The sequence below is a fragment of the Anabrus simplex genome, chromosome 6 (assembly GCF_040414725.1).
Source record: "Anabrus simplex isolate iqAnaSimp1 chromosome 6, ASM4041472v1, whole genome shotgun sequence".
Lineage (NCBI taxonomy): Eukaryota > Metazoa > Arthropoda > Insecta > Orthoptera > Tettigoniidae > Anabrus > Anabrus simplex.
In genome coordinates, this window is record NC_090270.1 from 250,407,981 (window position 1) to 250,552,159 (window position 144,179).

At 41.7% G+C, this 144,179-nt stretch overlaps 1 protein-coding gene across 1 annotated transcript; it reads right to left on the reverse strand.

The window, feature by feature from the left end:
- Window positions 1–1,449: 1,449 nt before the first annotated feature.
- On the reverse strand, window positions 1,450–70,146 carry LOC136875955 (transcription factor HES-1). The gene is made up of 6 exons (XM_067149572.2): window positions 69,902–70,146; window positions 22,983–23,078; window positions 18,077–18,208; window positions 13,684–13,967; window positions 10,845–10,986; window positions 1,450–5,760 (listed from the first exon to the last, which is right to left on the reverse strand). The coding sequence occupies exons 1-6, from the start codon at window positions 70,034–70,036 to the stop codon at window positions 5,536–5,538; spliced, it is 1,014 nt and encodes a 337-aa protein (XP_067005673.2). The 5' UTR covers window positions 70,037–70,146; the 3' UTR covers window positions 1,450–5,535.
- Window positions 70,147–144,179: the final 74,033 nt, after the last annotated feature.

Genomic DNA, 144,179 nt, shown 5'->3' on the forward strand with positions numbered 1-144,179 from the left:
CTTACTTACTTACTTACTTACTTACTTACTTACTTACTTACTTACTTACTTACTTACTTACTTACTTACTTACTTACTTACTTACTTACTTACTTACTTACTTACTTACTTACTTACTTACTTACTTACTTACTTACTTACTTACTTACTTACTTACTTACTTACTTACTTACTTACTTACTTACTTACTTACTTACTTACTTACTTACTTACTTACTTACTTACTTACTTACTTACTTACTTACTTACTTACTTACTTACTTACTTACTTACTTACTTACTTACTTACTTACTTACTTACTTACTTACTTACTTACTTACTTACTTACTTACTTACTTACTTACTTACTTACTTACTTACTTACTTACTTACTTACTTACTTACTTACTTACTTACTTACTTACTTACTTACTTACTTACTTACTTACTTACTTACTTACTTACTTACTTACTTACTTACTTACCTACCTACCTACCTACCTACCTACCTACCTACCTACCTACCTACCTACCTACCTACCTACCTACCTACCGGGTTCAGGTCAAAAACAATATTTCAAAAATTTGGAAATCGAGGCAATTTTTTCATTTACCTTGTACAGATCCCGATTTGTCCAGCTTTCAGCGAGTTCCCTGCAGACCAGATGATGTACTTGATTTTGAATGTCTCCACATTGATACTCAGTACCGGTTCTAAAGGAAGGAGCCGTAACTACCAAACGCCAATTCTAAGTCTGTTAAGGCTTCTCCATATGGTGTAAGGGAGATCTGCTCTTCCGAAACTTCTATAACTTGGATACTCACTTTATCCCTCCACCTACTCATACGATTATTGCTTGCGATGCTTGAAGATTTTCAAATCTAGTAGAGAAGCTCTTTCTGGATCTTAGCAGGCGTTCCGGAGGACGGTGGTCAGATAAATGTTGACGTGGATCTTCTATTTGCTCCTTACGTTCGGCATCAGTTATCACTTTACTTCGTATTCCAGGAAGTACGACTCCGATAAGTGGATAGTGTTCCTCTTCAGATACCGTATCGGTTTAAGGCATCCTTATATAATATGGAACGTTTCATTCACGGCAACCCCGACGGTGTTTGCGTGAACTGGCTCTTTCCAAGATAGCAGCTGCGTACTTCGTACTCTGCCGCTCATGTACATATGCTCAGCAATCACGTTGATGACTAAGTATCAGAAATGCATTACGTTGCTTCTAGAGGATGATGATTGCTGTAGGTTGTTCGTCATCATGCTAATAGGGCATAAAATCCAAGCAACAGAGCACAGAATTGTAGTTAGATACGACTTAGAGGTTAATCAAAGTCTTGGTAGTGTAATATTGTAAGAATCTGTCGTGCAGTCCTTCCTGCCCCTTTGGATTCAGCCACCGCTGTACTAACATGAGGAAAGGTAGAAGTGGGAGTCAGAGAAGACGAATCAGGTGCGGTATAATTTAAATAAACTCTATTGACAAAAGAAACTTTACATTTGAACTTAGATATGGGACAACACAATACAGTAATATGTACAACATATACAAAACAGACGAGGTGTCACAGCACTACAACTCGGTCCGCTAGAGGGCTCTGACACCTTCGCCATGCATTAGGCCTCTTCTTCTACTGACAGACGATAGAATTATTGAGATCAGAGACACATATCTTTGGTCTAACTCCTGCTCCTAGGCATTCTAATAGGGACAAGAGACTAAAGACAGACATCAAGAAGATTGAAAACCCCCACATTACTCCAGGTTGTGTGACGTCATCTAGTATTAACCAGAAGAGTCGACAAAGTACGAACTTGGACTCTACTCAGCGCCACTTTGATCACAGAGAACCATGGTCAAGAGCAGAACAGAACAATATTGTTGCAAGGGGTAGATACACTACGTATTAACTTTGGTAGGAGAATTGTTTTGAACGTGTAGGCCGTTATCTAATGCGGTTTGTCTTTCCTCAGAAAAACTACGTTTAGCATTTTAAAGTGTTCGCCGGCTCTGAAGGTCAGTTCTGGGGTACAGAAAGTAGGGAAAGGGCCGTCCGATAATCACCGACAGCGATAAAGGGTATCGGAACGATTAATAATAATAATAATAATAATAATAATAATAATAATAATAATAATATCATCTTGCAACGTGACCCTCTAAAGAAGAAACTTGACGGCCTTCAGAGTTTTCGGAGAAAAGAAACCAACAACCAAACCCCATGGCGCATCAGCCTCGAAGGACCATGGCCTACGAAGCGACCGCTGCTCAGCCCGAAGGCCTGCATATTATGAGGTGTCGTTTGGTCAGCATGACGAATCCTCTCGGACGTTATTCTTGGCTTCTTAGATCGGAGAGAGTTTTCGAACAAACCCTAAAATGAAAACAGTCAAGATGTGGACCGAAAAACGGAATGAAGCTCACCGAAGAAGGATTCGGGAGTAATGGGCGTGTGGTCAAGCCAGAAAACGATTGAAATAGCGTGGTCCACAGCTGGACGAAACGAAATAATGAAGTGAAATTTGCCCACTCATTTCAAGGATTAGTATTAAACAAGATTTCTAGTTTGAGTGAAACTGTAAAGCAGCCAGTAGTAATGTATACGACTGTCAATGATTAACTGTTGAGTGTTTGTACGTAATCTCAACGTGCAATAACATTTTACTAATTGAATTGAAAAAGTTTAACTTTTTATTCTTTAGTCGTCAGTGTCAATCAGGTATTTCAAGAGTAGTTAATATTTATTAAAGGTTTAATCATAATGGTTTTATGCCCCATTAACCACCTTCACGGTTGTCGGAAACACACTGATGCTAGAGTTTTGTTCCGAAGGGGGTCTTTTGCATGCCATTATATGTCCTGGCACGAGGCTGACATATTTGAAAACCTACAACCAGTTTCCGGTCAGTGACCAGCTCAGGGATGGGATGAATGAAGCCCCCATCTTGCGGCGAGGATAGGAATTGTGCCGGCTGCCGAGGCCTGTCGCACTCCTCTGGGGCAATGATTAATGACTGATCGATGAAATGAAATTATATTGGAGAGTGTTGCTGGAATGAGAGATGACAGGGAAAACTGGAGTACCCGGAGAAAAAAACGTCCCACCTCCGCTTTGTCCAGCACACATCTCACATGGAGTGACCGAGATTTGAACCACGGAACCCAGTGGTGAGAGGGCGTCTGGACCACGGAGTGCCGCCAGTGTCCGAGGACATATTCGGCTCGCCAGGTGCAGGTCTTTCGAGATTTAACTCCCGTAGGCGACCTGCGCGTTGTGATGAGGATGAAATGATGATGAAGACGATACATAAACCCAGCCCCCGTGCCAGCGAAATTAACCAATGATGGTTAAAATTCCCACCCTGCCGGGAATCGAACCCGACACCCCTGTGACCAAAGGCCAGCACGCTAACCATTTAGCCATGAAGCCGGACAAAGGAACTGATAAAAGGACCAAACAAGACGCATACTAAAGAACTGTTGAAACTCAGCAGAGAAAATATAAGATGGGTAGTAGGACAGGACACTGCCATCTGAAAGAACACCTACACAGAATTGGAGTAATAAGAGACAATATATGTAGGAAATGCAATGAAGTAGAGGAATCAGCTGAACACATACTTTTCGAATGTGAGGCGCTGGCTAGAATCAGAATCTCCACTCGAGGATTACCAGGTGAAGAGAGAGAAAAAATCCAAGAAGACCCAATGAGAGCAACCTCAGCTTTGTGAAGACAGTGGGTATACCTATCTAGGTGCGAATGAAGGAAAGACATGGTAGCAAACGATCTTAGAGGTCGACGCTAATCAGGAACTAATATTTACAGGCCCTATTAAGAAAAGAGAAGAAGAGAAGATGGTCGTGGGGTTTGGTTCAACACATTAGGCGTGAACCTGACAGTGGCAAAATAGGAAGAATGACCTTAGTTCCACTGCCTCCTCAGTTAATAAAATTTCAGGTATGTATTAAAGAAGCCTAACTCATTTATAATCATCTTATATTAAAGTTTACAACCCAAAATGTACAAAATGTTCTGCAGTGGCATTCTAGGAGAGTCTTCCTGAGACCATTATAAACAGGCGTTGGCTTCTACACGATTAGCGCAGTACTTAGCTGCTGGCTTTCCACGGAGACAGTCAAAGTTTAAATCATGATCGATCTTGGTGTGAAGTTTTCGATTGAATATTCTAAACCCTTGGTCAAAATTTTAAAAAGTGAGTTAGAGTAGTTCCAGCGACCTCAGAAATACTTCGGACAAGCTGAGGGAACAGCAGACCCAGTAGGCTGGACAAATTCTGAAATAATAATAATAATAATAATAATAATAATAATAATAATAATAATAATAATGTTCAGTTCCTGAGTGGTATAAGTATTTTAATGTGATGTCATTTAGGCCACCGCTACCAGAAGACGCAGATACCAGAACTATATTAGGGGACCGATGGTTGAATCGTAATTTTGTCACATAAGCACAGAATATCTCACCGGAGATCTTTTGCATGATCGTGCCGAATGGATATTTCTACAGTCCATTAAAATTGAAATGGCTCTTCCGGGTTTGAGATCGTGGTCTTAGGACCTGAAGATCAAAATTCTACCGCCGATCCTCATAGAGAACTGATCTACATAACAAATAAATCAATCAGCAAAGGGGGACCGAAAATGCTTTCGAGAGACGAAGAATTATAAGATACACCAAGTTAAAACTTACAGGCTAGAATTTTAAATATCTTGGTTTATGCAAGCCTTAAGATCACAGAATGAAATTAGTGGGACGGTGGATTTATTACACTCGTCAGCTACGAAATTAGCAGACATCTTATACCGTAGATGTCTCATAGATAAAGCATTCCTTGTTTCTTGTTCTGTGTATGTTGAAAATCTAAGGTTATATATCCCTCTTATCTGTCGGTTATTTCAGATGTATTTATAGTCGTAGCCGGCCCCACGGTGTAGGGGTAGCGTGCCTGTCTCTTACTCGGAGGCCCCGGGTTCAATTCCCAGCCAGGCCAGGGACTTTTACCTGGATCTGAGGGCTGGTTCGAGGTCCACTCTGCCTACGCGATTACAATTGAGGAGCTATCTGACGGTGAGATGGCGGCCTCGGTCTAGAAAGACAAGTATAACGGCCGAGAGGATGCGTCGTGCTGACCACACGAGACCTCGTAATCTACAAGCCTTCGAGTTGAATAGCGGTCGCTTGGTAGGCCATGGCCCTTCGGGGCTGTTGCTTCTTGGGGAAATTTATAGCTCTGTTCTCAGGTTCTTTTCTTCTATTGGTGTTTAGTAAATATGTATAAGTTATATGGCTTTGTTATATTATTACTAGGCGATCTCGTGATTTCAAGTATATATTTGTGTTCGGTACCTGCTAGGAATCACAAGACCCTCCCTGCAGATACCTGTGGTATAGTAAACTGGAGACCTAATTTCTGTTCGAGAGCTGAACCACGGCCCTCTGGAAATAACGCTGTTGATGACGTCACACTAACGTAAGGTGCGGGTGTATTAACAAAGCAAGTCATCCGCTGAGATCGTTGTACTCTACCAGGGTCTCCACACGGGCCCTTCGTCCTTGACAGCGTCCTCTACTCTACGCGGCACGGTGAAGTCTATCGGCTGGTCCGGGCTGTCCTCGTCTTCTTCGTCGTCCTGCTTGCTCTTCTCCGTGGTCGTTCCCCAGACCGCCCCCGCTGCCGCCGCCAGCTGGACGTAGTGGCTGGGCAGTAGGAACACCACCTGCCCGTCTGGGAGGCGTGACGGGATTACCTGGAACACGAAACAGACCCAACTGCTTAGCGGGTTGTCTGACTTACTCCTTAACACAGCTAGACCTGAATGTACTGTACGCAGACGTGCAAAGTTGGTCGAAACAGTTTTACCCCTATAGTGCCTTATAGGCAGCGTGCATTTGAGAGTAAATCATACCAGATGTACTTCATAAGCTGCTGAAGTGACAAACAATAATGAATAAAAAGTTTACAATCCTTAAGGCTTAGAATTCGACGGCCACTAAATGACATTATAATACTTAATTTTGGGGATATTTGGTTGTGCAATGCTTATAATATGCTGACGTGTTTCGAACCTGTGGCCAGGATCGTCTTCAAAGCAATAACAAGAATTGTAGTGGCAACTGTCACTCCACAGTTACCACGCTCAAGGTAGAGAGACCCTGATAGAAACGTAGTTTATTCCAGGGCCTCCAGAGTCGAAGAGAAAGATGTTGAGAGTTAACTATGGAGGGTAGCCATGACCTACTCAGTATATAGCTATTACCTTTGTTAAAATTATTCGGGTGTTAAGCAATTTCTATCGCCTCACGAATGTTTCTAGGTATAAAAACGACAGAAGTTGCATCGAAAATGATTTGGTGGTCGTTATGTATGGCACGTTCTGCCACAGCAGACTTTTCTGGCTGGCAAAGATGTTAAGTGCCTGCGATTTTCCTTAACCCCCGTTGCTGCCTTCATACACGTTTGGCCAACATAAATCGAATCCTATATATACCAGGACAGTTTAAACAAATAGTATCTTTAATAGATCGCAAGCAATTAGCTATGATGATATTAGGATGGTCTTAATATTGTGCCTTCTGAGAATATTGTCAATCTGTATCCTTGAGAAACCACTGATTAGGAATGTTTTGGTTAGGAAATCAAATTCACCGTTTAATTTATCCTCCTCACAAACCTCCCTTGCTGGGCTGGTAAGGGTGTTAAGCACATAGTAACGACTAACATAATGCAAATTCACCTATGCTAGAAATGAAAGGAAAGAAAGCAGTGGGAGTCAGCGCTGGCGGATGCAGAGTGGGTCTCGGCCCACAAGTGGCCACGGCTGGTCCGTGGTCCGACAGCTCTGCACTCCGATCGGCCATCCGAGCAGAGGAGGGATGGCCACAACTCTACCGTTGCTCTACGTCTCTGTATTCGGGAGACGGAAAGGGGCTGGTCCCCACCGTCCGCTGTCCTGAGAATGGTTTTCCGTGGTTTACCATTCTCCTGCACTAATGCGAATGCCGGAACAGTTCCTAGTATAGGCTACGGCCGCCAATTTCCTCTCACCTTTTCCGAACATCTCCATGGCTTGAGAGACGGTTGTAGCCCCTCAGTGCTGAGAGGGCTTAACATTGTGAAATATTTTCCCTATAAGGTTTCCGTATGCAAGTTAAATGTCCCTCTTGTTAACTTCTGTCGGTGGGTACTACAATCTGCTTATCGTCGTAGCGCCTTGAAGTACCGCTAGGTGAAAATATTCAAGGGAGAAATACTGCCCCGCAGTACATGTATCACTAGAACGAAAAGTCGTTCATACTGTATAATTCATGCAATACTGAATCTTAGATGAAAGAACCTTTCTAAGATGAAATATTATCACATAGTGGTTTGTCTAGGCGCAACGACGATATTTAGAACTTTCGCCTTTGATCATGTCTGACGTAGCTTGGTTTCACCTCAGAGGGTACATTTAATTCTCAAACACTCGACACTGGGACACCCAAAATCCTCACGCGATGCACGAGGTACGTCTTCACGACACGAAGTGGGTGTTTGGTGTGTAGTTAGTGGACGAAGAGTAATTGGACCTGCATTTATTTTAATGAATCGCTGACCTTCGGACGATATCTGAACACTATTTTACATCTCTTCTTAACCGACATGTTACTTTCAGCAGGACGGTACAATGGCCCACTCTGCACGTAATTCAATGGCTGCAATTAGAAATGTCACGGTGACCGAATAATTAGTAACGGATTATGGCCAGCTCGTTCTCCAGATCTCAATATATATGACTTTCATTTGTGGGTAAACTTGAAACAGGAAGTCGGTCAGAGCAATCAACGTAAAATTTAAGCGCCGGCAAACAAAATCGGGAGAGTGATAAACAGAAAACGAATTACGGTGGGTGACATACAATTTCCTTCTGTATAAACGAAAATAGAAATCATTTTCGAAACTGATATGACAAAAAGAGAAGAAGAGGAAACACATTGCCTGATGTTCATTTCTTTCATTTATGACAATAGGGCTGTTTCCTAATCCCTTCCTGTTTAAGAGAAAAGCAGCTGTCCCCAGCAGGAAGGACCTGTAGAATTATTGGAAAATATGACCTGTCCTTCCCGCCAGCACGCTACGTACACTCGCTTGAGTTTGCCGTAAAATCTTCTACAAAGTTTAGGTATTTAAACCCTCCCTTACGTTGTATCGGGGCTGATGACTTTGAAGTTGGCCCACTTAAAGCAACAGTCACCATCATAATCATTATTCTGTATCACGAACGGTCCTATAATAATTTCGTGTGGCTATTTCTAGCCGAGTGCAGCCCTTGTAAGGCAGACCCTCCGATGAGGGTGGGCGGCATCTGCCATGTGTAGGTAACTGCGTGTTATTGTGGTGGAGGATAGTGTTGTGTGGTGTGTGAGTTGCAAGGATGATGGGGACAGCACAAACACCCAGCCCCCGGGCCATTGGAATTAACCAATGAAGGTTAAAATTCCCGACACGGCCGGGAATCGAACCCGGGACCCTCTGAACCGAAGGCCAGTACGCTGACCATTCAGCCAACGAGTCGGACACGAAGGGTCCTAATACATTGCTTATGTGCAATCCTACGCAAAATTGAGATATCTTGATTGGAAACGTCGTGCTCAAAAGACACTGTCAATCAGTGCGGTTCAAACAGAGCCGTGCTTCTAATTTACTTGATTCTTTGGAAACCTGTCTGATAATCCATGTTATTGTGGTGGCTATAGTAGTGTGTGTGCTGTAATTTATTAGGGCTGGAATTTTGGTAGGTGAATTTGAACGTGAAATAAGGTACCATCCCAGCATTCTGCTGGAGAGTGTGGAATATTTTATTTACACAGGGTGTCTGTAAATAAGTTACGAAAACATATTGGCATAATAAAGCCAATAATGTAAGAGAGACTCCGTCATCCATTTTTTCCTGAACCGTTTGGTTAATCGACAAGGGTAACTGGTTCATATCCTTATGTCCTGTGACGTAGTGCACCTAATTCACAATAGAGCGGTAGTGGTGGAGAGTGTTAAAATTAGTATTCAAAATTCCTAAGGAAAATGCATGGGGTACGCAGAAATGGTTACTACAAGAATGGAGAACAGACACGAGCGCGTGACTGTGGACCGCACGGTATCGGCTGTTTACATGTGCTGTGCAGTTGGCAAGCAACACATATAGGGGAGGGGAGCGGACAAGCAGCTTATCGGGAAGGAGAAATTTAAAGCATCATTTGCTGTAAGTTTTCGCGCTGGTGCCCTGCGCCGGGTGAAACACACTACAAAAATGAAGAATGAAATAATGTACACAGTAGACTATGTACGTTACACAAACAATTAATAAAAATCTATATTATCGACATGATATAGGCTTTTAAGCTTATTCTGTGTCAAGAAAATAAGGTGAAATTCTTTACGTTTCGCAGAGAACTTTGCTCTGCGTCTTCAAAAGAAAATCTTGACTGTTCACGAGGAGGACTTCTCCAAGAATGAGGTTTGAATTTAGACGTTAACAATGGAAGTTGCAGTGGTACGTTTATTCGTCACCAGATGGATACAAGTACGGGCCGTGAAAGCATCAAGGGTAACATAAATGTTATCATTAAACATGTTTGATCAATGGTAACGGCCGTAGCCGTGTTGAAAACACCGGATCCCGTGAGATCTTCCAAGTTAAGCAACATTGGGCGTGGTGAAGATTTGGATGGGTTGCCACGCGCTGTTGGTAGGGGGTAAGGCACACCTCCGGTTCAGGCACACCTCTGCGGAGGTTCGGACTTGCTTTCGGGCAGAATACACCCTTACCTTACCTTACCTCAATGGTCTAAAGAATCCAAAGTCGAGATGTAAAGACACGGCCCCTTGCGTCAGGAAATTTAAATAACGAAAAGAAGACGTTTGGCTTTAATACTGATGTACATTTCTAACTAACAACTATGGTAGCGCACCACCCAACGTTATCAAGCAAGAGAGCTTGGCTGGCCATGCGCTGCACAAGCTGACACAGAAGTTGCTCACGATTAAACTTTCATTTCTTTGTCAATTTTCTGTTCAGTTTTCTTAGCAGTAGGGGTCCCCATACTACAAAAACGTAAAATTGACCTATATCCTCAATTGTGCCAAAAGTTGAAGGGTTGAAGGGCCAGAAAAGGTTTCAAATTGTGAGTCTTGAATAGCCCTATCGAACTAAAAAGACAAATTTCGAAAATCACATCCGGCCTAAGTGCAGTTCCGGAAAAGAGCCCAAAATCGCCTGTTTCTTTACTAGTTTTTTAATTCAAATCCTAGTAAGATTAACATAATTCTTTCTATAATGATTTCCTTGGTTCAATACTTCCAGGCGTTTTTTGATTTTTGAAAAATGTCCACAACGAATGTAGTTATAAGGACTCAAGTGAAACTCTGCATTGACTCACATTAGCGCTCGTAGTGGTGCTTAAGTGAAACTCTGCTTTGACTCACATTAGCGCTCGTAGTGGTGCTTAAGTGAAACTCTGCTTTGACTCACATTAGCACTCGTAGTGGTAGAAAAAGGCAAACTGCTAATCTAATCAAACGGATAGCGATGATTAAGAAAATGATTGTAATTTTTTGGAATAAATAAAGAATATATTCTCATACTTCATTATATTTTATTCACCTAAAATTCGTAACTCATATCGCTAGGATGTTTTGAACAATGAATTGCTTATCTGAAGGCCTAGATCTGTGAAGGTTTTTTCAGAGCACTATGTCCTCTTACAATTTCCGTAACTTATTTGCAGACATCCTATATAGACTATACTAATATGAATTAGGAACTTGTCGAACGTTCCTTGTCAGTACAGTGCTCACCTGCACGACGGAGAGCAGTGGGTTGTTGGGCGAAGACGTGGAGGTTGTAGCGACCGCCGTATCCAGCTCAGGTTCCGGGGAATCGCTACCCGATACAACGGTGGAACCCAGAGGGGATGTCTTGCCACAACTGCTCTCGGGTCTGGAACAGCAGTAAACACGAAATACAGTTACTTTTTCACCACGTCCTACAAATACGGAGGTCAGTAATTGAAGGAAGGACGTTTTCGTTACTGAGAACTCAACTTCACGAACAATTCTGAGGCTCTGAGTTTTACAAATTACCCAAATATATCTTATTTTAGTGTCAATTGAGGGTTATTTACAAAATTACAGTTAGCTAAATACATTAAAAAAATAGAATATTATTTGAGGAATCTGAAGACGTCCACCTTGTTTTGGACGAAACGTGTCATTACATTTATAATATATTCTTTTATTTTAGCCCTTACATGTTGAAATTTTGTTCATATTATAAACTGGTTTCGATTGACTGCGAACGTTTAAAATTATTCTAAATAGAACAGAAAAATCAAATTTTATGGACATTTGTTTAGAATCTTGTAAACGACAAGTTGAGAAAAATTCTTCTTACAAATGGCATGTTAAGATGAATGCTCTTCATATAAGACAAGTTGGGAAGGATTGTCCTGAAAAGTTGAGAAATATCCTCCTTGTGAAAGACATGTTAAGAAATACCCTTCTTGTATAAGACAATTTGAGGACGATCCTTGTTGTAAACAGAAAAGTCAAGTAAAGCAGTTCCTGTAAAGGGAATTCCATTTTGGAAGCACAACGTGACCAATACTCTTTCGGTGCTATACCAACTATACTGTGTATCTAAGCTATCTAATTGAACCTGGATATTCGAATGTGATCAGAACTGCAAACTAATAATACCTTGCGATACATATGGCAAGGAGAGTCTGTATATCGTTGTTGCACCTAGAAAAATCGCTATGTGACAATGTTTTAGCTTAGAGCTCTGACCAGGCTAAGTATTGCATGAACTACTGTTTATCAACAAAATTTCTTTCCAAGTGACACACGTGTTGCGGGACAGTATTTCTCCCCTCAACATTGTCACATAGTGATATTTATAGATTTAGGAACATTTTCCTCAGAAATCCTTTATTTTAAAGCATGAAGGGGAGGGGCGGCTCTTTTTGTTGTTTTGTTATTGATGTTGTTGTTGTCGTTGTTGTTTGAGTATGTTATGCTCAAGTGGATTTATTTTGGGATATATTTCGTCGAATATGTATCCCACTGTCATTTTTACTCAATAATTAATTTCACATTTATTGAAATTACAGCACAATAGAGAACATCTCGGACATCATACGGAAAAGAAGGAGCGTGTTCTGAGAATGACCCAAATAATACAGTTTCTTGTGAACAAGAGAACCAAAGTACTCTGGTTCCAAGAGGTACAGAGGGATCTGGAAGAAATGGGAGTATAGGAACCAGAGATATTCAACAGAGTGATTTTTAAATACAAATTTTAAGCTTGTACAGATTTTCAGGACTGAACTAAGCCCAGAACGAAATCACTATGAACAGAAGAGCGAAGAAGGTTACAAAGTATGAGAATGAAAGAATACTGGGCAAGGAGAAAGACAAGAAGAAACGAAGCTGATAAGAACTAACGTGGTTCTTAGGGTGGGATGAAAGCGGCCGTGGCCTTAGTAAATTAAGGTACAGCCCCACGGTGAACTTCCATTCGGGAGATAGTGGGTTTGAACTCCACTGTCGTTAGCCCTGAAGATGGTATTCCGTGGTTTCCCATTTTCACACCAGCTGTAGCTTAGTGAAGACCACGGCCTCTTCCTTCTCTGTCCTGGCCCTTTCCTATACCATTGTCTCCATAAAACGTATATATGTCGGTGCGACGTAAAGCAACTAGAAATAAAAATAAACCGTTGCTGCTAAAGTTTAATATTGTTTTTAAATATTCCTTTTCATTTTCTTCATTACGCATGTGTTGAGGGTCTATTATTTCATGTCTGTACATTTCTAGACTTTCTAAAATATTAAATGTTATCCCTTTTGGATGTGTGTGTAAATGGCGAGAGCATTTTTTTTAATTAGATACTTCATGTCCTCTGTCATAACGAATAAAATGCTTCATTCAGGGATAAAAATTACCATCGGCAAAGAAAATGACACAGAAGTGAGGTCTTGGCTTGGTATGGTGAACCTGAATACGTCTCTTAGACAAAAATAAAACATACTGTAGGTATGAAGGAGGCTACATCTAGCATAACCAGAAAAAAAGAGAAAATCGAATTTTTGACACAAACATTTATACCAGTTCTCCTTTTAGCAGTCTAGTAAGATATGTAACTTTTACTTGATCTATTTGCAAGCCAACTCCCTGATCGTGTTGTAGGTTAAATATTATTTTTTACAAGTTGTTTTACGTCACACCGACACAACTAGGCCTTATGGCGATGATGGGACAGGAAAGGGCTACCAGTGGGAAGGAAACCGCCGTGGCCTTAATTAAGGTACAGCCCCAGAATTTGCCTGGCGTGAGAATGCGAAACCACGGATAACCATCTTCAAGGGTGCCAATAGTGTGATTCGAATCCACTATCTTCCGAATACTGGATACTGGCCGCACTTAAGCGATTGCAGCTACCTAGATCGATAAAGGATTTTACTTCAAGCATTAATATCTTTGTAGGCTTTTAGTTTCTAAACTCCTAGAAATACTGTGAACACCAACTGCCAACAATGGCCTTTGCACATTCAATGGCAGAACGACTAGATAATATACTAGACTGAGTTCAGAACGACTTGATCATTCTCCTCCAGTTCAAGAATGTTGCGCGCATACCTGGCGGGAGTGGGCAGTGGATTGCTGTTGTTGTTCTCGTCTCCGCCATTCGTGGTGCTGCTGTCGGGTCGCGCCTCGCTGTCCGCCTCCGCCTTTATGCTGCTTTCCGGCTGCTCAGCAGCGGCGCACAGCCCGAAGTCCAGGTCCAGCTCGGCCACGCACGACTCCAAGTGTCGGAGGAGGCGCTGCTTAAGGCCGGGGTCGAGGGGCGGCGGCGCCGGGGAGGACGACGATGAGGAGGAAGTCGGGCTCAGCAGATCTGAGGACTCGAGGAACCGGCTGACCTGGAACAATCAAAACATGTGTTTTCACCACTGAGGACTACACCAACAGATCAACATCCCTCTGTGGATCCGTGGTAGGGTGCCGGCTTCTGGGTTCAAACCCGGGAGAGGAAGTCGGATTTTTAAGGACAGAAGAAAGTATATTCAGAGCTTCATGCCGTGCATCAGTAGCATGTACAAAAATAAAAAATAAAAAGGTCATTCTAAAATTACAGAAATTGTAAAGCAAGAAAGGAAAATTCTCAGGAAAGTGGTCTCACGAGGGAAAATGGAATATGGATTAAGAGGAGAAAGCGGACTTCTATTCATTAACTGACAAGTTCACTGATGCCGTACGCACGAGACGCCTGAAATTCTATGACCCTATCTATAGAATGTATAGAATGCACAGTGACACTCATCAAAAGATTATTCAAAGTAATCAGCTCAAGGTGAAAAAAATCCACAGTTCTTCTAGCCCTTCAAGCAAGCAACTTAATGTTGACAACCTCCACGAATATTAGCTACGAATCTGAGGTAAATAAAATGTAATAAAATATGATAATATATTCTTTATTTATTCCTAAATATTACAATGCTTTTCTTAATCATCGTTATCCGGTCAATTATATTAGCAGTTTGCCTTTTTCTACCACTACGAACGCAATGTGAGTCAATGCAGAGTTACACTTAAGCCCTTAATAACATCATTCGATGTGGATATTTTACGTAAATCTACCGACACGAGGCTGACGTATTTGAGCACCTTCAAATACCACCGGACTGAGCCAGGATCGAACCTGCCACCAAGTTGGGGTCAGAAGGCCAGCGCTTTAACCGTCTGAGCCACTCAACCCGGCAGAGAGAGAGAGAGAGAGAGAGAGAGAGATTTTTTATCCGTAACTCTGCTTTTCCGTGTAGCAGAGAAAATGTACGGGTGCCTGTAATAGAGTATACGAGTGTAGAAGTTCAATTAAGTATTTTTCGCGAAGAAAATAAATACAATACTGATGGACTGGAACAAAAAAATTATATACAGGTTCGGGTAAATTAGTTATTCTCAGTAATGGACGGTGATAGGAATAGTACGAAACGTACTGTTGGGTTCTTAACTGGTTTACATAGCGACTGAACACAGCATCGGTGTAGGTATTACTCCTCCTAATGGAAGTGACTGGATCGTCGTTTAATTCGAGGGCGAACGTATCACTCATGAAGGAGAGAAACTCTTGAGCAAGTGCTGGCTTCAGATCGATGTTCAAATCACCACCAAGTAATGTACTGACCTAGTATACATAAATGACGAACACTGGTTTCCATGTTTACAACGGCGTCGGAAAATTTATGGTAGTGGTGGTGATTATTGTTTTTAGAGGAAGTACAACTAGGCAACCATCCTTTCTACAACACTAATCACAGAGAAATAATGGTAGGGATTCGACACATCGAAAAATGAAGGTACCGACCAAAAATGACAAGGACCACGAAGGGCGTGCAAATGAAATACTCCCTAGCCACGGAATCTAAGAGTGTCGCGGTAGGAAGAGAACAAATGTTGACGAACAGAGGTCGGATAGGTGAAGGTGAAAGTAATAATAATAATAATAATAATAATAATAATAATAATAAAGACAAAGACAAAGACAAAGACACCTCGGTACAGCCCATGATGGCCCTTGGAGGAGTGGAAGGTAAAGGCTTCCACCATTGTTAACCGCAGCACGTGATGGGGTAGTGGTTAGATCTACGCCCGGCCGCCTTTGTCCCCCGGAATTAACCTGGTACTCATTTTTGGTGTAGGCTGAGTGAACCTCAGGCCCATATGCACCTCCGGAAGTGGAAATATCGTTTCTTAAATTTTACGACTTCCTGACGGGGATTCGAACCTACGTCCTTCCGGGCGAACCGAGCACGCCTTTACCGCCTCGGCCAGGCAGCCCCCTAATAATAATAATAATAATAACATACAACATTTACGAGATGTAGAATGTCTTTCATTTTTTCACAGTTCTTACCATTCTTTTGTGGAGCCACTCTTCCTTTCGATTTATCGGAACTTTTTATCTCCCCTGTGGACGTAGCCTATTCTTTGTACCTCTTGCATGTCGTAAGGGGCTACTAAGCGATGCCCAACCAAATATTCCTTCTGACCTCTTCTAAGTCCAAAAACATATCCCTGATCATCTGATTTTTCGTGGAGCGGAGATAGTGTACCAGTGCGATATCATTTTATTTTATTTGTTCCTAGTGGTTTAACGTCGCACGAACACATCGAAGGTTTTCGACTACGCAAGGATGGCAAAGAGCTAGGAGTGGGAAGGAAGCGGCCGTGGCCTTAATTAAGGTGTATCGCCAGCATTTGCCTGATGTGAAAATGGAAAACCATCGGGAATCATCTTCAGGGCTGCTGACAGTGGGGGTTCGAACCCACTATCTCCCGAAAGCAAAGCTCACAGCTGCGCGCCCATAAATGCACGGCCATCTCGCTCGGTATTATTATTATTATTATCAAATCCTGTGGTGTAGATGTAGCTTGCCTGTCTCTTATTCCTAAGCCCTGGATTCGTTTTCTGTCTAGCTCAAGGATTTTCATTCTTGACTGAGGAGTAGAACGGGGTTCACTTGGTACGAGTTTCTCAAGCTCTTAGTTACAGTAAGAAAGCGCACAGTGAGAAGATGACGTTACTGACCTAGTACACATAGGTAAACACTGGTTGCCATGGTTACAATGGTGTCGTGAAATTGATGGCATTAATTTCAGAAAGACCCCCGCCTAAGAAGAAATTCATGTTGATAATTATTTTTCATTGAACATAACTTCGTAAAGCAGACACTCCCATGGGAATGGGCGGCGTCTGTGGTGGAGAATAGTGTTGTGTGTGGTGTATCAGTTGCAGGAATGCTGGGGTCATCACAAACACTCCCTCCACCCATTGACCTGAACCAAGGGATTTAACGGTTTGCGATTAAAATCCCATAAGTCAGTCAAGAATCGAACCCAGTATTCCAAGGGGTAAAGCCCAAGATACTGACACTCAGCCATGGGGGCGGACATGTTTCATAACTGGGAACGTGACACGCTCAAAGACACACTAATGAACGACCACAAATCATCCAAAGTGTATATTCGTTAGCCTGTACTTGGTGCAGCCAATGTCCGGGCGACAGTCGACCAGACTTGGATGCCAGCCAAGCGCCTCAATATTTACATTGCGAATTAGGGCCCAAGACAAAACAAGCGACAGCACTACACAATAGCTGGTCCACAGCCTCCTGGGTCTGTATTCTGCCTCAACACACAATGCAATAATCGTATCGAAGCAAGTGTTCAGTTTCTTCGTTTTACATTGTACCTCTCCCACATCTCCCATATCAGTGTTGTTCGGCTCCGTGGCTAAATGGTCAGCATGCTGGCCTTTAGTCCAGAGGGTCCTGGGTTTGATTCCCGGCGTGGTTAATTCCGATGGCTCGGGGTCTGGGTGAGTGTGCCGTCTTCATCATTAGAATTTATCATCATTAGTACGGCTCCATTCTCACAGACGCGCAGGTCGCCTACACGGCGTCGACTCGAAAGACCTGCACCAGGCCTCTTCGGAGGCCACACGCCGTTATTATTACTGTATTATTATTATTATTATTATTATTATTATTATTATTATTATTATCACTCTTTGGTTTCTGATGATTGGAACTGGGGGCGGGGAGTTTTCTATTTTATAATTGCCTCTAGGCCTCGTGACGGGGAGTCACAGTAGGCCTGGTCTTGAAGGGCTCGAGGGAGTTCTCGTTTGAATACCCAGGCCTTGCTTCTTGCGTCACACAGACTCCGCTCCCGGAAGAGGAGTGCACTGGCACAAACAAAAATCACCCAGTCCCCGACTCAGAGGATTTAAGCAGACGCAGTTAAAAATCTCGACTCGGACAGAACTCCAACCCAGGACCTTATGAATCGAAGGCCTGTTTGTTGACGAGTCATTTAAGGAGCTGGACATTCTGATGTAAAGTAAAATGTAATACAGTTACATGACAGTCTAATAACAAGCGACACTTGCTGCAGTCTGTATGAACCAGCTATCAGGCAATTGACCCAGATGGAATACCGATACAGGATGTGATGTAAGGGTACTCACCTCCCTGGTACATTCCTGGAAGCCCGCCCGATACTTGCTGAGAACGGAGGAGCTGAGAGTTCGTTGGCGCTGAAGATGCCGCACTGTTAGTTCCAAGATGTCCGCCTTCTCCAGCTTGGAGTGCTTCGTGTTCTGGAACAATTATATGAAGTTCAAAATTAAGTGATCATTAGATTTATGATTCTTCTTATATGAAGCATTGAAAATTCAAAGAGATCAAGTCTACATCCCAATTATTTTAAACAAAGTTCACAGATAAATAGCCTACTAGTTTAGGCTCCTTATACACTAGGCTTCGGGAGACGAGTCTCTGTGTGGCGGAATGGGTGTCTTGGAAGGTTGGTCTGGGTGTTAAACGAGAATCTCCTCGACCGCACCAAATTTGGCTTCCCATGACTGAGGTCATGAGGCCTAGTGGCAACATATGCCACTCGCCTAGCTCTCCCTTCTTCGTAACTCCTCACGGAGTCCCGCTCAAGGAAGTTAGTAGCGTCTGGATGTTCACATTAGTCATTTGGTCCCTCGGTACAATGGCGAAAGTAACGCGTATTTTGGATGTTGAGGCGAAAATTGATGCTGTTCGAGAGATAACAATGCAACATTTCCGGGTATTTAAGAAATTCAGAAAATGTTTGCCTAAAGGCTCCCTTTTGACTATGTGAATTAGAGGGGGAACCAGTCTCGCTTTCTTATGTTTCTTCTTCTTCTTCTTCTTCTTCTTCTTCTTCTTCTAAGGAAGTGGATTAAGCAGCAACATCGTACCACTTCCTCAGATTCCATAATTGTACTGATAGAAAATGTAATATTCCCTCACCCCCCCCCCCCCAGATTAAGCAAAGATCGAATTCTATGTTGTTCCATAGAATTAAAAGAACTGCCATGTTTGAAAAAAATAATCAGAAGCCACTAGGTAAAGCTCGCGTAACATTAACGGTCGCTTAGTGCCTCGTTTATCACACTGGGAGACCATCAAATACGGGTTCCCAATCACTCAGAGACTCAGACAGTGAAGGAGGCATTACAAATAAACTATTTCCCTTTGAAGTGGTTGCTTAGCTCACTGGTACTCGACATTATTCCTAAATTAGAGATCACCTTACGCTACCATCCCCCCCCCCCCCACCATCTGTATAATTTCCATTTGTCTGGCAGATTCCGCATTCGTGCGAAAAAATAGTTGCCGTGACTTATGCTCCAACCCTCGTATTTTCAGCGTTTCATTTTAAGAATGCATGTAAAAATTCATCAAAATCACATTTTGACCTTTCACTTCTTTGAAAAGAGTTAATTTTCCCTGAATGAAACATATAGTAACATGTTTGTGTTCCTACAACAAAAGTGTACCTTAAATTGATATTGAATATATCAGCACCAGTGTCATACTCTCCCTGAGCTGCCAGCTAACATTACATTTCTGAGAGTAACATTTTAAAGTCTTTAGGTAAACTTCCCTTAGAACCCAATCAAACTTTCACTGTCTAAAACTTACGAACAAGACTTGGAGAAAGTATATTTTCCCCCCTAAAATCTACATTTTTAAGAAAAGAATATTCTGGACGTCCATTTTCATAGACATTTTGAAGTACTTATTGTAGGCGATAGTGTTTTTAATTCGCACGAAAACAATTATGATTCAAAGTAACAACTCACGTGAAAATTGTACCTGAAGTTGCGGTAAAAATTTGAATGTTTAAATGTGATTTGCTACTATTTGTATCTCTGTTGATAAACTGACAGAGACAGATATTTGATATTATGCATATAATTTTTTCTACCTGACGTCAAAAGGTGAACAAAGTTAGATACGAGTAGCTTGTAGCTAAGTTTCATAGATATGGATGTACAAAATGGGCCTTTACACGTCCTGGTGCCCTTAAGCGAGTAACAAGAGTCTTGTAGCCCAGATGTCATTTCTACAATTATATTTGCATGGACATCAGTGGTAATGACTACGACAACCCTATATAATATTGTAGGGTGGGCTAGACGACACCGGGTGTTCTCTAAAAATACGGAGTAAAGCCTATTAGAACCCCTGAAATCTATACAACTCTTCATACACAGTCACAGAGCGGGCTAGTGTACTGTTACTGTTATAAACATTGGGGTTAAAACCTATTCAGACACTTCCAATATATACAACTCTCACTACATGACCACACAGCGGGCTAATCGACTCTTGCTACATTGAGTGTATAACATATTTAGAATCCTGAGATCTATACAACTCTCCCTAGGCCTACATCTTCAAAGAACAGGCCATGGACGATGCAAGTTAACATTCTAATCTATTAGTTTACAAAAATTCGGGCTCTAGAAGTCATAACTAAGAAACTAAGAATTTCTAATCGTGGACAATCAACAGTCCGAGTTAGTAAAAAATGTTGTTTATCTCCAATTTAACATCAATGAGAGCTAGGGATCTGCAGCCGATATTAATAGCCGAATAGAGATGGTGGGGACCACCTTCCTGAAACATGTGGCATATCTTATATTGTCGAGATCTCAGACTTAAGAGGGGAATTATGAGGCGGCGGTACATCACCTCCCCATTATTACTTGATTTAAGAACAGGAAAAATCCAAAGAAAAGCAGCTCGATTTGTTCAGGGTGATTTCCGACAAAAGGGTAGCGTTACAAAGATGTTGCGAAGTTTGGGCTGGGAAGATTTGGGAGAAAGAAGACGAGCTGGTCGACTAAATGGTATGTTCTGAGCTGTCAGCGGAGAGATGGCGTGGAATGACATTAGTAGACGAATAAGTTTGAGTGGTCTCTTTAGAAGTAGGAAAGATCACAATATGATAAAATTGGGATTCAAGATGCCAAATTGGGGCAAATATTCATTTATAGGAAGGGGAGTTGGGGGTTGGAATAACTTACCAAGGGAGATATTCAATAAATTTCCAATTTCTTTGCGATCATTTAAGAAAAGTCTAGGAAAACAACAGACAGGGAATCTGCCACCTGGGCGACTGCCCTAAATGCAGATCAGTATTGACTGGTTGATTGATTTGATTGATCCTTCAGTATGGTCCAAACGCCTGGACCTTGTCTGCAGCCACAGAAAGGAAAACGCAGTCCTTTGAGACGGGAATCAATCGACGGATTAAGAAACTCGAGGATAGGGCATGTGCGGAGCGAAGATATTCATGATAAAAAGAAACTTGAGCTTATGAAAAGTGAAAGTTAGAATATCTCAGCCAGGCGATGCAAAATGTTTGGAAGTATTGTCTGACACAAGTAATAAATACTTCAAGGGAAAACTGAGCTAGAAGAGGACCTAGAAAAAGACGAATTTGACTGCACAACTTTAGAAAAGGTTCAGATTGTCCTACACGGAACTCTTACACTCCGCACACTACAAAGCCACGATAGCCAAGCTGGTATCAAACATCAGGATCAAATGAAGGAGACATAGATGATTAATTTTTCTACAGTGTTTCTGAAACATTGAAAATTATCGATTCAGTACTTTGCTACATTATTATTGTTATTGTTTGGATCATCAGTCCATAGATTGGTTTGATGCAGCTCTCCATGCCACCCTATACTGTGCTAACCTTATAAGTTCTATATAATCACTACATTCTACTTCTACTCTAATCTGTTTGTCACGTTCAGTCTACTTCTACCGTTCTTACCGCCTACACTTCCATTAAAAACTAACTGATGAAATCCTGGGTGTCTTAAGATGTGTCCTATTGGTATCTAAAATATTCTCTGCTCTGAAAATATCAACTGACGGAAACTGCGGTATGAGCAATTCAATATTAATATTGTTGTTGAGACAACACTTGTTTTTCCACCATTATCTTCCGGCGTTATTGTGGGGTCCGAGGAGTATCCGGGCTCAGTTTTCACTCTTAAGCTATTGCCTGCGACCTGCCTGTTGCCAGGCTCTGGTGATATTTTAAATTCACTCGAAGTTGCTGGGATACAAATCCTGAAGTCCAGTGTTTGCCGAGAAAGCACTACCAACGTAAACATACTAAACGAGCTCATCAGTCTCCTCAACGAGTGGAAAAAAACAAATTGGAATATCAAACCACTGTTGGAATATCAAAATAATTTTGAACGAATTTGTTCACTATGTTCATGGATAACTCGTTATGTGTTTGATTCCATCTGGAGCGCGGGACTTTGGGTTCGGGGATACAACTGGGGAGGAGGGCCAATCCCTCGACCAGACGGCCTCATCCTCTATGCTAAACAGGAGTCTAGTGAGGGATGGGAATAATGTAAGGGGTAGACAAATGTTATTGGGTTTACGTCCCAGTAACTACATTTTCCGTTTACGGAGACACCGAGGTGCCGTAATTTTGTCCCGCAGGAGTTTTTTTACGTACCAGTAAATATACCGACACGGGGCTGACATATGTGAGCACCTTCAAATACCTCCGGACTGAGCCAGGATCGAACCTACCAAGTTGAGGTCAGAAGGCCGGCGCCTCAACCGTCTGAGCCACACAGCCCCATCTGTAGGAAGGATGAAGGACGATATTGTGAGATGGAGAGCACATAAAAGCACCATTGGGCAGCTTTATTATAAATTACGGTAAGTTTCCTCGGTATACATGTTCCGTTATATGTTTAATTCCACCGAATACACGTACCGTTACGATGAGGTTTCCGCTAACGACAGCTTTCCTTATGTTTCGATTTGAATTTACTGCAGACCAGATAAGAGCAGGATTCTGCTGACTAAAGTAGAGTTTCCGTTATAGACAAGTTTCCAGTGACCACAGGTTCCGCCAGTGACAGGTTTCACAATTTACTTCCCCTCCCTATTCTGCAACTTCACCGTTTAAGTTAAAAAATTGCAGTCTTACACAGTAGCCTACAGAATATAAATATTTATCTTTATGTCATCTCCTTCTCGGGATATTTTTGAGAGGACGCGACTCACCTCGAGCCTCGCCGAGTCTAGGATCAGCGTCTTTAGCACCGCCAGCGACTGGTTTATCCTCGCCCTGCGTCTCTTCTCCATCAGGGGCTTGTTGGCCTACAACAAGAGCAACATAGATAAGAGATCATGCACTGTGATATCAGAAATAATACACTTTGATAATAGGCATGTGCCATTTGGTAGTTTGTGGTTAGTACTCAGAAGTATATTAAATTAAAACATACATTTTGTGCTAACATAGATATACACATTTATGTTCAATTATTATTATTATTATTATTATTACTATTATTATTATTATTATTATTATTATTATTATTACTACGGGGTTTCCGTGGATCACAGAGGATTAGGAAGCGCCTGGGTTGAATAGCTGGACTAGGAATTACTTAGAGCAACTTTTAATATAACAAATTGGAAATCTGTTTATTTCCTTTTGTTTTGACGGGTAGAAAATCTGAATGAATAACAAACAATGGCACAAGTTATTAATGAGCTTGTCAGCTATAACAACGTCTGGGACTTAGAAGTCCAGAATCAGGTACAAAAATTGAGAGAGTTAAGAAGTTGTTAATGTATATATAGAGGAGCATTATTGCTCCGGGCAGTTACAAGTAAATACTTTACAAGAGCAAGGTTTGCTCCTAGCAATTACATTACACATGAGTCTGAGCTCCACAATACCATAGTCTAGCCTCGCAGAGACAGTTTCTTTTGACGCAATAAAAATTCCACCTCACATTAAAGTGTTCATACGCATTTGCTCCGACGTGGGCTTATCCATTGCTCAACAGTTATATTAGTCACTGTTCCGAAACGGATGTAACACGAGAAAATATTTGCACTCTGAAATAAACAAACAGAGGCATAATTGCCCATACTACGTGGCCTTAATGGTAAAAAGAAAAGGTTACACATAACAGGCCATAGACAAAAGGCAAGGAGGGGAAACACCAAAATCACTAAAACCCTAAGTGGGCTTACGGCCCGAAGATACAGAGGCTAATCCTATAATACACCGGGCGGACTAAATGAGAAATATTAATGCCAAGACAAGATTTAAAAAAAAATTGAGGTTGAAAGATTTAGTCACCCAATGAAAGATTGAATGGGAAACGACAGAAGGTCAGCACTCTTCCTTCCCTTACATTACGTATTTCCCATTAGGGAATAGAAAAGGAGCCCTCAGATTTCGCCGAGAAACCTATATTTAAACCACCAGTTTACAAAGTTACATTTAAAGAAAAACGGCGGAAACCTTCCTCTCAAACTATCCGCAGGCGCTGAATTGTTGAAAACTTCGGCGTATTAAAAGAAAAACAATCCTCAGAAAAAGATTTACCAACTGTAAAAATAATTATTCCTCTATAAAGTGGTTAGTTTCTATTCCAAGAGGGCGCGCTAGCAAATCGATGGTAGAGACATCTAACAGTAGAAGACGAAAGTCTTTGGAAGTTTGCAAGTTCAAGTCTGTTGAAACAGATGTCCGTAGAGAAGGCACGCGGTTTAAATAGCCGGTGAAGGTGTACCTCCGGCATAACAACGACATTAATAATAATAATAATAATAATAATAATAATAATAATAATAATAATAATAATAATAATAATAATAATAATAATAATAAATAGCCTACCAAACATCCCGCACAATCTACAACAAAAAATGCCTTTCCCAAAACACCAAGATACGTCACTATGAAACAGTTCTGAAGCCAGTAGTTCTATATGCAGCTGAAATCCTGTCTCTAAATACCAACAAAGGACTCCTTGAAGAACTGGAGAGAAAAGAGCGCAAAATCGTGAGAGCAATATTGGGATCAAAGTTCAGAAATGGAATCCATCAAGAGAGATCCAACGAGGAAGTCTACAGCAAAATAGAGAAAATTACCGACACAATCAGAAAAAGACGGGCACGATTTTACGGTCTTCTGAAAAGAATGGACGGAAGAAAGTTAACTAAAGAAATCTTTCACTTTTTGATTCAAACCCCAAAACCACAATTCCCTGGTTTAGAAATACCAAAGAAGACCTGAAAAATGCTACATATCTCAGCTGAAGACGCCCTTAACAGAGATCGCTTCCGCAAGAAAATATTGACGAACGGGTTAAATCGAGACGAGCAACCGAAGAGAAGACACGGTGCCCCTTGGACAGAGGAGCGTAAGCAGGCCTACTCACAAAGAATGAAGGAAATTTGGGCTCTAAAGAAGGCCAAGTTCAGTGTCAAATGCAACAAGACTTAACGTGATCCTTGATGGCCCAAGCGAATTATATAATAATAATAATAATAATAATAATAATAATAATAATAATAATAATAATAATAATAATAATAATAATAATAATAATAATAATTTATTATTTAATTTATTATTATTACTATTATTATTATTATTATTATTATTAATATTATTATTATTATTATTATTATTATTATTATTATTATTATTATTATTATTATTATTATTGACGTAGCTGTCAGTTTGCATTCGGGAGATAGTGTACTCGAAACACACTCTCGGCAACCCATAAGATGCTTTTCCGTAGTTTCCTGTTATCACACTAGGAGAATGCTGGGGCTGTATATTAATGAAGCTCGCGGTCGCTTTTTTTCCACTCCTAGCCCTTTCCTATCCCATCGTCACCATAAGACGTGTCTGTGTCGGAGCGACGCAAAGCAGATTGTATTATTATTATACATCAGATTTGCAGGTGGTAATATGTTAGAATGCAAAGAAATTTGTTTTGTAGGAAGTGTTATGCAACCCGTTGTACCAAAGTGTAGGAAGAGTAGCATAAATTCAAAGAGTTCTAGAGGCTGTACCCCTAATGTCTATGCAAATCTCATAGCATAACCGTTGTACAGTGTAGGGTATACTTGTTACTGGCTTAAGTACGTTTGCATTCTAACCTATCAGCACCTAATAATCTGGACTCTAATTATTATTGTTATTAAATATGGAGCACAATTGCTAGTGTCCTCTCATTGTACCAGAGGGCAGATGATCATATTTCACCTTTAAAACAACAATTATAACAAATAATTCTCGTTACTTTATTTTGTCGATTTCGTTCAGATTATCGAAGGAGCACCTTGAGTACAATCAACTTTCAATCAGGCACAGTAAATCACTCTGGATAAAAATGAGGATAATTTCACCGGGAAACTTACTTTCTCTTATTAAATACCGTACAGTATACCTGGAACCTTATTTCCTTAACTTTACTGAAACTTTTTTGGATTTCAATATCAAGTTATTAATTTTATGGGACTGTTAATATCATGATTACAGCCAAGGAACGCCTAGATTACGTGAATTTGAAATACAGATACGTGGCGTTTCGTTTAAACAATTCCAAATGCATTGACCGAGATTCAAACCCACCTTGGTGAAATATCACTGTGCTACCCCTATTGATTGGATTTCACGTAGCATACTACCATCCTGGGAGAGTGCACATATTAAGTACCTGAAATAATCCACTTGTTCCGGTATGCATTCCCTACTACCAATTTTAATATCATAGTTACTGTACCCTCATTTTAAGCTCCAAGATATTAAATTGCATTCAGCGTAGTTTTCCATTTAGATCCAGCCGTCGTCGTAAATCAAACTAATCATTACATCCTATACCTCTCTGTCACTTGCAAAGTTTCAGTGAATGATCCTTGGAGACGATCGTCAATAAGGGTAAATGATTACAGCCTTGTCTAAACCCTGCAACTACTTAGAACCAAGAACTCATTCTATCATCGATTCTCACTGTAGCGTTTTGTAATTGTGTACATAATTGGCTTTGATTGCACTTAGAAACCTATCTTTATTTCCATAATCCTTCAGACTTAATAATAATAATAATAATAATAATAATAATAATAATAATAATAATAATAATAATAATAATAATAATAATAATAATAATAATAATAATAATAACTTGTATGTTTGATAACCTTCATCTAAAGCAAGTCCTGGAAATTTGTACCAAGAAAGTACTGTGTTTTCATAGTGCCATTAAATCTACTAACACAGCATCTGCGCCTTTAAGCTCTCTGAAATGGTAATCGATGAACAATAGTTGACTGCGCCGGGAATCGATTCTGCAACCTTAACCACAAAATGTGAGCGCATGTACCATTGACGATAGGCCTACTTACCCACAGAAGAACCCGTGTGTTCACTGCGTCATGAGGGATTACCCTGTTCTAAATCGAAATAGCATACGCTCAACACCTGAAGTTGTGTGTGAGAGGACAGCGATTGGATTAGACATAGCCAGGAGACGTAAGACTGAATACATTCTGAGACAACGAGGACTAGTTCAGTTGAGTGTTGAGGGAAGTATTTTTAACATGGTTATGTTTTCGGGCTGGAAGTTTACCTGGAGTTCTCCCCCTGTGGGTGGGGGCGGTAGAATAACACCCATGGCATCTTCTGCCTGTCGTAAGATGCGACTGAAGGGGCCCCATGGTCTCTTAATTGGGAGCGTGGGTTGGCGACCTTGGGACCCTCAGCTGTGTCTTGGCATTGCTTCCACGTATTTGTGCCAGGCTCCTCACTTTCATCTATCCTTTCCGACTTCTCTTGGTCAACTCTTGTTCTTCTCCGACCCCGACGCCATTAGGTTTCCGAGGGCTAGAGAGTCTTTCATTTTCACGCCATTCGTTGCCCTTGTCTTTCCTTGGCTGATACGTCCATTTTTCGAAGTGTCGGATCCCTCTCTAGTGTTATGTAGAGGATGGCTGCCTAGTTGAACTTCCTCTTAAAACGATAATCACCACCATCACCTTACTTGTAGTTAGCGTTTTTTCTTTTACAAATTGCTTTACGTCGTACCGACACAGATAGGTCTTATGGCGAAGATGGGATGGGAAAGTCCTAGGAGTGGGAAGGAATCTGCCGTGGCCTTCATTAAGGTACAGACCCAGCATTTGCCTCGGGTGAAGATGGAAATCCACGGAAAAACATCTTTACGGCTGCCGACAGTGTAGCTCGAACCCACTATCTGCCGGATGCAAGCTAACAGCTGCGCGCCTCTAACCGCACGGCCAATTCGCCCGGAGGAGTTGGCGTTGTCAGTTTTCCGATACGACTGTAACCATGGCAACCAGTGTTCGTCTATGTATACTAGGTCAGTAGTGTCATCTATACGTTGATATAAGAACGCAAGCTCTTAGTTACAGTTCGATTCCAGACGATGACTAATTTCTAAGCGAGTTGCTTTTCGCTAGGCAACACACACTAATGTGGACGGAGGAAAAGTATTAAGATCTCTCGCCGAGAATGGCACGAGAAACGAACAGAATTTTGCGAAGAACGCGCCGAAGAGCTTTCGTTCCCAAGTATCATCCTCGGTAAATCGCGAACATTCAAGACCGAGATCATCACTCCGTTTATGAAGGCTACGAGAGAAATTTGTAGATGAGACTGGTAACCGGAGCATGTCCTCTATTTGGCGATGAAGATTATGCGTATCCGTTTGATCGAAGGTTTGTTGGCCACGTTCAAATCTATCGGCGATACAGCAAACTTTACTCGCGCCGGCGTAGAAGACAAGAAGTTTATGGAGAGCTACGTAGTTCAGTCATTAAGTTCTGAGACTGACCGCATGATGGCGCTGTGGTGCACTATAACGCATAGGTGGCGCCGTGGAATGGTACCATGTCGGTTAGTCTCCCGTCCTGCAAGAGACAATTGAGTGCATGCACTGGAAGCAGACGTATGGTCGTTGTTGTGACGGTGATTTCAATGCGCCATTCGGTTCTTGACATTTCACAGTTTGAGCAACGGGAAAACATTAAGTTCTGCCAGAAATTAGGCAAAACCACTGACCAAACGTGTGAAATGATACAACAGGTTTACGGTGAGGACGCATTAAGTCGCAGTATTGTGTTTAGGTGGCAACGACGTTTTGTGCAAGGGCGGGGCATTTTGGAAAATGATGTGCGTACTCGTCGGCCACAAACATTTCGAACGGAACGCAAGATCCAAGAAGTTGTAACGTTGCTCCTAATCGTTAGACAATCTCGCAGCAGCAATAGGGGTCAGCCATGGTACTTGCCACAAAATTCTGACGGATGACCTCAACATGTCTCGTGTTACCCAGTGCAGTGTGCCACGAATCCTGTCGCAAGACCAACGTGATGATCGCATGACGAATTGTGATGACCTCATCAGTAGTGCTGACGATGGTCTGACGTTTCTCAACCGGATAATAACTGGAGACAAAACATGGTGTTTCCTATACGATCCGCAACTGAAACGACAATCCGCCACCTGGAGAACGCCATCATCACCACGACAGAAAAGAACACGTGCATAACGGCCAACGGTGACTATTTTGAGAGTGGATGTGGTTCTATGTAGGTGTACGCCGTGTAACGCGGCATCGTGTGCAACACACAGAGTCGTGTGGATGCCTTTCCCCCAGGCTTCAAGTCTCAGAACATAATGACTGTACTACGTATATCGAGCGGAAATTCTCGTTCCTCAAATCGATTCCCAAATCGTTACAGTACTGGGTGCAGCGGAAAAAGGACGTGTTTGCCATGTTCCATCAGCTAGTTAAAGCCACTGTATTCTTAACTTTGAGCATAAAATTATGGATGTGAACTCGCTCTCTCTGTTTCGAAGCCCAGAATTCTATGGTTTTCCGTCTGGTGGATAAAACGTACTAGTGCGAAGATTTCTTTCTTGTCCTTTTCCTTCCTGTTCTGTCTCTAATTCTTCTTAATATGGCTTATCCTCGGAGAAGATGGACAAACAACGTCTACCTATATTGTGCTTCCCGTTTCAGGGTTGCCGTATCATGATGACGAACCACTGTAGAAGCATCTCCTTCCAGGATGTTCATCGGCCACATCCACATTTACCCCCTATCTTGCCTTCTGTTATCAGTTGTATCACGTTCTATTTGGCTTTTCTAAAAATGTGACCAAAATATGCTAATTTCTGCCCTTTACGAGTGTTAAGGTTTCGAATGATTTCCGGGCAGGAAGGAGTACCTTCTTATTAGTGACGCGATCTACCATTAGGATCAACAACATTCTCTGATGCAGACATAGATCAGTTCATTGATGGAACTTTTAGTGTAGAGTCTTCAATAACAATAATTTTAATGGTGTGTGGTCTTCAAAAAGGCCTAGTGGAGATCTTTCGGGTCGACGTCATACAGGAGACATGCGCGTTTGTTAGAATGGGCTTCTACCTACGATGAAATTTCGCATGGCTTTTAGTGCCGGGATATCCCAGGAAGGGTTCGGCTCGCCTGGTGCAGGTCTTTCTATTTGACGCCTGTAGGCGACCTGCATGACGTGATGAGAATGAAATGATGAAGGCAACACATGTACCCAGCCCCCGTGCCATTGGAATTAACCAATTAAGGTTAAAATCCCCGACCCGGTCGGGAATCGAACTCGGGACCCTCTGAACCGAAGGCCAGTACGCTGACCGTTCAGCCAACGAGACGGACCTCTGCCTACGATGAGTTCTTATGATGAAGAAGACCCCGATTCAGAATTATTAACCAATGAGAGTTGAAGTCCCAACCTGGTCGGGAATCGAATCCGGGACCGCTTGAACCAAAGCCCAGCACGCTCAACATTTAGTCATGGATCTGGAGAAGTAAACTGCTGTCCTCGTCCTGAGGTGTTGCAGCTCTTTTCAGGCACACCCCCAGTGGAGGTGAGCTGCATGTAACATTTTAGCACCGAGCTCGATAGCTGCAGTCGCTAAAGTGCGGCCAGTATCCAGTATTCGGGAGATAGTGGATTCGAACCCCACTGTCGGCAATCCTGAAGATTGTTTTCGTGGTTTCCCATTTTCACACCAGGCAAATGCTGTGGCTGTATCTCAGTTAAGGCCATGGCTGCTTCCTTCCCACTCCTAGCCCCTTCCTCTCCCATCGTCGCCATAAGACATATCTGTGTCGGTGCGACGTAAAGCAACTTGTAAAACAAATTTAGTCACTTGCCATTCTTACATGTCTGGCAGTACTGGGAATCTAACTCAGGCCTCCGAGGATGGCAGCTAATAACGCTAACCGTTACGCTCCGGAAGCGGATAACACATAACTAGAGCTAGGATCTTCATCTTAATTCTCAATCCTAAGATTGGTTTGCAGCAATTCGTCTTCCCCACTCTTCACTGTAATCCGCTAATCTCTTCATTTCCACATATCAGCCTGTTCCTACGTCATCTCTGATCTGTCTTGAATATTGCAGTCTAGGTCTTCCTCTTTTACCTTGAATCATTCCTTCCATGACATTAACTATGAAACCATTGTCCCTATAGAGATGGCCAATTAGTTGGTCTCTTCTCTTTCTTATTGTTGCTAAAAAGGATCTTTTTTCACCTATTTGTCGAAGAACTTCTTCATTTGTGAGTTTTGCTGTCCAGGATATCTTTTCCATCCTCCTCCAGCACCACATCTCAAATGCTTCCAGACGTTTCTTATCAAATGCACTAATAGTCCACGTTTCTGAGCCATAAAAGGACACACTCCAGACATAGCACTTAATAAATGTCGTTTTGGTCTCCACATTTAAATTCCTTGATGTTAGTAGTATCCTTTTCTTGTAATAAGCAATCTTTGCTTGCGAAATCCTGCTGTTTATGTCGACTGAACTTTCGCCATCTGGAGTGATTTTACTTCCTAAGTAGGTAAAGACATTTACTTGCCTTAGTGGTGTATCACTAATTCTGGTGTCGACTGCAATATGTTGGCGGTTACATGCCATAATTTCGGTCTCTTTTGTATTAATTTTCATGTTATATTTATCTCTCAATATCTTATTCATTTTTATTAATGCACTTTGTAGTTTCTTTTCGTTCTTCTCTATGGCAGCTATGTCATCAGCAAATCTTATCATTTTGATTTCTACTCCATTTATCTTTATCCCTTCCATATCCTCTTTACATTCCTCAATGCCTATCTCAGTATACAGATTGCACAGCACTGGTGACAAATTACATCCCTGTCGTACTCCTTTCTTTATATAAGCCTACCATACTTCACCATTTATGTTTATGATGCCTCTTTGGTTGTTATAGAGTTCATATACTATTCGTCTATCTCTAAAATCTAGACCAACACTAGTCATAATCTTAATTAACATATTCCAGTTCACATTATCAAAAGCTTTTTCTAAATCCACGAATGCAATAAACAAAGGTTTTCTTACGTCTAGCATTTTGTCTATAACCTGTCGTAACTTTCTTCTCGTGTGCCTTCAGCCAAATGTGGTAAAATTTTATTGCTTATTCGGTTATATATTATTCTTGTCAATATTTTTGACATGTGCGACGATAGACTCAAGGTGCGATGTTCTTCACATTTTAGAGTTCCAGGTTTCTTTGGTATAGGGATTATGAGATACTTCTTAAAATCTTCTAGAATTTCTCCGGTTTCATATATTTCCGTGATCAGTTTACAAATATAGCCGCGTGTTTCATCATCCAGTCTCTGTATCATTTCTCCAGTTAGTTCATCGCATACTGGCGCTTTATTAGTTCTTTCACAGTCTTAAAGTATTCTACTTTTGTTAAAGAGGGTCCCAGTTGATCACTTGAATTGTTGTCTTCATTTTCAAGGTCAAGGTCATTTATGTCAGTAGGATCTTCGTAAATGTTTCTGTGTATCGCTTCCATCTTTCTCCCACTTCTTTGCTCTCAGACAACAGTTTCCCATTTTCACTTAATATGCTGTTACTACGGCCAGTGACTGTTCTGAATTGTTTCTTAATAACTTCATAAGCAGTTTCCATGTTTCCTTTCTCCATTCTTTCTTATATTTCTTTGCGTTGTCTCATTATATATTCTTCCTTAGCCTTCTTTGCTTCTCTGTTGACTAAGTTTCGGAGTCTTTTATAGTTTGATTCCTTCTTCTCTCTTTGAGTTTTTAAATTTCCTTCTTTCCTCTATAAGTTCAACCACGTAATCCGTAACCCATGGTTGTCGTGCTTGTTTCGTCGTTTTCCCTATCACCTGATTTTCAGCTTCTATGATAGAGTGTTGAAGGCCCATCCATTTCTCATTTATTATACCATTGGGTATTTCTGTGACGTTCTGTTTTACCAGTGTTTGATAGTTTTCCTTGATTCTGTCTTGTTTTAGTTTCCTGACATTATATCTGCAATATTTTTCCACGTTCTTCCTCTTCTTTCTTAGTCTTAAATCAGATTTTAACAATACTAGGTTGTGGTCATTCGCTACATCAGCCCCTGGATAACGTTTGCATTGTTTGACTTGATTACGGTACCTTTCCCTTACCATAATATAATCTATTTGATATCTCGCTTTATCTCCAGGTGCAGTCCAGGTGTACCTCCTTCTCTTGGGCTGTTTGAACAAGGTGTTTTTAATTATTAGTCCTTTAGCTTTACAAAAATCTATTAGTTGTTGTCCTCTGTTATTTCTTACTCCAAGACCATACTGGCCTACAGTCTTCCCGTCTTCTCCTTCACCAACAGAAGCGTCCCAGTCTCCAAGAAGAATGAGGTTTTCGTTGTCCTTAATTATATCCATCAACTCCTCTAACTGATCATATACCCGGTCTACTTCTTCATTTGAATGATTCGTTTTTGGCATGTACACCTGTATTATTATCATGTCAACTGGTTCATTTTCTATTCTCACCATAATTATTTTATCATTGCATTGTACATAGCTCTGAACTCGTACATCTACCTTTTTACTTAATACTATTCCTACACCTGCATGGCTTCCTTTTTCTCCAGAGTATATAATTCTAAAGTAATAACTCCAAAAGTCCCCCTTCTCATGCCACTTTATTTCACTCACCCCTAACATGTTTATGTCATGTTTAGCCATCTCCTTTTTTAAGTTCTCTAGTTTACCACAAATATTGAGAGATCGTATATTCCAATTTCCTAAGATAACATTTCTTGGGTTTCTTCCACGCTTTATCCCTGACCCCAGCCGGAGATCCGAATTGGGGACTATTTTACCTCCGGAATTACATTTAGTTCCAAAGCCCACCATCATTGCTGCATAACAAGGGATATCCAGTGGCTCTTTGATGGAGTGGTTTCCGTCTGGCCTTCTCCATCCGATGCCGTTCACCATACTGGTTCATCCGCCTTTAGGAGGAGTTTCCCACTCCAAGGGCAAGAGAGTGCCCTACCCTATACCCGTTCATCCGCCCTCCTTGGAGGCCGTTGGCACTTGGTAAAGGGGGCCCCCTTATCCCGGGGGCATTCGGTCCATATCTTCTATCTAAGAATAAAACCAACTTGGTAAGATTTGGAGTTAGTTCTTCCGCACTCCAAGTCATTGAGAGACTTCTTCTTCCGCCTTAGAGGCCATTGGCCATTTTCTTTTTAGCCCCTTTTGATCCGCGGGTGCTTATTTGACCATGCCTTATTCGCACCTGTCCTGCATATCTACAGGACGTCCCCTATCAGCCATTGGGACGCGCCGTGTCGGGGTTGAGGCCTCCCACCCCAGTGTCTCACGCAGGATTTTGTTTAGCTCCTACTCATTTCAGAGCCAAACCCCCACGCAAGCTGACCAGGCAATGTTTAATATGCTGTTCAGTACAGAAGCCTCACTTTACTTATCTTAAAGATGGCTGACAATATGCGCCGGCTGTGTGACCTAGGCAACGCTAAGAATGCTAAACAGAGTGCCAGTCTTCATCATAGTTTCTATGGTAGCGAAGGAAAAAGAAACAAAATGGTTGAAAGTGAGGGCAAAGATGTTAGCCGAACATCTATGGAAGTATTGTATCAGTTAACAAGATGGCTGACACTTACTGCACAAAATTTATAATATATATTACACTAAAAGCACTATTAAAAGAGAGTATATTCTTTGGACAACACTAACACAAACTAAGCACCCATAATAAGCCACAAATATTCCTAAGAAGCTACTAAATAAGCGCAGGTTTTCTGTATAGGCACTATTACACACGACCTCACCTTCTGGTGGTTGCACGGAGAGCTAGGATGGTTAGGCATTAATATGTTAGAATGCTAACATACTGAAGTGAGTAACAAGCATACTCTAGACTGCACAACAGTTTTGATATGAGATCTGCATATTAGGAGTGCGGCCTCAAAGAACCCCTATAAATTATGTTACTCTCGCTACATTACTCTCACGAGCGAAATTAGTTTGCATTCTAACTGCCTAAACTTCCTGGAACTCTACTGTATATAGCACTTCACAACACGTCAACGAGTTTCGAGTAGGAGGTCATGGTTGCACATAACATGTTCTAATTTCAGAAACACGCTTTTTGCATTGTTAATTCTGCCTTTGATTTCTACGAACTGTACACCTTAGGCCCTACTTAATCGGTGCAGTACGGATCCTATTATTGTGTTACCCAGCAACCAAGTTTCTATCGAGGATGTTTCCGTCCGAGGTGATAACAGCTGTTATTTTCCTTCTTAACACAGCAGGGTGGAATGGGGGGCTACATCAAACCAGTTTATGGACTAATATGTAAATAACAACAACAACAATAATAATAACAATATTCGATTTGTTTAACCCTCAGAATACCGAATAACGATACAGCATTGCTCCATAGTGTGCGTAAACTGCTAGTTGTTTCAACACTGCGTCTTACTAACAGGGTCTGCTTGCTTTAGGTGTGGTTACATCAGATGGAAATAATGTATTTCCTAATCATGTGACCAGGAAAACACGTCAGTCACTTCTGAGCAATTAAGTTTCGGGCTTCACCATTAAATAACATCTTAATTCCGATTCCTTGGTTGAGTGGTCAGCGTACTGGCCTTCGGTTCAGAGCACCACGGGCCAAGGATTTTAACGGTATTCATAGCTATTTCCTCTAGCTCGGGATGTTGATGCTTGTGATCGCCTTAGTGCACATCCTCATTTAGGCTATATACAACACTTCATTCTACAAACTACCACAGAAGCACCCTCTACGTAGGGTTGGCGTCAGGAAGAGCATCCAGCGTAAGTAGTGCCGACCCACGATGTCTAGGAGAAAGAAAGAAAGAAAGAAAGAAAGAAAGAAAGGACATATCATCCTAGAATCTTTTATGTCTTCGACTCCAGGGTCGTCTCCCAAGACACTTAACTCTTGTTCTACAGAAGATCCATTTGACTCATTTTGATTAAAACGTCTGCAGGGTCTTGTTATTTCATTTTCATCGTTATGCATGTCTCCTTTCATGATTTTAGTAAGATAAATTTCTGTACGGTCTTGCGACAGTTGGTCATCTTCCAAGTTTGAATCAGTACTCCGTGTGTAGTCCGAGGTCGAAGTGTGCCATTCCCTACTGAAGAGACACCGTGTTTAGTGAGTTCGAAGTGTGCTTACCAGCAATGAAGAGACACCGTGTGTAAACCGACCTCGAAGTGTGTCCCTCCCTACTGAAGAGACACCGTGTTTAGTGAGCTCGGAGCGAGCCACCCTCCAGTGAAGAGACACCGTGTGTAAACCGTCCTCGAAGTGTGTCCCTCCCTACTGAAGAGACACCGTGTTTAGTAAGCTCGGAGCGAGCCACCCTCCACTGAAGAGACACCGTGTGTATCGCAGCGTGTCACTCTTCGCTGAACATTTAGAGACGCCGCGTGAAGTCGACGCTGGTGCGCCACGTGCCCCGCGCCCCAGACAATTAACAGAGAGCGACGCGAACTGCACAGCCCGCAGCGTCCATGATCGATCCCAGGCCTCCAAAAACAGGGGTGTCCAGAACTCCAAGATTGACCTCGACCGACTCGGTATTTCACAAGAACATCGTTATCGACCTCCGCAATGCAGAACTAATGCAAACTCCTGAATGATTCTACCTGTTGAAATAAGTTCATTCATTCACCTATCCATTGATTTGTACACCAACCAGTGCAATGAAGTACATACATACATACATACATACATACATACATACATACATACATACATACATACATACAGGGGCTGCCTAGCCGAGGCGGTAAAGGCTCACCCGGAAGGACATGATTTCAATTCCCCATCAGGAAGTCGAAAAATTTAAAATACGATATTTCCACTACCGGAGGTGCATATGGCCCAGAGGTTTACTCAGCCTACATCAAAAATGGGAACCAGGTTAATTTCTGGGGGCAAAGGCGGCCATACTAGACCTCACCACCAAGTGCCGGGGTTAGGGATAGTGGAAGCTTTTCCCTGCAAAGAGATGGCATTGCTTTGCTGTACATACATAGACTCTTATGCCATTCAGCGTTTAATCTGCAAGCCTTTGCGAATTAAGTGTCTTCACAATTAGTTATAAATATATCGTATTACACCCATGCAGGAACAGTTTAGAGCCTAAGCCCGCCTGGTAGTCATGATCGTTAAGACACAGCGTCCATAACGTCTAACACCGTGGTTATCCGGTTCGAGTCCCGTTGGTGGAAAAAATGTTCACCATCAGAATGTTGGCGGGGGGGGGGGGGGGTAAGAAAGGTGGTAGCATACAATTCCTAATCACCGAGCAAGTGGTCGTGCGGTTAGGGTCGCGCAGCTGTGAGATTGCATTCGGGAGATTGTGGGTTCGCATCCCACTGTTGGCAGCCCTGAAGTGGTTTCTCGTGGTTTCCCATTTTCACACGAAATAAATGCTGGGTCTGTACCCTAATTAAGGCCACGGTCGCTTCGTTGTTACTCCTATCCCTTTCCTATCCCATCGTCGTCATAAGACCTATCTGTGTCCTTGCGACGTAAAGCAAATGGTAAAAAAGTTAAAAAAATATGATCACTATATTGGGTTCGAAAATCCGGGATTCAATTGCAAGCCTCTCCGCGGTATTCATATGGAGTGAGGACATATGACGCTGTTGATAGTGATTTGTTCGTCGGATGGCGACCTTAAGCCTTGAACAGACCCCCGGTGTTATACGACAGTAGCAGGCTGTGTGCGGACACCGGTTTTCACTCTCTCCCTACCTCTTTATGATCACCCCACATCCAGATGCGCAGGTCGCGCATGGGAGTCAAGTAGAAAGACCTGCACGAGGCAAGCCAAATACGGACACTCCCGGCACAAAAAGCCGTAAGCTTAATAAATAATAAAATAATATTTGAGCCGAGCGATAAACCAGGTCATGACACGCGCCAAGAATTTTCAATTTTTTTTTTTGTTTGTTCGACAGCTGTCTGACTGAGAGGGCGAGCTGTCCCACTGTTTTGTAGAAGAACATTTCATTAGCAAGATTTAATAAATACAGCAGAGAGGAGACCTGTGTTCGAACAATTCTTGGCTATTTTATTACAGCCGGGCTGAGCAGCTCTAGTCTTCTGAGCCCAACTTCGTAGGTTCAATCGTGGCTCAGCCCGGTGGTTTTTGAAGATGCTCAAATACGTCAGCCTCGTGTCCGTAGATTTACTGGCACGTAAAAGAACTTCTGAAGGACAAAATTTCGGCACCTCGGTGTCTCCGGAAACCGTAAAAGTAGTTAGTGAGACGTAAAAATTAATATCATTAACACTATTTTATTACAAACGGTATCAGTATGAATGGTCAGCGATGAGGCCTTCCGTTCAGAGGGTCCCTGGTTCGATTCCCGTCCAGGTCAGGGATTTTAATCACGTCTGATTAACTTTTTTTTTGGCTCGGAGACCCGCACATTCCTCTTCATATTGAGACAAAATGCTCCACTACCAAACACCACAGAAACAAGCAATAGTGATTGCATCCCTCCATAGAGAGTTGACGTCAGAAACGGCATCCGGTCGCAAAACAGGGCCAAGTCCACATGTATGAGAGAGTTCGCATCCGCAGCCACACACATGTGGGGAAAATGGGAAGAAGAACAAGAAGAAGAAACAATATCAGGGAAATTACAAGGAACATGACATGGGTGTGCTGGTGTTTTCTTTTTTTATATGTTGCTTTACGTCGCACCAACACAGATAGGTCTTATGGCGACGATGGAACAGGAAAAGGCTAGCAGTGGGAAGGAATCGGCCGTGGCCTTAAGTAAGATACAGCACCAACATTTGCCTGGTGTAAAAATAGGAAACCACGGAAAAACATACTTCAGGGCTGCCGACAGTGGGGTTCGAACCCACTATCTCCCGAATACTGGATACTGATCGCACTTAAGCGACTGTAACTGTTGAGCTCGGTAGTGCGCTCGTGATAAATCTTATTAATCAAGCGATATAATGCATCTTGGTTATCTTAAAACAACAATTTTCTTACAAGTGTTACGTCTGAAACGAATGCAGTGCAATGCTTCAGCAATGAAATGAGCAATTATACAGGTATATTTTAAGCTACAATGTCTAACAATAAATAACGTAATCGATGAGAGAATTCTACATTCTCTCGTGTTGATCTATTTCCGACTGTGAAACTAGTGACACGCAAACTTTAACCCTCATTCTGATATGTATTGCCGAGATCTTTCCGTTGGAGATAACTGCTGTTGCCGCGCGTTCTGTGCTGGTTAGCACGTGAAGCTTCGTGTACAAGTTTTGTGATAAATTTCAGATTTAACGACAAGATCTGCAGCCGTCGCCAGCGAGGGAGAAGAGGGAAGAAGGACGAGGAACCTACAACTGTACGTGAGGGATAGAATGAAGATGGATTCGATCTACATCATTACCATATCCAGTTACACTGCTCGCCATATTCGAAAGTTGACTAGATATTCACAGCCACGTCACGGGTTGAAAAGCAGAGTAAATAATAGTAATAACTAGGTCCTGGATGTTGATGATATATCATCTTTTTATTGAGTGGTCAGATGCAATGCTCCAAGTATATAGAAACTCTGTTCATGGCACCTCTATTACAAAAGTATCCTTTTTATTTTGCATTATTAGCATTTTATTGCATTTTTGTGTTTTTTATAGTTTAAGAATATTTTTTCATTTCAATCAATCACTACTGATCTGCATTTAGGGCAGTCGTCCAGGTGGCAGATTCCCCATCTGTTGTTTTCCTAGCCTTTTCTTAAATGATTGAAAAGAAATTGGAAATTTATTGAACATCTCCCTTGGTAAGTTATTCCAATCCCTAACTCCCCTTCCTATAAACGAATATTTGCCCCAATTTGTCCTCTTGAATTCCAACTTTATCTTCATATTGTGATCTTTCCTACTTTTAAAGACACCATCCAAACTTATTCGTCTACTGATGTCCTCCCACGCCATCTCTCCACAGACAGCTCGGAACATACCACTTAGTCGAGCAGCTCGTCTCCTTTCTCCCAAGTCTTCCCAGCCCAAACTTTGCAACATTTTTGTAACGCTACTCTTTTGTCGGAAATCGCCCAGAACAAATCGAGCTGCTTTTCTTTGGATTTTTTCCAGTTCCTGAATCAAGTAATCCTGGGGAGGGTCCCATACACTGGAACCATACTCAAGTTGAGGTCTCACCAGAGACAAATATGCTCTCACCTTTACATCCTTACCACACCTCTAAATACTCTCATAACCATGTGCAGAGATCTGTACCCTTTATTTACAATCATATTTATGTGATTACCCCAATGAAGATCTTTCCTTATATTTATACCTAGGTATTTACAATTATCCTCAAAGGGAACTTTCACCCCATCAGCGCAGTAATTAAAACTGAGAGAAATTTTCCTATTTGTGAAACTCACAACCTAACTTTTATCCCCGTTTATCATCATACCATTGCCTACTGTCCATCTCACAACATTATCGAAGTCATTTTGCAGTTGCTCACAATCTTGTAACCTATTTACTACTCTGTACAGAATAACATCATCTGCGAAAAGCCTCATCTCTGATTCCACTTCTTTACATATTTTGTAGACTTGTTCGGTCATATTTTGGAGAATTTTGTCTTTTTAGGTCATATTGTCCCTTTTGTCATGTTTCCATATTATTTTATGAAATTACGTCTGAAAACCTTCACTAGTAGTTATACAGACAATTAAATAAAACATTTCAATACAATATTAAATATTCTTGCTGTTCTTTTTAGTCTTTGCTTTTTAATTATATTGATATTTTGTAGAAATTAATGTCTCAAGTTTTTCTTATAATTTTTGAAATGATGTTTAGACTTTAATTACACAAATCGATTTGTTATTATTTCGAGTTGTTTGTCAACCAATATTAATTGTATTTTGTATTCTTTGCTTTGGAGCAGCCTCCAAATAAAAGGCCTATATTATGTACTTCATAAGTCTTACCTATTATTTCCTGAACGATTTTTAAATATTAATTTTTATACATACATTTTTTTACATTTTATATTTCATTTTCTTGATTTTTAGGTCATTTTATAAAGTCATTTTTTACATTTCAAATGCGTTTTTATAATATTATTTATGCCACCAATATCCGGGCCTTGTAATAATTAATATTTATCATTCTTCCCCTTGTGTAACCTGTAGATTCTACTTCGATTTGAGAATATATTTAGTAAAGTAGAAATGCAGTTGGCGATACTGCAAACATTTTGATGCAATTTTCTCTATTGTGGTTCCTCTGAATTCTTATATCTGGGTGATAACTTGGATCATCATCATCACTTAGTATTTTCCCATGTCTGCTTCCATGCGATGTATATCGATAAGTAAAATGTAACAATAAGTAAAAATTGCTTAAAATGTATTCATTACAAATAATTAAATTACTTTTATTCACTTGCCGGGCTGAGTGTCTCAGACTATTGATGTGCTGGTCTTCTGACCCCAACTTGGCAGGTTCGATCCTAGCTTAGTCCGGTGGTATTTGAAGGTGCTCAAATACCCACGTCAGCCTCGTGTAGGGAGATTTACTGCCATGTAAAAGAACTCCTGTGGGAGTAAAATTCCGGCACCTCGGCGTCTCCGAAAACCGTAAAATGTAGTTAATGGGACGTAAAGCCAATAACATTATTATTATATCATTCACTTACTTCCCAGCTCTGTATGTGATACAAACTGATGCGCCACACTGTGTGATGATAATGACAACGCACGATGTGCAGGTCGTGCTATACCACGATATTGCAGTCTAAATGCACTGTGACGTCAGACCGCTGGAGACACGCGCCCCGCGCTATTCTCGTCCCCCCTCAACCCACATCACGTACCTAGCGTGCTTGTAGTGCCGAGCCTTCAGAAGAGAGTTACGACGCTTACGGCAAGCTACCAGCTCGGTGGTCAGGCTCCAAAGGCACTACATTTTTTTTTTGCTACTTTGCTTAACGTCGCACTGACACAGTTGTGTCTTATGGCGACGATGGGATAGGAAAGGTCTAGAAAGTGGAAAGAAGCGGCCGTGGCCTTAAGGTACAGCCCCGGCATTTGCCCGGCGTGAAAATGGGAAACCACGGAAAACCATCTTCAGGGCTGCCGATAGTGGGGCTCGAACCCACTATCTCCCGATTACTGGATACTGGCCGCACTTAAGCGACTGCAGCTATCGAGCTCGGTAAAGGCACTACTACCTTCAAAGATTGTCCACTTACTGTTCAGTTATTAAAAAAAAAGAAAATTTTCTACACCATCGTTATATTATTCTTACTGTACTGATATAATTACTACAAAACCGGTATTGTTAATTTGATTGGACACAGCCTACCAATCTTCAGTAAATTATTATTATTATTATTATTATTATTATTGTAATTAATTGTTCTAGCCTTTCCCCTACTTAACGCGATCGGCACTATGTGTGTGTGTGGATTAAAGGCAATTTTACGTTCGGATGCCCCTCCTGACACCAACCCGATGCAGAGGTGTTTTGTACGTAAATAAATAAAAGTCTAATATTAGCAGTAATACTATAATAATAATAATAATAATAATAATAATAATAATAATAATAATAATAATAATAATAATAATAACACCCTTAAGGATTGGGACAAAGAAAAACGGAGTGGAAATAGATTGCTTAGCGTTCGCTAATGATATAATCCTGATGACAGAAAATTTAGAAAGTGCAATAGAACAGATCAATGTGTTGAAGCAAGTATCAGAACAAACAGCATTACAAATTTACTTTCAAGAGAAAGAAGTAATGTCGAACATCAAAGATGATACGGCACAACTAAACAGCAAATATGGAACGATAAACCATGATAATAAATTTAAATACCTTGGGGAATGGATCCAGAAAAATGGACTTGACGAAGAGGCCGTAACAGCAATAATCAAGAAAATGAAAGTCACTTTCCAAATCACCCGCAATATATAGAGTACAACAAAAGATGCTTTTCTCTGAACACAAAAATTCGTCACTACAACAATGTCATCAAACCAGTATCGCTGTATGAATCTGAATGCCTTATCCTGTCCGAGAGATGTTTGCTTGTGGATTTAGAGAGGAAAGAAAGAAAGATCCTACACACCATACTTGGCAAAAACTACAAAAATGGTACCTACATTAGAAAATCCAGGCAAGAAGTATAGTCTAAGATAGAGAAGATCACGGCCACAATGCGTAAAGGCAGAGTTCGCTTCTACGGTCATATACGACGGATGATCGACTCTCGATGGACGAACAATATATTTGACTCAAAACCAAAAAAGGCCATGGTACGTTAATATCAAGAAGCATCTTAAAGAACTGGGCATACAAGCAGAAGATACAGAAGAACGAAATCTTTTCAGAACAGCCACCAAGACTTTTGGGAATTTCTGGGATGAAAAACGGGCAACTAGTGCGAAATGGGCAGAAGAACGTCGTGCTAAACACAGTGAGCTAATGAAGGCGATGTGGATCAAGCGAAAAGTGAACAAATGCCAGAATGTAAGGTGAGGCTTATCGAGGTCCCTAGTTGGCCGATTAGCGAAGTTGAATAATAATAATAATAATAATAATAATAATAATAATAATAATAATAATAATAATAATAATAATAATGTGTATGTTTAGTCCTCAGCCCGAAGGCTGGTTGGATTCTCAATAGTTCTACCATCAGCTCTCAAAGATGGCCTAGGCAGCACTGAAGAGGCGTACTAGGGAAATGAGGAGTGAGGTAGTTTCCCGTTGCTTTCCTCACCGGGCCAGAAGTTACTATTACATAACAGTTTGCCAAGCCTACTGAAATGCACGCACCAACCGACCCTATGAGCAACATTTTCACACCATTCATAACAGGGACTGGCTGTATAAGGAATGGCATTACTAGCATCGCTCATACCTCAGCCACTTTCATATTGTCAAAGCCAAGGATAAGGCAGAGACAGATCAATGGAAGTAACAAAATTGCTCTAGCCCATACCAGAAGATATAGCGCACTGTAAACACTAGGTCTCACCAGCAGAGGAATAATAATAATAATAATAATAATAATAATAATAATAATAATAATAATAATAATAATAATAATAATAATAATAATAATAATAATGTCGGCTGTGTGGTGTAGTGGTTAGTGTGATTAGCTTCAATCTCCGGAGGACCGCGTTCGATTTCTGGCTCAGCCATGAAATTTGAAAAGTGATGGGAGGGCTGGAATGGGGTCCAGTCAGTCTCCAGAGATCAACTGAGTAGAGGGAGGTTCGATTCCCACCTCAGCCATCCTCGAAGTGGTTTTCCGCGGTTTCCTAACTTACCTAATAATAATAATAATAATAATAATAATAATAATAATAATAATAATAATAATAATTAATCATCATCATCTTTCTTGTCTCTTCCCATGCTTAATGGAGAGAGTTGATCAAAATGACAGCGATGGTAACTCCCGTTCGTACTCATGACGCTCCAAGAGCACAGACCACTGCAGACACTGTAGAGAGTTTGGAACTTCACCACACGGGGGAGTTATCCTCGGGGGGACTTACTTGGGATTAAGCGCAACATAACGTCTGAACCATGATCGCTAGCGTCCTTCATCTCAACCATCCTGAAGTACATGAAGAAGTAAACTGCGTTGTTGATGGAGGCAGCAATCACAGGGTCGATATCATTGCAATTAACAGACCGAAGTGTGAAGCTGAGATTATTGATCCAACAATATGATTCGAATCAACTGTCAGCCTACTGGCGTTGATAAGGAAAATGAGACTATATATGAAACTTCCGTCCGCTTTTTCTTCAATCATAAATCTAAGATTGTTGCGACGGGTCTCTTCTTTGGCGCGAGCGCTACAATTCCGATATCATTTGTAACTTGGCGGCAGAAATATACTCGTAAATTGGACAAAAATCTCCAACATGAAATCGTGGCGTGCATTATTAAATATTATGCCTGTACAGTGTGACACCATCTGCATGGCGTTCATAGTACGTCATTTGTAGCCTGTTGCTTCTGCTGCCTGCATATGTTTGTAGATTGATTCTGTGCATTGTTCTCTTTAACTGTTCGTGTATTTAATTGATTCTGTGTCAGTCGGTGAAAATAAATAAATAAATAAATAAATAAATAAATAAATAAATAAATAAATAAATAAATAAATAAATAAATAAATAGTTGTGACATGTGGAAGAGGCCTCCCCTAAAGTTCGTTGACCCTTCTGTCGTTTTCCTCAATGTCTACTGACGGGGAACCGTTGAACTTTGTTCCACTACGACTATTTCTTGTCCTACTACTCAGCCTGCTAATAGGCTACCATTTATACGTCTACTACGTTCTGAGAGCATCCTACTTGTTAACGTCCGAACTATTGTAAAGTTGGTTTAGAGGTGTTTGCCCTTCTAGAATACCTAAGCTCCCGCTTACTGTGACCGATCAGTGGCCAGCTCGCAGTTGCCCTGCTGCACCAGCGAAGCCTCCAGTACGGGAAGAACGATACGAGCAGAGTCCGCCGCTGTGGTGTAGTGCTTAGTGTGATTAGTTGCCACCCTCGGAGGCCCGCGTTCGATTCCCGGCTCTGCCACGAAATTTGAAAAAATGGTACGAGGGCTGGAACGGAGTCCACTCAGCCTCGGGAGGTCAACTGAGTAGAGGTGGGTTCGATTACCACCTCAGTCGTCCTGGAAGTGGTTTTCCGTGGTTTCCCACTTCTCCTCCAGGCAAATGCAGGGATGGTACCTAACTTTAAGCCACGGCCGCTTCCTTCCCTCTTCCTTGTTTATCCCTTCCAATATTCCCATCCTCCCGCAAGGCCCCTGTTCAGCATAGCAAGTGAGGCCGCCTGGGCGAGGTACTGGTCACCCTCTCCAGTTGTATTCCCCGACCCAGAGTCTGAAGCTCCAGGACACTGCCCTGAGGCGGTAGAGGTGGGATCCCTCGCTGGAAAATCCGACCCTGGAGGGTAAACAGATAAAGCAGCAGCAGCAGCAGCAGCAGAAGAAGAAGAAGAAGAAGATACAAACAGAACTTAATCGATGTAGTATTGTTATCACAGAGACGGTGTAACTAAAAATCGAAGACATTTGAATAGGTATATTAAGTCTGATGCCGGCCCCGTGGTGTAGGGGTAGCGTGCCTGCCTCTTACCCGGAGGCCCCGGGTTCGAATCCCGGCCAGGTCAGGGATTTTTACCTGGACCTGAAGGCTGGTTCGAGGTCTACTCAGCCTACGTGATTAGAATTGAGGAGCTATCTGACGGTGAGATAGCGGCCCCGGTCTAGGAAGCCAAGAATAAAGGGCCGAGAGGATTCGTCGTGCTGACCACACGACACCTCATAATCTGCAGGCCTTCGGGCTGAGCAGCGGTCGCTTGGTAGACCAACGCCCTCCAAGGGCTGTAGTGCCATGGGGTTTGGTTTGGTTTTGGTTTATATTATATAAACTATTTCCTTTACATTTCCTTTCCTTTCTCCTTTTAACAATCCACAAGCAACAACTATTTAATTGTACAATAAATTGCTTATCTCCTTATGGAATAGAGACCTCCCTAAGATCGGGCAGCTGGCACCTGGGCAAGGGCCGGGCTGAGTGGCTCAGACGGTTCAGGCGCTGGCCTTCCGACTCCAACTTGGCAGGTTCGATCCTGGCTCAGCCCGGTGATATTTGAAGGTGTCGAAAAACGTCACCCTCGTTTCTGTTGATTTATTGGTACGTAAAAGAACTCCTGCGGGACTAAATTCCGGCACCTCGGCGCCTCCGAAAACCGTAAAAGTAGTTAATGGGACAAAGTATGCACTAGCATATTAACATGTAAAATCCACTTAACATGTAGTATCCTAACGGCCATTCTACTCCTGTGCTGGTGGATGGAGATAGTATTATTATTATTATTATTATTATTATTATTATTATTATTATTATTATTATTATTATTATTATTATTATTATTATTATTATTTAATGAGTTTGCCGTCCAGAATTGGTCTTCTCTCGAACTTAGCGAGGGATCCCCGCTTCAAGTGCAGTGTCCTGAAACGTGAAACATTTGGTCAGGGATGAAAATGGGAAGGAGGGCCGGTACCTCGCCCAGGTGGCCTCAGCAGCTATGCTGAATAGGGGCCTTGTGGAAGTTGCTAGATTGACAGGGATAGGCAGGAAGAGGGAAGGAAGCGGGCGAGGCCTTAGTTCAGTGGAATTGTGTGTTCTAGATATTACCAATCTGAAAATCTTGAAAACTGACATTTAAATCGAACGTGCTATTTTGTAATAATGGTATATTCCTTTTTTGTTGAATGAAAACTCTGTATTTAATAAAATTCAAACCTTATTTGTCACTCTGTTTTCAAAATTTTACACTTTTGACATTAACAGCTCAAAAATGTAATATTTGCATTCTTACGTTTCGCTACGTATTCTATTCTAGCTCCACTTTGCTGAACTAGTGTTATGGAAGTCTGTTTAATAACTCATTTTCATTCCACATATGGAAGTGGTGTGCCGTTGATCAAAAAATTCCTGTTGGTCGTCGTCGTTCAATAATATGAACCACCTCTTCATTATCGCTTCGTATTTCTTCAAATATCTGGAAAATATCCTCGAGATCCATTTGTCTCTCATGTTGTACAGTTATGTATTCTTAAACTGCAGTTTAAACGGTAGACGAGTTAAAGTAAAATGAGTGTCTGGTTAAACTGAAGATTAAGTTCTATAACACGCGACTGACAGATAAACCAATGTTTAAACTGAACCAACGGTTTAAACCTCTATTGTAACACCGTCCCTTAGTTAGGTTTACGAGGCGTAGATTATTTTCATATTCCGTCGTTCATACTTCCCTACAGCAACATTTCTATTAATTGTACAGTCACTAAAGAAAAAATATAAGCGCACTATAGATAACTATCTTGGCTAAGTCCCAGCGGAGGATTTGCGTTAGAACTTTTACAGCAAAGTCAGGGATAACAAGTAAATATTATGAGGTTACTCTACCCATTCCTTAGAGTTTTGGATCTGAACTCGAGAACTAAACAAGAAAGAAAGTAAAAATGGATTTTAAGACTTACTTGAGTCTCTATAAATAAAAACGAATGGGAATGCGTCAGAAAGAAATGGTGTAAGTTAGAGAGCCGCGTGTTAGCTGTGCGTTCTTTTTTTTTCTTTGTTGATAGCTCGTAGTTGAGAGTCCCAGGAGGCCTCTTTACTCATCGGTTTCGGCGGAAAACTGCGAAATTTCGCAACAGCACCAGCACGACGTACACATAGCGGGGGAAAAATCGGCTCTGTCATGACAAACAAGTTCGCCAGTCAGAAATGAAAACCCCCTCTTCGCTTTACTGGTATTAAGCTAGTGCTAGGGGTCAAGGCTAGAAGAAGGTGTTAAGTATTGCGATAATGCAAAAGAAGAAGGCAAATTTTGACAAGAGCCAAGGTTGGCAAGGCGATAATGCATGGTGAGTTGGTTGGTTAAGGGTCAATTAGCTGTCGGGAGGGCATGGCAGGGAAGTGGGGGGTAATATGAGAGGAGAGAAGACTGAGGAGTAGGTGAATGAGGGGCGAGGTGTCGTGGTTGGATGGACGGGCGGGTGAGAGGGGCGGCGGAGGAGTGGAGTGGTTGAGATATGGTGTATGGTGGTGGATCACTGTTATGAGTTAAGAGCCTTGCGCGCCTGTAGTGTGCCCTGATGGCTCTCTTCGTTTAGTGAGATCTCGGCCATTTGGTGTGGCCTTCACGAAATCTTGCATGGTGCAAACGAGAGGGCGGGAGTTGCAATTAAGTAGATACACCATGGTTTGTTCCTCTCCGCAGGCACAGAGGGTTGACTCTTCAGATAGACCCCACTTCTTCATATTGTTCTTAGATCGACCGACCCCAGACCACAGCCTGTTCAGACTCTTCCATGTAGACCACGACTCTTCATAAACGGCTGGAAGAGTTTCAGATCCATCCATCCATCCATCCATCCATCCATCCATCCATCCATCCATCCATCCATCCATCCATCCATCCATCCATCCATCCATCCATCCATCCATCCATCCATCCATCCATCCATCCATCCATCCATCCATCCATCCATCCATCCATCCATCCATCCATCCATCCATCCATCCATCCATCCATCCATCCATCCATCCATCCATCCATCCATCCATCCATCCATCCATCCATCCATCCATCCATCCATCCATCCATCCATCCATCCATCCATCCATCCATCCATCCATCCATCCATCCATCCATCCATCCATCCATCCATCCATCCATCCATCCATCCATCCATCCATCCATCCATCCATCCATCCATCCATCCATCCATCCATCCATCCATCCATCCATCCATCCATCCATCCATCCATCCATCCATCCATCCATCCATCCATCCATCCATCCATCCATCCATCCATCCATCCATCCATCCATCCATCCATCCATCCATCCATCCATCCATCCATCCATCCATCCATCCATCCATCCATCCATCCATCCATCCATCCATCCATCCATCCATCCATCCATCCATCCATCCATCCATCCATCCATCCATCCATCCATCCATCCATCCATCCATCCATCCATCCATCCATCCATCCATCCATCCATCCATCCATCCATCCATCCATCCATCCATCCATCCATCCATCCATCCATCCATCCATCCATCCATCCATCCATCCATCCATCCATCCATCCATCCATCCATCCATCCATCCATCCATCCATCCATCCATCCATCCATCCATCCATCCATCCATCCATCCATCCATCCATCCATCCATCCATCCATCCATCCATCCATCCATCCATCCATCCATCCATCCATCCATCCATCCATCCATCCATCCATCCATCCATCCATCCATCCATCCATCCATCCATCCATCCATCCATCCATCCATCCATCCATCCATCCATCCATCCATCCATCCATCCATCCATCCATCCATCCATCCATCCATCCATCCATCCATCCATCCATCCATCCATCCATCCATCCATCCATCCATCCATCCATCCATCCATCCATCCATCCATCCATCCATCCATCCATCCATCCATCCATCCATCCATCCATCCATCCATCCATCCATCCATCCATCCATCCATCCATCCATCCATCCATCCATCCATCCATCCATCCATCCATCCATCCATCCATCCATCCATCCATCCATCCATCCATCCATCCATCCATCCATCCATCCATCCATCCATCCATCCATCCATCCATCCATCCATCCATCCATCCATCCATCCATCCATCCATCCATCCATCCATCCATCCATCCATCCATCCATCCATCCATCCATCCATCCATCCATCCATCCATCCATCCATCCATCCATCCATCCATCCATCCATCCATCCATCCATCCATCCATCCATCCATCCATCCATCCATCCATCCATCCATCCATCCATCCATCCATCCATCCATCCATCCATCCATCCATCCATCCATCCATCCATCCATCCATCCATCCATCCATCCATCCATCCATCCATCCATCCATCCATCCATCCATCCATCCATCCATCCATCCATCCATCCATCCATCCATCCATCCATCCATCCATCCATCCATCCATCCATCCATCCATCCATCCATCCATCCATCCATCCATCCATCCATCCATCCATCCATCCATCCATCCATCCATCCATCCATCCATCCATCCATCCATCCATCCATCCATCCATCCATCCATCCATCCATCCATCCATCCATCCATCCATCCATCCATCCATCCATCCATCCATCCATCCATCCATCCATCCATCCATCCATCCATCCATCCATCCATCCATCCATCCATCCATCCATCCATCCATCCATCCATCCATCCATCCATCCATCCATCCATCCATCCATCCATCCATCCATCCATCCATCCATCCATCCATCCATCCATCCATCCATCCATCCATCCATCCATCCATCCATCCATCCATCCATCCATCCATCCATCCATCCATCCATCCATCCATCCATCCATCCATCCATCCATCCATCCATCCATCCATCCATCCATCCATCCATCCATCCATCCATCCATCCATCCATCCATCCATCCATCCATCCATCCATCCATCCATCCATCCATCCATCCATCCATCCATCCATCCATCCATCCATCCATCCATCCATCCATCCATCCATCCATCCATCCATCCATCCATCCATCCATCCATCCATCCATCCATCCATCCATCCATCCATCCATCCATCCATCCATCCATCCATCCATCCATCCATCCATCCATCCATCCATCCATCCATCCATCCATCCATCCATCCATCCATCCATCCATCCATCCATCCATCCATCCATCCATCCATTGAGATGGAAGTTTCTGGATCTCCAGGAAGTTAGTCTTGATGATTGAGGTGACTCCGAAAGGCACTCAGTAGAATGAAGAAAACTTTTCCTCGATTTCAATCGTTGTTGAGCAGGTTGATAATCATGTAACGGAATGTGTTTGGGAAATGTCTACTTTAGATCTTTCATGTTTGGCAGCTACTTCAAGTCTGATATCTGGAGGAGCAATGCCAGCCAAGCATTATACCATGTCATAAGGTGTAGTAGATCTTAGGCAACCAGTTATAAGCCGGAAAGTTTCATTTAAAACAATATCTATCTGTTTGGCATGACATGATCTATACCAAACAGGGCATACATATTCTGCTGCAGAGGAGCTCAGTGCTAAAGCAGTAGTTCTCATTGTCTGAGCTTGCGTTCCCCAGCTGGTACCTCATAACTTGCGAAGAATGGAATTTCGCGTAGATACTTTGTGTTTCGTGTTAACACAATGTTGTTCATACGTGAGTGCACGATCCAGTGTTACCCCTAGATATTTAGGTGTTGAGCAATGATCCAAGAGAGCAACTTCCCAGAAAATCTTCAGTTTTCTTCTTGCCTGCATATTCTTTAAGTGAAAAGCGCAAACTTGCGTCTTTGAGGTGTTAGGCTTTGGATAGGTTTCTCTGTAGTATGGACTCCATCTAAGGCTTCGATTAGTCTCCGTTCAACACTCTCAAAATGATCACCCTGGGTGATAATAGCTGACCACACGACACCTTATAATATGCAGGTCTTCGAGCTGAGCAGCGGTCGCTTGGTAGGCCATGGCCCTTCGGGGATGTTGCGCTACAGGGTTTTGTATATTTGCCTGCATATTTGAGTGAGTATTAAGTCCTAAACATCTGAACCCTAAAAATCATTCTTTGGAGGAAAGTCAAGGAGAAGGCCGCGCAACCAGCACGACAGGACAGTTCTACAGTCAATATAAATCGAAGGCGGTGTTCCACGCAAGCACAAATAAGGAAGCAGAATAATCTACACTTTCATTTTCCGCATCATACATCTCGGATTAGGTATATTCAATTTTTTTTGGTTTTGTTACGAAATGACGCGAAAGCATCTTACCACAAATTTTCGAAACCCGGTGTTGGATAGCCCGGTTGTGTACCAAGCTGTATATTGTTTGATTGATATACTGTGGTATATATTGTGGGGGCCAAAAAGGAAATTCGGAATTTGTTCCTTAATAATAGCTATATTTCGAAAACTGTACATAATAGAAATTGTGCAAAAAATAATTTTCGAACTTTTGTATTTCATGCAATTTTACCACACAAGGAATTATGAATGAGATATTCGCGGTTATTGATTCTTTTACAAACATCTGAATATCTCCAGAAATATTAGTTTTACCTCAATGTGCATACCAAAAGTAAAAGAATAATTCAAAATTTTAAACTTTTATATTCAATGATTTTTGCGATTTAAGACTTGATTGCTAATAAGGGACCCTACCCAATCGAACCCCCAGACACCCAAATGAGAGATGGTAGACAAAGAGGAAATTAAATTACTAAGTTGAATGCAAATTTTCAGCAGCTAATGGCGAATAGTTTCGGAGAGGAGAGAAGAAGAATGTCTAGACTTGGGTAGTCAGACATGTGAATATTTATCAGTATCATGTTATCTGTGCAGGGTTTTGTTTAAAAATATACAAGCACTTGATTATTTGGAAAATAGGGTAACGAGACAAAATGTTCATGACATATTTATGCATTTATAATACTTATATACCCGAATGTTTTGTAAAGAGTGAAAACTACATTAATATATTTTCGTATGAATAAATCACGAAAGTACTCTGCAACATGGAATTTCTTTCATGCAACGTAAATATCACACTTTGCAAAATTATCATTTTTAAATTCACCAAACTATCAAACATGGTTTGAAAATGGGAAACCATGAAAAACCATCTTCAGGTCTGTCGACAGAGGGGTTCGAATCCACTATCTCCCGAGTGCAAGCTGACAGCTATGTCGCCCAAACCCCGCAACCACTCGCTTGGTGGTAAGATTATACATTGTTGTGGCAATATAAAAATGCAAAGAAAATTGTAGAGTCAATGAATATTGAATTTTCACGACCGCATTGTAATCGAAAGCGACTTTCAACCTATTAGGTCGTGTTACGTACATTTAGTACGTGTTGAAGAGTAGTCAGCTCTGTGGTATGAGGATACGGTCTCTGCCCTTTTACCAGGAGACATGAGCGATTCCCGGATTGTACAGGGATTTCAATCCCGGACAGAAGGCTGGAAAACCGGGCAAGTGACTGCGGGGTCACGTAGCTGTCATCTTGCATCCTGGAGATAGTGGTTCGGTTCCCACTATCGGCAACCCTGCAGATGGTTTTTCATGGTTTCCCATTTTTTTCACACCAGGCAAATACCGGGGCTGTACCTTAATTAAGGCCATGTTTGCTTTCTTCCCACCACTCCTAGCCCTTTCCTATCCCGTCGTAATCATAAGACCTATCTGTGTCGGTGCGACGTAAAGCAAATTGTAGGGGTTTCATTCAGCCTCGTGAGGAAAACTGCGAAACAATCTGACGTGTGAAACAGCAGACTTGGGCGAGAGATTCAAACAATATGGACGAAGAGGTGATCTCGCTGACATAACAATCCAAGGTCCGCTGCCTATTTTGCTGGAAAGTAGTTGTCTTGGCAGGACAAGACTCTGAGCAGCCGTTATATGCGTTATCACTAGTATTCAGCAGTTCATGACCTAAAGAAGTACAAAATAGGCAAGCAAATATGCCCCCAAAACTAGCTAAAATGGCCTGAAACTAGCTAAATATTCCACAAAACTAGCTAAATATTCCCTAGAAGTAGCTAAATATTACATAAAACTAGCTAAATACTACCTAAAACTAGCTTAATATTTCACAAAACTAGCTAAATAGACCTAACGAGCGAAATATTCCCTAAAACCAGCTAAATATGCCCTAAACCAGCTAAATATTCCCTAGAACTAACTAAATATTTCCTAAAACTAGCTAAATATGACCTAAACTAGCTAAATATTTCCTAAACTACCTAAAATGACAAACTAGGTAAATATTTGATAAAACTAGATAGGTACGACCTAAAACTAGCCAAATATGACCTAAACTAGCTAAATATTCCCTAAAATGTGCTAGATATAACCGAAAATACCTAAATATGACCGAAAAAATATAAAATATGACCTGAAATTCAGCGATAAGTTGATAATATGAGAGTATTACTTTTTTTTACAAGTTGCTTTACGTCGCACTGACACAGATAGGTCTTACGGCGACGATGGGACAGGAAATGGCTAGGAGTGGGAAGGAAGCTGCCGTGGCCTTAAGTAAGGTACAGCCCCAGCATTTTCCTGGTGTGAAAATGGGAAACCACGGTAAACCATCTCCAGGGCTGCCGACAGTGGAATTCGAACCCACTATCTCCCGAATACTGGATACTGGCCGCACTTACGCGACTGCAGCTATCGACCTCGGTAAGAGAGTATTACTAACATTAAATGTCTTGAGTATAGAAAGTGATTAGCAGACAGATTAAATTATGCAAACTTACAAAGCTACAGTACGTTAAAATTGTCAATATCTATTGAAGTGACATCCTCCTCAATGAGACCTCTTCACAACGGCTCTTTCTCGGAATCAGGTATTGTAAGCCTGCTACCTGTATGTTCCTGGAAAATGAAGAAAAGTACGTATGTCTACTATACCGCGTTCCACGAGAGTTTAATCCTGATGTAAACAAATAGGCGGAGCACCTTGACTATGCACGTGGACATGGACGTAGTTGATTGGAGAAGCAACCGTCGTACTCACTCGACTGTATGCCAGCTCGAAGAAAAGTAGTACGTCGCATTAATTTTATTTTATTTTATTTTATTACTTTTAGAGAGTTTGGAAGATTACGTAATCAAATTAAATGTGGTTGTCATATACACCGGTATATATATGGTTTTGTTTTAATAAAATTGCGATTAAATAACAAGAGATGAAGGCACAAGGCGTGGTGTAATACAGGAAGACTTCTCGTAGTGAGGTAAAGTGCCAAGCTGTACAGCGTGGAGATAGGTGTTGCATCTTGCAGCAGCAGTCAGTGTCAGTGTTCATAGTGAGAGAAATAGAGCAAGAGGTAGGACCATCGCGTGTAGTGAAGCACAGAAGAGGAAAACCGTTCATAAGTGACCATAGACATATCGTAAATATGTTCAATAAACTTAGTGGAAAGAATCCAGGTTTAGCCGTTTTTTCAGATGTTCAGATCTTCGCACTGTTGTCGTATGCGATAAGCAGCCCTGTACGTCCAAACACGAGATGTTGACGAGGTGGAGGTCGGTACTACACCCTCAGAGAGTCACAACTCTTTCTTTGGCGTGGACATACCATGTTTACATCAGAATTAAACTCTCGTGAAGAGACATATACAGTATTTGGAAATCCTGTGTTCGAAATTTGACGTAGATAACATGCACCTTTTTAAAAAGGACGCCTCAAAATTAAATTAAAAACCTTATGAATTAACGAGGTTCTTCTATAGACTATACTGAAGACACTTCAAACGCGGTGTTAGATGTCAATCACCGGGCGAATTGACCGTGTGGTTTGAGGCGCGCAGCTGTGAGTTTGCATCTGGGAAATAGTGGATTCGAGCCCCACTATTGGCAGACCTGAAGATGGTTTTCCGTGGTTTCCCATGTGTGAACACTGGGAAAATACTGGGACTGTACCTTAATTATCACCACGGCCGCTTTCTTCCCACTCCTAGGCCTTTCCTGTCCCATCGTCGCCATAAAACCTATTTGTGTCGGTGCGACGCAAAGAAAAAGAAAGAGATGTCAATCAAGATTTCAATCCAAAATTCTGAAATTCCCTGTGAGGGCTGTGTTGGATAAGCCGGAGAAGGTTCGTATCGGACTAAACACACACACGCTACATTCTACGCTCACAGCATTGGGTAATCACACATTACCCAAGACATTTAACGCGAGTATTATTAGTTGCTGCTGGTGCAGTGGACTAGTCCCTCGTAAATCAGCTATAGTAAGTCGTGGCAGGATACTGGATATTTCCAGCAGGATTTTCAATAGGACCAGCGCATGCTTGCAGGAAGGGCATCCGGTCTGATGTTAAGCTCTGGCCAAGTCCCAAATTAGACAGACTGCTCCACTGACTATATACAAACAGACCAGGTGACGTTGAAAGAAGAGGAAAATAATCACCGATACAAAATAATCGAAGAGGCTTCGGCCACGTTTCCTTTTCTTGTTATTATTATTATTATTATTATTATTATTACAGTATTATTATTATTATTATATTATTATTATTATTATTATTATTAAAGAAAATTACTGGAAGCCACAATATACAATTGTAAATGAACGTACACATGGAACAAGACCGAGGCATATAAGCCTAAGTTATTTTCAGATCATCAGGTAGGCCTACTACAACACATAGGGATCCAGAACACTGCAAGTTGTAGTTACTAAATTTTAGAACAAATTGCCTTCAGAAATGACACACTTGAGGGCAAAACAATAAATAAAGAAATATGTGAAACTACGGATCATAGAATATAAAATTACAGTTTACATATTTGCTCATGATTGAAAAATGTATCACAGACATATCTATTTTTAGGGATTGACAAAAACCCACACCAGAGGATGAAATTACCATGGTAATTAATCCAGTGTAAATGTACAAACCTTATTAATGGTATTAACAGTTAGGACTGCAACAATGTATACAAATCTGAAAAAACTTCACCGATAGATAAGCATATTAAGTGCTTTGCAGATGTAAATAATTGCAAATATAATGTATAATATCCTGCCACACATTTGCAAATGCTTTTGAGATGTTATTAATAAATCAATAAATAAATATTTTTTTTTTGCTAGTTGCTTTACGTCGCACCGACACAGATAGGTCTTACAGCGACGATGGGACAGGAAAGGGCTAGGAGTGGGAAGGAAGCGTGGCCTTAATTAAGGTACAGCCCCAGCATTTGCCTGGTGTGAAAATGGGAAACCACGGAAAACCATCTTCAGGGCTGCCGACAGTGGGGTTCGAACCTACTATCTCCCGAATACTGGACACTGGCCGCACTTAAACGACTGCAGCAATAGTGCTCGGTAATTATTATTATTATTATTATTATTATTATTATTATTATTATTATTATTATTATTATTATTATTATTATTTTAGAAAAAGCATTGGATAATGATTGGACCGAACTGTTTGATCGGGATCAGGTACTGAGAATGGAGGATGATTTACAATCTGCACAAAGATCAATCAGGAGTGATAAGAATCGAGGGGTATGAAAAAAGCAACAAACCATAAAGGAGTGGTGTAAGGCTGCAGTTCGCCCCCTCTCCTTTTCATTGTTTAATAGAACAGGTGGTAAAGGACGGTAAAGCACAGGAAATCAAAACTATGTGATTTGCCTATGATATTGTAAATTTATTTGCAGAAGATCTGGAGAAACTCATGAATGTTAAGGGCACAGCCTTGGAGGAAGAGTACAAGATAAAAATGAATAAATTCAAAACAAAAGTAATGAGGCGCAGTCGAACGAAGTCAGAGCATGCAGGAAATATTAGTTTAGGAAATGAATTCTTAAAGGAAGTAGATGAATATTGTTACCTGGGTAACAGAACAGCTAACGGTGGCAGAAGTAAGGAGGACATAAAATAGAGACAAGCTCAAGCGAAGAAAGCCCTTTTTTTTTTTTGCTAGGGGTTTACGTAGCACCGACACAGATAGGTCTTATGGCGACGATGGGATAGGAAAGGCCTAGGAGTTGGAAGGAAGCGGCCGTGGCCTTAATTCAGGTACAGCCCCAGCATTTGCCTGGTGTGAAAATGGGAAACCACGGAAAAGAAAGCCTTTCTTAAGAAAATAAATGTGCTCACTTCAAACATTGATATGGGAATTAGAAATATATTTTTGAAAATATTTTTCTGTAGGTGAAACATGGCCGATAACGAGCTCAGAAGGAAGAAGAATAGAAAGTTTTGAAATGTGGTGTTACGTAAGAATGCTGAAGGTTAGACGGGTAGACCGATTCACGAATGAAGTGGTACTGAATCGAATTGGAGAGAAGGCAACGATTTGGTTAAATTTGACCAGAAGAAGGAATAGAATGATAGGCGACACACAGCCTAAGACACCCAACACTTGTTCAGTTAGGTTTTTTTTTAGGGAAGTTTAGGTGGTAAGAACGGTAGGGGTATAAGAAGGTATGAGTATGACAAATACTAGAGTAGATGGTGTTAGCACACGATAGGGTGACATGGAGTGCTGCATCAAACAAGTCGTTGGACTGATGACCCAAACTATACAAGCAGAGTTATTTACAATTGGGACGTAATAGATCACGGTTTATAAGGAATATGGATATGCAATAAAAAACGTGAAAAAAATATCGCTGGTGAAATAAACTCCATCGTTATTTATGGCATCTGTAGAAATTCGTGTAGACCAAGGATGGCGAACCTATGAGACGCGAACAGGACTTCAATGGTACGTCGGACAACATGCAACATATGCCAATGCTTTAAACATGTAAGAAATAGGTCGAAAATCTAACAACATAGCATTTTTAATGGAAATATTACGCTTCAATAAATAAGTATTACCAATATTTTTTTGCATATTTTATTAGGTTAACCAAAATCTGCCTGCTGTCATTTCTTGATGGATGCAGTACTTTTGTATCCATCTCTTGAGACAGGCCAGAGCAAAGTGTAGCTTCCACTAGTCTCATCAATTGCTGTGACAATATGGACGCTGCTGGGGTGTGGGTCGTGCTGAGTAATGACATTCAGAGCACAACCAGTGTGTCCGAGTGTCATGAAAGGTGTTGCTCATAGGGTCAGTCGTGCTACAATAGCACTGCCTGGCCCAGTGAGGAAAGCAATGGCAAACTACCTCACTCCTCGTCTTGCCTAGTACGCCTCATTTAGGTACTACCATTGGTTTTTGTGGTTTTCCTATAACTGCATAGCCTTTGGTGGTGCTATTTGAGGATCCAACCAGCCTCTGGGCTGATGACCTAACAGACAGAACGCCAAAATATACCTTGTTCCTAAAATTTACCTGTTTTAAAAATACAATATTCAGTGAAATGAAAATGAAAATCCACAGCCTGTTTCCAGTCATTTGACCGGGTCAGGAATGGAATGAATGAAGCCCCATCTAGCGGCAAGTATAGGAAATGTGCCGGCTAGCGAAGCCTGTCGCACTCCTCTGGGTCAATGATTAATAAATGACAGATTAAATGAAATGATATTGGAGAGTGTTGCTGGAATGAAATGTGACAGGGAAAAACGGAGTACCCAGAGAAAAACCTGTCCCGCCTCCGCTTTGTCAAGCACAAATCTCGCATGGCGTGACCGGGATTTGAACCACGGAACCCAGTGGTGAGAGGCCGGCGCGCTGCCGCCTGAGCCACAGAGGCTCTTATATTCAGTGATGTTCACAAAAAATCATGAAACATGTAGTAGAATATAAATAATTATAACTTCGTGTGGCTATTTCTAGCCGAGTGCAGCCCTTGTCAGGCAGGCCCTCCGATGAGGGTGGGTGGGATCTGCCATGTGTAGGTAACTGCGTGTGATTGTGGTGGAGGATAGTGTTATGTGTGGTGTGCGAGTTGGAGTGATGTTGGGGACAGCACAAACATCCAGCCCCTGAGCTACTAGAATTAACCAATGTAGGTTAAAATCCTGCGACCCGGCAGGGAATCGAACCCGGGACCCTCTGAACCGAAGGCCAGTACGCTGAACATTCAGTCGAATGGATTTATATGTTATGCAGTCCAGGTTACGAAATCAGAAAGAAATGGTTCACGGGGGGCGGGAGAAGGATAATAAGCCGTAACTACTAGTGTTTATTTCAGGGAATATCTGGCGGAGGATGGGGATATATAATTCCCCTGTAAGTAAATTACCCTCTGCCCCCGAAAATGTACATTTTAAATCTTTTTGTTTGAATTTTCTTGTTATAACAAGTTATTCCTTGCAGGCAATTATATATTTTTTCCGTTGGTCACTATACAATTCAAGCTGTAGGCACCTCTGACTAGGTCTCCATTTTATTACTGATGTTTTAATGAAAATATACACAGTAGGTAAGGGTTATTCTGCCCGAAGGCAGGTCCGAACCTCCGCAGATGTGTTCCTGAGCCGGAGTTTACGTGCGGTAGGGTGGCCAGTTCCTTTCCGCTCCTCCATTCCCTTACCCCCCACCAACAGCGCGTGACAACCCATCCAACTCCTGACCACGCCCAATGTTGCTTAACTTCGGAGATCTCACGGGATCCGGTGTTTCAACACGGCTACGGCCGTTGGCATATACACAGTATAAAACAATAATTTCGGCAAGAGGCTATATGTGTTCTACATTTTTTGCCCCCCCCCCCGGGTAGTTTTAGTGGGAAGGAAGCTTTGAGATAAAAACGTCGGTGGGGGTGGGGGCCAGAGAACCCTGATGCTATTGGCTTTAAGTCGCACCGACACAGATAGGTCTTATGGCGACGATGGGAGAGGAAAGGGCTAGGACTGGGAAGGAAGCGGCCGTGGCCTTAATTAAGGTACAGCCCCAGCATTTGCATAATATGAAAATGGAAAAACACGGAAAACCATCTTCAGGGCTGCCGACAGTGGGGTTAGGACCCACTATCTCCCGAATACTGGATACTGGCCGCACTTAAGCGACTGCAGCTATCGAGCTCGGTAGAAACCTGATGCAGCCTAATACCTAATTGAAGTCATGTGAGGGGTTTCATGATGATTTTAAAGGGAAAAAAACATATGGCATACTAGACAGTTAAAGGTAATATACAACACGATAGTCGGTACAGGTTTTCTATCCCTGGATAGAACAATATTCTCCGCAGACTTTCTACTATAACATTTATATGTGTGGTCGCATGTCCGACCAACAGGAAACAGATTTAACGGTTGGGTTGCGAGTTAGGTTATAAAACTACATACCAGAGATTTTGTAGACGTTTCGCACAATTAACGATGCGGTATCGCTCGATCTACTTTCAACAACTGTTTGACGTTTCGTACGAGTACCTCTTCTGTAAGAACAACAACAGTTATGTCAACACATTGCTACATGTTTCATCTTATGTTAGTGACACAAAGCAAGACTTAAACAATGGGATCATCTAATCGCCTTGACAAGGAAACACACCAAGCCGTACCCAACAGATCGCTGAATACCTTGGCCTGTCGAAACGAACACAGTCCATCGACGTGCCCTGCAAATATTAGAGAGTCACCTGGTCAGCGCAACGACACCTTCAGCCGTAGTGCTTGGCTTTCGCGACCGGACCCACTCAGACAGCTCCTCAGTCGGTCTCAAAACCCTCAGTGAATCTCACTTTTCAGCCGTCAGTCCAGAATTAAAATCGTAGGATTGGTCGGGTGTCGAACTCAAGTGCCTCCAATAAATAGACAGCCACTACACACGTACCTTTCTTACTATTCTGTATAGAGTAATAAATAAGTTACAAGATTCTGAGCAACTGCAAAAAGACCTCGACCATGTTGTGAGATGGAGTGCAGGTAATGATATGAAAATAAACGGGGATAAAAGTCAGATTGTGTTACCAATAGGACAAGTCCTCTTAGTTTTAATTACTGCGTTGACGAGGTGAAAGTTATTTATGAGGGTCACTGTACGTACTTAGGTGGTAATATAAGGAAAGATCTTCATTGGGGTAATCACGTAGATGGGATAGTAAATAAAGGGTACATGTCTTGCACATGATTGTGAGGTTATTTAGGGGTTATAGTAAGGATGTAAAGGAGAGGGCATATAAGTCTCGGCTAAGACGACAGTTAGAGAATTTGTTCTGGGTGATTTCCGACAAAAGAGTAGCGTTACGAAAATGTGCAAAATTTGGGCTGGGATGACTTGGGAGAAAGGAGACGAGTTGCTCGAGTAAGTGGTATGTTCCGAACTGTCAGTGGAGAGATACGAAAAATGACATTAGTAGAGGAATACGTTTGAGTGGCGTCTTTAAAAGTAGGAAAGATCACAATTGAAGATAAAGTTGGAATTCAAGAGAACAAATTGGGGCAAATATTCGTTTATAGGTAGGAGAGTTAGGGATTGAGATAATTTACCAAGGGAGATGCTCAATAAATTATCTCTCTCTCTGCTAGTTGCTTTACGTCGCACCGACACAGATAGGTCTTATGGCGACGATGGGACAGGAAAGGGCTAGGAGTTGGAAGGAAGCGGCCGTGGCCTTAATTAAGGTACAGCCCCAGCATTTGCCTGGTGTGAAAATGGGAAACCACGGAAAACCATTTTCAGGGCTGCCGACAGTGGGGTTCGAACCTACTATCTCCCGAATACCGGATACTGGCCGCACTTAAGCGACTGCAGCTATCGAGCTCGGTGAATAAATTATCAAGTTCTTTGCAAGCATTTAAGAAAAGGCTTGGAAAACACAGAAAGGAATGTGCCGTCTGGGCGGCTGCCCTAAATGGAGATGAATGTTGATTCATGACTGGGAACTTGTTTTACAGATAGGTCTTATGGCAACGATTGGATACGAAAGGGCAAGGAGTGAGGAGGAAGCGGCTATAGCTTTAATCAAGTAACAGCCCTAGCATTTGCTGGGTGTGAAAATGAGAAACCACGGAAAACCATCTTTAGTACTGCCGATCGTTGGGTTCGAACCCACTATCGCCTGAATGCAAGCTCATAGCTATGCGCCCCTAAGCGTACGGCCAACTTGTTCCGTCTACCCGTACTCCACATGGCTGGTTATTCTCCTTGAGGAAGGCAGAAATGGCGTGAGTTGGAAACGAATTTCGTGGCTGACAACATTAGAACATAGGCAGGAATTCTACGAAGCAAGTAATTCAGAATGGCTGAAGACATGAGAGAGTTCTTCACAGTGATCGAACGTTCGAGTCGCGATGAAAATGAAATGGCGTATGGCTTTTAGTGCCGGGAGTGTCCGAGGACAAGTTCGGCTCGCCAGATGCAGGTCTTTTGATTTGACGTGCGTAGGCGACCTACGCGTCGTAATGAGGATGAAATGATAATGAAGACGACATTTACACCCAGCCCCCGTGCCAGCGAAATTAAACAATGGTGCTTAAAATTCCCGACCCTGCCGGGAATCGAACCCGGGACCCCTATGGCCAAAGGCCAACACGCTAACCATTTAGCCATGGAGCCGGACTCGGGTGGCGTTGAGTGGCTAAGACGGTTGAGACGCTGGCCTTCTAAGTTGGCAACTTCAGTCCTGGTTCAGGCCGGTGGTATTTCAGGGTGCTCAAATACGTCAGCCTCGTGTTGGTAGATTTACTGGCACGTAAAAGAATCCTGCGGGACTAAATTCCAGCACCTCGGCGTCTCCGAAAACCGTAAAACTATTTAGTGGGACGTAAAACAATCAGAGAACGTTCGAGGGGAATAATAATAATAATAATAATAATAATAATAATAATAAGAAGAAGAAGAAGAAGAAGAAGAAGAAGAAGAAGAAGAAGAAGACCGTCTTCATATCTGCCTCATGTCCGCCTCTGCGGTGTAGTGCGTAGTGTGATTAGCTGCCACACCCGGAGACTCGGGTTCGATTCACGGCTCTGGATCGAAATTTGCAAAGTTGTACAAGTGCTGAAACTGGGTCCACTCAGCCTCGGGAAGTAAACTGACTAGAGGGGGGTTCAATTCCCTCCTCAGCCGTCCTCGAAGTAGTTTTCCGTGGTTTTCCACTTCTCCTCCAGGCAAATGCCGGGATGGTACCTAACTTAAGGCCAGAGCAACTTCCTTCCCTCTTCCTAATCTATCCAGTTCGATCTTCCCATCTCCCCACAAGGTCCCTGTTCAGCATAGTAGGTGAGATCGCCTGGAGTGAGGTTCTAGTCCTCTCCTCCAGTTGTATCCCCCTGACTCAAAGTCTTACGCTCTAGAACACTGCCTTGACGCGGTAAACGGATTCAGAAATAATAATAATAATAATAATAATAATAATAATAATAATAATAATAATAATAATAATAATAATGTCAGTATGACTGTACGGTGGTCGGAATGCAGTGTTCTTTTGCGATGAAGAATCTGAAAAGTCGGAAGTGATTGATAAAGGGTGATTTACTTATTTTCTTAAATGGGTCAAAAGAAGTCATTATGCAGTAACTCACCTTGTACTGAGACCAAATCGGAAGTTTCAAGCAACGGTCGACAATATAACAACTATTAGTAAAAAGAGACTAGACTTTAATGGACATGGTAGGAGATGACCCGAAGAATTTGGCCCAGGAGGTGCTCTTTTTGAAAGCAAAAATGGAAAACTCAGTCTGTAGTTAAGGGAGGAGCACAAGGATCTGAAAAATTGAATGTCAAAGAGGAGGGGATACAGGAAGAAAATGACATGAATGAGGGATGCAACTGACAAACAACTCGCGAAGCTACGAAATATATCGCCGGAAGAGCAAGGAAAGAGAAGCCAATGGGTTAAGGGCTGGGCTCAGCTGAATGGTGCAGGCAATAGAGAGGTTGCCTTCTGAGACCAAGTTGGCGGGTTCGATCCCGGACCCAGTTCAGTGGTATTTGAATATGGTCAAATACGCCAGACTCGTGTCCGTATATTTACTGACGCGTTGGAATTACTCATGCGGGATAAAGTTCCGACACTTAAACGTCTGGAGAAACCGTTAAAGTACGGTGGTTAATGGGACGTTAAAGAAATACCGAGTGAGTTGGTTGTACGGCTAGGGGCGCGCAGCTGTGACCTTGCATTCGGGAGATAGTGGGTTCGAACGCCACTGTCGCCATCCCTGAAGATGGTTTTCCATAGTTTCCCCATTTTTACACCAGACAAATGTTGGATCTGTACCTTAATTAAGACCGTGCCGCTTCCTTCCCACTCCTAACCCTTTCCTTCGCCGCCATAAGGCCTATCTGCGTCGGCGCGACGTAAAGCAAATTGAAAGAAAATTAGTCTACTATTTCATTTATGGCTTAAGGATCTTCGGCAGGAGCGCAAAGACGTGAGAGAGAGAGGATCGAAAATCAGGTAGGTTGTGTAAAACCAGGCCCATAGGTGACAATAATAATAATAATAATAATAATAATAATAATAATAATAATAATAATAATAATAATAACAATAATAATATGTTTAGCGTCTGTTTAACTACTACAGATTATAAGAAGCCGTGGTGCTGGAATTCTTTAATTAAAATACATTGTTAATGTGCAAGTAAATCTCTCGCATTTAAGCACTACAAATGCCAATTTCCAGGGCCAAGTTTCGCTGCCCCAACCTTAAAGTGGGCGCAAAATCAACTAGGCAGCGTATCGAGCGAAACAGATTGAATGGTTGTCACTTACAGGCTACACAGAATCGAAATAACTCGGCCTACACGCGGTTATGAACGCGAAGACAGGCTTGAAACACAGAGAAAGAACCGCCTCAGACTCGTGGAAAGGTATTAAAGACTCGTCAAAGAATCTGGATGTCTTCATCGTAGAGATACATTATTTTTATTCTACCAATTTTCCCCATACTTATGGGGTCGCGGGTGCGAACTGTGTCACACGTATGTGGATTTAGCCTTGTTTTACGGACGGATGCCCTTCCTGACGCCAATCCTATGTGGACGGATGTAATCACTATTTCGCGTTTCTGTGGTGGTTGATAGTGTGGTGTGTTATCTGAATCTGAAGAGGAAAGTGTTTGGACAAATAGAAACACCCAGTCCCCGATCCAGAAGAACTGATGAGGCGCGATTAAAAACCCCTACCCGGCAGGGAATCGAACCCGAAAGCCTCTGAACCGAAGACCTCAACGTGACCATTCAGCCAAGGTGTCGGACACCGTAGAGACAACTTTAGTACTACAACGAAAACGCTCTTACTCTGCATCCGAAGTTAAGTAAGGCATTTTGACGCAGTCCTTCGTCAAAAAACTTGTGGAGACAAACTGCTATATTATAAAAGCATTTAAGCACTTCAAACGTCAGTTTCTAGGGCCAAGTTTCGCTGCTGCAACCTTAAAGTGGGCGCAAAACCAACTACGCACCTATCGAGCAAAACAGATTGAATCGTTGTCACTTATAGGCTACACAGAATCGAAATAACTCGCCCTACACGGGCAATATGCCACATTTCGGGATCGGTTAACAGTCTATAGGTTTTTCTCCGCGTACTCATGTTTTCCCTCTCAACTTTCATTCCAGCAACACTCTTCAATATAATTTCATTTCATCTGTCAGTAATTAATCATTGCCCCAGAGGAGTGCGACAGGCTCCGGCAGCCGGCACAATTTCTATCCTCGCCGGTAGATGGGGGCTTCATTCATTCCATTCCTGACCCGGTCAAATGACTGGGAACAGGCTGTGGATTTTCATAAGAGTATATAGAAGGTTAAGGAAAGGCAAGCCTGCAGTTTATGGTGACTGATTGTAACTCAGCGGGCCTAGAGTTGTACGTCGAATTCAAACCTACACGGAGATGATATTCTATTTTCATACTTCCACATTTATTGACCAGAATTCATACTACGGCCGCCTCGATGAAAATATTCTGATTGTCTCGCTCTCCCTCAGAGTTTGCAGCTGCAAAACATTAATGAAATCGAGTTCCAGGGTGAAGGAGAAGAGGGCGGGGGGAGAAGCGAGTGCGTTAACTCTCACCAAGGTGGATATGGCTCGAATTCCAGCCAATGTACGAGGGTTTTTGAAACTAAAAGATTTCACGTAAGATTTCCGATGATATAAAACCACAAGCTTGCTTTATTTATTCGATTTTCACGCTGGCTACTTCATTACTATGACTGGGGCGGTTTAAATAGAATCTTAAAATCGGTTAACATCCTTGTTCGTTACGGTGTTTCATGGGAAATACGAGATAATTATTCCTTTGTTTAGTAATAGGAAAAATTGTAGATGTTGAACCTTCGAAGAGTGAATAGGCTACTATCGAAGTGAGTAGCGAACAAGAGTTCGTTCACTAAGATAGATAGAAGTGCTAGGATGTGGGGCTGGCGTTGGTGAAAGGAAATAACTGAATTATTATTATTATTATTATTATTATTATTATTATTATTATTATTATTATTATTATTATTATTATTATTATTATTATTATTATTACTTAGTCCGCCTCTGTGGTGTAGTAGTTAGTGTGGTTAGCTGCCACCCTCGGATCGGAGGTCCGGGTTCGATTCCCGGCTCTGCCAGAGAAATTGAAAAGTGGTACGAGGGCTGGAACGGGGTCCACTCAGCCTCAGAGGTCAACTGAGTAGAGAGAGAGAGAGGGGGGGACAGGGCGGAATCGATTCTACCCCTCAGCCATCCTCAAAGTGGTTTCCCACTTCTCCTCCAGGCAAACGCCGGAATGGTACCCACTTAACGCCACGGCAGCTTCTTTCCCTCTTCCTTGTCCATCCCTTCGAATCTTCCCATCCTCCCACAAGGCCCCTGTTGAGCATAATAGGCGAGGCCACCTGGGTGAGGTACTGGGCCTCCTCCCCATTTGTATCGCCCGACCCAAAGTCTCACGCTCCAGGATACTGCGTTTGAGGCTGTAGAGGTGGGATCACTCGCTGAGTCCGAGGGAAAGACCAACCCTGGAGGGTAAACGGATTAAGAAATAATAATAATAATAATAATAATAATAATAATAATAATAATAATAATAATGCTATTCTGCTTTACGTCCCACTAACTACTTTTACGGTTTGCGGAGACACCGAAGGGCCGGAATTTAGTTCCGCAGGAGTTCTTTTACGTTCCAGTAAATCTACCGACACGAAGCTGACGTATTTGAGCGCCTTAAAATACCACCGGACTGGGCCAGGATCGAACCTACCACGTTGGAGTCAGAAGGCCAGCACCTCAACCGTCTGAGGCACTAAGCCCGGCAAGTCGTCGTCTTCTTCTTCTTCTTCTTATTCTTCTTCATCTTCTTATTCTTCTTCATCTTCTTATTCTTCTTTCTCCCGGAAGCAGTATACCCGACTGAAATTTGAACACTGCACGATTGGAGCTTATCAACTACTTTTTTTCCTTTTTTGCTAGTAGTGTAATGTCGCATAACACACTGAAGGTTTTCGACGCAAGTACGGGAAAGCGGCCAAGATTGGGATGGTAGCGGCTGTGAGGTACAGCTCCAGCATTTACCAGATGTGAAAATGGGAAACCACAGAAAACCATCTTCAGGGCTGCCGACAGTGGGATTCGAACGCACCATCTCTCGAATGCAAACTCTCAGTTACGCGACCCTAGCCGCACGGCCAATTCACTCGGTCAACTAAAGAATGGGTCTGTTATGATGGCTCTTTGAATACCTGAAAGTACCACGAATATGGTCAAGGTTAGTAATTTATTAACGTAAGTGCTGAAAGAACAATTATAAGGAAGGAAGCTAAATAACAGTCATATCCACATAACGCTATGCCGGACATAATTAATTATTTTTGCAAAATATCATAAAATAAAATCAAAATCAAACGTATTGTCATCATAGCACCAAGCCCTTCAATAATTATGCTGATGTTCTGCCTTACGTAGTTTGGTTCTCGTCTGCATTTATGACAGGAGAGATAATTTTAGTTACCCCTTTCTACCGCATTACGAGTTCTGTCGCCCCATATTTTTGAGGACATGGTACAGAATGTTATGTATTTTATGATTTGAAGCTACCGTACTGATAGATAATAATAATAATAATAATAATAATAATAATAATAATAATGATAATAATAATAATAATAATAATAATAATAATAATAATAATAATAATAATAATAATAATAATAATAATAATAATAACTTATTTATCTCCCTTCAATTGCTATAGTTTTTAAAGTAATTTTCGGGTGTGGAATTTTGCTCCATAGAAGTTCTTTAACGTTCTAACAGGGAGTGTTACAGTGTAGTCGCATTTTACTCTCGCAAATGCCAGCGATTACAGCCAGAATCGAACCTCTTTTCTTCGGAACAGAAGGACAACGGCTGACTACGCTACTGTAATTGACATTTTTATCCCGAATTAAAAGTCGCTCTATATCAAAAAGTCATCTGTTAGTAGGAGCAGAGAAAAATGTTTGAGTTTTGAGTTTTTCGCCAACAGCGTTCTCAGGTCAACGGTGAGATAGCTCTGTCAAATGGGACTATAAAGTGTGCGACACACTATTATACGAAGAGTACTCGCTCCTCAAGGCAGTTCGAACTCCGCGGGGGGCAGTTTGAATCCCCTCTAATTGGGCGCAATCCTTCGGTCTCTGATGATCCAGCTTTAAAACAATATAAATTACTTGCGAAAAGCTGGAATATTTTTCTGAAATGTTAATAAGCGTGTCATCATCCTGACTTACCCGACGGCCGTCGCTTGGTCGCGGCGTTCCAGGGGATGAGGCGGTAAGAGCGACGGTTTTGCTCTGTTTCTTGTGAGAGTTGTCGCAGGAGGCCTTGCTGCTGTTGCTTACCAATCTGGCCGTCATAGCGTTCATCAAGACACTTCACATCATAACAGTCACTTGTCAACAAACACGGAACGACATGCTAACGTTACGCGCGAGAGTTCAGCAGGCTGTGGCTAGTCGACCTTCTTGCTCGTGACTCAACCTCGTTCTAAATCTCTCCACTTGCCGCTGTGCTGAAGCCAGCCAGACTGTCACGTGACCAGCACGTCTACCAATAGCAGGGCGGCACCCAGGCTCGCTGGTGGTCGCGTGCCATCAGCAAGCCGCAAACTCTCTCTCTCTCTCTCTCTCTCTTTGTCTCCTTCTCTCTCGCTTTTGCTGGCGGTGGCCTCTCTGCCCACCTAGAGCCGTGGCGCGGGGGCGGGGGTGGGGGTGGGCGAGCTGTCGTCTGGCGAGCGCCACAGCCGGGCTTCGCATGCAACAGGGGTGTCCAACTGAGAGCGGCACGTGCCAACAGGTCTGCTACAGGTAACAGCAATCTGCCGATACACTTGCCAGGCGTAAATGACAGATCAAACACTTCCGTAAACATTGCTTTCATTTCCGTCCAGAAATTCCGCATTCAGTCATATAGATATAATTACAACTGGAATAGGAAGATAACATGTCAGGATTAACCCCTACTTGACGAGTTGTGGAAATTGTTTAGGCTATTTGCACGTAGTGTATTCGTAGAATACAAGGCGCGTAAGGCTATACACTAAAAAACAAATATCGCCGACCTATACTCTTTCTTTGAATAGCTCATCCCTGCTGCCAACCTGATTAGTTACATATTAAAGTCACCATAAAAAACTAACCTCAATGTAAGCATCAATAATTGAGGTTCCCTTACCCAAGTAAATTATACAAGTTCAGGTGAAATAAATCAAAATATTCATAATTAAGTCGGTTTTCAACTCGATGCGGAATTAAGGAAATAAACACTCCCATATACCATCACTCAATTTATTGTTATATATTTTTGCCTTTATTATTATATACTCATTACTATAACCATATTGTTGAAAAGAGCGATAGAGAGTTCGAGCTCCACTGTCGGCAGCCCTGAAGATGGTTTTCCGTGGTTTCCCATTTTCATACCAGGCAAATGCTTAATTAAGGCCACGGCCACTTCCTTCCCACTCGTAGCCCATTCTTATCCCACCGTCGCCATAAAACCTATCTGAGTCGGTGCGACGTAAAGCAAATTCTAAAGATAAAAATAAAATGAATAAAAAGGAGCGATACATCCTGAACGATGCAATTTATTTAATTAATCTTTGTAGCGTGATTTTCAAACGTTCCAGAAATGACTTAATGTCTTTCGTTTCTTTTGCGTGAATGTATTTCTTCTCTCTTCAATAAGCAGTTACAGGAGAGAGATAAGACATAAGAATTGGGCAAAATAAGGCCTTATTAATTTAATGCTATTCGGGAGATAGTAGGTTCGAACCCCACTGCTAGCAGCCCTGAAGATGGTTTTCCGTGGTTTCCCATTTTCACACCAGGAAAATGCTGGGGTTGCACCTTAATTAAGGCCACGGCCGTTTCCTTCCCAGTCCAAGCCCTTTCCTGTCCCATCGTCGCCGTAAGACATATCTGTGTCGGTGCGACGTAAAGCCAATAGCAAAAAAAAAAAAAAAGCTACGTTCGGTCACTTCATTCCAAAACAGACGAAACCGTTTATAGCGACATCGCTTTTAACGACGTATTGGATATAACGGCGAAATCTAATGGTCGTCTAAAGCCTGTATAAACACTGTATTTAAAAAGTCGCTTATTACGATATATCGCATCTATTAAATGACGTATTTTGATTACATATTCGAAGAGATATATCGGCTATAACATCCATTGTTGATTTTTGTTTGTTACATATTTGGGGATCACTGACAACAATGTAACGCTTATTATTGTATATTTCAAGTCAGTCTATTAAATAGTCAAGGGAGGCATCATTATGCAGATGACTCAAAAGAAAAGGAAAGTGTTTTATACTGAAGAAAAGTCCCACATAATATGGTGATTAGAAAATGGGGAAGCAAACGTCAGCATCGCGAAGAAATTGGATGAATCACACTGAACGATTTCTACAATTTTGAAGGACGAATAGAAAATCTCTGTTCGAAGAAAAATCATAAAGTGTCAAGCGAGCCAGATCATTACTGAGCACAAAGATATTGAAGAATCTTTACTTGGATGGTTTAAGCAAAATATAACAAATAATGTGCCAATCAATGGACCTATTCTTCAAGTGGAAGCCAATGAAATTCCATGTAGTTCTACTCCACAAATACTGTACTGCAAATCAACATACGTATATTATTTCAGTAGTATATTCTAGATCCCTTTTGCGGCGCTCACAAGTAACCGATCGTAACAAATGAGCATTCAAAAGAAAGAGAATAGACATTAGCAGTGACGAATAGCACTCTCATTTCATAAATAGCGATAATTTCGTTAAAAAATGAGTTTAAAAATTGTACGAAGTGTGCGATTTGCAAAGATTGTTGCTGTAGGAAAATACGCGCCATCATTGCTATCCACTTCACATTTTGGCTGATGCAACGCCAGATTTATATCATTATAACATGCTGTAATTATCAGTTAAGAAAAGAATGACAGCAAAACCAAGAATTACTTCCGGAACATTCGTCACTATAATAACGCACTTGCATTTGCTTCCGTTCAACTGGATACCATGAACGTTAAGAAACCAAAGATTACATTAAGTGGTAAATAAGAATGTCTAGTATTGTACTGATTTGTGTATTCCTTAGTTCACCAGGGGGCTACTCCACCACATCCTTTATGAACATGCGAGATTTCTCGCACGGGTCCCCCTAGTACTGTACTTATTTCAGTTACGTTTTTGAAGTTTTAACTTATTCTGTTAATGAACCATGTAAGTGTGGAGACTAAAACTTACAGATATGACATTTTAAGCAAAAAAATAAAACAAACAAACAAACCAACAAAAATTCTGTTTGTGTGACTATAAGCTATAACGGCCTTGATTGTCGGTCCCTTTCGACTGTACATTACTCAATTAATTATTCGAACAAGCCACATTTCTACTTACCTGGCATTACCCAAACAGATTTAAAATTCTATAAGAAAAAGAAATTACGCTTTACTTATTCTCGCAAATGTAACAGTAATGACTTTCACAATACGACAGTGGCAGCACATATCTCGCAAGTCACGAACAAAATATGACTACATACTGTAGTTCCAATATGCGAGATGGACGGTAACTGTAAGACGTCGTATCGGCAAGTACGGTCCCTAAACTTAATGGCTAGCGACACTAAATCGAACTCAACAGTTAAAAAAATTACTTTTTTACGTCGCACCGACACAGACAGGTTTTATGGTGACGATGGGATAGGAAAGGTCTAGGAGTGGGAAGGAAGCGGCCGTGGCCTTAATAAAGGCCTGGTGTGAAAATGGGAAACCACGGAAAATCATATTCAGGGCTGCCAACAATGGGATTCGAAGCCACTATCTCCCGGATGCAAGCTCACATTCGCGCGCCCCTGACCGCACGGCCAACTCGCCCGGTAAAAATAACTATAAATCACTACCTTCAGTATTAATAGGGGAGGAAGAGTAAGGTAGTATACAATAATTTCAGAGCGAAGTGAAAGAGAAAGTTAACGCTTAAATGCGCAATTTATTATTTTAAATATGGTGGTTTTTCATTCCAAAAACAATATATTATTATCATAATTTTAAAAAAAATATTTGTAAAAATTAATCATTCTTATTTTTTTGGTTCAGTCAAAATGTGAAGAGTTTTGAATGTTATATATACCGGTATATGCAAAACTGTATGATTACTGTAGCTTCTGCCCCACTTCAATCTCAGAGATGTCCTTGCTCACAAATTTCCTAAGGTACCGGTAAACAACATATTTGTTTTACCTTAACTGTTTAAAGTTTACACTTCACTCCAGCTGATTAGCAAGAAAAATCATAAAATAAAAGATTGTTCATTTTTAATACACTAGTGACCCCTAGCGAGTGCGTTTCCAAGATGGAGGTAAATGCATACTTGCAAAATTGTAAAACAGACATAAGTAGCAAGTAAATTCTCCTTTGCACATATGCAATAGTGAGCATTTAGGGGTTAAAACACAAAAATCTTAAATATATGCGAACTTAACAGTTTCTTCAGATTATCCCATTTATTTTCTGAGGTCACTGGAACAACCCAGGCTCATTTTGATTTTGACCGGGACTTTAAGACCGAATGCCCTTCCTGACAACACGTGGTGTTTGAAACCAAAATCTCAACCCGTCCGCCTTTGCGATGTAGTGGTTAGTGTGATTAGCTGCCATCCGCGGAGGCCCGAGTTCGATTCGCGGCTCTGCCATGAAATTTCAAAAGCTAGATGGCATTCACAGCATAGTTAAAACTTCGCACGAGCAGTCGTTGCGATACGTACCCCACATTCTCAAGTTGGAAACTCCGTCATGCTGGAGTCCACTCACCCTCGGAGGTCAACTGAGTAGTTTATTCTAGTTACTAGTTTATGAAATCAATGGAGCCATCCTGGTTCATTCTGGGATTTTGTCGCCTTGCTGCCCTGATACCACATGACTTTTCAGGAAAAACATTTCACCTAAGATCTACTAAGATATAATCTTAAACCATCTGGGTGGAAAGCCAGCAGTTTAAAATCTGTATGGTATTCAGTATATTACAGTATTTTCTCATTTGAATAGGGTATTTTTCATTAAATGTAGACTCTGATACCTATGTCGTACCATGTTTAACTGTAATCTTATTTAGAACTAGCTATATTACCCGGCGCTGCCGGTATTTTATTACCTGTTAACAGGCCTTTACGAGTCTCCGTGGCTCAGGCGGCAGCGCGCTGGCCTCTCACCGCTGGGTTGCGTGGTTCAAATCCCGGTCACTCCATGTGAGATTTGTGCTGGACAAAGCGGAGGCGGGACAGGTTTTTCTCTCGGTACTCCGGTTTTCCCTGTCATATATCATTCCAGCAACACTCTACAATACCATTTCATCTGTCATTCATTAATCATTGCACCAGAGGAGTGCGACAGGCTTCTGCAGCCGGCACAATTCCTATCCTGGACAACAGATGTGGACTTCTTTCATTCCATTCCTGACCCGGTCAAACAACTGGAAACAGGCAGTGGATTTTCATTTTCAATAGGCCCTTAAAACATGATTTTCTGGCCCTTTACCGAGTTTTATTCTTCCCATCGTGAGGCTTAAAATAACCCTTGTCTCGTCCTTGTGCGACAAATTCCATATTTCGTCTATATTGGCCTAAAATGACTTTTATAGGCAAATTATTGATACCTTGGGTTACATTATTTCAATTTTCGTAGGGGTCTCTAATTGGTCTGAAAATACAATAATGCCCATGTTACTCACTGGTAATGTAGCTTCTTTTTGGTAGAATTTTAAAAATCGGTTCAGTCGTTTTTGCGTTTATCTATTACAAACAAATATACAAATCTTTTTCTCTTTATAATATTAGTATAGACGAAACAAGAGCTCTCTAACTAAACCTTTTGCTTTTTAAGCAGTACATTCAAGTATTTCCATTCAAGTACATTCAATTAAAAGTAGCCCCTGATACCTATCTCAGATCATTTTGAACTGTAATCTTATTTAGCACGTAACATGCGTTCTCTAGTCAAACCTGGTGGTTTCTCTTTTAGAAAGAATCGTATAAACATTACGCCGATCATCAGAGTTATGAGCACCTGCTATTTATGCAACTCTCCCTACATAACCGTTATGTGGAGTAGAGAGCCTCTGGAACTAGAGGGGAAGAGAGCAACGCACTGTACTCTATGTAAAACAGGAGGCCTATCTATAAGTTATTGTAAATCTTTGAAATTAAATACAGTACTGAATATTATTACCAAGCGGAGTGGTTTCGCGTGTTAACGCGCTACGGCTATGGAGCCAAGCTCTGCAGTCGAACCGTACCGTCGGCTCTCTTGACAATACTTTTCTGTGGTTTCCCATTTTCATTTCCAGACAAATGTCGGGGCAGTTCCTATTCATAAGTCACAGCCGATTCCTTCCATCTTATTACCCAATTTTATTCACCATCATTCATTTCTTCTTCATTAACTCTTCAGCTGAGATTGGTATCTGGAACGGCATCAGGCCATACCACGTGCCATCAAGTATTATATACCCTCATTCCCGACCTCGTGTCAGGAAACGGGACAAAATGGTAGACGTATAGTACGGTACTGATTATTATTATTATTATTATTATTATTATTATTATTATTATTATTATTATTATTATTATTATTATTATTATTATTATTATTATTATTACATGCACAAGCGACCGTCAGCCTTGTCGCAGCACCTTCGGTATTACCTGAAAGGGGAAGACTAACCCAGCCCGCCCGAGGACATGTCACAGCCCTTCCTCTATTGTTCCCTTCGTCTACTTTCTCCATATGATTTCTGGAAGATATGACGGGAAAGTTCGATCTCCAGCCGAACCCTGACTGTTCTAGTGGCTCGACATCGAGGTATAAATACAAGGCTCCTGCGAGCGAGCTGTTGTTGTGGTGTCGGAGAGAGCAGTGAGTGCGTGGTCTGGAGTCGACGGAACAGAAGACTATACTGTGTGTTCGTGTATTTCTGCGTGAATCAGTGAGGGAAGCCGGTGTCGCGAGTGTGAAGGTAAATGGACCTGTGTTAATGATCGCTGTTGTGAGTATCGTCCTGCTGTTGAATACTGTTGAGCTGTTTGTTCACTGCATGTGACTGTGTGAATTACTGGACTGTCTGAGGAGTCGAACCAACGAACAGTCGAATAGCCCGTAGCGCTGTGTTCAGATGCAACCGTCTACACACAGCTGTAGCATGAGGGGACTGGATTTGCGGAAAGTGAAAGTAAGGGGTAATCGTCCACAGGTGTAACAACGGGCTGGACCTCCTGCTGCGCCATAAGGGAAATAGACTTCTGAATAGACTTGTAATTAGTAAGTGTGGCCATTCATAACTGGTTAAGATTGTGTGTGTTTAAATACACATGCGTGAATTTATTAGGTCATGTATGTATGTTCAGTCTTCAGCCCTAAGGCTGGTTGGATCCTCAACAGCTCCGCCGTCAGCTGTCATAGATGGCCTAGGCATCACTGAAGAGGCGTACTAGGGAAATAAGGAGTGAGGTAGTTTCCCGTTGCTTTCCTCACCGAGCCAGAAGTTGCTATTACATATCAGCCTGCCAAGCCCACTGAAATGCATGCACCAACTGATCCTATGAGCAACATCTTCACACCATTCACAGCAGGGACTGGCTGCAGAAGGAATGGCATTACTAGCATCGCTCATACCTCAGTCACTTTCATATTGTCAAAGCCAAGTATAAGACAGAGACAGATCAATGAAAGTAACAAAATTACTCTAGCCCATACCAGAAGACTGAAATAAATTAGAGTAATGAAATAGATGGAGTTTTATTCGTATTATTATTATTATTATTATTATTATTATTATTATTATTATTATTATTATTATTATTATTATTATTATTGTTATTATGTCGAGTTTAGGGCTATCAACTACAGAATACTGAGGGAGAGAACAATACTACTAGTACTGCTTGCATGGACTCATCGTTGGGTTCTGAAGTGGTGCTGTTGTTTGCCTTAGGTACCTGTTCCAACGCTCGATTGTACTACGATCTAATAGCGAACACTTAACTTTTTTGATTGTTCCTAGAGATGTGTACCGATAGTTAATTTTGTCAGGCAGGCGTTGAGTGTGTAGCCACGACTAGTACTATTTTTACTCGTTTTTCCAATATCGACAACCAAAGCCAGAACTGAAACGAAGATCCTGGGAATCTTCGTCAAATATTCTTCCTCTGCTACTGTACAACTCTTAAGCATATATGGGTACATACATAGGCTTGGATACAAACATTGATCGCTCCTTAATGTAGAATAGCGTATTCAGGGAGTAGGAGGGAACATTAATTTCCAGATTGAACACCAACAGGATTTAGTGTATACAAAGTGTTACCTGGCGGTCAGTGCGCATTTTTAATTAAGTGAGTGAGGACGGGCGCTGCTAACCCAGGCAGCAAATACTACTGTAGTTTAATTTATCCAAAAAGACGAGAGTTCGATTCTTGACAAGAGGTTGAGGACTTTTAGAAGTGAGATCACACATAGAGAGGTCCATTCTCTTGTATATCATTCAGTATAAGAAAGAAGTATATGCCAGAATAATTTTTCGGAACCTTCAAAGACTCAATTTATGAACGTGGAAGGGTGACTACTCGGTCTTATCTGAGTCTGGCATAGTTTATACTACTCTATGTTGTGACAGGCTGTTCCCCTCCAATTTTCTCAAACAACCTATCTCACTCAACTCTTGTTCTCTTCCGACAATGACAATACTAGATCTGCTATGTTAGTGTCGGCGGGGAACCTAGTAGATCATGTGAGACTACTGGCAGAAATGAGTGCACTTGGGATAGAAAAAAGAGTGACCTGCGCGTCGTCATGATGATGAAGACGAAACATACACCCAGCCCCCGTGTCAGGGGAATTAATGAAAATTCACTACCCTTCCGGGAATCGAACCCGTGACCCTGTGACCAAAGCCCAGCACGCTAACCATTTAGCTATGAGCGAGGGCATATGGCGCTGTTGATGGTGTCTCGTCCGTTGGATTGAGACGGTAAGCACAGACTCCTTGGTGTTATTCGACGGGAGTGTGCTGACACAGGGTTTCACCCTCTCCTACCTCGTATTTATCATCCTATATAGAAACGCGCAGGCGTCTAATAGAAAGATCTGCACTAGGCGAGCCGAACATGTCCTCGGACCCTCCTGGGACTAAAATCTATACGGTAAGTTAAATAAAAATAGTTTTTATTATTATTCGTGTCAGAGGTACCAATATATAAAAAATAAATTCAAATTCAATTCAAAAAATTAAATAATAAAAATATGAAGTATGTTAATCACTCAAAATGAAAGGCATATGAACAAATTAATTGTAAAAATATAAAAAAAGGAGAAAGGAAGTATTACATGAAAATATCTACACTATATACACATTATTTCCACAAGTTGTGACCAGTATTTGACTACATTGATGGCATTGTTTCCATGATCAATAAAAATAGTAATACGTAATTATAATACATCGTAGTTAATACAGTTTTTGAGGCAGGGTTTTCAGCAGTTGTTACTATCAAAATCTCCTTCTTCTACCGCTTTTACCACATCTGTGGGATCTCAGTTTCGAACTGTGTCACACGTGTTGATTTTGCCCTGTTTTTCAGCCAACCCTGTATGGAGGGAAATAATCACTATTACGTTTTTCTGTGCTGGTAGCTAAAAATTGTAAGTGTATATAAAAGCAACTTCACACACATCAGCCGATGATCTGTTATGTAAATATTACCTAATAAAATACATTTCATCCACATCTCCTGCAATTATATCAATCTGCCTTGGATGCCTGGGGAATACTTTTATAATGGACATTATCCAAACTTGGTAGTGATGCAGCCTTTTCTTCAGTAGTCCGCTTTTCGAATGAATAACTTCTTCTTCTTTATCTAGTTACCCTCCAGGTTTGGTTTTCCCCTCGGACTCAGCGGAGGTACCCACCTCTACCGCCTCAATGGCAGTGTCCTAAAGCTTCAGACTCTGGGTGGGGGTAACAATTGGGTAGGATGATAAGTACCCCGCCCAGGCGGCCTCACCTGCTATGCTGAACAGGGGCCTTGCGAGGGGATGGGAAGATTGGAAGGGATAGACAAGGAAGAGGGAAGGAAGCGACCGTGGCCTTAAGTTGGGTACCATCCCGGCATTTGCCTGGAGAAGAAGTGGGAAACCACGGAAAACCACCTCCAAGATGGCTGAGGTGGGAATCGAACCCATCTCTACTCAGTTGACCTCCCGAGGCTGAGTGGATCCCGTTCCAGTCCTCGTACCATTTTTCAAATTTCGTGGCAGAGCCGGGAATTGAACCGGGGCTCCGGGGTTGGCAGCTAATCACACTAGCCACTACACCACAGAGGCGGACAAAATTGTGATTGCAATTTTCAGGAATTGTGCGTTCTCTCCAAATTGTCCAGTTAAGTTTTGTCATTTGTAAAGGAGTACAGTATCATGGTAGCTGACGTCTGAATTCAGACCTACAATAAATCACTCCCAGTTCTGTGCGCAGCTTGTTTAAATCCAAGAACAAGCTGACTGCTCGACAGAAGGAGCACATTTTAAAGTGTTCCTAGCTGCGCTTTCTCAAGCCAGTGACTCCCACTCCACCGCCCAAACCTGTCGATGAAACACTGCTCCCGCGCATGCTCAGCATGTGTCGTGCGGCAAACAAACTTCCAGGGACTACATACCCGCCAACAGTAGCCCATTTTATATTCGCCTTGTCCAGCGTAATCAACGGAATAACGATAATTACAGTGATGATCTTACAAATACAACAGAGAAGTAATATAATTTATTCTCTGTGTCTTATTAATATTTTTAAAAATATTAATTTGATTGGCAGCGCCCTACTCTTGTGCACCTTAAGACAAAATGCCACTGGTACAGGGTAATAACTAAGGTTTGAATATTAAGAAAAAGTCATATTTCTTTCCTGACCTCATTTTACCCGAAATATGAAAAAATAACTGAATCATAGGTCCCCGAGCCCGTTTAAAGCAATTTTATGTCGCATATAAATGCATATTTCAGCCATTTTTATTGTTTTGTTCAAATTTTGCTCATTTTAGTAATATAAGGTCAATTTGGTTATATTATGAACATGTTTAAATTGCGGCGTCGTTTTTCGTAAGATAGATGTTATCTGCGTCGTGTTTCAAACACAGGATTTCCAAATACAGTAGTATATGTATTTTCCTTTTTTCGCGAAACGGATAGGTGTTATTGCATGAATGTATGAAGTTTTAACGTACCTATTGTAGCTCCGTCAGTTCGCATAAATCACTGTGTAATTATCGCTACTCACTTTTTTGACGCGCTTAATGTTAGTAATAATATAATACTTGCTACCCATTCCTAAAATGCTTAAGTCATATTTGACCCTTTTTAGGGCATCTTTAGCTGTTTTTAGGTCATATTTAGCTAGTTTTAGGGCACATTTTGTACTTCTTTAAGTCATAAACTTCCGAACCTTAGTGATAACAATGTTGGTGATTTTCTGCTTGTTGATAATCATGGAAATTGTTTTCTGAGTATTTATCTTAAGGCCGTGTTCCTTGCTCACTTCTTTGATGCATCGCAAAAGCAATTGAAGATTTTCTTAATTATCAGCAAGTATCACGGTGTGATCTGCATAGCGGATGGTGTTTTACTTTGTTCCTCCTAATATTGACTTCTTTATCAACTTCGTTTAACCCTAGAATGGTAACAATACGCCTCATAGGGCCATTTTCTCCAAATCGAGTTAAACCTGGTATAAACTTTAGTACTTAGTTTAAACTTGCGTCCATTTTCTCCACCAATTTCTGACACTCGTTTAGTTTAAGCGGGCGAGCTGTCGTTGGCGTTAGCGTTGGCTGCACTGAAGGAATAGTCGAAGGCATGGTCGATTGGAATTGGCCAATCAGAGACAAGTAATTCAATGACCGACATTTTTGTAATAATATCAGCTGTTTGTGGCGAATTAATGCTATCGTACGTAGTGAATAAAGAACAAATTCGGTGGGATAAATAAATAAATTGTTTACATTTGTGCGAAGTGTTGTCATATAATTTTACCTATTGCTGTCTACAATTTCTTGGAACGCACTTTTATTTCTTATTTTTCTCTGTCAGGCTTTACCATAAACAAGTACCGTGGGCCTAATACGTGTCTTTTGATGTCTGTACTGTCTTACGGAACACACGGGAACGTTGAAATATTTAAATCCTTGTCTTTCAGCAATAGGTCTACGGTATTCCTTTCCTCAGAAAATCAACATTTATGTGAATTTCAAGTAAACAAATTCTAAGCATGCTCGGGATCTACCTCCTATTAAATCCATCGCCCTCGGCCGGGATCAATCTCACAAACCTTGAATCCAGCAGACAGACCACTAAGGATGTATTATTTGGAGATGTATTACTTGATTCCATATTTGTTTATAACATAACCAAGTTCGCGATATGTCATACTGTATGCATAATACTCTTCTCCCTATAGCATTAATATTTCTATTGCTGGTATGCTGGCAATAGTTATGATGAAACATTCTTAACTATAATTTATTCTATTACAAGTTTACTAGCAAGCATGAAACACTTTATTGTTTTTCTGATCCTATAAATACATAATCTAGCGATTAGAAATTGTATACCACAGCCTCTCCTACCGTGCCAGTCAACATTCTGATGGTAAAATTATTTTCGACAAACTGGATTCGAACCGTCTAGTCACAGATTCGTACGATGCTGACCTAACGCTTTAGCGACCACAGCCACCAGGCACCTCATGAAGAGCGGACGTATTACACGACATATGTACGAATATTTTTATGCTTCACATTACAGTATTCATATCACCAACAGCATTTTACAGTATATAATATTATAAAGAGACTGCAATTTAAGGTCTGTGGTCCCCGTTGTTAATAAGAAAAATGCCTGATGCATCATATCATAAAGCAACCAGAATCATTGCTTCTAGCGAAATAGCATTATTTCGTGCAGTTGACGTTTTAAATGAATCATTCTTCGATACTAGACAATCCTTGCTGTTCGCTTATGAATTATAAATCCATGAAATGAAAAAAATTCCGTTACATCCGATTTTCCAAGATTGTAAACTTTTGTTGGAATGCGGCTTCTTAACCTCACTTGCACATCAAAATTATTTCCTATGTAACCAAACACTTCAACAAATTCTCTCATTTTTCTGATGCTAATACTAGGTTATAATTTTCGTACGTTTTCTATTAAAGTGCTGCAGTATTGGTAGTCAAAACTAACCCTTCTACTAGGAAAATCACAGATACGTTAATAAAATGTCAAGAAGGTTGAATATAAACAGCAGTTTAAACCAACAATATAGTAGGTTTAACTTTGAACCAGGTTTAAACTTGATACAAAGTTTAAACCAATATGGGGAAAATGAATGTTAGGTTAAACTCAGACTTAAACCAGATTAAAATAAACCTAGTTTAAACTCATTTGGGGAAAACGGCCCTTAGACGTACACGCAAATGTAAATGCCCGCCAAAGCGAGTGAGCGTGACAGGGTATCCCTACCCTCCAGCCCCCTCCCTACGTGTGTCAGTCACGTCCCAGCCGTGTTCCTGTCCACGTTCTGTGAGTAATAACTCTCTTACGTAATGTAGTGCTCCTGAGAGGCGCATAGTTACCATCAATTGGCGTGGTTCTTTCTAGTTTATTTCATATGAGTTTTTATCAAATTTGTTGTAGGTTACTTTTCCTTTACTTGAGTTACTTCTGGAACAAGAATTTACTTTCAATAAGCTAGTAAGACTGTCTTGAGAGTCTAGTTTTTTTTTTACTGGTGTTTATTTTTATGTACCACTTGTGCCTTGTATATCTTGTGTTGGAAATAGAATAATTAATTCAAGTTTCAGAAAGAAAATATAAATGAATTCACCTCTATACTTAGTGATGTAGTTAACATGAAGAACGTTGAAGAAAAGATACATAGGAGACAGTACAGGCGTTGTTTTGCGACGTGTACGCCTTGGAAGCGTGTAGTTACCAATAAGCGTTAAATTTCTTTGTTACCATTCTAGGGTTAAGGGAAGTTTGAAAAATGGTTTCAGTGTACCGGATAATATATCCTTCGCGGGACCGCTCCATGTGGAGTTCACCGAGCTCTGCAGTTCTGGTCTAAAGGTGCGTCCACACTTGTATGAGATCAGCGTACTTGTATAAAGAATTGATACACGATCTGTCTTTTGACAAGGCTGCCCGATCTGTATCTCGTATCTGTATCATATATGCGTATCTGTTAGTTTTCCATACATCGGTCTTGTATCATCTGTTGAGTGTTGGTTCTCCTGCTACATGGCTGCTGCCAGCTCTTCTAAGAGCAGCGATCAGATACCTATACTTTTTTCTTTCTCTTTGCACAGTTCGATAGGGCTCCCAATGTATTTTCGCGATTTCCACCCCATCCGTCATTCTTTTTAAACCGGTTACAATCTTTTGTTCATAATAACATTTTCCATGGACCACTCCGAATCCATTTTTCTTCAAATCGGAAGACCCCAAACAGAGGTTCATGCAAAACTGAACGAAGTCGGAAGGATGGTGAATAAGGTAGGGGTGAAGGGAACAGTGACGGGAACTCGGACCATGCGCAGCACATGAGGAGACGAAACAGTCCGTCCACACTGTCCGTATCTGCATCACGCATCTTCCCTTTGATGCGACGACAAAAGATCGACTCTCGGTGGGAACATCCCGGATCCGATCATCTGTTTTCATAAGACCAATCATGATAGAGATACGGTGATCTGATACAAGTGTGAGCGCACCTTTACATGTCTCCCGCCCACACTTAAAAGCCGGCTGGCAAGCCGGAGGGGAGGAGATCAGTACGAGTTTAACTCTAAGAAAGTACGCACGTGTGTGTTCATTACGTGACAGTGTATTAAGTGTATTCATTCGCAATGATTAAGTTAATATGATTATGATTCAATTCGGGTATTCAATTCCCCAGATAGTATTTCTTTACGATTCATGCACGCATACCGAATCGGCTCTTGTTATTCGAAATAGTTTCCTAATTAATTCCCTGATATTCAACTACCCAGTCAAAATTCGATCTACAGATTCTTAAATATCATGAACCGGCGCAGAGCGGATATTTATTTATTCCAGTCTTCTATTAGACAGGAGAAGGAATCAAATCTCTCTATTTGTATTCTAAAATCATGTTTTAAAAAGTTGGTTTACGTCACATCGACACAGGTAGGTCTTATGGCGATGATGGGATAGGAGAGGGTTAGGAGTGGGAAGGAAGCGGCCGTGGCCTTAATTAAGGTACAGCCCCAGTATTTGCCTGGTGTGAAAATGGGAAACCACGGAAAACCATCTTCAGGGCTGCCGACAGTGGGGTTCGAACCTACTATCTCCCGAATGCAAGCTCTAGCTGCGCGAACCTAACCACACCCTATATGCATGACCTAGCCGATTCCGAATATAATTTTGAGACTGTCATCAATCAGCCTAGCGATGGATTCAACACTACTATTGGTCATTTTCGTTTATTTTTACAAGTCCATTCCTCACCAACCCCAACCCTAGGGGTGCTAGAGATCTATTATTCCCACAGTATATTTCTCCAGACAGTAAGTCATAGGCTATGTGTACCAAGTTTGGTTAAAATTGCTTCATGCGTTCCAAAGCTATGCTGGAACATACACACATCTATTTTTAGAATTATAAATAGATAACAAGAGGAGTATCACCCCAAAATATCATAATATACACTCATATTCATAAAAGCCAGAACACCTTGAAAGACTAGATAGAAAGTTCATATTCACAGGAGATGTGCAGTAGTATGTTCTGAAGAAATGGTTAGCATTTGAACAATGTTGGCCCTCAGGTTCAAGGTTCACATCGATATCTCGGCGCATCACTACCGACTGGTAAAATGTGGCTGCGGCTCACGTTGTCGTTATAAACCGAAGGTAATGGATCAGTGTGACTTGAGCAGACGTGAAAAATGCCTCGTAAACGTATACGAGAACCGCACCGTCAAATGAGTGAGTATGAAAGAGGGCGCATTATTGGCATGAGAGAACGTGATGCATCCATCCGGGAAATATCTGTTCGTCTGGGACGAAGTGTGTCGGCAGTGCAACGGGTGTGTACAGAATGGTTCACAGAAGGCCGTAGAACACGACGAGATAGGTCTGGTAGCTCCACCCAGACTACCTCCTAGTAGATCGACACCTCATCCGAATGGCATTGCAGGACAGATCTGCGTCCTCCTCGGCTCTGGCGCAACAGTGGAACAGTGTAACACATTGTACACTATCAGGAGTGACAGTCCGTCGCCGTTTATTACGTTCTGGATTACCGGCGCGTCGTCCAATTCTCCGCCTACCTTTGACTAATGTGCATAAACATGCTAGACTTCAATGGTGTATGGAACGACATCACTGGGGACAGGAATGGCAGCAGATAGTGTTTTCGGACGAATCCAGGTTCTGTTTGTTTGAAAATGATGGCTGCATTTTGGTTCGATGCAGACAGGGGGTGATGCATCACATTGACTGCATTCGCACAAGACATACAGCGCCAACTTAGGGCCTTATGGTGTGAGGTGCTATTGAGTACAACCACAAATGAAAGTTGATGCATGTCCAGGGCACTGTAACCCGTTTGACCTACGTGAATAACATCCTCCGACCCGTGACCATCCCCTTCCTCCACGACACCCCAGACGCCATATTTCAGCAGGACAATGCGCGACCACATGTTACTGCACGAACACGTGCCTTCTTGCTGTCATAGGATGTCAGACTGTTGTCCTTACCCGCCAGATCACCGGACTTGTCGCCAATCGAATATGTGTGGGATATGTTGAAACGACGGGTGCGGCGTTGTGACCCAATTCCAACCACCAAAGATGAACTGTGGATCCAGGGGAATGCAGCATGGATGGCTATATCCCAGGACGCCATTCGCGCCTTATACGCGTCGATACAATCAATCATGGAATTAGTTGTCAGTGCCGATGGAGGACCCAGTGCCCATTAGGCAACAGAACACATGCTGAACCTAGGTGACTGAAATGCTAATCATTTTTGCAGAACATACTAATACACATGTCCTGTGAATATGAACTTCCTATTTCTAGTCATTCAGTGTGTTCTGTTTTTTATTAACATGAGTGTATTACAAAATACGCGTGTTAATTTTTTACTTATTGAATTATTTTTGTAACAATTGTCCATGTTTATTAGTCTTTAAGTGTAATAATAACGTACATACTGAACTCTTTCCGTCAATACATACATGCAAATACATACATACTGTAACCATACGCCTTAAACCGCGATCGCATGATATCAAGCACTGACAATAATTCACATAGAAATATATGTAAACACGTTTGAAAAATGTAACCAGTAGAGATTGAGGAAATAATTATTTCTCCAGAATATTTCCAAGCGGTGACCAATTACTGGGATTTGCCAACAAATACCAAAGGAGATAAGCCGATTGTGTTCAGGAGCTGGGGAATTTCAGACCAGCACAAGGCTGGGAGCAGCCGATAGAACAAGCGGAAGGCAAAATAAGACGCGTGCCTCTATATTAAGATGAAGCGCTTCTTGCAGACAAGGGCAGTTTGAAAGGAGTCGCTGACAATTTAGTGTAGCGGAAATCAGTGTTGGGAAATATACTTGAACAACGGACTTGAAATATAAGACCGACCTCGATAGCTGCAGTCACTTAAGTGCGGCCAGTATCCAGTAATCGGGAGATAGTGGGTTCGAGCCCCACTGTCGGCAGCCCTGATGATGGTTTTCCGTGGTTTCCCATTTTCACACCAGGCAAATGCCTGGGTTGTACCTTCATTAAGGCCACGGCCGCTTCCTTCCCATTCCTAGGCCTTTCCTATCCCGTCGTCGCCATAAGACATATTTCTGTCGGTGCGACGTAAAGCAAATAGCAAAAAAAAAAAAGAAAAGAAACACCCTGAGTGCCTCTAGGAGAAGCCGTGAAGTTTGATTGGTCAGTTATCTGAACACTTTAGAGCTATTTTAAATATTATAGATAATAAATTTGCACAATCCAATACGAAAAAGCGTCACAAGTATTATTTGAAGTGATTGGTTTTGAAGTACGTAATATGAGACCCCGATCGAGGACCAAGCCTGTTTGAAAACTCGTGTGTTGCTAAATAGCGAGACAAGCAAATAAATTCGCACAGTCTTATTCTGAGTTTCGTTTTGGTACAGTGTTATTCGGGGCTTCGCTCTGGCACAACGTTACTGAAAGTTTCAGTAGTTCAGAATTCCATTCTGACACAGTATAGTTCAGATTTTTGTTATGACACAGTAAATTCAGGGTTTCGTTCTGACACACTTGATTTCAGATTTACATTCGTTGTCCATACTGTATTTTGTATTTGAAGCACGTTTATTCCTAACTGTCACAGAAAACGCATGCCTATTTCTTGTTGGTAGAAAGACAATCACTACGTCATGCGTTATGGGAAAGGCACTTAGTCGTTTTGGTGCTTTGAAATGACAGACTTTTATTTGAAGTCAAATATAATAAATTATACTACAGTTTAAATATTGAGTGAAATCTCAAGTCAGTGATTTCGTTATTTTAATTCGAGTGAACGTAGTTCATTTATTAGTGAACAAGGTTATGTACTGTAACTGTTCAAATATATTCACTGTCGTGCCTACCGCGTTGGTAAATCCTTCACTTTGATGTACTTATCATACGTGGACAAGTCCCGTAAGTGAATTACAAAGTGTTTGTTTAGTCAGCAAAGGAAGTGCGTAATAAGTAACCATTATAGCGGTAGACATTCAGATCGTGGTGCGACTGAGTGAGATACAATGTGTTAATATATAGTAGAAACAGTGATCATGGAAATCGAGCTCTTTATGTCAATTAGTATGAGTGGTGCTACCTGTTCATTCAAGGAAAAAGAAAGACTGGTGAATTTCGGACTGAACGTGTTGACTACTCATGGTTGTAAGCAGTAACCCGAGTAGGGATTAACCAAGGACCACTGATGTCTGTTTCCCTGGATATCGACGCCAAGGAAGAGTAAAAGAATGGGGCCACCATATCCAGTGTCGAATCCAGATGCTATAGTATGGTAACTCCATTTATTTTAAGAATTCAAAACATATTTAACCACGTAGGGCAACATTATTATTATTATTATTATTATTATTATTATTATTATTATTATTATTATTATTATTATTATTATTATTATTATTATTAAATAATAATAAATAATATAATATAATATAATATAATATAATATAATATAATATAATATAATATAATATAATATAATATAATATAATATAATAATATTATAATATTATTAAATAATAATAATAATAATAATAATAATAATAATAATAATAATAATAATAATACCAACTCGAAAGCTGCAGTCGCTTAAGTGCGGCCAGTATCCAGTATTCGGGAGGTAGTGGGTTCGGACCCCACTGTTGGCAGCCCTGAAGATGGTTTTCCGTGGTTTCCCATTTTCACACCAGGCAAATGCTGGGGCTGTACCTTAATTAAGGCCACGGCCGCTTCCTTCCTATTCCCAGGCCGTTCCTATCCCATCGTCGCCGTAAGACCTATATGTGTCGGTGCGACGTAAAACAAATAGCACAAACAAATAACATAATAATAATAATAATAATAATAATAATAATAATAATAATAATAATAATAATAATAATAATAATAATAATAATAATAATAATAATAATAATAATAATAATAATAATAATAATAATAATAATTGTATCGGAGGTACACCTGCCCCGCACATTTAAATGAAGCGTCTTGGAGAATGCCACCTAAAATATAAAACTTGCAACTAGCGCAACAGATGTCACTACTATAAACTTATGTGGTACCCTCTGGGGTGAAGATGAACTGTTTAAATTCAAGAGTAATTTTGTATGTTAAGGTTTCCTAAACTGAATTGTTTATACTTTGTTTTTGGTGTGTTAAAGTTTACAACACTTCTATCTCTTCCCGTCAACTTCAGGTGTTGGCCAATGAGAAATTTTGTACATTTATTTATTCACCAATGACAACATTTCTGGTATTTATATGATTATCCAATGAGAATTGGGGGTGTGTCGGGCCTTAGCCCAGAGTTTTCTGTAACTTTCGCCTCGGGTATAAAAGCTGGCACATTTTCGGAGCAGGTTGTCTTTGTGATCGCTCCAGTCTACAGAGTGTGTGTTAGTTAAGGAGGCGGAGGTGCCTCGTCCATCTTCGGGAGGTCTACCAGCTCAAGGTAATGGCAGATTCAGTAAACCATGTGATAGTCTTTGAAAACTAGCTCGAGGAGAAGGTTTCCAGTCTTAGTAATGTAACTTTTCTTGTCTTCAGTGTAAATTTCAAACCTTAAATGTAAATTTCAAACTAGTCGAAAGAACTAACCTAAATCAGGGAATAGAGAGTGAGGCACGTTCTCGAATTCCCTTTCAACTGGCTTTTGAGGTGACTATGATTTTGTAACCTTTTCTATGCTGTAATTTCCGTAACTTAAATATTCTCTCTATCTAGTCACCTCAAGTAGTATAGGCTTAGGCTCTGTAACGTCGGGTCACAGGCCCTACAGCAACCGTGTAAATATGTTGATAGAGCCGCCATTCTGAGGCTGGAAATGTTTTCTGATCACTATATGGGCCGAATGTGTCTTTTCCTTCCCAATAAATCTCATGTCATCGCCATTTATTTTAAATTATGGTATTTTCAACTGTACCTAATGAATGAGTCAATAAGGTGACTGTTGATATGCCAGTAAATAATGTTCAAATGCGGGATTACCTGAACTTGTTATCTAAAGGCAACAGGTGTATTTTCCTAGTAAACAGACCCAGTTTGATTCTTGAAGAGTGATCTGCGAATTCCAGATATAAATATTTCATGTGTAGAACATTTTTGTCCAGCATTATTTCAGTAGGTGGTGGCATGTTTTCAGACGATGGTTTTTGTGTGGAAATGTTTGAGAGTCCTCAGTTCATTGTGATATTTCAGAATGTGTAACGTTGTTAATGAACGTTTGTAGGTTTGTAGGTTTGTATTGTATTTATTTCTTCATCCGATAGTAATCATTTGTGCGTTGTTAACAGACGGGATACCAGTTCGACACCAGTTGGTAATAAATTATATTATATTGTAAATGTTAACACGTCTTCACATGTATAAATCATTGGTAATAATTTAACGAGTGTAACATTTCCATGGATGTCGGATATAGCGAAAACACTCGGTGGTGTACTTAGGATCATCAAAGGGTATTATATTCCATTGTTAAATTAATCGGGGAATGTATATCTAAATTTGTGTTTTACAAGAGCAATCTAGTATCGTCTGTATATTTTCATTGTGGTAAACTGAAGATTTTGAGATCATGTCAGGTGCATGCTATGGTCGTTTCCACGTGTGATTTGTTGTTTTGGTAATCGAAGCTTTTCTTGAGATCATATTGAAGAGGTAATGCCACTTTTGTAGAAATAATTTCGGATAGATATTGTCGAAAATATGTAGGAAAAATATCATGTAGGGCGTGTGGATCTTCACCCCATTGTGTTGAGAATATTTGAGTCATCGGATAAAGGCCGTGAACATTGATTTACAAACTACCGGACGAGTTGGCCGTGCGGTTAGGAGCGCGCAGCTATGAGCTCGCATCCGGGAGATAGTGGGTTCGAACCCCACTGTCGGCAGCCCTGAAGATGGTTTTCCATGGTTTCCCATTTTCACACCAGGCAAGTGCTGGGGCTGTACCTTAATTAAGGCCACGGCCACTTCCTTCCCATTCCTAGGCCTTTCCTGTCCCATCGTCGCCATAAGACATCTGTGTCGGTGCGACGTAAAGCAACTAGCAAAGATTTACAAACTGTGCGACTTGTCGTTAGGCGGTTGCAGAGTAGGCACCGGCCTGCAATTGGCCATAGCTGGTGAGTGGTCCGACGTCTCTGCACTCAACCGATCAACCGAGCAGAGGAGGGGAGGTCACGGCACGGCCTGTACATTCGGGAGACAGAGAGGGGTGGTCCGTACCGTCGGCTGTCCTGAGAATTGTTTTCCGTGGTTATCCATTGTCCTGCACTGAGGCGAATGCCGGGACAGTTCTAGTATAGGCCACGGTCGCCAACCTCTTCACTTTCTCCGAGTATCTCCTTCACCGTAACAAATCTCTTGGCCTGAGAAACGGCATCATCGTCAAAGAGGCCCGCCTTCCCCTTCAGGGGAGGAATAAAAACATTTAGTAGTAGTAATGAGTTGTCTACAAGCCTTGGTAGTTGACTTCGTAACTAGCAGGTCGCTAATGTCCCGTTGTATTGAAGCAGCCCCAGCGTCGCATTACGACAGAGCTGATTAGACCAGTGTTTCATTTATATTTTTGGCTACGGATTTGTAGAGGAGTGTGAGGTCCCCCTTTATTGAGTTTCTCTGCTGAGGTACTTCCCGACGTGTGCGATATTGTGTAATGATGCCAAAGAGTGTCTTATGATGTAAAGTGTAGGCCTGTGTTGTTATTATTATCCACGTCCATACATTTTATGGGTGTATGCCCGATTGTCATCTTAAAATAATTCTTACTGATATATGTGTGACATTTTCATGAAGTCAAAGGTGATTATTTTTCTAGTGGCTGTACGTCGCACCGACACAGATAGGTCTTATGGCGACGATGAGATAGGGAAGGCCTACAGCCCCAGCATTTGTCTGGTGTGAAAATGGGAACCACGGGAAACCATTTTCAGGGCTGCCGACAGTGGGATTCGAACCCACTATCTCTCGGATGCAAGCTCACAGCCGCACGCCTCTAACCGCACGGTAAACTCGCCCGGCAAGGTGATATTTTCACAGGATGAATAAAATAGTGAAATTTTCGATTTTTTCATTTGGATTGTGATCACAACGGTGATAGAATTTGTAGATCCTAGCAGTTTCAATATTAGAATGTTTGTAATAAATAATGTTATTGGCTTTACGTCCCACTAAATACTTTTTCAGTTTTCGGAGACACCAGGATGCCAGAATTTAGTCCCTCATGAGTCCTTTTACGTGCCAGTAAATCTACCGACACGAGGCTGACGTATTTGAGCACCTTCAAATACCACCGGACTGGGCCAGGTTCGACCTGCCAAGTTGGGGTCAGAAGGCCAGTGCCTGAACCGTCTTAGCCACTCATCCCGGTTAGAACATTTGGGAAATATTAAGTGCGACAACGTCATCAAAATGTTTGTTAATATCCAGATGACCTACGTCTATATTTTGGAATTTGATGGCGAGATTATGGTCTTTGTTTTGATATGATTGTGACAGCTATCGGCTGTTCTGTTTATTCTCACCGCTAAGTGTACATATTTGATTGCATGTTCTAGCAATTGGTCTTTGTTTACGAATTTAAGTCTGTTTTTCAGATGTGTTTTTAATTTGAGTGTAAAGTAAATGGTTCGAATTTGAGATTTAGTTATTTGATTCCTAAAGTTTTCTATGTGTTTGCAGACTTACCCTTTGTGTATTCTTATTGATTTACGGCATGTGTATGTAATATATATGTATAGCCTATTTGCTTATGTATATTATTACAGCTTGGTTTCACTTCAATCCGACAGGTAACAGTAAATTTCAAGAAGGGAGCTGCATTATTTACACCTGGCAAGCACCAGAATAATACGGGTATAGTAATGCGTGTATCAAAATAAAAGCAGAAGTACACAACATTAAATTGAGTGACGGTCAGAGTGTGTGTTTATTTCCTTAATTCTTCATTGATCTTAGAAAACGACTTAATTATGAATATCTTGATTTTCATTTACTTGAGTAAGGGAACCTCCATTATCGATTACATTGAGGTTAATTTTTCATGGTTATGTCTGTAGGAAAGTCAAAATCGACACAAAAAATCGCTAAATTCGCAAAACATGATGTGTGTCTGATTATTTAGTATGTTGTTTGGAAACATTAGGGTTATGTATACCCAAGATTGCAACTAGGAGGCTTATAGACCCCGCTCTGCACTTAATTTAAAGCTAATTAAATTGCATACAAATTATAAGTTCTACTCGTAGGATCAATGGTTTCGACACAAAGAAGGGCTAAAACTAAAATTTTCAAGTTTTGGAAAAACTGGCCTATTTTCAATGTGCCGTAATTCTGTAACCAATTGCCCTATAGAGCTCCGATTGGGCTTAATTTGTAAAAAAAAATTAAAGCTAGTAAAAGCGTATGGAGTAGCTTCGACGAAAAATGCATGGATTAGAAGATATAGAGCAGAAACTGAAACAAGTCCGAAAATTTTGCAGTGTTACGTGTGTTAAAAATTTTTCACAACTTTTTGAGAGTTTCAAACTTGGGTAAACATAGCCCTAATGGATCCAAACGACATACTAAAATATCAGAGATACATCATGTTTTGTTAAGTTTTTGTCGATTTTGACCGGCCTACTGGTAACTAGTCAAGTTGACAGCAGGGAAGAGCCATTAAAAATATAATAGGACGGCGATATTTACTTTATATTTTTTAGCCCTATGTACCGAGCACTTTACATACATACATACATACATACATACATACATACATACATACATACATACATACATACATACATCACCATTATACACCTCTGTGAATTTACTAAACGTCGCGTAATCCCCTATCTGTAATTAGTTTTGTGGCCTCGTTATTTTATTTCTCATGTCTTTAAATCATTAGAAACTGAATATAAACATTGTCTTCTTGGCCTCCCTCTACTGCTCTTACCCTCCATGATTGAGTCCATTATTCTCCTAGGTAACCTATCCTCCTCCATTCATCTCACATGACCCCACCAACGATGTCGGTTTATGCGAACAGTTTCATCCATCGAGTTCGTTCCTGATTTACTCTTTATCCTCTCATTCCGAATGTCCTTCTATTCCCGCATGTTTGTACCAGCGGTCGGTCTCGCTAATGGCATGTCTGTTGCTCTTAACTTCTGAATAAGATATCCTGAGTCCACCCAGCTGGATACAGACCGGTGTAAAGGTAGTTTCGTCCGAGGGGTGACTTCTTTCTTACAGAATACTGAACCGAGCTCGATAGCTGCAGTCGCTTAAATGCGGCCAGTATCCGGTATTCGGGAGATAGTAGGTTCGAACCCCACTGTCGGCAGCCCTGAAGATGGTTTTCCGTGCTTTCCCATTTTCACACCAGGCAAATGCTGGGGCTGTACCTTAATTAAGGCCACGGCCGCTTCCTTCCCACTCCTAGCCGTTTCCTATCCCATCGTCGCCATAAGACCTATCTGTGTCGGTGCGACGTAAAGCAACTAGCAAAAAAAAAAAAAAAAAAAAAAAACAAACAAACAGAATACTGATGATCGTAACTGTGACCTCACAGCAATAGCTGTGCTGCACCTTTATTCAATCTCACTTACTATACTACCATCCTGGGTCAATACTTGACATGGTCTACTTGTTCCAGGTTGATTTTCCCAACCTGACATTCAATTTTTTTAAATTTCTTCCCTACTGATACCACTTAATTTTTCAAAATGCTAATTTTCATATCATACTCATTGCACCTGTTTTCAAGTTCCAAGATGTTAGATCGCAGGTTTCAGCACAGTTTGCTATTAATACTAAGTTGTTGATATAGGCATTAAGGTATTAATGGCAGACGGTGTTAAAATAAGCCAGCCTCGTGCCGTTAGATTTAGTGAAACGTAAAAAAAACTCCTGTGGTGCAAAATTCCGGCACTTCGACGTCTCTGAGAAGTGTAAAAGTAGTTAGTGTGACGAAAAACTGGTATTATTAGTAGTCGTAGTAGGCTATTATTACAAAATATGAATTAATAAGATTATCTGTTTAACGTAGATTGCTGTTTTTTTTGGTTTTTTTTGCTAGGGGCTTTTACGTCGCACCGACACAGATAGGTCTTATGGCGACGATGGGATAGGAAAGACCTAGGAGTTGTTGAAAGGAAGCGGCCGTGGCCTTAATTAAGGTACAGCCCCAGCATTTGCCTGGTGTGAAAATGGGAAACCACGGAAAACCATTTTCAGGGCTGCCGATAGTGGGATTCGAACCTACTATCTCCCGGATGCAAGCTCACAGCCGCCCGCCTCTACACGCACGGCCAACTCGCCCGGTTAGATTCCTGTTAGTCTTATCTAAGACCTACTCTCAAATGTGAATAATAATAATAATAATAATAATAATAATAATAATAATAATAATAATAATAATAATAATAATAATAATAATAATAATAATAATGGCGTATGGCCTCCGGAGAGGCCTAGTGCAGGTCTCTCTACCTGGCACCTACAGGTGATCTACGTGTCTATGATGATGGAACCCTACATATGACAACCCATGAGTGAGGGCTTAGAATAACATCCACGCTGTCTCCTGCCTGTCTTAAGAGGCGACTAAAATGGACCCGAGAGGATCTTACATGGGAGCTTGGGTTGGTGATCATGTGGCCCTTAGCTGAGTCCTGGAATTGCTTTCACTTACTTGTTCCAGGCTCCTCACTTTCGTATATCCTATGCGATCTCCCTTGGTCAACTCTTGTTCTCTTAGGACCTAGACGGTATTCGGTTTCCGAATCCTAAGGAGGCTTTCATGTCATGCCCTTCGGGGCACTTGTCTTTCCTTGACCGATACCTTCAATTTTTGAATTGTTGGACCCCTTCCAGTTTTCCCCCTCTGATTAGTCTTAATAGATTATGGTTGCCCAGTTGTACAGAATGGCCCAAAAGTCCGTTAGCATTTGGCGAGGCAATACTTCACGGGATACTGGAGGTAGAGAGATAATTATTTACACACATAATTGGCATAACATGGGTTTTTATTGACATCAAAGTACACAAAATGACCAACAGATGGCGCTTCATACGACACCCAAGCAATAACAATTGAGGTTTGCACAGACGATGTTCTTTATAACACATGCTCAACACGTCGGCCGTCATTCATCAACAATATCCCCCTGCGGGTGGGGGCGGTAGAATAAAACCCACGGTATCCCCTGCCTGTCGTAAGAGGCGACTAAAAGGGGTACCAGGGGCTCTGAACTTTGGAGCGTGGGTTGGCGACCACGGGGCCCTCAGCTGAGTCCTGACATTGCTTCCACTTACTTGTGCCAGGCTCCTCACTTTCATCTATCCTATCCGACCTCCCTTTGTCAACGCTTGTTCTTTTCCGACCCCGACGCTATTAGGTTTGCGAGGGCTAGGGAGTCTTTCATTTTCACACCCTTCGTGGCCCTTGTCTTCCTTTGGCCGATATATTCATTTTTCGAAGTGTCGGTCCCCTTCCATTTTTTCTCTCTGATTAGTGTTATATAGAGGATGGTTGCCCAGTTGTACTTCCTCTTAAAACATTAATCACCACCACCACCACCACCTCATCAACAATACCTGTGGTCGAGGGACAATGTTTTGAACAGCACTGTACAGTATATCCGTACGTATGGTGAGAAATTGCCCTCGGATGTTGTCTTTTAGCCTCCCTGAAGAGGTCGGACGATCGCGGTAGACTTGCGATTTCTCGTGTACTTTATTTTGGTGTCAATAAAACTCCATGTCAAGCCGATCATGTATGTCGACGTCCGGCTCAATGGCTAAATGGTTAGCATGCTGGCGGTTGGTCACAGGGGTCCCGGGTTCGATTCCCGGCAGGGTCGGAAATTTTAACCATCATTGGTTAATTTCTCCGGCACGGGGACTGGGTGTATGTGTCGTCTTCATCATTTCATCCTCATCACGACGCGCAGGTCGCCTACGGGTCTCAAATCGAAAGACCGGCACCTGGCGAGCCAAACATGTCCTCTGACACTCCCGGCACTAGAAGCGATACGCCATTTCATTTCATGTATGTCCATTATTACACCTCTACCTCCAGTATTCCGTGAAGTATTGACTCGTCAAATGTTAACGGACTTTAGAGTCATCCTGTACTTCCTCTTAAAATAACAATCACCACCTCCACCTGCCCATGATGGATTACAATGTTGAAATGAAATGGCGTATGGCTTTTAGTGGCGAGAGTGCCCGAGGACAAGTTCGGCTCGCCAGATGCAGGTCTTTCGATTTGACTCCGCAGGCGACCTGCGCGTCGTGATGAGGATGAAATGATGATGAAGACGACACATACACTTAGCCCCCGAGCCAGCGGAATTAACCAATTATGGTTAAAATTCCCGACCCTGCCGGGAATCGAAACCGGGACCCCCGTGACCAACGGTCAGCATGCTAACCATTTAGCCATGGAGCTGCACATTATAATGCTGAAAGCGGCACACTGAAACACAGTCCCCGAGCCGGAGGTAACCACCCCAGTTGGGAATCGAACCGGAAAGCCCTTGGACCAAATGTCAGCATGCTAACCATTTAGCCATGGAGCCGTACATGCTACTGCTGCTACTGATTATGACTATGTTAATGTTGTTGTTGATGATGATGATGATGATGATGATGAAATGTGTCCAATTTCGGTCAACTTTCTTCTACACACAGATATCCATTTCTGGTAACCCCTTGCTTTGCCCATTAATCTACTGGTAACTTCCACAAGCTCTGTAATATCGGAGTTGTGTGCTTGTACATGTACGGACACCCATGTTCAGTTTTACCATCGAATTCATTTCAGAATCATGAACAATTAGGCATTTGTGTCCCTGGGGCAGACTTCTTTAATTCATGAAGCATACAGAGCAAGGTAAAGGTAAAGCAATTATATTTTGACAGCATTTTGTCTACTGCTGCGACGTACTCCAAGGACGAAAGTTGACAGGTCGGTGAAAGACAGCTAAAAAAAAAAAGGTTGGATTAACTAATCAATCAATTAATCCGAGTTAGTTTGAAGAATAGGCACAAATACACTGATAAATATAGATATCAAAATATAGATTATGACAACTATATTTTTATATTTGTAATCCCTGCTGTTGGTTAATGAGCGAGGCTGGAACCCACGACCTCCCGTGCACGCCGCACTAGGTGTGGCTGAGCAGAGAGCTTAAAGCGGAACTGCCCACAGAAAGCTCCACACGACACCGTCCAAACTGCTGCACGCCACACGAAGATACAAAAATCTCTTCCTACTTTACATTTCAGAAGTTTTACCGCATTGTTTTCATATATCGCGAATTTAATGTTGTATACCGCAAAGTGTTCTAATTTCCCCCTTCCATTGTCAGTCAGTCATCCAGTAAACATTGCTCGTTATCTAAACTGCTTGCCTTTCAGGCTTCATAAAATATATACACGTTCTTAATATACATAAAAAAAGTGTGTACGTTAAGGCAGACCATTCTTTATCTTTATTTTGTCTGACTGCTTGGCTGAATATGTCAGCAGCGAGCGAGTAGCTGCGCGGTTTGCATCACATAGCTGTGAGCTAGCATTCGGGAGATAGTGGGTTCGAACCCCACAGTCGATAACCTTCAAGATGTTTTTTCCGCAGTTTCCCATTTTCACAGCAAGGCCACGGACGCTTTCTTTCTACTCCTAGCCTTTTCCTATCCCATCGTCGCTACGAAACCTATTTAAAATTGTAAAAACAAGGTTAGCGAAGTGGCTTTCTTAGGTTCGATTTCTGGTAGGGTTGGGGATTAATTCTTCTACCTTGGCAGCTGAGTGTCTGCACTCGTCCTCTTCTTTTTCTTACTATTTGCTTTACGTCGCATGGACACAGGCAGATCTTATGGCGACGATGGAATAGGATGGGGTGTGAATAGGAAGGATGCGACCATATCCTGCCTTAATTAAGGTTTGAAAATGACAAACCACGGAGAACCATCCTAAACCGCGTAGCCAACACCCTTGGCGTATTGAGGTTTGTGAGGTATATTCCATTATTATTATTATTATTATTATTATTATTATTATTATTATTATTATTATTATTATTATTATATAGTTCGCCGTTTTTCGTTCTTCCTGCGAGAATACCCTTCTCTCTTTGGTTTCTCCGTCCCCTTTCAAAGAGTTCTCTAATTCCTTTGTCTTTTCTCCTGATCGAACATACCGTACTGTAATTAAGATCAAGATGGTCTTCCTGCCCTCTTGTAAGATGAAGATCTCTGCTATCCATTCTCGTTCTGTTCTACTGAGGTGTCACAGAAAGCCATTTGCTCTTCTTCACAGACGTCGAGATCTTCTCAATATTTTCGTATATCGCGAACTAGAGCTATTTGCTTTACGCCGCATCTACACTGACAGTTTTTATGGCGACAATGGGATAGGATAGGACTACGACTGTAAAGAAAGTGACCATGGTCTTGATTAAGGTGTGAAGATGAGAAACCACGGAAATCCATCCTAAAGGGGTTCGAACCCGTTATCTCCCGAATGCAAGCTCACAGTTACGAGACCCAAACTGCGTAGGTAGCACACTTGGTTAATTATCATCTGCACAATTATTCACAGATTGTAAGCCAGTGTTGCCAAAGTGTTATAAATTAAATCCGGTTATGCAATAATTTCGATCCTGATAAGACAACACTTCTTGTAGAATATAGCGACAATTTCAATTAAGTCACTCCTTTCATATTATTCGTTTCACTTTAGTTAAAAGAATAATATAAAGAGCGTCGGGCTGAGTGGCTCAGACGGTTGAGGCGCTGGTCTTCTGACCCCAACTTGGCAGCTTCGAGCCTGGCTCAGTCCGGTGGTATTTGAAGGTGCTCAAATACATCAGTCACGTGTCAGTAGATTTACTGGTACGCAAAAGAACTCCTGCGGGACTAAACTCCGGCACCTTGGTGTCTCCGAAAACCGTAAACGTAGTTGGTAGGACGCAAAGCCAATATAATTATAATTATTAATATAAAAAGCAAATGTCCAGTGGGTTCTTACTTCGAATTCTTCCTCTTAGATTATACGCAATTATTGGGCATTGAATACGCATTTTCCTAATTACACCAGTCTGTTCATATATATATATAGATGTTGATTCCCATAGGCCAAGCAGGCATCAATTTTTGATAATGAGACAAAGTCTCTCATAGTGCATTGGCACTGCTGGTGGCTGCGATTAGCCTATGCAGTGGCCTCCATGGTATGCACTAGCTGGCGTCTTGGTAGGTGTGCTAGGTACCAACTGATGAGCCCAGCCTAGCACACGAGGGCGAAACGCTGGCAACCAGGAATGAGTTAGCCGGAAAATTTATAATGTCCAATAACGGACCATTTATATTGGTATTAGTCTGTTCATAGTCAATCAATCGGCCATCACCGATCTGCCTTGAGGGCAGTCGCCCAGGTCAAGGATTTCCTATCTGTTATTTACCTAGAGTTTTCTTAAATAATTGCAAAGAATTTGGAAATTTTTCTAACATCTCGCTTGGTAAATTATTCCAATCCCTATCTCCTCTTCCTATAAACGAATATTCGCCGCAGTTTGAATTCTAGTTTTATCTTCATATTATAGTCGTCGTTGACGTTGCTTCTTGGATGAAGTGATAGCAATTATATTCATCTGCTGATGGTTAGAGACCTGCACGGATGCGAAGTTAGTGTCTTGGCGGATACAAACTGTGTGGCAGTGAGGATGATTTTGCTGATAATTTCTAAATAATGACGTTTATTGATTTTCCTTCAGGCATACACTTATTTTAGCTTGTTGTTAGGTGACCCTTGACACTGGAGTGGGAGAATACTGATATATAAAGAGCCTTGAGACCATAAAGCCGAAAATGTGACCTAAGTCTAGCTGGCTCCTGTCCTCAATTAATGGAAGTAAGGAACAAAGGCCAATACTGTACGTTAGTAGTTTTCGCAAGAGAAATCCCTCATGAACCTGTGACTGTAGGGGTTCTGGTGCCAGGTTTCAGGCTTATTGTATTATGTTAACAGATCTATCCGTTTCAATATCTTGGGTGTAATACACTGTAGTTAAATATATACAATATCCGCAGATAACTATTTTGGGGATGCGGATATTATTTTGTATATCCGCGCAGGGCTCTACTGATGGTGAGCAATTCGGCGCGCAATGAGAACAAAATTGTACAAATTTCGAGCTCGCTTCAAGACGAATAATAAACTATGAGAGAGGACTACTTACTGGGGAAGAAAGAAAATAATCAAAAGACAGACAGTAACGCCGATATTAAATGCTGAGGATATTTTTTTAATACATCGAGTTGAGCTTGTATGGACTGCGTGGTAACAACCAACTTCATTTTAGTGGCTAGGTCTTATTCTTGTTCCGGCTTTGACTTCCTGCCAGTATCTTCTGAGCCCAGAGTGCCTGTTTATGCTCTTCAGACAAAGGTCCTTTCCGTCTTCTAGAAGTTGATGGCATTTTGAAACCTTGATAGTTGTTCACCAATCTTCTGAATGCGTTCCTGTCACTAATTTCTTGGTCTGAAATACCAATCTGCCTCAGATCTTTTTTGCATTCCTGGAACCATCTCGGCCTTGTCGCCTTAGATTGAATAAAATTCCATATTCTTTTCGTTAGTCGATCATCAATCATCCTCAAGAGATGACCATAAAATAATAGCCGTCTCTTCTTAATTGACGCTGTGAGAGGTTCTGTCTTGCTGTACAAATCCTCATTTGGTCTCATTCGCCACCGTCCATCAATCCACCTGTTACCTAGGATTTTTCTTAGTATCCTGCGCTCTCTTTTTTCCAGCCGGTCAGCTTGACATTTACTACTTAAAATCAAAGTTTCAGACGCATATAATCCCTCAGGTTTTACAACTGTGTTATAGTGTCGGAACTTGGCCCCTATACTCATAGATTTTCTATTATAGATATTCTTTGTCATTTGGTATGCCTGGTCTAACTTCCTCATCCTGACAATGATTGCTTCCTCTTCTAATCCATTCTACTGGATGACTTCACCAAGATATCTGAAATTCTTGACACGACCGATTTTCCAAGATTAGTGTTCATCCATTCAGGTCCATCACATATGTTTGTCATATATTTTGTCTTCGGAATAGAAATCTGCAGTCCTACCTTTTCAGCAACTTCTGACAGCCTATTGATCTTGTTGACTGCTGAATCTATGTTGTTAGCAAAAATACTACTTTGCTTTCTGTATTACGTCGTAATAGCACACAGAGGTCTTATGACAACGATATAAGTGTATATGTGTGTGTGTGTGTGTTTGTAGTGACTGGGTCATCCTAGACTAAATTAGGCAAATAAAACAGACAGTGTTTTATTCGTAACATTATTATTATTATTATTATTATTATTATTATTATTATTATTATTATTATTATTATTATTATTATTATTATTAAATAATTTTAGTCCGGCTTGTTGGCTAAATGGTCAGCGTAGTGGAGCTCGGTTCATATAGCCCAGGATTCGATTACCAGCAGGGTCGGTGTTTTAACTGTTTACCGTGATATCTTCTAATTAGAGGACTGTGTTTTGTGTTCCTGTCAACAGACGTCTTCATCTATACACGTGACACCACTAACCACCACTGAAACATGCAGTACTGAATACAGCCTTTCATATAGGATTGGCGTCAGGAACGACACTCGGCCGTAAAACTGAGCCGAATCCAGACACGTGGTAACCCCTAAGATATTGGAAAGGGGCCAGAAAGAAGAAAAAGATTAAATAATAATTCGAGGGAAGTGTAGGAGGTAAGAATGATACAAGCTGACTAAGGCATGAACAGATTAGATGTAGGATGCATTAGTTACGAAGACCTTTTTTGCAATTTGCTTTACGTCGCTTACGTATAAAAGCTTGGTATAAGACAGGGGAGCATAGAGAGCTGCATCAATCCAGTCTTTGGACTGATGGCCCAAACAACATGTTATTATGATGATGATGATGATGATGATGATTATTATTATTATTATTATTATTATTATTATTATTATTATTATTATTATTATTATTATTATTATTATTATTATTATCGTCCTTGGATCTTTCGGGCTTGCCTGCTACAGTCACATTCATTTTCAGACATTCAGTCGCAGTGAGGCCTCCCTCCCGTCATCTCGTTAAAAGAGCTCAACGCCGTTTCCTTTTCCCGGTAGCGAAGCCCAATTTCTTGAATTCTCAGAGCTAAAAGTTTGTTTACCGTTGACTTCGTTAACTCCTTTTGCGGGAAAGAAGATTATTACTTTGTTCGTTCTTTATGTTCTTTCTGTTCATTCTGCCTAACCAAGGTGGTACTGGCGTGCTAGGTTCACTGGCTCCATTCTCCACCAGAAAATCCAAAAATTTAGAAAGAATATTTCCAATTTTTGGGAGGCATATGGCCTTTTGGCTACCTCAGCTTACAACAGAAATGTAGAAACAATCAAACCAATCTGTGGGATACAAACGTCATTAAGGGTCCTGGACTGCCAAGCAGACTGCTGTCCATCCAGATGGTCTGCAGGTATTGGAGTGCCACTAGGCCAATCTTGAAATATATCGACTGGTTTCGTTGCCCACCTCCAATGACTCTCGTAGCGCGCAGCTACTGTATCTTAATTAAGGCCACTGCTACACTGGGGCGAAACATTGGCAATTTCATTATTTAAAACGACTAAAGAGCTTGAGATTTTTTAAATGTTTATAATAAATGAAATTAAATTTCGGTTTCCTTCTGGGAATTCATTTTTTATTATGAAATGAAATGGCGTATGGCTTTTAGTGCCGGGAGTGTCCGAGGACAAGCTCGGCTCGCCAGATGCAGGTCTTTCGATTTGACTCCCGTAGGCGACCTGCGTGTCGTGATGAGGATGAAATGTTAATGAAGACGGCACATACTCCCAGTCTCCGTGCCAGCGAAATTAACCAATTATGGTTAAAATTCCCGACCCTGCCGGGAATCGAACGATCACGAAGACGTTTTACTGACAGCAGTTCTGCCGGTGTGGTTTCAGTCAAGGATTGTAAATAGGCCATCAGTTTGTCCAGCTGCATTATTGCCTCTCCATGAGTCAATTGTTTCTTCCGACGGAGCGCTGGTTTCATTTCCGAATTCACCATCAGTGAATTAATAGTGCGTTGCATTCAGAAGAGCGTGCGTTCGAATCCCACCTCGGCCGTCCTGGCAATGGTTTTCGACGGTTTCCCACTCTCAATTCCAGGCAAACGCCGGGATGGAACCTTTGATAGACCGTGGCCGAATTACTTGCAATTCCTGTCCTTAACTATCCTTGGCGGAAAGGACATTCAAGAAGAGTCGACGCCGTAAAAGAAGTAGGCTAACGAACGAACGAACGAACGAACGAACGAACGAACGAACGAACGAACGAACGAACGAACGAACGAACGAACGAACGAACGAACGAACGAACGAACGAACGAACGAACGAACGAACTAACTAACTAACTAACTAACGAACTAACTAACTAACGAACTAACTAACTAACTAACTAACTAACTAACTAACTTTTATTTCCATACCCTGAAGGGGTGTGTCGGCCCTCTCGGAGAGTAACGCCCTCTCTCAGGCCAGGAAGACTTGGAGCGGTGAAGGTGATGTATGGAGAAAATGAGAGGGTTGGTGGCCGTGATCTATGCTAGGAACTGTTTCGGCATTCGTCTTATTGCAGGAGAATGGAAAACCACGGAGAAGCATTTTCAGGAAAGCCTTTTTTTACAGAGCTGGACCTCACGGCTGGCCCCAACCGTCTGCTGTCCTGAGAATTCCTCTCTTCAGGGGAGGAATTAAAACCTTTTAGTAGTAGTATAGACAATTTATTGAAAATGACCACCTCCAGTTTGGAAAGAAACCTAAAATATACTTTTCTTGCTGCTTTAGCGGACTGGACTTCGACTCACTTGATATTTCCTTCACCCGAAAAATAAATCTGGAATCAATGTAATGAAATACCATTTTGGGTAAATTTAATAGCAGACGATTCTCTGAAGAGCACAATTTTCGAAACACTTGAAGTTCCACAGAGTCTGAAAGTATATCCCCCACAAAACACCTTATCTTTTTTTAGTTTTTCTTTTATTATAACATCTACACGTTTCAGCACGTCGAAGAAGGCTAGCGAAGGATATTTGCAACACTTAGTCACTACCCCCAAAGGCCCCGCTCGGTACAGTTTTGTTTGCCGTTCTGTGAATCAAGCAGCCACATACATAATACACTTGATTATCGCTTGCTATAGCTGAACTGTTATCATTAACTGACAGATCTATGGGACTGAGGTCCGGTTTATTCAACCTCGGTTAACATTTAACTGCATGTTAAAATAATTTAACAGTGAACTTAACCAAATTAACATTTAATCAACATTGGTTAAAACTAACAATCTGTTAAACTCAAGTAACTTAATTGCGCAGGTTCAAGCAGTTAAATTCTCTGTTACCTCAAAATATGGCAGGTGCGTTAGGTGCAGAACTTGTGTAATTGGAATATGATAAGCCTTTTCCAGAAAGAGAAACAGATGATTTTCATACAGTTCTTCTTCTTTATCTTCGTATGTTTTCGGACTTTGCTTGCGCAAAACGTCCAGTCACTAAGCAAAAACTAATGAACGGAAGTACGAACTATTTAGTGGAAGAAGTTGTTTATTTATCATATAATTAGGAATATTATATCCTTCTACGGTTAGTAACAAGTATACATTTGTTAGTTACATTTATTTGTTACAGAGACACAGGGTTCTACATCTTCATGCGAGTGTGATCTATCTCGGCGTCTTACTGCAACACAACATGACCAGGTCACAAATAAGGGATTCAGGATCTTACATATTATAGGCCTATCGTGATGTTACAGTCTTGTTTCAGTTGTTTTATCGTACGTTGACTAACGTCACTATGCACATTGAATTCGCTGCAGATTTTCTGCCAAGCGTCATTTTTAGCTTTGAGAACGGATTCATTAGTTCGCTTACTTTCTGTAATAGGTATATACTTGGAAATACTTTCCAAAATAAGAGAAATTTCAATTCTCTTCTCTGTTTTTTCATATTTGTCTATGAAGCAACAGGAAATTCACGATCAATACGAATCATTCTAATAAATTTTGACTTCACGTGCCTTGGTTTACAGCTGTTTTTTAAACAAAATCCCATCGGAGCGCGCTCAAAACTGCATGGTTCTGTCACTGCCATCTAGATTCTTACTGGTCGTGACTCTTGTGAGAGTTAACACCGTGTTGTCTAACAGTCCCCAGGAAATGTTTGGATAAACGCAAGAATCTTAACATGTTACTAAATTTTTAACGCTTTATTAAAAAAACAGAGCGTTAGTATTATTTTAACTGAGATTGAATAAAGCGGGCCTTAGTCTGGTCTAATAGCTGTCAGTGAAATAGTGTCCCTTATGAGTTCATGAATATTTCCCTTTACCTCCCAACTTCACCGTCTTTCATCCCGTGCCATTGATCTTATCTTTTGTGTGAAGACAGTTAGTAGTCAATAAGAGTGAATGTGACCGAATTCCTTTTATAGTACGTAACTTACATATATCGAGCACAAGGAGATTTAAAAAATAGAGGTGGGTTGGTCGTCACCGATTAAGCTCCGTATAAGACCAGAGGAAGTCGGCCAAATCAAATGTGTGCTCTTGACGGTGATTCCTAGAGTTACAGAAGATGCAACTGTTATCACTACTCTTTCAGTGTGTTTTTATGCTTGTCATTATTTTGGAGCCCCCTCAACCGGCAATTTAAAATCCACTCCACCGAAAGTGTTGCTCAAATCACGTGTACATATTTCAGGTACTTCTCTGGTTTCGAAGCCAAGCACTCCAAGTGTTCTATAAAATGCCAGACAGATCGCAACTGACCTACTAAAAAGCTGCATTGCCAACTTTACATTCATATTTAGGAAAAACTTAGGATTGGTGTTCCTTAAGATTTACATCCTGTCACAAAACATCCTGGTATGATGCTGACTGCACTTAACAACAACACCCAATTCACATGAAAAATATATTATACAGTGCGTCGTGCCTACACAATATTGCTATAAACTGCTACTCTTTCAGATCAAACGGTATGTGCGGCGCGTGGTATTCAAATATGGAACTAACTTATCTGGACTACGGAACCTTATGGAAGTTACAACCCTAGCAAAGGGTTAAAGTTTTAATGTAAATCTTCGCCGTGCTTCGCAGATCAGTGTTATGATTTTGAGGCTATTGTAAGTCACGTTGGATGATTGCGCAGCGCGTGAAAAGATAGTGCCTGTTCTCTAAAGTCATAATGTCAATCAGGTCATCTGTATTAGATGTTGAAGAGACCGGGTGAGTTCACCGTGCGTTTAGGGATGCGCAGCTGTGAGCTTGCATTCGGAAGATAGTGGGCTCGAGTCCTACGTTCGGCAGCTCTGTGGTTCCTCATTTTTACACCAGACAAATGCTGGGTGTACCTTAATTAAGGCCACGGCCGCTTTCTTCCCACTCCTAGGCCTTTCCTATCCCATCGTCACCATAAATTCTATCTGTGTCGGTACGACGTAAAACAAATAAAAAGTAGATACTGCAGACGACTCAGTGTTACAGTTACAACATTCTGTTCTTTTATTTGACTAAATTTGAGATCATACTTAAAAGTACTACCTGGACACAAACGGTTGAAACGAAAGATTAAACCTTCTTCTTCTCCTTAATCCGTCTACCCTCCGGGGTTGGTTTTTCCTAGGACTTAGTGAGGGATCACACCTCTACCGCCTCAAGGGCAATGTCCTGGAGCATGAGACTTGGAGTCGGGGAGATAAAACTGGGAAGGAGGACCACTACTTCGCCCAGGCGACCTCACCTGCTATGTAGAATAGGGGCCTTGTAGGGGGATGGGAAGGTTGGAAGGGATAGACAAGGACGAGGGAGGACGCGGCCGTGGCCTTAAGTTAGACAGCATCCAGGATTTTTCCTGGAGGAGAAGTGGTAAACCACAGAAAACCACTTGGAGGATGGCTGAAGAGACAATCGAACGCCCCTCTACTCATATGACCTCCTGAGGCTGAGGAGATCCCGTTTCAGCCCTCGTACCACCTTGCAAATTTCATGGCAGAGCCGGGAATCAAACCCGGGCCTCCGGGAATGGCAGTTAATCACACTAACCACTACACCGGAAAGCCTCGGCTTTGATACCTGGCTCGTTCCAATATTATAATCCCGGACTCAGGTCTAAAATGGATTGTTCACTCGTGAGAACAGCTGAGGGGCTGTCTGACATGAGAGGTATTGTATCCGGTAATAGCTAAGTAATAAACATGGGGATCACGCTACGCTGACCACGAGACACTCCAATATCTGCTGGCCGTACGGATGGGTTTCATTCCCGGCCGTAACCTTCACTGCTTAATTCTTCTGCCTTGCAGACTGGATGTTTCTGCCGTCTTCAACACTAGATTACCGTACATCCTAAACAGGCTCCAATCGTCGCGGCCGCGCTGGTCGCCCATGGGTGTCAACTCGAAAGACTTCCACCAAGCATCTTTGGAGGTCACTTACCACTAGTGATTATTGGACAAGATTTTCCCTTCACCCTGTTCACAGGGTCAAAACTCAACGGGCCGAAGGAGTGGCTACGTGATTTGGGTCACGTAACTATCAGCTTGCATTCGGGAGATAGTGGGTTCGAATCCTACTCTTGGCAGGCCTGAAGATGGTTTTCCGTCGTTTTCCATTTTGCAAATGCCGGAGCTGTAGCTTAATTAAGACCACGGTGCTCCCTTCTCGAGCCTAGTCCTTTCCTTTCCCATCGTCACCATAAGAACAATCTGTATCGGTGCGACGTAAAACAAATTTAAAAAACCTCGACGAAAAGCATGAAGAATGGATTTCTCATGCTGAGAAAAGGAGAAAAATGTATGGAAACATGGGAAATGCGTAATCACAGAGCTATATGGCATTTAGTAACGGAATAGATCGGAATTGTTCAAAGTGACTCCTCCTGTCAGAATCGGACCTCCGTTCATCTCTGTATTGAGTGCCAAATGTTATATTAAAAACTGCTTCTTCGATAGCTGCAGTCGCTTAAGTGCGGCCAGTATTCTGGAGATAGTAGGTTCGAACTCCACTGTCGGCAGCACTGAAGATAGTTTTCCGTGGTTTCCCATTTTCACACCAGGCAATTGCTGAGGCTGTACCTTAATTAAGGGCACGGCCGCTTCCTTCCCACTCCTAGCCCTTTCCTATCCCAACGCCGCCGTAAGATCTATCTGTGTCGGTTCGACGTTAAACAACTTGAAAAAAAAAAAACGGGTTCGCGCAGTGTGTACTTACAGGTAGGTCTGCATTCCCCGTGTACGGTCGATCGAACAAAGGTAGTCGTGCAGTTGAGTTCTACTCCGCTTGTCCAACCGCTTGACGCTAGACTGTCTGAACGAACGCACCACATTCGGTCCGACTTATTCCCATTCGCAGTACACAAGAATCTCGCTTATCCGGATTAACTGGGACAGGAACTGATCCGGATGATCGGATAATCTGGAAAAAATAAAAAACAAATACAGTACAGTACAGTACATGTTCTACAATATATTAACATACGTTGTACAGTAATACCTTTTTTCAATTGTACAAAAGCATTTACAACTCTGTTTTATGCACTAAAATAATGTGTGAGCTTTTTCTGTTTTACATTTGTGTAGTGTTTGCGCGCAGCACGATCACGAAGACGTTTTACTAACATCAGTACTGCCGGTGTGGTTTCAGTCTGGGATTCTAAATAGGCCATCAGTTTGTCCAGCTGCATTGTTACATCTCCATGAGTCATTGTTTCTTCTGATGGGGCGCCGGTTTCATTTTCGAATTCACCATCAAAGTCGACATTACCTGCCGAGGAACATGAGGCAATAATTTATTCATCTGTCATTATGCCGTAGCCTGATTTACAGTCATTTACTTCGGTCATATCTACGTCCGAGCATCCGGGAATGCGTGCAAATGTGTCAAGGGACTCAGAAGAGTCCACGGTTTCCCATTCTCAATTCCAGGCGAATGTCGGGACGATACCTTTGATGGACCGCGGCCGACTTGCTTCGAATTCCTCTCCTTAACTGTTCATGGCGGAAAAGACCTTCAAGGAGAATCAACCCCGTAAAATAAATACTGTACAAGTAGAAATACATTTTTATTATTTTCGATCCGGATAAACCGACGATTCGGATTAAAGAGGGCCGGATAAACTAGGTTCTTGTGTACTACGACATTCATTGCGAAGGTGGAAGGGAAGTCCAAAGACAGGGTGAAAGCAAAACCTGACAAGAAATAATACTTATTACTAAAGTGATGAAGAACTAAGTGTCGCAATACTTTCTGCTAGAAGGAACTGTGAATGGTAAACATGCAGGATATGTGCCACGTAAACTTTGTGCTTCCTTGTTGACGTTTGCATCTACTCATACCTTACGTATGAAGGTAGACGTGTGTAAAGTTCGGCCTCGTACAGTATCACATTATATCAAACAAAACTTTATACAGAAGGGCGTCAAAATACGGTTGTTTCGGGAAGAGATTTGAATGAAATCCTACAACCTATTTTCCAGTCAATGACCGGGTCAGGGATGGGATGAATGAAACCCCCAACTTGCGGCGAGGATAGGAACCGTGCCGGCTGTCGACGCCTGTGCACTCCTCTGGGGCAGTTATTAATGACAGACAGAAGAAATGAAATGACAGTGGAGAGTGTTGCTGGAATGAAAGATGACAGGGAAAACCGGAGTACCCGGAGTAAAACCTGTCCCGCCTCCGCTATGTCCAGCACAAATCTCACATCGGGAGACCAGGATTTGAACCACGGAACCCATCGGTGCGCTGCCGCCTGAGCCACACAGGCTCTTCGGGAAGAGGATTCCATGTCAAAAACGAGATAATGTTGCGCAGACTGTGGACGAATGAACGTTGCCGATATTCCTCCTACAACAATACATTTATTAAAAGATCACTTTTCTGATGACGATCCCCTTGCAAGGTGAAGAAATAACAGCTCAGAATATGGCAGACTTGCTCTGCTAGCGAAGAAAATATTGTCTGTTCCAGCATCCAATGTGGCAAGTGAAATACATTTTAGTTCAGCTGGTAACCAAATTAGTGACAGACGGAACTCGCTTAACCCAGACAGAGTAAATGACACTCTCTTGATTCATTCTCAAAACAATAATGGTGAATGATTCTGACGTCCGACTCGTTGGCTGAATGGTCAGCGTACTGGTCTTCGGTTCAGACGGTCCCGGGTTCGATTCCCGGCCAGGTCGCGGATTTTAACCTTTTAATCCCTGCAACTCACACACCACACATAACACTATCCTCCACCACAATAACACGCAGTTACCTACACATGGCACATGCCGCCACCCTCACCGGAGGGTCTGCCTTACAAGGGCTGCACTCGGCTAGAAATAGCCACACGAAATTATTATTATTAATGATTCTGACGATGTAGAAGACGGTACAAGTTAATGTTCTGCGTCTACGAACGTGACAAGCTGATCTCGCAGTGTTTATAGTAAGTTTGTGATTACATTACTTCACTGCACATTTCGTTAAAATATTTGCATGATGTCCAGCATTTTATAGTCAGCCGGTCTCCTTTCTTCGCTCTTGTTAAGTGTGTTCGTCGTAACTTTGTTGATACTGCCCGTAAGCGTATCTGCCGCTTTTCCTCAGACTACACGCTGCTAGCCAATCCGGCCAAAGTCGATCGAGATACGGTGGACCGTTTGAGGGTCGAATGAGCGTGAGCGACGCAGACTTCTAGTGCGTACTGTCAGACAGGCTCCCACGATGCGCACACGGAGAGTTGGTTCATCATCAACATATGTTGAATACAAGACAGATTTTACGTGTCTCCAGAGGTAAAAGTCCAAGGGATTTAAGTCAGGAGGGTGTGGTGGCCAACAGTGTCATACAAAACACGTTCTATGCTAGGTGACTGAAGTTTGCTTCCAAAAGGTGAGGCGAGCTATGCCCCTTGATACTCGCTCCTTCACGTACTATCTCAGTCACAGGTACACGTGCTCCCATCCCTCAGTCCTTGTTTCAACTAGTGGTGGAGGGATGTAGTAACACATTAACGACATCTACTTTGCCTAAATTAGCACAGATATTAATCCGTTCTTGCTCTGATTATTTAAAGCCTTCACCGGCAACAGTGTGAATGGTCGGAGCTCTTTGACACACATGCGAACACACGCGCTAGGTATGGTTTGGTTTGTATTGACGGACAAAATTTGGCGAGAAGCGCTATAATTAAATTTGCAAACGTGTCTTTTAAATGAATTGTACCGGAATTATATCTTAACAGTGCATAACACGTTTCATGGGAAACATAACCTGACTGCTGACTGTCTGCAGTGACCACAAGCAGGAACTTCTTCTGAACATCAGAACTGATCCCATCTCTCTTGATTAGTTTATATTCACGTGGCATGGTGAACTTCAGCTCAAAAGTAATGGTCAACTCAACCATTCCATTATCCTTTTTATACCTCCGAATTTGCGGACTTTTCTCTTTGTAAACAAGGGCTTCCTCTTCTCTGGATGAATCACATTGTTGCAACGTTAGTAAAGCAAGCAGCAGTCGGCAAACTTCACTTCGAACATGCCGTATCGAACGAATTGGAGCAAACTCGGGCATTTTAGATTACACGTTCCACTCATGCGTAATAGTGGTTGCATATCCAGCAAGGCACATCTTGCTTCGTCTTGGTCAACCTTCTCAAGTTCGAAGAAAGCACGCCACTAGCGGCCAAGCGAACGTTGGATAACTTTGCAATTGTGCGTTTCCGGAGCTACGATGTCCTAAACTTTTTCTGTTCCCTTTATGGTAAATCCGTTCCCAAAATGTTGCGTTCTGTAGACCATACAACACTTTCTTTCTTTCTTTCTTTCTTTCTTTCTTTCTTTCTTTCTTTCTTTCTTTCTTTCTTTCTTTCTTTCTTTCTTTCTTTCTTTCTTTCTTTCTCCTTTTTTCTTACAATTTGATTTACGTCGCACCGACTCAGATAGGTCTTATGGCGTCGATGCGACAGGAAATGACTAGGAGTGGGAAGGAAGTGACCGTGGCCCTAATTATGCTACTGCCCCAGCATTTGCCTGGGGTGTCTTTCTTTCTTAATCCGCTTACTCTCGAGGGTTGGTTTTCCCCTCGGAAGCGAGGGATCTCAAGTCTACCCGCTTCAAGGACAGTGTCCTGGAGCGTGAGACTTTGGGTCGGAGGATACAACTGGGGAGGATGACCAGTACCTCGCCCAGGCGGCCTCACCTGTTATGCTGAACAGGGTTCTTGTGGTGGGATGGTAAGGTCGGAAAAGATAGACAAAGAAGAGGGGATTAAGCGGCCGTGGCCTTAACTTAGGTACCATCTCGGCATTTGCCTGGAGGAGATGTGAACATTCACGAAAAATCACTTCGAGGGTAGCTGAGGTAGGAATCGAACACTCTCTATTCAGTTGACCTCCCGAGGTTGAGTGGGCCCCGTTCCAGCCCGCGTACCATTTTCAAATTTCGTGGCAGAGTCGGGAATCGAACTCGGGCCTCCGGGAGTGGCAGCACTAACCACCACACCACGGAGGTGGACCATCATACAACGTCTTAAAAAGTTGCAAAAGAATACCCTTACTACGTACGCTATGGTCCCTATAAATCTCACGAGCGGGGTAGACGATCCTTGGAAATGCTAATGCGTGCAAACGTATCCACTACAACATAAGAATTCGCTCCCTATATATGTCAAACAGATTGATGTAGATGTGGGCTGCGATCGTTACGAAGAGAGGACGAAGAGAGCTGCCCCAAACAATAATTACAACGGTTTAATTATTCCTTCCTTTCACTCACCCCAACCCTCTCAAAAGAAGGAAAAAATAATAGAAAATTGAAATGGACAGTTAAAGCTGATGTTTCGAACAAGTGGTATATATTAATTATCTTATGAGTAGATGGGAAAATTTATGTCAAAACTGAGGTGAAATTCCTATAACTTATTATCGATAGGCTATTCAAATCAAAATTGCTGCATTGTGGAAATAGTTCGAAGTAAGAATAGCAAACAACATGCTTGTATTTTCGACGAAGTACTGCCTATGCGTTGTCTTATCGTGCTGCTGTTTCTGTGACTCATCTGGACTGAGCGAGTTGGCTTAACTGTTAGCTTGAATTTAGGAGATGATGGGTTCGAACTCCACCATTGGAAACTCTGTAGATCGTTTTCAACGGTTTCCTACTTTCACTATCGTTCTTATATCCCACCATCTCAAGCAGGTCTTATGGTGACGATGGGCTAGAACAGGGCAACACGGCCTGAACTGCGCAGGCATCTCACTCGCTGGTTTCCCCATTTTCATTCCAAGAAAATGCTGGGTGTGCATCTTAATTGAATCGGTCATTTGGAAAAGGGCATATAACCATAAAAGTAAATTTTACAGGACAGACAAAAACTGAGTAAATGGTGAATATAAGTGAAACTATCAAAGCTGCATTTTGGCAATGCATATAAGTAGTAAAGGGCCTTTTATTACCATAAAACGGATATCAGGTTCCATTCCTAAAGGGCAAAAAAGTATAATTGTGTTTTCTGGAGATGTACTCTTTTCCAACCGAATTGAATTTTCTTAGAAATTAAACACACATTTTTCATCCCCGTCTTTTTAATTTTTTTATAATTATATTTTATCATTACAATGTTTCTTTTTCAATCAACCCGTATCATTTAGAAATCTGATAGTTACGAAAGGATCCCAAACAATCCACATAAATATTTTTGATGAACAAAATCAGTAATATTGTGCATTGCATCTTATAAGTTAATTGTATTTTTAATTACATTTTATATTACCTCTTTGAGAACTAACATTATAATCAATATAGTGAGTAGAATAGTCATTGACTGTAAATTAAGAATAAAATCTTGAACTTTTAATAGCTTCTCTGTAAGAGGATCCTAATGTTTCTTCTTCTTCTTCTTCTTCTTGCAGTGCTTCCTGCCGGTTGTTCACAATGTCATGGTAGAAACTGATATGTTCATCAACAATTACCAGTTTCCTTGCGTCGTTTCTATTATTAATGGGAAGTTTTCCATTATAGGCTTGATAGTCGAGTAGTGTTGGTAAAGCGGGACGAAGTGCAGTCGGCTTTGACAAAGCCAGCATTTCTGACATTTCTAGGAGGCTGGAGATCCACTCAGACACTGTTAGAACTCCGGGTGCTACAGAATAATATTGAAATTCATTGTGCATAGAAACCTGGAAAGATATGTTGTCCTTTCTAGCTATGTTTTTCCAAAAGGAGTAGTTTTAACACTGATTTTTTTCGCTTGGATCAACGCGTCTACATTTCAACTACAGGAATATGATAAAACATGCACTTGAAAAAAAAAGGAGGGCATGTGCTCTTTTCGAAATTACCGATTCAATTAAGGCTGCGATCACTTTCTTCCCAGCCCTTTCCTATCCAATCCTCGTCAAATTCCCATCTGCATTTGTGCAACGCTAAGACACAGGGAAAAAGTCCACAGTGTTGAATATACGTTGTATCCTAGGGATGTGGGCTTTGAATTTTAGATAAATGAAATATATTAAAGAAGGAGAATACAGTAAATTCTTTATATATTCCTAAAAATTACAATCCCTTTCTTAATCATCGTTATCCGGTCGATTAGATTAGCAGTTTTCCTTTTTCTACCACTACGAGCGCTAATGTGAATCAATGCAGAGTTTCACTTAATCCCTTATAACTAATTCGGTGTGGACATTTTTTAAAATAAAAAAAACCATTCTGAGGGTACTGAACCAAGGAACACATTACAGAAATAATTATGTAAATGATAATGGATCCTTCGACTCCACCCACAGCGTAGATAAAGATTTCCGATAAATCGAAGGTGCTTTCGTTCGCTGTGATTAACCCCGTTTAAAAAATCACTGGCTCAGTTTAACATAAGGCCATTCATTTCCATCAACGAAATATCGCCAGCTGATCCTTTCAGCTATTGCAGCCATATGCGATATATCGTCACTGACAGGGGCGTACTCAGAATTTTTTTGGGGGTGGGGAGAATATTAAATATTAAAATATGAGAAGTTCTCTATCATACTGTGAAATAAGAAACACTAAATTAAAACTTTCAAAATAACACAATTAAGACACATTTGTATTCATGTTGGTGATTACAACAGCAGACGTCTCCTGGGTTTTCGGCCACCTCATGGATTATATTTTCTACGGTCACATGTTTTTCTTTGTCTATATACAAAAGAGCGAGCATACTCAATCTTTCCTGTGCAGTTATATTCTGTAAATAACCTTTTAAATATTTCAGCGATGAAAAAGATCGTTCTGGTGTGGCTAACAGTTTCAGTACTCGATGTACTGTTGGGAAATTATCTACAGCCTGTTTCCAGTCATTCGACTGGGTCAGGAATGGAATGAATGAAGCCCCCATTTAGCGGCGAGGATTGGGAATGTCCCGGCTGCCGAAGCCTGTCGCACTCCTCTGGAGCATTGATTAATGAATGACAGATGAAATGAAACGATATTGGAGAGTGTTGCTGGAATGAAATATGACAGGGAAAACCGGAGTACCCGGAGAAAAACCTGTCCCGCCTCCGCTTTGTCCAGCACAAATCTCGCATGGAGTGATCGGGATTTGAACCACGGAACCCAGCGGTGAGAGACAGTCTGAGCTACGGAGGCTCTTTGTTGGGAAAATATCGCTGTCGCAAAATGTTAAGTGCAGAAACGAAGTCCCTTGGTTCAGAATGATGGCTTTTAGAAGAAAAACGTATTAATGGAAGCATCAACATATTGTTAGCAAATACGTTAAAAGCAAAGTGACCTCCGTACAGACCATGAAGGCCCTTGGAGGAGTGGACCATTGTTAACCGCGGCACGTGATGGGGTAGAGTGGTTAGCTCTACGCCCGGCCGCCTTTGCTCCCAGGAATTAACCTGGTACTCATTTTTGGTGTAGGATGAGTGAACCTCAGGGCCATATGCATCTCCGAAAGTGGAAATCCGTTTCTTAAATTTTACGACTTCCTGACGGCGATTCGAACCCACGTCCTCCAGGGCGAACCGAGCACGCCGTTACCGCCTCGGCCAGGCAGCCCCTAGCAAATAGGTACTTCAAGTTAAAAGCAAAACAATGAGCTACCTGAAGTCTTCATTTTCATGGTTGCCACAATTAATCACAAGTTCTAAACTTTAGAATTTCGGGGGGGGGGGTTTATCCCCCAATTCACCCCCCCCCCCTCTGCATACGCCCCGGTCACTGAGTCTTGTCCGCGGGATATATTGTCAATCGGTTCTATAAGGGTTAATCTTATCATAATAAGTGAAACATCAATCAATCAACCGTATATTTTCTGTAAAAATAAACCCGCACATTTAGGGCTCGAATAGTCCTGTAATTATTTCCCTAAGTTTCGGGAGTAAGATACGTGAGGATAGTTATTTCTCCCCCCGAGAGTGTCATTTTAAGAAGTGTACCGTTCATACGAGAGAAAATGAGACTAAACAAGGCTCTCTTTAAGGCGATAGTTCGTTAGGCCGAGCAGCGACAGTCCGCGTGTCAACGAGTAATTGGCCACGGTTTGGACAGCCCTTGCCACTGGACCTAAACGCCCGCTGCGCTTGATCGTGCCTCCGCCAGCCGGCGAGTGATTCTGGCTGCCCAGGGTGAAGGGCGGAAGGGCAGAGAGGGAAGGGAAGGGAAGGGCTCGAAGGGCTGGCCCTGTAGGGCCGTGGGCCTGGGATCTGGGCCCTGCAGGGTGCAGCGCGTCGTGCGGCAGCCAGCGGATCGAAGTGGAGGTTGGGTGGGGGAAGGCCACGAGGCGAGTAGGTGGTGGAGGAGGAGGAGGAGGAGGAGGAGGAGGAGGAGGAGGGGGTGGCGAGGCGCAAGATATATCACGAGCAAGAAGGAGCACGGCCAGGTACGAGAGACAGAGAGAGAAAGATTGAAACATCAAGAAAACTGCACGCCGCACTTATTACAATAGCACCAGAGAAACTTGATCAGAAGATTTATATTTATATAAAATAGGAGTAGATGTGAGGAATAAATTACCACGGGTGGTCCCTTTCTCCACCCACACCTCCAGAAAAAAAATAAAAGACAACCGACAATTGAAATAAATGGTTAAAGCTGATGGCTCTAACAAGTTGTTGATGTTAACTGTGGCATGCTACAGTCATGCGACTACGATCAGAAAGATTCCACGCGGTGTTTCACGAACTTCAAGATTAATTAACATATTTGTAACATCCTACTTTACAGCAGTTCAAAGCGAACATGCTAAAGACAAGTGACTATGTTCAGAAAGATTTCGCGTTCTATTTCATGAACTTTTAAATGACTTGTAACATCTTAACCCATACGAGCTCAAAATAAACTTCTTGTTTATTAATGATTAACCTTCTTTAGGTATGGGATTCCAATTGGAATCACTACATGTCATGTTTTCTGTGAGTTTTCTTAACAACTCGTTCATATTCCCCAATGATTCCATTTGGAATCACCGTTCAATTTTACTAAAATTGTATGGATTTTTACATAGAAACTTTATTCATACCTATTTGAAGGGGATTTTCAAGAATTATTTTCATGTGTCAAATGGATTTGTGCTGGGAAGGGTTACCAGTAACATGTTTTTTCTTTTTTTTGCTATTTGCTTTACGTCGCACCGACACAGATATGTCTTATGGCGACGATGGAATGGGAAAGGCCTAGGAAGTGGAAGGAAGCGGCCGTGGCCTTAATTTAGATACAGCCCCGGCATTTGCCTGGTGTAAAAATGGGAAACCTTGGAAAACCATCTTCAGGGCTGCCAACAGTTGGGCTCGAACCCACGACCTCCCAATTACTGGATACATTTTTCTTGAAATGTTTTACTCCACAATGCGTTTCACATGACACACAATTGTTTACAAATAATATTAAACTATTGCATTGAAGAGTAGGAGCTACGTGCATTATGAACTTATTACACCTATGTTGGGTCAACTGTTCGAGTGTGTCGTCTCAGAAATATAAAGTTGCTCCTAGACCTTAATGAAAATACACAGCCTGTTTGCAATCATTTGACCGGGTCAGGAATGGAATGAATAAAGCCCCTATCTAGCGGCGAGGATAGGAACTGTGCCGCCTGCCGCAGCCTGTCGCACTCCTCTGGGGCAATGATTAATGACTGACAGATAAAATGACATTAGGGAGTGTTGTTGGAATGAAAGATGACAAGGAAAACTGGAGTACTCGGAGAAAAGAACCTGCCCTGCCTCCGCTTTGTCCAGCACAAATCTCACATGGAATAAACGGGATTTTAACCAAGGAACCCAGTGGTGAGAGGCCGGCATTCTGCCGCCTGAGCCACGGAGGCTACGCTAAAGTTTATTATTGTTTTTAAATATTCATTTCAATTTTATCATTGTACATGTTTTGAAGATTTAATAATTGATACCTGTACTGTTCTAGAGTTTCTAAAACATTCAGTTTTATCTCTTATGGATGTGTACGTAAAACGGCGAGAGAATTTTGTATATGTTCATGTCCTGTGCCATGCAGCCTAGATGTGCACCAACTGCTGATTTTTCATGCTTGTGTAGCCGAAGTGACACCAGGGTGTCCTTCAAATCTGATGCAAAACCATTCACAGTTTTTACAGGTGATACACCAGTCTATTTGAATTGATCTGATATATTGTCTGAGTGTGGTAGAATCTGTCCCCGACTGTTTGTAATTAAGAAGCTCATGAATATATTGTGTTTCTTGAGGGCTCTGGCTCTCTGGTATGGTTTTAATTATTCATAAATAATTAGTTCAAAGTCAAGCCTCCGTGGCTCAGGTGGCAGCGGACCGGCCGCTCACCGCTTGGTTCTTTGGTTCGAATCCCGGCCACTCCATGTGAGACTTGTGCTGGACAAGGCGGAGGCAGGATAGGTTTTTCTCCGGGTACTTAGGTTTTTGGTGTCATCTTTCATTCCAGCAACACTCTCCAATATCATTTCATTTCATTTCATTTCATTTCATTTCATTTCATTTCATCTGTCAGTCATTAATCATTGCCCCAGAGCAGTGCGACAGTCTTCGGCCAGCACAATTTCCTATCTTCGCCGCTAGATGGGGGCTTCATTCATTCCATCCCTGACCTGGTCGAACGACTGGCAACAGGCTGTGGATATTAATTTTCAATTAACTCAAAGGCACAGACAAGGGCTACATAAAACATGCTTATGTTTAAAACTTCGTATTGTTATTACCTATGAACTTGGTACAGACATGTGACTACGATCAGAAAGATTCCGCCTAATGTTTCATGAATTTGAGGTTTCATTAATCGACTCGAAACGTTTTAACGCGCACGAGCTCAAAACAAACTCTTCACTATATTCTGCTAGACACTTAGGAAAGTTATGTGACTTCGGTCAGAAAGATTCTATCCAGTTCAACAAACTTCTAAATGGCTTCAAAACTCTGCTCAAATCAGACGTTGATTTTAAATACAGGGTAGAGGTGTGACAAACGGTTATTTTTTGTGTAACTGCTACAATAAAGTAACTGTGAAAAGTAACAGTTAAAAATAACGTCCAACGTTATTCGCCATTTATTGGTCACAGGCTGGTCACGGCTTCAAGCTTGTCCCCTTACAGCTGTGGTGCGAAGTCCCATTCATTCACTCGCACATGCGCGCACGCATCACTCCACTGTTGAAAGTCGGTGCAGCAAAACACACATTCTTACTTGCTATAAAGTTAACGAGAGGCAGACAAGGGATGAAATGAGAAGACAACAACGCGTCTTTTCTGAAATCTAGAGGAGTGACAATACCCCAATCAAGGACAGGAGACAAGAAAACGCGATGATCTGTCTGCCAAACCTCGACACAAACCGGTACAAGAGGATCGATTAAATAAAATTCTGTGTCTGTATGCTGCTACTAGTGACAGTTCCCACTTCCCAGTAACTGTTTTCACTAGTACTTTATTCTGTTGTCGTTACTCGGTAACCTGTTATTTTTTTGTCCTCGTCACATTTGTAACAGTGCCAGGCATGTAACTGTGACAAAGTAACTGCTACGTTATTTATCAGCCACCTCTAATACAGGACTTCTTTTGTAACACTTGACCGATGCGTTCGCCTCTCCGCCACCGAGCGTGCGTGCAGCGGGTACTCTCGGACTCGCTGCTTCAAATACTGTATCTACAATACAAAACAATCTTACCTTATAACAAATGCTGGAAGTGTCGCAATCGACGAGCTGATTTGTATTTAAAACACCTTTACCAACTATGATGCGCTGCTGTAATGAAAGCATCTTTGTGAATGAACAATCCAGGGCTTCGACCCTCGATTGAGCACTCGCCATCGCAGGCTATAGACCGGCTTTCAAGGAAAGAATCGGCGCTATCGCGCGCCTGGCAGCGGAGTTGGAAAACGTTCTGTCATCGGTCAACAGTTAAAAATAAAAACCCGTATGTTATGTGATATAACGTGGCCTGCGTCTTTTTAGTTGACACGCATGGGTAGTGTGCGCGTCTGGGTGTGTATGATGATAATGATGATGATGAGGTGGGGAGAGTATGAAACCCAGTGTCGGCACATAACCTATCCTTGTCGAATAGCATCAAGGGGTCAGTTTAAGGCTTAACGTGTCCATCCGACGGACGAATCACCATCAACAACGCCATACCCTCACTTCAAACGAACACTGTGGAGGTTTGGAATTGAATGCAATGGTATGGTCTCTGCCAACGGCCGTAGCCGTGTTGACACACAAGATCCCGTGAGATCTCCGAAGTTAAGCAATATTGGGCGTGGTCAAGACTTGGATGGGTTGCCATGCGCTGTTGGTGGGGGGTAAGGGAATGGAGGAGGGTAAAGGAACTGCTCACCCTACCGTATGTAAACTCCGGCTCAGGCACATCCCTGCGGAGGTTCGGACCTGCCTTCGGGCAGAATACACCCTGACCTGTATGGACTCTAGGGAACAGAGCTTGTATGCCATTACCTCTCCTAACCTGCCAGCCAATATTCTGATGGTAACTGTTTTTTCCACCAATAGGACTCGAACCGGCATACCACGGTGACATACTATGAAGTCATAACGCCTAAACGATCATGGCCACCAAGGGGGCGAATGATAACTTTTGGCTTAGAAGAGTCATATGATTATGGTCAGAAAAATTTCACATTGTGTTTAACAAAGTTACACTTTCCTTAATCGCCTTGATGCATCTTAAAAGGAGCAGTCCGGTGTAAAATGATACAAAGCTGAAAATAGGAGGCTTGAAATAGAAACACAACAGTGTTTTTAGAACAAGAACCCAATCACGCGTTCAGGAGATAAACGGCTCCCTCGAAAGTAGTGACGTCACTTCTACCTTTCGATATAATAATTATAGTTCAGCATCGAGCAACAGCGTGCGCACAACGGGGCGAGTGCAGCTCTTAAAGACATCGGTCACAGTGGCAAGTTGCCTCGGTGTTGTGTGTTTCGTTGCAATTCTACTGCAAACCTGAGAAAAACAATTATCTGTCTCTTCATCAGTTTCCTAAGCGTAAAGAAGTCGCACATCATCATCATCATCATCATCTGTATCTGTTTACCCTCCAGGTTCGGCTTTTCCCTCGGACTCAGCGAGGGATCCCACCTCTACCGCCTCAAGGGCAGTGTCCTGGAGCTTCAGACTTTTGGTCGGGGGATACAACTGGGGAGTATGACCAGTACCTCGCCCAGGCGGCCTCACCTGCTATGATGAACAGGGGCCTTGTAGGGGGATGGGAAGATTGGATGGGACAGGCAAGGAAGAGGGAAGGAAGCGGCCGTGGCCTTAAGTTAGGTACCATCCCGGCATTTGCCTGGAGGAGAAGTGGGAAACCACGGAAAACCACTTCCAGGATGGCTGAGGTGGGAATCGAACCCACCTTTACTCAGTTGACCTCCCGAGGCTGAGTGGACCCCGTTCCAGCCCTCGTACCACTTTTCAAATTTCGTGGCAGAGCCGGGAATCGAACCCGGACCTCCGGGGGTGGCAGCTAATCACGCTAACCACTACACCACAGAGGAAGAAGTCGCACAAACTATTTAAATCCTGGGAAATTAAAGTAGCTAGAAAGAACCTTTCATTACTATTGTAGTGTGGTCACGACACATCACAACTGACAATTTCAGTAAAGCAAATTCTATTGAAGGACTGCATTGAAAAGAAGAGCGGTACCGACTGTTTATCTGAAAGGTAAATCTTTCAGTCTTCCAATCTACTGTAAATATAGTGATTTGCCTCAACTCATAACAGGTATCAATGCTGACCTTCAGCGACTTAATGCTTACTCCTTGAAAAATTTCCTCCTCCTTAACCCCTCCAAAGGCGGCCCTGCGTTCTAGGGTAGTGTGCCTGCTTCTTACCCGGAGGACCCGGGTTCGATTCCCGGCCAGGTCACGGATTTTTACCTGGATTTGAGGGCTGGTTCGAGGTCCACTCAGCCTACGTGATTACAATCGAGGAGGGATCTGACGATTAGATGGCGGCCCCGGTCTAGAAAGCCAAGAATAAGGGCCGAGAGGATTCGTCGTGCTGACCACACGACACCTCACAATATGCAGGCCTTTGGGCTGAGCTGCGGTCTCTTGGTAGGCAATGGCCCTTTGGGGTTGTTGAGCCATGTTAACCCCTCCAAGACTCAAGCAATCATTATTGTGTCTCGATCAAACTACGATTCGAAACTTTCCTCCAGTTATATTGAACGGCAGAGTTATTCCATTCAGCTAAACTGTGAGACATCTTGCAGTGACAATGAACGAAAATTTAAACTATTCTGAATATATTAATAGTGCTTGTTTCATTCTCTTAAAAGAAACAGCAATATTTTCCATTATAATCTTCTTCTTTTCCTACCGCTTTTCCCACACCTGTGGGGTCGCGGGTACGAACTGTGTCGCACATGTGGATTGTTCCCTGTTTTACGGCCGGATGCCCTTTCTGACGCGACACCTATATGGAGGGATGTATTTATTACCCGTGCGGTTAGGGGCACACAGCTGTGAGCTTGCATCCGAGAGATAGTGGGTTCAAGCTCCACTGTCGGTAGCCCCGAAGATGGTTTTCCGTGGTTTCCCATTTTCACACCGGGCAAATTTTGGGGCTATACCTTAATTAAGGCCTCGGTCGCTTCCTTCCCACTCCTAGCCCTTTCCTATCCCATCGTCGCCATAAGACCCATCTATGTCGATGCGACCTAAAACCAATAACAAACAATGTATTTATTACTGCGTGTTTCTGTGGTGGTTCGCAGTGTAGTGTTATGTGGATATGAAGAAAAGTGTATACCCTAATCCTTAACCTGGAGAAGTTAACCATGTTGTTGTTGTTGTTGTTGTTTGAGTCATCAGTGCGTAGAGTAGTTCGATACAGCTCTCCCTCCATGCCATCCTATCCTGTGCTAATCTTTTTATTTCTATGTAACTGCTACATCCTGCAAAAAAAAAATCAACTGAACAAGTCCTGGGTGTCTTAGGATGTGTCCTATCATTCTATCTCTTCTTCTCGTCAAATTTAACCAAATCAATCTCCCCTCACGAATTTGATTCAGCATTTGTTCATTTGTGACTCGATCTATCCATTTCACCTTCACCATCCATTTGTAACACCACATTCCAAAACCTTCTATTCTCTTTCTTTCTGAGCTAGTTATCGTCCATGTTTCACCTTCATACAATGCCACGCTCCGGACGTAAGTCTTCAAAAAATTTCTAATTTATCAATGTTTGAAGTGAGCGAAATTCTCTTCTTAAGAAAGACCTTTCTTGCTTGTGATAGTCTGCATTTTTATGTCCTGATTACTTTTGCCATTCCTAGTTATTTTACTACCAAAATAACAATATTCATCAACTTCCTTTAATACTTTATTTCCCAATGTAATATTTTCTGCAACATATGACTTGGTTCGACTGCACTCTATTACTTTTGTTTTGGACTTATTTATTCTAATCTTGTAGTCTACTCCTTACCCAAGACTCTATCCATACCCTTCAGCAATTTCTCCAAATCTTCTGCAGTCTCACATAAAATAACAATGTCTTCAGAAAATATGAGGATTTTGATTTCTTCTATTTGGATTGTGATTCCCTTTCCAGATTCCTCTTTGATTTCCTTTACCACCTGCTCTATATACATATTGGAAAGGAAGGGGGTAGGGGGTGGGAGGGAACTGCAAACTTGCCGCACTTCTTCCTGGATTACTGCTTCTTTTTCAAAGCCCTAGATTCGTATCACTGCAGACTGATTTTTATACAGATCAGTTGACCATGCGCAGTTAAAATCCTTGGTACAGTCGGGAATCGAACTCGGGGTCTTCTGAACAGGAGGCCAGTAGTCCGATCATTCAGCCAATGAGGCTGTCTCGTCGAAATATAAAAAAAAGGAAAGAACGATTAGAAAGTTTCCTATGAAGATCCTGGGACCTAAAATAGGAACAACAAAATAATCGACATTCTGCCCGAGACCAACTGAAGAGCTACCGTAACATAGCGTGACTTTGCTCCTAGGAGGTATAATTTGCACCATTTCTCATACATGTCTTTTAGAGATATTTTATAGCAAGGATTGCCTGCCTGGTGACAATGATCGTTTGGGTGTCAAGTCTACATGGTACCATGCGAGTTGGCCGCATGGTTAGGGTCGTGTAGCTGTGGGCTTGTATTAGGGAGATCGCTGATTCGAATCCCACCGTCGGCAGCCCTAAAGATGATTTTCCGTAGTTTCCCATTTTCATACCAGGCAAATACTGAGACTATGTCTTAATTAAGGCCACGACCGCTCTCTTACCTAGTCTTTGCATCGCCGAAAATCTTCAATGTGTTAGTCCGACATTAAACCACTAGCAAATAAATAAATAAATAAATAAATAAATAAATAAATAAATAAATAAATAAATAAATAAATAAATAAATAAATAAATAAATAAATAAATAAATAAATAAATAAATGTATATTTGTGACGAAAGAGCGAGTACAGATTCTCTGGTTGTTCCCTTCTTACGACTTGCAGGATGTACAGATTATGAATGTATCCCACAGGGGAGATAAAGAGTTCTGATAAATCAAAAGAAGGAAATCATATCCTCTTCCATCCCCAGTGTTCTGAATTTTAATTAATCTTTTCTCTTTATAATTATTTGTTATTGCTTTGTTTACAGCCTCTCTTTATAGGTATAATCCTTGCAACGTCAACATCTTCCTAAACTATGCCTTTCTGTTCGCCAAAATGGCGTCGTTCTTCCATCAATATCACGTACATTGGTTGCCTGGTTACGGTGTCGGGTGTTTGTCGGCGCTAAATTCCTTACGCTATAATTCCGGATAGATCCCCAGGGTTACGTGAACAAATCGTATCCACGAAATATCACTGTAATTTTTGTGCCAAACGGGAGATACACTGACTGACAGAGCAAATGCAACACCAAGAAGGAGTGGTCAGAACTTTATGCCAATTGCAGGGTAGACTGACGTCACTGAGGTATGCTCATGATGTGAAATGCGCCGCTGTGCTGCGCACGTAGCGAACGATAAATGGGACACGGCGTTGGCGAATGGCCCACTTCGTACCGTGATTTCTCAGCCGACAGTCATTGTAGAACGTGTTGTCGTGTGCCACAGGACACGTGTATAGCTAAGAATGCCAGGCCGCCGTCAACGGAGGCATTTCCAGCAGACAGACGACTTTACGAGGGGTATGGTGATCGGGCTGAGAAGGGCAGGTTGGTCGCTTCGTCAAATCGCAGCCGATACCCATAGGGATGTGTCCACGGTGCAGCGCCTGTGGCGAAGATGGTTGGCGCAGGGACATGTGGCACGTGCGAGGGGTCCAGGCGCAGCCCGAGTGACGTCAGCACGCGAGGATCGGCGCATCCGCCGCCAAGCGGTGGCAGCCCCGCACGCCACGTCAACCGCCATTCTTCAGCATGTGCAAGACACCCTGGCTGTTCCAATATCGACCAGAACAATTTCCCGTCGATTGGTTGAAGGAGGCCTGCACTCCCGGCGTCCGCTCAGAAGACTACCATTGACTCCACAGCATAGACGTGCACGCCTGGCATGGTGCCGGGCTAGAGCGACTTGGATGAGAGAATGGCGGAACGTCGTGTTCTCCGATGAGTCACGCTTCTGTTCTGTCAGTGATAGTCACCGCAGACGAGTGTGGCGTCGGCGTGGAGAAAGGTCAAATCCGGCAGTAACTGTGGAGCGCCCTACCGCTAGACAACGCGGCATCATGGTTTGGGGCGCTATTGCGTATGATTCCCCGTCACCTCTGGTGCGTATTCAAGGCACGTTAAATGCCCACCGCTACGTGCAGTATGTGCTGCGGCCGGTGGCACTCCCGTACCTTCAGGGGCTGCCCAATGCTCTGTTTCAGCAGGATAATGCCCGCCCACACACTGCTCGCATCTCCCAACAGGCTCTACGAGGTGTACAGATGCTTCCGTGGCCAGCGTACTCTCCGGATCTCTCACCAATCGAACACGTGTGGGATCTCATTGGACGCCGTTTGCAAACTCTGCCCCAGCCTCGTACGGACGGCCAACTGTTGCGAATGGTTGACAGAGAATGGAGAACCATCCCTCAGGACACCATCCGCACTCTTATTGACTCTGTACCTCGACGTGTTTCTGCGTGCATCGCCGCTCGCGGTGGTCCTACATCCTACTGAGTCGATGCCGTGCGCATTGTGTAACCTGCATACCGGTTTGAAATAAACATCAATTATTCGTCCGTGCCGTCTCTGTTTTATCCCCAACTTTCATCCCTTTCGAACCACTCCTTCTTGGTGTTGCATTTGCTCTGTCAGTCAGTGTAATAATTGCTTTTACTCAAATAAAGTGTAAAATTTGCTGTAAATTAAGAAATACCGTCGTTACTAGAAAAATATGTATACGTACTTACGGGTTGTAGACATGACTCCCTTATGTTGCATTCCTCTGCTCGTGCCGTCTTTTGTTTCTTTCTTGAGGTCTAGGATTAGCACCGACGAATAGGAGTGCTATGTAGTGAATTCTCATTATCTTTGTCCACATCCCTGGACCAATAAACGTATTACTTTTTTGTTGAAAGGAAAATAGCATGATCCCAATAAATATATCACTTAATGGATGGGTTACGGCAAAAAACGAACGAGAAACATGAAGAAAACGACACCTAATCAATATCTACTGAGCAAAGACATCACACACGGATGTGTTAGACAAACAAAACACGTACGGAAGCACTGGAACGTAGCAGAAAAAAAATAGTTTAGGGTAGTAAAGTATGTATCCATATTATTCCCTACAAGTAAAATATTTCGTACTATTTCTTAATTTACCGCAGATTTTACACTTTATTTTAAAAGAAATTATTATCTTCCGTTTGGCACAAAAATTACATTGAAATTTTGTGGATACGATTCGTTCACGTAACTGATCCCCAGTCCAAAAACATACCCATGTTAATATTAAAAAAAGAATGCGAATTTTTTGTACTGAGATAAAAAAAAATTAGCCAGTTCCCGAGACAGAGAAATTAACCAGACGAAGCTAAAAACCCTGACCCGGCTGGGAATCGAGCTCAGAATTCTTCGAATCAAAGACCGATACGCTGACCTATCAGCCAAAGTGCCGGACAAGATGAAGAAGAATGAGGACAATAAAATGTTAACATTTGTGTGCCTTGTGCTATGTTACTCAGTTTGAATTCTTCTCACTGACATGCTCACTTGTGTCTAGACCCCCGGCAAGCCTTGCTCCTGTGGTCACCTCCAGTCTGTCCAGTGGGAGTGGGGCTTCATCACTCCCATGGGTCCGAGACTTGCGTGTTACAGTGAACGTGTCTGAAGTAGGAAAAATTTCTTACTTATACATAGTGAATGAGAGATTATTACTTAAAGGGCTTTTTAGTGGATTAGGTAATCTGAGATGATTGCAAGAATGGCTACGATGTCTCAATATATTCCTGAGTATACTGAATCTTTTATTAGCCTGTCGGAAATATAAATCCTTCGCCAGACTAAGTCGGTGACATTTATGAGCACTCTTACCTTTTCAGGGGATCTTCTGGTTCCTCTTCACTTGCTGACAGGGCTACGGGATCAGTTAAGATTCTATGTGAAATTATAAGGTTAAGGCAATATTTATTAAAATCTAAAATCGAAGAATTTACTTCAGGAAGTCATCAGAAATGGCGAACACACTGGTCAAAATCTGTGTCCAACATTTCGGAGTGTGTACGTTCTTTTACAATGCTGTCTGAGGGGCTAGGAAATAGGAAAACCATCATGAATGAATCTAACTTCCTAAAAAACAACCACAATAACAAGTTGAAAGTCGGCCTGTCGGATTCCACTGACAACCGTGGGTTGCCCCATATGATTCTGGAAAGTAATAGCTCCCGAGAATCGAGCTCCAGACTTTGTTAAGTCATATGAGCACTTGACCTTAATATTTTATTGTTTAACTTGTTTTATTTTTAGCATGATGATGCAGTAGATTTATTTAGGATTCTCAATCCAATAAACAGTCGATTCGACGTATCCTTTGGCCATCATCCCTAGTAACCTAAATTCAGCGGTGACAATCGATCCTCAAGGACATCGGAGGTCAATCCGATTCGATTAATTATTAAATAAATTCTCAAGTGCATTTGCCAACGACAAAAATTTAATAACATAGTTAAAAATTAATCATTTGGAAGTGAGGCTTTCACAACGAAAAATAACAAAATAAAAAATGAAACTACTTTCAGGCTAACACCCACTCGACACTTGGGTTTAAGTTCATAACTATCACAATACGCTTGGGAATGTTTAACTTAACTGAGTTGCATGTCCTCAACAAGCAAAATTTCAAATGAAAGAAAGATTTCCCAACTAATATTCAATGAAATATATTTTCTTACTTTGAAAGTTAGAACTTACAGCCATTATGATCACTCCCTTTATTACATAGCACCTCACTCCAAAGACAGCATCGGAAATACGGTGACATTATTCACAAAAATATATTAACCGACGCAAAAATAATATTTATCCACACGATTTTCACGAACTATCCTATTAACTATTTGCACCACACGCCTACTTTACATTGTAAAAGAAAAGCAAGGGCTCTGCCCGTATCGGAAACAGAATGGTAAGCAACACATGTCTACGTAAAGTGGAACGTAGATTTACAGACCTTCATCTTGATCCTGACCACTGTTCATCGACCCGGCTAGTATATATCTAGTCGGTCATCATCATTTTGACAGACAATTTTACATCCTTCCATTATTATGGGAATACTATTTATGTACGAGTATGTATCGTAGTATCTGAGAAGGAAAACACACGGAAGGCGTTTTACAATACGCACGCGTCCGCGGTATGTTCGTAACGGTTCGCGCCACGCACTTAGTAAGAAATTATCGGTAAAAACAACTTTTCGACTGCTAACAATCGTCTGGTACAAACTGAGGCATTGCCAAACATATTTAATTGTAACGAAACCTCTTCAGATTTTATATTTATAACAAGACCGAATACGTGTCCCCTCCATAATTTAGCTTTCCTTTTAGAACACCAACTTAATTTGTTAGCGGCAGTCATTGAGTCCTGAGATGCATAAGCAGTAAGCAAGTTAGTACCAATAATTTGATCCGCTGTCTCCACTGAGTTATTCACCAGCTCATTTGAATTACTTATAAGGAAGGGCTGCACCTTCACAACTATGCAAGATACCTGTTTCTGCCGTGAAAGCACTCTAGTATTTTATACTGTTTTTCCTAATTACGATTACTTTCTCGCTACCGCGTCATCATGTTCTCGGCTAAGTCCGAACACTGTTGGAAAACGACTACGCCCCGGAGAACTTGTGACACGTCATCCAAAGTGTGTGGGTGATGGATTCGTTCTTGCTTGGTGACTTGAAATTCGACGTCCCGCTAAAACATTGCCGTGAAAATCCACAAAAAATGCAGAATATTCCAAAAATTCCATCCTATGACTCCTATGATCCTATGATTTATAAAATCATGGGGATTCCAGCTGTGGCCTATGTTTCCTGTTCTCGTTCCAATGGCTGTCTTGAAATTGACATTTCTGCCACAATCTTTATGTAACCGTGCGCTCTAATTTGCCCGATACGTGTACATCTGTTTTTCGAAATCTTGACTTTATAATTTCGAACCTTGTTTGCCATAATACTGGAAAACATTGTTTTATTCTATTATCCAAATATGAGGCTTAACTATGCCGTGGGGGTGAAACTGTAATTGGATATACTGTTGGGTCTTATCGCGCCTAGCTATGTGAGCTGTCGCGCGTGGCCAGGTTACCCGTGTCGAAAATAAGTTAACTAGATTAACTTTTACACGTGGCAGCCGACTTCAAAATGGCACGTCCTTTCTGCTTCCCAAGATGATAGTCTCAATACATAACGAGCTTGGGCCAGTATCCAACATTCGGGAGATAGTGGGTTCGAACCCCATTGTCGGTAGTCCTGAAGATGGTTTTCCCGTGGTTTCCCATTTTCACCTTAATTAAGTCCACGGACGCTTCCTTCCCGCTTCTAGCCCTTCCCTGTCTCATCGTCGCCATAAGACCTATCTGTGTCAGTGCGACGTAAAGCCAATCAATAATCATTGATGTTGCATTTAGAACTGGCCCTCCGGTATCTGATTCCCTATCAGTTGTTTACCTGGTCTTTTATCAAATGGTATCAAAGAACTTGGAAATTTATCGAACATTTCCTTTCTTTCCTCCTAAAAAAATAATATTTGCCCCAATTTGTCCTCTTGAATTCCAACTTTATCTTTATATTATGATCATTACTACCTTTAAAGACACTACTCAAAAATATTCCTCTACTAATGAAATTCCACGCTATATCTCCACTAACAGGTCGGAACATTCCATACATGAGCAGATCGTCTTTTAACTCCCAGGTCTTCCCAGCCTAAACTTTGTAATATTTTGTTAAAAATACTCTTTTGTCTGAAATCACCCAAAACAAATCGTGCTGCTTTTCTATGGATATTTTCCAGTTCTGGTAACAAGTAATCCTGCTGTGGGTCCCGTACCCTGGAACCATATTCTAACTGGAGTGTTACCAGAGACTCATATACCTCCTCCTTTACATCCTTACTACAACCCGTAAATACTCTCATAACCATGCGAAGACATCTCTAACCTTCATATAAAATATTGTCAACGTAATTACCCCAATGAAGATACTTATATTTACTCCAAAGTGCTTCCAGTGATCCGCGTGAGATACCTTCACCCCATGAACATAGTAATTAAAACTAAGAGGACATTTTCCGCTTGGTAAAACTTACAACCTGACTTCTCATCCTGTTGTTTGCTATCCATTTCACAATTTTGTCGAGGCCTTTTTTGTATTCGCCCACAATCCTGTAACTTACGCACCCGGGAGCTATACATTTATCTGGTATGATTATATAACCTTCTCAACCCTACAGACACCATAGTAATGGAATATACAAGTGAGGACTGTATCCATGCAGTCATACGGCACACTGTTCAGGTGATAGAACGAGCTTATATCGTTATACAAACAACTATTTTAAAATACATTTGCCGGGGCAGACTGATTATTACGGATTGAGTAGGGGTACATGAAATACAGTGAACCCTTGAACTTACCATTCCATCGTTGGTCGGCCACAGCTGCTGCAATAGAGCAATATCGAACTCTTAAATCTTGGGGTCGTATCGGGTATATTTCGATCACGATCTTGACCAAACGATGGGGTTCAGAAGAGAGCCGAACTGCTTGAAATGAGGAGCAAATATGTGCTTACTAACTTTTATCAAATTATCAAAATGCAAATATTATGTTATAAACTCATTCATTAAAAAAGAAAATTTTAATTATTTAACATTTAAACGCAGTCACATTGCATTGCGTGAGTGTTATCCTTTTACAATTATCGAAGAAATTTCTTCGGAGGAAAGTAGAAATATCACAAATTAGTGGACAGCGAAAACTAGAAAAACGAAAATAAAACCTGAAAATCGGGCACCTTTTGATCCAAACGATAACTGAGGATTAATCCACACGATCCTTGGAAAATCTGACCTTCAACAAGTAGAATTCCAGATTTACGTTTAAGTAAGGTTATCCACCAGTCAAGTACCCTGTCGGATATGGGAACACCCGCCGAATTGACCCTTAATCGGACCAAATTGACTATTAGTTGCTTTGGATAGGTTGTGAAATGCTACTGGAAAGCATGGTGTTCACTACAAGTTAACAGTAGCAGCCATAATTAAAAATAAAATTCCACCATGAATTGTCATCTCGTGACACCCTTAAGTTATGGAATAATCCCGGTGCTGAAAAATGCATCACCCAAACAGCTGTTCAAAAGGAACCAACAACAACTCGATCCGAGAGGATCTTACGTTACGTCGTTCCGAAGGAACAAAACTGCGAAATGCAGGAAACACTTATTCATCACGCATTTAGAAGAAATGCTAAACACTGAAGTTAAAGAAAAAGTGGTAAATCACTTGGAAAAATTATTCTTACAAAACCAACTTTCAGGTTATAAACGGTTATGTTATGTTTAATAAACTTGCAAGTCCACATGATAAAATAAAATCCAAAATACCAAAACAGTCTAAGGAATTCTTTCCAATTCAACAAATTATGACTACCATTACAAATCCATCTACTTATGTTTGTCCCTATAAACTAACTACACGTTATTGATAGATCAAAATCGTACCTATTATAAAATGAAAGAACGATAATTGAAAATAAAATATATTCAAGGCTGACGAATCGAAACCGCATTCGTACCTCAAGTCTCACGTAAATAAGCTAAGTGTCCACATGGTACTATTAAAGCAATCGGACGTCTGAACGACAGAATATTTAAGTCAAGAAATAAGTGAAAAATACTAAAGTTCAATGAACTCAAACGCGCGTGGCAAACAGCAGTAATAATCAATCACCGTTAGCTCCGTATCCAATGCCGGACAACCCTCACGTTTATGCCACTAGTGGTTCCATAATCTTAATGTAGACACCTTCCGGCTAGTAAGGATTGTGCCGAAACATAGCCTCATATTACTTTGCTAACACTCTTCGCATTACATACACTACTGCAGACACTACCATCGTTCAAGTCACTTCGCAAAAACACCTAACCTAAGACTTGACCATATACAGACGACACCCTAATCCTGTCGTCGAGCCTACAGTGTCTACACACCCTAACAATAACATCTATACACACACACACACACACACACACACGCAGCACCCTAAACCTATCGTTGAGCGTAAATGGGGATGTCTACTCATCAGTATACTCCTATGATACGCTTAACAACCTAAATCTATTGTCGAGCGGGAACTTGGAACGAGTACTCATCCTCTGAAGTGTCAGGCGAAATCGTAACTTCAAACACACTCTCTGATATTTAACTTGAAGCCTTGTCGAAACTATAGCACCCAATGAAACGAAACTTGCCACAGAATGAACGCAAGTCCGGAATTGCAACTAAGTCCCTATCTCGTCAATAAAACGTAAAAATGAAAATTAATAACGCGCGGCTACTCAATCCACGACTCAAGCACGATCTCGACATACGCAGTGAAGTTTCAAAAAATAATAATGAAGTTCAGCGCACGTCTAACATTACGTGAATATCGCCAAAACAGTAATCACCACCATCACAAAAATCCACACTGTAATTCTAGGGTGAGGCTCAAAAATCGCCTACTCTCTCACTGTTCCAAACATCTCTATCCACGAAATATCCAGTGAAGCAAAAATCAATGAATCTACATAGCCAAACTATCACTTTAATAACGTCCAATATCTCATGTTTCCGATTTAATGATAATCTCGTCTCGTAATATAAAAGAATATACTGAATGGAAATTTGTTACAAAATTAAATAACACCAACCGTGTGTTCAGAATGCCCTTCTATTCTTGAGGTCGCTTACTATAATATAATCGTCATTTGGACTTAACTGCCAAGAGCTACAATCTTCTACAGAAATTGTTTATCACGGGGAGTTTTTGACTTGAAATCATAATGTGCGTTACAAAGTACTCACTTCGACTCTGACCATCATTCAACCGGTTAACTGTTCCGGATTGCTAACGGAATTTCACATACAACCTGCCTCAGAAATATCACATTTAATACACAGCCTGTCTCAAAAATTCTTCGTCATCGACAAATATAGCCTGTCTCAAAAATCCTCTTCATCGCCTATCATCACGGCGGCATTACTCATGAAATACAGGCTTCCTATGCCTTCAACATACACACAACTATTCTCTCAACATATCATTCCGACACAATCCATTTCTTTCTGTTTCAAAACCTTTCAAACCTTGATACTCCCGTGACGAACAATTTTATAAGAATCTTTTCATTCATTTCATTTCAACTTTCGGACCTCAAGGACAAAATAACATACCGTAATTTCCCATATCACAAGATACACGGAGTCACAAAAAAATAGCTTCCCACGAATAAATATAACTTTATCAGACTTCCACTGGATTTCGACACGAAAGCAAATCTTACTCAACATTACGGTTAAATACGTGTTTAACATCGAAAATTTTATCTTGCTGTAATTATTATTATTATTATTATTATTATTATTATTATTATTATTATTATTATTATTATTATTATTATTATTATTATTATTATTATTATTATTTCGACTAAAATTGTATTTTTAAACTCATAGGATATTCGAAATTATTGTATTCACCACGGTTACATTATCGTTATCATCTTCCTAACTTTACTCACGTTGAACAATGTATGTATGTTTAGTCTTCAGCCCGAAGGCTGGGTGGATCCTCAACAGCTCCGCCATCAGCTGTCATAAATAGCCTAGGCATCACTGAAGAGGCGTACTAGGGAAATGAGGAGTGAGGTAGTTTCCCGCTGCTTTCCTCACCGAGCCAGAAGTTGCTATTACATATCAGACTGCCAAGCCCACTGAAATGCATGCACCAACCGACCCTATGAGCAATATTTTTACACCATTCATAGCAGGGACTGGCTGCAGAAGGAATGGCATTACTATCATCACTCATACCTCAGTCACTTTCATTTTGTCAAAGCCAAGGATAAAGCTGAGACAGATCAATGTAAGTAACAAAACTGCTTTAGCCCTTACCAGAAGACATAGTGAACTGTAAACACTACGTCCCGCCAGCATAGGCATGTTTGAACACTATCTCAAGGAATTTTAACACATTACTTAAACTTTGCATTTTACAGTTTCTCAACGTGATTTTACTGCCTGAAGAGTTTCACACGACGACCAGAAATATAACACTTTCGCCTGATCATTATTAAATACTAATTCGACACATGCACTGGAAAATTTTATTGGGACAAACAAATTCTATCTACAACATTAATACAAAATATAGACAGACCTGCAAAGTAGTCATCTTGGAGATTCCGGCTACATTTCAGCCACTCATGGTTGCAGAATACATCATATTCTTATAGATTACTTAAAAATACACAGTTTTTACACTCGCTATTGATTAACAACACAAATGCTGCACTTTCCTCGCTTTTTAGCATGCGACGAACTTCCCTCTCTGCTGTCGAGTGCGACTGTCTCCCAGGACTCTGTTCTCGTTCACCCTAATAATAACAAGTGTTTCAAAAGATAACAAAAACAGACCTGTCTCTGACTAGCCTCCAAACCTTGACAATTTCAAACACACAGTGTAATAAAATGAAATCAGCTACGAATTTTAAGTAGATATCTAAGCTTTCACGGTTTTTCGTCGGCGGAAGCTCAGAAAAATCTCTATCCCCTTCAATAAGATACTCTACTTGAACCATCCACATGAATATATAACATCAGTTATTTTTAAGACACAAATCCCGCACTTTCTTGTAGACGAGCGACGTGGGTTTCACCGCCCCGACCTTCAGATAGAATGTGTAAATGTAGGTGGAGGGGATTCCTTTTATACCCTCTAAGATAACGCTACCTAATTATGAAGTTTGGTGGTGCAATCTCGTAATTCCACATCCGCTGGACCAATCTCCTTGAAATTTATTCCACAAATTCAGACAGAATTATAATTCACTATGGCGTTATTTTTATATTTTTCCCATACTTACAACGGGCGTAATAAATTTATATCTGACATGTAACTTCGCGGGCTTTCTTCAGACATGACCTCGGCACGTGTCGCAAATCCGCCAGTAGGGACGCCAACTTTCCTCCGGGCTTACCTGCATTCGAATTCACCTTATGGATTCTGACTTCGTTTAGTGTTTATTAATAATTTCGATCCTTTATTCCTGGATTAACCATGTCACCAAAATCTCTCGTTGTGAAGGATTTTCCAAAATTGCTAAATTAGTTAATAATCGATATCAACCGAAGTATCCTGGCATTTCACCAGAGGGTGGCTCCCTCATCACGGTGAGTTCTGTTCCCACGGAGGGAGCAAGAATCTCGAAATAAAACATGGCTACTTTCAAAAAAGTTACTTGTAGCTGAAATAAATATCTGCAATTATTTTTCACCGCAGAATTTTGGGTTCAACAGTTATAACCTGTACGTAATGTTAAAAAATTAAGGTATCCGTCCAATTCTCCAAATAACATAATGATCATGATATTGCTCACGTTATTGTCCATAGATTAATTTGATGCAGCTCCCATTCTAAGCGACCAAACCTTTCCAATAGTTTTTCATTTGTGATCCGAGCAACACATGTCACCTTCGGCAATTCTCTGTAACATCATATTTCAAAACATTCTATTATCTTTCTTTCTGCACTATTTATTATTCACATTTTAATTCTGTACAGTATCACACTCTGCGAAAACGTCTTCAAAATCAACATTCTAATATTTTTTCATGTCTGCGTAACTACCACATCCTACGACTAATCTATTCGTCGTATTCATGCAATGTGGAATACTCTACCGTTCTCATTCCCTACAAAAACCAACTGAACAGGTCTTAAGTGTCTCAAGGCGTATCCCGTCAATCGCCCTCTTCTTCTGAAATTTCACCAGATAATTCTTCTCGCACCATATTCTTCCAAATGTTTCACTTGTGGTTCTATCCACACGTGTCACCTACAGAAATTCCCTGTAATATAACATTTCAAAAGATTTTATTCTCTTTCTTCTTGCACTATTTATTATTCAGGTTTTAATTCTGTACAGTACCACACTCTGCACAAAGGTCTTCAAAATCACCTTTCTAATATTAATGCCAAAGTTGGTAATGGAAGTGGACGTCATAGGCCCATTCGGTCTTTGTAAATGAAATGTAAGAGGGGAAATTCTTCGTATATTTGTTGGAGATGGCGGATTTATGATAACAAATACATTATTTACCCTCCCACGCAAATGTTTGTGTACCTGGCGGTACACCTCCACGCTGCTAATTTAAAATGTGCGCCAGTTGAAACTCCTCTGCTGGAGGAAGTCTGAACTTTATTGACGGTATTAATTTTCAAGTTTCTCAGAAGATGTCACTACCTGGAAATCTTAGAGTTTTTGAACTGTGTCATTTTCGACGTATTTTTGTTTTGCTTGTAGTAAGAAGTGTGAACTTTCTCTTCTAGAGGACACTACTGAAGATCAACAATAGTGCACCCTAGTGCGGAGTGAAAGAACTGTTTTTTTGGAGAATTTTTTATTTCAAAAGTTTGTTTCTTGTTAAATTTCTTACTGTTATTGTTTAAGTTGGCTGTATACCCCTCTCTTTCCCCTTGTTTTGTATTTAGCCAATCCCGAATTTCCTTTTATTAATTTCTGACCAATCGGATGTATCTTCCCCCAAATTGAATAGGTTGCTGTATCCTACCCAATAAAGAGTTTGTGGGAGGGTGTTCTCATTCCCCTAACGCCTCGAACCTTCCGCGAGAGTATATAAACTGCTGATTTTAGGGTCTGCGGGCCACTTCTGTTCCATCTTTCAGTGTGTAAAGTACATAGCAGGGGGCGGGAAGCGCCTCTTTCTCCGGCAGCGGTCAACAACCAGGTAATGGCCGATTAATTACTTCTTTTCTTGCTTGCTCAGCAGTTTAACTCTCGGGGCGGGTCCGAAGTTTTTCCATTATGTAACCTTCCTTAAAATGTAAAGGAACTTGTATCTATTCTATCTTTTAAACTACATATTGGGATAGAGAGTGCTTAACCCTCTCGAGCTCCCACTCATATTGTTTTGAGGTGAACTTATTTTCTCAACCTATTCTTCCTTAACATTATGTAAATTTGTTTCTTTTCTAAAGTCACCTCCGTAGTTTGGGATTAGCCCTTGCATCAGTGGCCTAGAGCCAAATTAGGTTTTGAAACAAATACATTAGGAGTGCAAATCGCCTCCTCTCAAATTGTTGTTTTAGAGGTCATGTAATTAACCTTCTTCTTATTTAATAGACCTCAGTAGGTTGGGTATTTTACCCCTGTGTATATGTCCTTAGAGGGCAGTTTGAAAGTGGAATTAGGTGTGGCCTTTGACAGGCCTGAATTTTGAGAGCAAGTTGCTCTTTTCCCGAAAATTTTGTTTTCTGCGCGCCTCAAGGAGGCCTTACTTGTGTATTTTGGAGCAAGTGCTCCTAGGCATGAATAGGGTTTTCTGCCCCTCTGTTGAAACTTGTGTTTGGGGTTAAACTGAGCTGATTGCTCAAGGATTGTGATCGCGGGGCTCGAAGCCCAAATCCTGTAAATATTGTAATTGTACTTTTGTTGCCTTGCTACTCTGTACCTGCCATGTTTGTTATTTCGTGATTTTGAAAAGAAAATATAACCTTGTTAAATTTTAAATTCACTTTAATTTCGTAGCCTGAGACCTATTCACCACCCCGCACCTTCTTTCACCTCTAACTAGCACGGAAAACTCCGTAACAAGTGGTAGCAGAGCGTGGTTGAATGGGTCTCAATTTAGCCCCTTTTGACGGCTAAACATTGTTTTGATCCGAACTCTAACCATTTTCTCAGTTGCTGGAATTTTTTGAGGTTTTCAAAATTGTTCTGTCATCATGCCTGGCCCTCGCGATGTTCTCCATCTTAACTATTTGCGCAAGGAGGAGTTGATCTATGAATTGACTATTAGAAATGTGCAATCTGGAGGCACGGTTGCGGTAGACACAAACAAGCTTAGAGAGTCCCTTGATTTGCCCATTTCTATCCCCACCTTGGGAGAGAAAGAAATTGACGACTCTCTTTCCACGATCGTCGAGAATATTACTGGGCTAGAATCTGTAGTTAGTTTTTTTTGAAAATGATCCTTCTCCTAATCAAATTAAGCGTGTGCAAGCTAGGCTGTTTCATTTCTCAAATAGAGTTAACGATCTGTTGTCTCTAAAGCTGAATGACGTTCAGAAGAAGGAAGCTAGTACGCTGCTTGAAAATATTTCTGAATTATCTAGCAAGGTCACTCAATTGTTAACTGGGGAGGTTCCTCCCAAAAGCGATCTACCCACCACAGTGAATGTAGGTAGCGAGGAAGAGCCTCCTAAGGGAGAAGTAAAAAGGAAAACCATCACCGCTCAAACAACCTCTGCCCCATTGGACGAGTCTGAACGCCGTGCATCGTTGAATAATATACGTTCGGAATTAACTTCCTTGCCATTGAAACCTTTACCTACTATGTCACCCGGGTTTAGCAGCTTGCCTCATCCATTGGCAATGTTGCTCAGAGGTATCTCTAAGTTTTCCGTTAATACCACCAGTGACGTAATTTCATTTTTAAGATTTCTAGTTGAATTTCAGGATCATGCCCTTGTGTTTTCTCTTTCTCCATGTCAAATTTTGCAAATCTATCCTTATGCAATTGGTATTCTCTCGGACAAAATAGTAAGAGCCATAGCCGAACAGTCATCTATTGAAGATTTTCACGCACACTTGCTTGCAAATTTTATTCCTGCTCGCGCGAGGTCATCTCTGATTCAGAAGTACTATTACCGTGTACAGCGCTTGGATGAAAACTTGGCTGATTTCATACAGGACATTAAGTTTTATACTAGGGTGTTTGCTCTTCACTTCCCTGAGGATCAGATTGTACAAGCCATTGTGGAAGGTATCTCACCATCCTATAGGTCATATTTGTGTTTCGCGGCGTGCCCGCAAACTTTCTCTGAACTTGAAGCATTGGCCGTCTCAGCGGAAGGAGTTAGATACGCCGATTCCTTGCGTGTCGCGAAAGAACCCCCGCCTTCTTTTGGTAATCCTCGGCCTCCTCCTCGCCGACCAGTCACACCTCGTAAATGCTATGCTTGCGGGTCGTCCGACCATCTTCGGAACAAGTGCCCATCGCTCAAGTCTAGTGGGACAAGGAATGGAGCTGGTTCATCACAAGTCTGTTTTAAATGTGGGGCTTTCTCACATATCGCCAAGAATTGCCCAAACTCAAATAGCACCCCCTCCTGCTCAACTTCTGGTGCAAATTCCACCAATGCCAATAATAAAATGTGACTAGCGGCTTCGGCTGAGTCGACTAATTCTGCTTCCCAAGGCTCAACCCCTGGCAAAAAGGTCGTGAATTCAGGGAACGATCAGTCTTCAAATTCATCTTTTGAATGCCCTAAAGAATGTCTTAGGATTGCGGCGGATACCCCCGCACCTGTTCCTTTTCTTAAGATTGAGTTAAATAACGAGCCTATAACCGCCCTATTAGATTCAGGTAGTGTTTGTTCAATTATTTCGGACCAATGGTATTCAAAATTGAAGTCTGTTTGTAAACTACCTGACTATGACTCATCTCCTGTTCAATATGTTTCGGCTAATTCATCTCCATTAGAAATTCTAGGTTCTGTACAGGTCAAAATTCGTATTTTTAAATTTACATGGAAAACCAAACTGTTTGTGGCTAAGCACTTGTCTTGCCCCATCATACTGGGAGCGGACTTCATTTCTCACACTGGTCTTGTGCTCGATCTCCAGAGTAGGTCGTGCACATTCAAATTTGCGTCCAATTGTAAAATTCCCTTGTTAAAGTGTAATTCTGTATCATGTTCATCTATTTCGCCTACCCAGGATGAGATGTTGTTAGACCTTAGACATCTACCTGAGGAGCAGGCTGAGAGTATTCGTAAGTTGTGTCAGTCGTTTCCAGAGGTGTTCTCTGATACTCTTGGTGTTACTGACCTTATTGAATACAAAACTGAGGTCACGGATTCGATTCCTGTCCGTTTTCCACCATATAGGTTATCTCCACCTAAAATGAAGGCATTGAAAGAAATCATCGATCAAATGTTGAAGGATGGTATTATTAGGCCCTCTAAGTCGGCGTATTCTTCGCCTATTTTTCTAGTCCCGAAACCCCAAGGAGGCTTCAGGCCTGTCATTGATTATAGGGCTCTCAATCGAAAGGTGGTGTTGCAATCCGTGCCCCTTCCTGACCTTCATTCTTGTTTTTCATGGTTTCGTAAGGCCAAGTTCTTTACTATCTTGGACTTGAATCAGGCCTATAATCAAATTCCCCTTGCCGAAGAGTCTAAACATCTTACAGCGTTTGCCACGGACTGGAATTTATACGAATACAACCGCGTACCTTTCGGGCTCCCCACGGGAGCAGCTGTACTCACTAGGCTACTAGATAGGGTCTTCTCCGACATCAAATTTGAGTACTTATATCACTACTTGGATGATGTCGTCGTATTTTCAGAGACTTTTGAAGAACATCTAGATCATCTGCGAGAAGTTCTCGATCGCCTTCGTAAGGCTGGGTTAACTGTCAAGTTGTCCAAGGTTGCCTTTGCTAAGCCCTCTATGTCATTCCTAGGGCATATTGTGTCACCTGATGGTGTAGCAGTCGATCATTCTAGAACACAGGCCATCCGTGATTTTAAACCTCCCAAGGACATTAAAGGTATCGCCAGGTTCATTGGTATGGTGAATTTCTTCAGGTTTATTCCTAACTTCGCTAATAGAGCGGCGCCCTTGAACCTTCTTCGTAGGAAAGGCATCAAATTCGAGTGGGGACCTTCTCAACAAGCCGCTTTTGAAGATCTTAAATTAGCTCTCTGTAATGCCCCTGTCCTTGCTATGCCTGATTTCTCAAAGAAATTCATCGTCCAAACCGACGCGTCGTCGTCAGCAGTAGCTGCAGTCCTTCTTCAAGAGACTGAACTAGGGAGGCGACCCATCGTCTATGCATCTAGGACCTTGTCGGCTCAAGAAGCCAAGTATTCCATCTATGAGCTCGAAGGTTTGGCAGTCTTATTTGCCTTAGAAAAGTTCCGTCTCTATCTGGAACATGTCAAATTCGACTTGGAGACAGATAATCAAGCCTTAAGCTGGGTCTTAGGTAGGCCGCGTCGTACTGGTCGCATAGCCCGTTGGGCCATCCGTATTTGTGCCTTCCAATTCGATGTCAGGCATATCAGAGGTACCGAAAATGTTGTTGCTGATGGACTCAGCCGTATGTTTTCCAACGACGTCGAAACCCATGAACCGGTCGACAGTTCATCACCATCCGAGTCCATACTATCTGATGTTAATGCCATCTTAACAGATGTTCCCATGCTCTTTAGGGATATCGAGAAATACCAACGTGAAGATCCGACGCTGGCTCCGATAATGG

Coding starts and splice junctions, on each gene's coding strand:
- LOC136875955 (XM_067149572.2), bottom strand. CDS start 70,036: ATGAACGCTATGACGGCCAGATTGGTAAGCAACAGCAGCAAGGCCTCC. Junction 23,079..69,901: donor GACCAAGCGACGGCCGTCGG/GTAAGTCAGGAT, acceptor CTCTTGTTGTAG/GCCAACAAGCCCCTGATGGA. Junction 13,968..18,076: donor TCCAGGAATGTACCAGGGAG/GTGAGTACCCTT, acceptor TGATTGTTCCAG/GTCAGCCGGTTCCTCGAGTC.